This window comes from Podarcis liolepis (genome assembly GCF_965112155.1).
Source record: "Podarcis liolepis genome assembly, chromosome: 6".
Classification (NCBI taxonomy): domain Eukaryota; kingdom Metazoa; phylum Chordata; class Lepidosauria; order Squamata; family Lacertidae; genus Podarcis; species Podarcis liolepis.
The window spans coordinates 88120675-88263070 of record NC_139559.1 but is presented as its reverse complement, the minus strand read 5'-3'; the positions used below and the strand labels follow the sequence as shown (position 1 = coordinate 88263070).

The following is a 142396-nucleotide window of genomic DNA, read 5'->3' as shown; positions in this document are numbered from 1 at the left end:
GAGTGAATTGCAGAGCATTAGATTTTTGCTGAAATTGTGACCGAGCGCCTTAGGGATTTTTTTTAAAAAAAGTTGTTCAGACCTCGAGTGCTAATTCTGTTTCAATGATAAAAACCCATCTCTTTCCACCGAAAAACCTTTCAGGGGATCGTTTGCAACAGTATAGCACCATTTTTGAGTGAATTCCAGAACGTCAGATTTTTGCTGAAATTGTGACCGCGCGGCTTAGGGATTTTTTTAAAAAAAAAGTTGTTCAGACCTTGCGGGCTAATTCTGTTTCTATGATAAAAACCCATGTGTTTCCACCGAAAAACCTTTCAGGGGATCGGTTGCAACAGTTTGGCACCATTTTTGAGTGAGTTGCAGAACCTCAGATTTTTGCTGAAATTGTGACCGCGCGCGGCTTAGGGATTTTTTCAAAAAAAAGTTGATCAGACCTTGCGGGTTAATTCTGTTTCAATGATAAAAACCCATGTGTTTCCACCGAAAAACCTTTCAGGGGATCGTTTGCAACAGATTGGCACCATTTTTGAGTGAATTCCAGAACGTAGGATTTTTGCTGAAATTGTGACCGCGCGGCTTAGGGATTTTTTTCAAAAAAACGTTGTTCAGACCTTGCGTGAAAATTCTTTTTCAATGATAAAAACCCATCTGTTTCCACCAAAAATCCTTTCAGGGGATCGTTTGCAACAGTTTGGCACCATTTTTGATTGAATTCCAGAACGTCAGATTTTTGCTGAAATTGTGAACGCGCGGCTTAGGGATTTTTTCCAAAAAAAGTTGTTCAGGCCAAAACTCTCAGTGGAGCTTTTGCAACCGTTTGGAACAATTTTCGAGTCAATTGCCGAAAGCCAGATTTTCTATGAAATTGTGACCCCGGGGCTTAGGGATTTTTTCAAAAAAATCTTTTTCTGCCGGTGAAGTTATCGAGGCCTGATTTCTTTTCCTGTGTTAAAAAGTCTTCTATTTCGACCCCCAAACCTTTCAGGTGTACATTTGCAACTGTTTGGCACCATTTTTGAGTGAATTGCAAAAAGTCAGATTTTTGATTAAATTGTGACCCCGGGGCTTAGGGATTTTTTCAAAAAAAATCTTTTTCTGCCGGTTAAGATGTCGATGGCTGATTTCTTCTCCTGTGATAAAAAGCCTTCTGTTTCGACCACCAAACCTTTCAGGGGAGCATTTCCAACTGTTTGGCACCAATTTGAATGAATTGCCAAAAGGCAGATTTTTTATGAAATTATGACCCCGGGGCTTAGGGATTTTTTCAAAAAAATCTTTTTCTGCCGGTTAAGTTGTCGAGGCCTGATTTCTTTTTCTGTGATAAAAAGCCTTCTGTTTCGAACGCCAAACCTTTCAGGGGAGCATTTGCAACCGTTTGACACCATTTTTGAGTGAATTGCCGAAAGTCAGTTTTTTGATGAAATTGTGACCGTGCCTTAGGGATTTTTTAAAAAAAATCTTTTTCTGCCGGTGAAGTAGTCGAGGGCTTATTTCCTGTCATGTGATAAAAAGCCTTCTATTTGGACTGGCAAAACTCTCAGGGACGGATTTGCCAACGTTTGGCACCATTTTTGAGTGAATTGCCAAAAGTCAGATTTTTGATGAAATTGTGACACAAGGGCTTAGTGATTTTTTCAAAAAAACCTTTTTCTGCCGGTTATGTTGTCGAGGCCTGATTTCTTTTCCTGTGGTAAAAAGCCTTCTGTTCCAACCGCCAAACCTTTCAGTGGAGCATTTGCAACCGTTTGGCACCATTTTTGAGTGAGTTGCTGAAAGTCAGATTTTTTCTGAAATTGTGACCCCAAGGCTTAGGGATTTTTTTCAAAAAAATCTTTTTCTGCCGGTTAACTTGTTGAGGGCTGATTTCTTCTCCTGTGATAAAAAGCCTTCTGTTTCGACGGCCAAAACTCTCAGGGCAGTATTTGCAACTGTTTTGAACAATTTTTGAGTCAATTGTCGAAAGTCAGATTTTCTATGAAATTGTGACCCCGGGGCTTAGGGTTTTTTTCAAAAAAATCTTTTTCTGCTGCTGAAGTTGTCGAGGGCTGCTTTCTTTTCCTGTGATAAAAAGCCTTCTGTTTTGACGGCCAAAACTTTCAGCGGAGGATTTGCAACAGTTTGGCACCATTCTTGAGTGAATTCCAGTACGTCAGATTTTTGATTAAATTGTGACCGCGCGGCTTAGGGATTTTTTCAAAAAATCGTTGTTCAGACCTTGCGTGAAAATTATTTTTCAATGATAAAAACCCATCTGTTTCCACCAAAAAACCTTTCAGGCGATCATTTGCAACAGTTTGGCACCGTTTTTGAGTGAATTGCAGAGCATTAGATTTTTGCTGAAATTGTGACCGAGCGGCTTAGGGATTTTTTTAAAAAAAAGTTGTTCAGACCTCGAGTGCTAATTCTGTTTCAATGATAAAAACCCATCTCTTTCCACCGAAAAACCTTTCAGGGGATCGTTTGCAACAGTATAGCACCATTTTTGAGTGAATTCCAGAACGTCAGATTTTTGCTGAAATTGTGACCGCGCGGCTTAGGGATTTTTTTTAAAAAAAAGTTGTTCAGACCTTGCGGGCTAATTCTGTTTCTATGATAAAAACCCATGTGTTTCCACCGAAAAACCTTTCAGGGGATCGGTTGCAACAGTTTGGCACCATTTTTGAGTGAGTTGCAGAACCTCAGATTTTTGCTGAAATTGTGACCGCGCGCGGCTTAGGGATTTTTTCAAAAAAAAGTTGTTCAGACCTTGCGGGTTAATTCTGTTTCAATGATAAAAACCCATGTGTTTCCACCAAAAATCCTTTCAGGGGATCGTTTGCAACAGTTTGGCACCATTTTTGAGTGAATTCCAGAACGTCAGATTTTTGCTGAAATTGTGAACGCGCGGCTTAGGGATTTTTTCAAAAAAAAGTTGTTCAGGCCAAAACTCTCAGTGGAGCTTTTGCAACCGTTTGGAACAATTTTCGAGTCAATTGCCGAAAGCCAGATTTTCTATGAAATTGTGACCCCGGGGCTTAGGGATTTTTTCAAAAAAATCTTTTTCTGCCGGTTAAGATGTCGATGGCTGATTTCTTCTCCTGTGATAAAAAGCCTTCTGTTTCGACCACCAAACCTTTCAGGGGAGCATTTCCAACTGTTTGGCACCAATTTGAATGAATTGCCAAAAGGCAGATTTTTTATGAAATTATGACCCCGGGGCTTAGGGATTTTTTCAAAAAAATCTTTTTCTGCCGGTTAAGTTGTCGAGGCCTGATTTCTTTTCCTGTGATAAAAAGCCTTCTGTTTCGAACGCCAAACCTTTCAGGGGAGCATTTGCAACCGTTTGACACCATTTTTGAGTGAATTGCCGAAAGTCAGTTTTTTGATGAAATTGTGACCGAGCCTTAGGGATTTTTTTAAAAAAATCTTTTTCTGCCGGTGAAGTTGTCGAGGGCTTATTTCCTGTCCTGTGATAAAAAGCCTTCTATTTGGACTGGCAAAACTCTCAGGGACGGATTTGCCAACGTTTGGCACCATTTTTGAGTGAATTGCCAAAAGTCAGATTTTTGATGAAATTGTGACACAAGGGCTTAGTGGTTTTTTCAAAAAAACCTTTTTCTGCCGGTTATGTTGTCGAGGCCTGATTTCTTTTCCTGTGGTAAAAAGCCTTCTGTTCCAACCGCCAAACCTTTCAGGGGAGCATTTGCAACCGTTTGGCACCATTTTTGAGTGAGTTGCCGAAAGTCAGATTTTTTCTGAAATTGTGACCCCGAGGCTTAGGGATTTTTTCAAAAAAATCTTTTTCTGCCGGTTAACTTGTTGAGGGCTGATTTCTTTTCCTGTGATAAAAAGCCTTCTGTTTTGACGGCCAAAACTTTCAGCGGAGCATTTGCAACTGTTTGGAACCAATTTTGAGTGAATTGCCAAATGATTTTTGATGAAATTGTGACCGGGATTTTTTCAAAAAAAAGTTGTTCAGACCTTGCGGGCTAATTCTGTTTGCTGAAATTGTGACCGCGCAGCTTAGGGATTTTTTCAAAAAAAAAGTTGATGAGACCTCTAGTGCTAATTCTGTTTCGATGATAAAAACCCATCTGTTTCCACCGAAAAACCTTTCAGGGGATCGTTTTCAAAAGTTTGGCACCATTTTTGAGTGAATTCCAGATCGTCAGATTTTTGCTGAAACTGTGACCGCACTGCTTAGGGATTTTTTCAAAAAAAAGTTGTTCAGGCCAAAACTCTCAGGGGAGAATTTGCAACCGTTTGGAACAATTTTCAAGTCAATTGCCGAAAGTCAGATTTTCTATGAAATTGTGACTCCGGGGCTTAGGGATTTTTTCAAAAAAATCTTTTTCAGCCGGTGAAGTTATCGAGGCCTGATTTCTTTTCCTGTGGTAAAAAGCCTTCTGTTTTGACGGCCAAAACTTTCAGCGTAGCATTTGCAACCGTTTGGCACCATTTTCTGCCAGTTAAGTTGTCTAGGGCTGATTTCCTGTCCAGTGATAAAAACACTTCTGTTTCAACCGCCAAACCTTTCAGGGGAACATTTACAACCGTTTGGCACCTTTTTTGAGTTAATTTCCGAAAGTCAAATTTTTGATGAAATTGTGACCCCGGGATTTAGGGATTTTTTCAGAAAAATCTTTTTCTGCCGATTAAGTTGTTGAGGGCTGATTTCTTTTTCTGTGATAAAAAGCCTTCTGTTTCCACCGAAAAACCTTTCAATGGAGCATTTGCAACCGTTTGGCACCATTTTTGAGTGAATTGCCGAACGTCAGATTTTTGATGAAATTGTGACCCCGGGATTTAGGGATTTTTTCAGAAAAATCTTTTTCTGCCGATTAAGTTGTCGAGGGCTGATTTCTTTTTCTGTGATAAAAAGACTTGTTTTTCGACCGCCAAACCATTCAGGGGAGCATACGCAACCGTTTGGCACCATGTTAGAGTGAATTCCCGAAATTCAGTTTTTTTATGAAATTGTGACCCCGGGGCTTAGGGATGTTTTTTTTTAAAAAAAATTCTGCCGGTTATGTTTTCGAGGCCTGATTTCTTTTCCTGTGGTAAAAAGCCTTCTGTTTTGACGGCCAAAACTTTCAGCGTAGCATTTGCAACCGTTTGGCACCATTTTTGAGTGAATTGCCAAAAGTCAGTTTTTTGATGAAATTGTGACCGAGCCTTAGGGATTTTGATGAAATTGTGACCGAGCCTTAGGAATTTTTTTCAAAAAAATCTTTTTCTGCCGGTTAAGTTGTCAACAGTTGATTTCTTGTACTGTGATAAAAAGCGTTCTGTTTCAACTGTCAACCCTTTCAGGCGTGCATTTGCAACCGTTTGGCACCATTTTTGAGTGAATTGCCGAAAGTCAGATTTTTGATGAAATGGTGACCCCGGGGCTTAGGGATTTTTTCAAAAAAAATCTTTTTCTGCCGGTTATGTTTTCGAGGCCTGATTTTTTTTCCTGTGGTAAAAAACCTTCTGTTTTGACGGCCAAAACTCTCAGGGAAGGATTTGCAACTGGTTGGCACCATTTTTGAGTGAGTTGCCGAAAGTCAGATTTTTGATGAAATTGTGACCCCGGGGCTTAGGGATTTTTTCAAAAAAACCTTTTTCTGCCGGTGAAGTTGTCGACGGCTGATTACCTGTCCTGTGATAAAAAGCCTTCTGTTTCGACTGGCAAAACTCTCAGGGAAGCATTTGCAACCGTTTGGCACCATTTTTGAGTGAATTGCCGAAAGTCAGATTTTAGATGAAATTGTGACCCCGGGACTTAGGGATTTTCTCAAAAATATTTTATTCTTCCGGTTAAGTTGTTGAGGGATGATTTCTTTTCCTGTAATAAAAAGCCTTCTGTTTCGACCGCCAAACCTTTCAGGCGAGCATTTGCAACTGTTTGACACCATTTTTGAGTGAATTGCCGAAAGTCAGATTTTTGATGAAATTGTGACCCCGGGGCTTAGGGATTTTTTCAAAAAAACCTTTATGTTCCGGTTAAGTTGTCAAGGGCTGATTTCTTTTCCTGTGATAAAAAGCCTTCTGTTTCGACCGCCAAACCTTTCAGGGGAGCATTTGCAACCGTTTGGCACCATTTTCTGCCGGTTAAGTTGTCTAGGGCTGATTTCCTGTCCAGTGATAAAAACACTTCTGTTTCAACCGCCAAACCTTTCAGGGGAACATTTACAACCGTTTGGCACCATTTTTGAGTTAATTTCCGAAAGTCAAATTTTTGATGAAATTGTGACCCCGGGATTTAGGGATTTTTTCAGAAAAATCTTTTTCTGCCGATTAAGTTGTTGAGGGCTGATTTCTTTTTCTGTGATAAAAAGCCTTCTGTTTCCACCGAAAAATCTTTCAACGGAGCATTTGCAACCGTTTGGCACCATTTTTGAGTGAATTGCCGAACGTCAGATTTTTGATGAAATTGTGACCCCGGGATTTAGGGATTTTTTCAGAAAAATCTTTTTCTGCCGATTAAGTTGTCGAGGGCTGATTTCTTTTTCTGTGATAAAAAGACTTGTTTTTCGACCGCCAAACCATTCAGGGGAGCATACGCAACCGTTTGGCACCATGTTAGAGTGAATTCCCGAAATTCAGTTTTTTTATGAAATTGTGACCCCGGGGCTTAGGGATGTTTTCAAAAAAAAAAATTCTGCCGGTTATGTTTTCGAGGCCTGATTTCTTTTCCTGTGGTAAAAAGCCTTCTGTTTTGACGGCCAAAACTTTCAGCGTAGCATTTGCAACCGTTTGGCACCATTTTTGAGTGAATTGCCAAAAGTCAGTTTTTTGATGAAATTGTGACCGAGCCTTAGGGATTTTGATGAAATTGTGACCAAGCCTTAGGAATTTTTTTCAAAAAAATCTTTTTCTGCCGGTTAAGTTGTCAACAGTTGATTTCTTGTACTGTGATAAAAAGCGTTCTGTTTCAACCGTCAACCCTTTCAGGCGTGCATTTGCAACCGTTTGGCACCATTTTTGAGTGAATTGCCGAAAGTCAGATTTTTGATGAAATGGTGACCCCGGGGCTTAGGGATTTTTTCAAAAAAAATCTTTTTCTGCCGGTTATGTTTTCGAGGCCTGATTTTTTTTCCTGTGGTAAAAAACCTTCTGTTTTGACGGCCAAAACTCTCAGGGAAGCATTTGCAACCGTTTGGCACCATTTTTGAGTGAATTGCCGAAAGTCAGATTTTTGATGAAATTGTGACCCCGGGGCTTAGGGATTTTTTCAAAAAAACCTTTATGTTCCGGTTAAGTTGTCAAGGGCTGATTTCTTTTCCTGTGATAAAAAGCCTTCTGTTTCGACCGCCAAACCTTTCAGGGGAGCATTTGCAACCGTTTGGCACCATTTTCTGCCGGTTAAGTTGTCTAGGGCTGATTTCCTGTCCAGTGATAAAAACACTTCTGTTTCAACCGCCAAACCTTTCAGGGGAACATTTACAACCGTTTGGCACTGTTAGGGATTGATTAGCTGCTTGTGCGTAAAACGTGCTCCCTCAGAGTTTGTGCGACCCCACAATCCTCCGTGTGTGACGGAGCTCCTCAGACATGTCTGCTCTAGTCACTAGTAGAGTCCGACAGTGGCTGTCTGCGGAAGCGTTTCCAGCAAAGGAGCTCCTTAACGGAAACGCGTCTCCTGGACTCACGGCGTGACAGTTTCCGGCGAGGTGTGGGTCTCCCTATGGGAGACTCAGATACCTCCCCACTGTTCTCGCTGGAAGCGTCCCTGAGCCCTCCCTCCTGCTCGCATTCCCTCAGAGATCCACTCCTCCCCCTGCTGGTCCCTGCTTCAGCTGTTGAGTCTCTTTCTTCCTCCCTGAGCCCCTCCACCACCTGATGCTCCGATGGCAGTTCCCTGACATCCACCTCCCCTCCAGGGCCCCCCTCACCCCTCCCATTTCCTCTCCCCTGGGAGGTGAAGGGCTAAAACCCCGAAAAGAATCTTCCTCATCTTCCGACGTCTCGAACAATTCCCTCCATCGATCGTCGTCCTGGCTCGCTGAATCCTCTTCCTCTTCAGAATCTGGGAACCCCTCCAACTCCTCTTCCTCGTCGGTGGTGGCAAAGTATTCCCTTCGGAACCTCGCTACAGGCTGAGGTTTACGTGGGAACCTCTGATGAAAAGTCTCTATTAAAACTTCGTCATTGACATCCTCTGCCCTAACCCAGGTGTTTTCCGACTCCGGTTCCCCTTCCCACATTACCAAATACTCTACTTGATCTCCCTTCCACCTGGAATCGAGGATCTCCGCTACATGGTAGCTGTGTTCCTTCTCCTCCATTGCTGGTCCCCTAGTGACCCTCCCTTCACTGTCTCCTCTATACGGTGACAGCAACGACCTGTGAAAAACTGGGTGCAGCTTCATGTGGTTCGGTAACCGGAGCCTGAAAGCCACTGGATTGACCTGCTGCATGACTTCAAACGGACCCAGCCTTTTGGGTCTTAATTTCTTACAACCTCCTTTGAACGGCAACCCTTGGGTTGACAGCCACACCTGGTCCCCCACCCTGATGCTTTCACCTTCCCTTCTGTTTTTGTCTGCCTGCCTCTTATATTCCTCCTTAGCCCTGTTTAAGTTGAGTTGGAGCTGGCGATGGATCGCTTCCATTTCTTCAACGAACTGTTCTGCAGCTGGAACACTCCAGTTCTCCCCCTCCCCCCCTGGGAAGGCTCTGGGATGGCACCCGTGATTAGCCAGAAAGGGGCTCATCCCCGTGGACACGTTCTCTGCATTGTTGTAGGCAAATTCTGCCAACGCCAGCTTCTCCACCCAATCATTCTCTCTGTCATTAACATAACACCTCAAATATTGTTGGAGAACCCCATTTGCTCTTTCCGCCTGCCCGTTGGTTTCTGGATGACGGGCCGTTGAAAAATTAACCTCTACATGCAGTAAGCTCATGAGCTTCCTCCAGAACCTGGAAGTAAATTGTTTCCCTCGGTCTGAAACCACCCTCAAGGGGGCGCCATGCAACCGAAACACATTCTCTACAAACAATTTGGCTGTTTCTTCTGCTGTGACCGCATGTGAGCAGGCTATAAAGTGGGCCATTTTAGTTAACAGGTCTACTACAACCATGATGGCTGTTTTCCCTCTAGACCTTGGCAGATCAGTCATGAAATCTATTGCCACTGCTTCCCACGGTCTTTCAGGTGTGGGCAGTGGTTCTAATAAACCAGCCGGCGCCCGCCTCTCCCCCTTGGCTCTTTGGCATTGTTCACACCCTCTCACATACTCCCGCACATCTTCCCTGACCTTGGGCCACCAAAATTCCCTGGTAACCAGCCACATGGTCTTGTGTTGCCCAAAATGCCCTGCTGTGGGGCTATCGTGCAGCTGCTTGAGTACCTTCTCCCTCAATTCCCCTTCAGGTATATATAACGCTCCCTTATAATACAATGCCCCGTTTCTCTCCTCAAAACCACCGGATTTGTCTTCCTCCCTCCTGAGACCCCTGAGTTTGTCCTGGGCGTATGCATCATGCACCGTACCCTCTACCAATTCCCTTTGCCCCACCAAAGTCGCCCCACACACCCAGCGGTCCTCTGGAATGATATGGGTTTCTTCGGGTGCTCCCTCCCCCTCCAAATATTCAGGTTTGCGTGAGAGAGCGTCCGCCCTAACATTCTCTGGGCCTGGCACGTAACAAATCTCAAAGTTAAATTTGGAGAACTCCTGGGCCCATCTCAACTGCCTTTGGTTGAGCACTCGCGCAGTTCTCCAGTACTCTAGATTTTTATGGTCCGTGCACACTTGCACCTTATGTTGTGCACCAACTAGCAGATGCCTCCATCTCCGGAACGCCTCATGAATAGCAAGAAGTTCTCGGTCGTACACCGTGTAGTTCCTCTCGGATTTGTTCAGCTTTCGCGAAAAGAAGGCACACGGTCGCCACTCTGACTCCTCCTTCCCCGGCTGCAGAAGAAGCACCGCCCCTATGGCTCTGTCAGATGCGTCTGTTTCAACCCTTAGCTTCTTTCGTAAATCCACATGCAGAAGTTGTTCTTCAGAGGCGAAGGCCCTTTTCAGCTCCTCAAACGCTCGCTCCGCCTCCGCCATCCATACAAACTTCTTTTTACTGCTGAGACAGTCAGTGATGGGCGCCGTCAGATGGGCGAAGTTGCGGATGAACTTACGATAAAAGTTTCCAAACCCTAGGAACATCCTTCTTGGTTTTGGGTGTTTTCCATTCCAGCACTGCCTGTACCTTGCCGGGATCCATGGCCAATCCCTTGTCTGACAGGCGGTACCCCAGGAATTCCACCTCCTTGGTATGGAACCGACACTTCTCCAGTTTCACCCACAGCCTGTTGGCTTGCAGTCTGCTCAACACTTCTCTGACGTCTCTCACATGTTGCTCCTCATTCTCCGAATACACCAACACATCATCTAGGAAAGCAACGCAATTCTTGTAGAGCAAAGGGCCCAGTACGTGGTTCATAAAAGATTGAAAACACGCTGAGCCTGCTTGTAATCCAAATGGCATAACGAGGTATTCAAATGCCCCCAAAGGGGTAAACATGGTGGTTTTCCATTCATCCCCTTTCCTTATGCGTATCAGGTTGTACGCCCCCCTTAGATCCAGCTTTGTAAAAATCTTTCCCTTCCTCACCCTGGTCAAAATATCATCAATCCTGGGCATAGGGAAAGCCACTGGTTCAGTCACTGCATTTAACCTCCTAAAATCACATACAAGTCTCGGCTTGTCCGCGTTTTTTTTGTCCACAAAAAACACTGGGCTACCCCCTGCTGCTTTGGACTCTCTGATGAAGCCTCTCTTCAGGTTCTTGTCAATAAACCCTCGCAACTCCTGCATTTCTCTGTCTGACATGGCATACAACTTGCCCACGGGAAGCTGTGCTCCAGGGAGTAAATTGATCTGGCAATCAAAGGGCCTATGAGGTGGTAGTTGGTCAGCTTCCTTCTCGCTGAACACGTCGCTGAGATCTGCATACTGTGGTGGTACCTTCACCTTCTCCATTACTTCAGTCCCTGCTAGGGTGGCTTGGGCCCCTGCTGAACCCTTTTCCCCTTTGCAGTGTTCTAAGCAATGTGCTGAACCAAAGGACACCACTCTTTGATGCCAGCCAACCAGCGGATCATGTAGAGCTAGCCAGCTCATTCCCAAAATAATGGGAGCGCCTCCCAGGGTGGCCACATTAAACGCTATCAGTTCTGTGTGCCTTGCCACCCTCATTATCATTGGGACAGTCTGCAAGCTGACTCCTCCTCCCAACAACTCCCTGCCATCAATCGTGGTCACCTGCAGGGGGTTGCTTAAAGGGATAGTCTGTATCTGGTGTTCAGCAGCAAACTCCTTGCTCATAAAATTGCAGGAGCTGCCTGAGTCCAATAGCGCCTTTATTTTTAGGGGGTGCCCATTTTGCAGCTCTAGCGACACTTCAATCACTAGAGCAGGTCGAGGAGCTTCTGGCACGGGCACTTTCACTGCTCTTTGGTCTGGCTGCAGTGCCCCGATTGTGGCAACCAGGCGTTGGCTTTTACCTGCTCCGTTCCCCCCTGTTCTCCCCCCTCAACAGCTCCCACCATCCCTTGCCATTCCTTCCTCTGGGGGCAGACTCTGGCAAAGTGGCCTGGCTGTTGGCAGAGATAGCATTTCCGGGCGCCCTTTCCCTCCTTCTTAGCCCCCTCGCTGGTTTTTGAAAATGCGCGCGCGCGCGCTGTTCCGATTTCCATCGGCTCTGCCGGCGGGAAAGCTGGCTCAGGAATGTCTGGAATGCGGAACTCCTTCCAACGTTCCCCTCTCCCTTCCCGCCTCTCCAAGGCTCTTGCCTCCTGCCGCGCTCCTATGGTCAGCGCAGATTTGGTCAGCTGATCCATAGACCCCGCCCTGGGGCTCCGTGACAGCTCGTCTTTCACCGCCGAAGAAAGACCTTCTTCAAATAGCATCTGAATGGGTGGCGCCGATAAATCCCAACCCAGTCTGTGAATCAGCATGGTAAACTCAGTCCAGTACTCACGGACAGATCGACTTCCCTGCTTGCAAGCCATTAGCTGTCTGCGCACCACCCCTTCCTCAATATCGCTGGAAAACATGATATCCATTGCACGAAAGAACTTCATCGTGTCCTTTAGTACGTCATTGTGCGTTGCCATTAGGGGTCGAACCCAGTCTCTCACCCCTTTCTCAAGATGCCCAATTACGAAAGCAACTCGCGATTCCTCATCAGGGAACTCATCGAACTGCACATTAATGGCATATTGCATCTCTGTCCTAAAGGCATGGTAATCCTTGGGGTCCCCCCCAAATTTCTGCACCAATCCTGGTACCTTTCTGGGGAACTGAGTGGCTCTCCCCTTCTTGTCTGCATCCTGAGCCCTTCTCTCCTCCAGCCTCGCCGTCTGCAGCGCCAGTTGGACCTCCAACGCTCGGTATCTATCTTCCAAGCTTGGACCAGCTCCAGCCCCCGCTCCTCCGGTTCCGGTTGGTTCGCTCATGATGCTTTCTCTTGCACAGGCAGCGTACAGAGACTGTCGGACTGCTGTTAGGGATTGATTAGCTGCTTGTGCGTAAAACGTGCTCCCTCAGAGTTTGTGCGACCCCACAAACCTCCGTGTGTGACGGAGCTCCTCAGACATGTCTGCTCTAGTCACTAGTAGAGTCCGACAGTGGCTGTCTGCGGAAGCGTTTCCAGCAAAGGAGCTCCTTAACGGAAACGCGTCTCCTGGACTCACGGCGTGACAGTTTCCGGCGAGGTGTGGGTCTCCCTATGGGAGACTCAGATACCTCCCCACTGTTCTCGCTGGAAGCGTCCCTGAGCCCTCCCTCCTGCTCGCATTCCCTCAGAGATCCACTCCTCCCCCTGCTGGTCCCTGCTTCAGCTGTTGAGTCTCTTTCTTCCTCCCTGAGCCCCTCCACCACCTGATGCTCCAATGGCAGTTCCCTGACAGGCACCATTTTTGAGTTAATTTCCGAAAGTCAAATTTTTGATGAAATTGTGACCCCGGGATTTAGGGATTTTTTCAGAAAAATCTTTTTCTGCCGATTAAGTTGTTGAGGGCTGATTTCTTTTTCTGTGATAAAAAGCCTTCTGTTTCCACCAAAAAACCTTTCAACGGAGCATTTGCAACCGTTTGGCACCATTTTTGAGTGAATTGCCGAACGTCAGATTTTTGATGAAATTGTGACCCCGGGATTTAGGGATTTTTTCAGAAAAATCTTTTTCTGCCGATTAAGTTGTCGAGGGCTGATTTCTTTTTCTGTGATAAAAAGACTTGTTTTTCGACCGCCAAACCATTCAGGGGAGCATACGCAACCGTTTGGCACCATGTTAGAGTGAATTCCCGAAATTCAGTTTTTTTATGAAATTGTGACCCCGGGGCTTAGGGATGTTTTCAAAAAAAAAAATTCTGCCGGTTATGTTTTCGAGGCCTGATTTCTTTTCCTGTGGTAAAAAGCCTTCTGTTTTGACGGCCAAAACTTTCAGCGTAGCATTTGCAACCGTTTGGCACCATTTTTGAGTGAATTGCCAAAAGTCAGTTTTTTGATGAAATTGTGACCGAGCCTTAGGGATTTTGATGAAATTGTGACCGAGCCTTAGGAATTTTTTTCAAAAAAATCTTTTTCTGCCGGTTAAGTTGTCAACAGTTGATTTCTTGTACTGTGATAAAAAGCGTTCTGTTTCAACCGTCAACCCTTTCAGGCGTGCATTTGCAACCGTTTGGCACCATTTTTGAGTGAATTGCCGAAAGTCAGATTTTTGATGAAATGGTGACCCCGGGGCTTAGGGATTTTTTCAAAAAAAATCTTTTTCTGCCGGTTATGTTTTCGAGGCCTGATTTTTTTTCCTGTGGTAAAAAACCTTCTGTTTTGACGGCCAAAACTCTCAGGGAAGGATTTGCAACTGTTTGGCACCATTTTTGAGTGAGTTGCCGAAAGTCAGATTTTTGATGAAATTGTGACCCCGGGGCTTAGGGATTTTTTCAAAAAAACCTTTTTCTGCCGGTGAAGTTGTCGACGGCTGATTACCTGTCCTGTGATAAAAAGCCTTCTGTTTCGACTGGCAAAACTCTCAGGGAAGCATTTGCAACCGTTTGGCACCATTTTTGAGTGAATTGCCGAAAGTCAGATTTTAGATGAAATTGTGACCCCGGGACTTAGGGATTTTCTCAAAAATATTTTATTCTTCCGGTTAAGTTGTTGAGGGATGATTTCTTTTCCTGTAATAAAAAGCCTTCTGTTTCGACCGCCAAACCTTTCAGGCGAGCATTTGCAACTGTTTGACACCATTTTTGAGTGAATTGCCGAAAGTAAGATTTTTTATAAAATTGTGACCCCGGGGCTTAGGGATTTTTTCAAAAAAAATTTTTTTCTGCCGGTTAACTTGTTGAGGGCTGATTTCTTTTCCTGTGATAAAAAGCCTTCTGTTTCGACCGCCAAACCTTTCAGGGGAGCATTTGCAACTGTTTGACACCATTTTTGAGTGAATTGCTGAAAGTCAGATTTTTGATGAAATTGTGACCCCGGGGCTTAGGAATTTTTTCAAAAAAAATTTTTTTCTGCCGGTTAACTTGTTGAGGGCTGATTTCTTTTCCTGTGATAAAAAGCCTTTTGTTTGGACCAGGAAAACTCTCAGGGAAGGATTTGCAACCGTTTGGCACCATTTTTCAGTGAATTGCCGAAAGTCAGATTTTTAATGAAATTGTGACCCCTTGGCTTAGGGATTTTCTCAAAAAAATCTTTTTTGGCCGGTAAAGTTGTTGAGTTCTTATTTCCTGTCCTGTGATAAAAAGACATCTGTTTTCCCCGAAAAACCTCTCAGGGGTGCATTTGCAACCGTTTGACAACATTTTTGAGTGAATTGCCGAAAGTCGGATTTTTTATTAAATTGTGACCCCGGGTCTTAGGGATTTTTTCAAAAAAATCATTTTCTGCCGCCGAAGTTGTCAAGGGCTGATTTCTTGTCCTGCGATAAAAAGCCTTATGTTTCGACCGCCAAACCTTTCAGGGGAGCATACGCAACCGTTTGGCACCATGTTAGAGTGAATTCCCGAAAGTCAGATTTTTGATGAAATTGTGACCCCGGGGCTTAGGGATTTTTTCAAAAAAATCTTTTTCTGCCGATTAAGTTGTCAAGGGCTGATTTCTTTTTCTCTGATAAAAAGACTTCTTTTTCGACCGCCAAACCTTTCAGGGGAGCATACGCAACCGTTTGGCACCATGTTAGAGTGAATTCCCGAAAGTCAGATTTTTGATGAAATTGTGACCCCGGGGCTTAGGGATTTTCTCAAAAAAATCTTTTTCTGCTGGTTAAGTTGTTGAGGGCTGATTTCCTGTCCTGTGATAAAAAGACTTCTGTTTCCACCGAAAAACCTTTCAGGGGTTCTTAGTCTTCTGGTAAGTTTCGCCATTTCTGCATATTCCGTATGTTTTTGTATCCATTCTTCCTTTGCTGGGACTTCCACTTATATTACCACTTATATTTCTCTTCTTTGCATCTGTATGGAGGTTCTGCCTTGTTTGTTTGTTTTTTTGTTTGTTTGTTTGTTTATGTTATCTTCTTTTTTAAATAAAAATATTTAGTTATTTACAACCATTTTATGCTGCCCAATAACACATTTCCCTGGACAACTAATATAACAATAAAAACTTGAAAATATAATGAAAGTTTCTTGCATTAATGCGGCTGTGTCCTTTGTGAATTTGTACTATATACTGACAGATAAAAGCACACATTGAACAGCCTTGGGAATTATATATATATGAAGAATAAGCTCGCGAAGCAGTGTGGGCACATTCTTCCACATCTGGTGGGAGTGCCCAAAATGTGGGGAAGTTTTGAAGTACACAGCTGATAAGGAAATGAAGTTTATGCTATTGTGCAATATCGACAGTGACTATCTGTTGTACCTGTGAAGGAAGTCACTGTCTTGCTTGTTCCTGGTACCTCCGACAGCTCGGCTGAGCAAGGGGTGTCTTCCATCTTCTCCCAGACATGTGGACTAGATGGCAAAAAATGTGGGAGGTTATATCATACACTCACATATCAGATTAGGGAGGCGAAAACACAAAAGACTTGGCAATTCTTTTATGACATGCGATTCCTGAAGAAAAAGGCGATACATCAACCAAGGCTATATACAAGCACAAGTCTTTATTGGTACATCACGTTTATGCAACTCCTCAAAAAGGGAGAAAGCTGAATGGCAGTGGGTTTGAGAGAGGGTAAGTAGGAGAGGTTAATATTCATTGATTTGTGAAATTTCTCTACTCACAGCTACCTCTGATTTATTGCATGCCAAAGTAACTTTCACTTCGTCAATTTGTGAATAATAATAATAATAATAATAATAATAATAATAATAATATATTGTTTATACCCCACCCATCTGGCTGGGTTTCCCCAGCCACTCTGGGCGGCTCCCAACAAAATATTAAAAACACAATAAAACATCAAACATTAAAAACTTCCTTAAACAGGATTGCCTTCAGATGTCTTCTGAAAGTCAAGTAGTTGTTTATTTCCTTGACATCTGACGGGAGGGCGTTCCACAGGGCGGGCGCCACTACCGAGAAGGCCCTCTGCCTGGTTCCTTGTAACCTCGCTTCTTGCAGTGAGGGAACCACCAGAAGGCCCTCGGAGCTGGGCCTCAGTGTCCGGGCTGAACGATGGGGGTGGAGATGCTCCTTCAGGTATACTGGGCCAAAGCCGTTTAGGGCTTTAAAGGTCAGCCATATCAGGCTGAGGAGGCGAGCCAGTGAAAAATTGTTTCAACCTGAGATATACAGTAGTTAGACTCAATTAATTGGCGGGGGGGGGTGTCTTTCCTTGGCAGTCAGCAGTGTTCGTGCTGGAAAGGAGCTTATTTTATGTGCTTCACATCTCATGTTTTCAGTAAGCATCTGAAAGGGTTGCTATCGCATTGCATCTCGCTAATAATATTTTTATTGCAAGTAAAGAGCAATTCTGAGCCATTACCAAAAATGAGGAAAGCTGCACTCCAATCTAGCGCCAGGCATAGCAGCAACATCTTAACAGAATAATATCACTCTCCAAAGCCAAACTATTCCAGTAAGGTAATTTGCTGGCATTTGCTGTCATAGAGTTTCAAATACGATTCTGAGGATGTCTTTACTTTCAGGCATTTTACGCTTATTTACTCTGAAGTATGCCCCACTGTCTTCAAAAAGGATCACTTCCTAGGACATGCATGGTGGACTGCAGTCCTGGTCACATTGTGATCAGCGGGGCTTACTTCCAAGTAAAGATACATAGGATGACGCTCTCAATATATCACCAAGTCCGTTTTCAGAATCTACTAGGCTCATTCGTCCTAGTCCTCTTCGTCTTCATCGTCTCCTGTCGCAGTTAAGAATTTATATACAACCGCGCAAACTCCCAAGAGCCAGGCAAACACTGTGCCGGCAGAGAAGATGCAGAACCCAACCAGACCCAGGAAAAGATAGTCTTGGTCATCAAAATGGACGAAGCATTTATAATTCAGTTGCTCCTGTGCCTCTTCCAGCATCTTCAAGTCATGCACAAAAGCTGGGCTGTAGCAGGTGACGTTGTCAGAGTCTGCAGAGGAAACGCAAGAGGGACAACAAGTCTCAACTTGTGCATAAAAAAAATGTCAATTAAGGACATGTCTACAGGCCTGTGGCCTTGATCTTCTCCAGACCCAGTAAGACACCCTCCCCTTCAAACTCAGACCTAACTTGCTTTCATGTTTGTTCCAGTCAAGTGGTGTATATATTTCAGGAAACAAAATAAATCAGCATTTTTGTTTGTTATCTTTCTACTAAGCATCTAAAATAGCTTACCGCCCAGTAGGCTGATTACTGGACCCATTCCCAGGGGCCAAATATTCTTGGAGGGGGAGGCAGAATTATCCATCACTTTGGGGGGAAAGATTTCTGCAGCTGAGGTTTGGTGTTTTTTTGGTAATCCTTCCAAAATAATTGTCTTGGTGAATACTGAATGAAAAGCTATTATTAGTCCATGTTAGTGGGTGAACACAAGGGTGATCTGGCTTTGACAGGGGTCCCCAAACTAAGGCCCAGGATAAGGCCCAAGGGACTTGTTTATCTGGCCCGTGGCAACCCCCGCTGCCCGTTGTCGCTGCCCACTCTTACTGGCGCTGCGCTGCGCTGCGCTGCGCTGCTGCCCACTTCCGGGTCGGAGCAGCACTGGAAATAGCTTGTGCGCATGCCCAAGCATTATTTCCTTCTCCCCTGCCAGCGGCAAGCCCGCCATTTTGTGGTTTGCCTCGGGTGCCAAAATGTCTTGGGCCAGCCCTGCAGATGGGTCACATTCATCTGGTTTTGGGCCTAGTAAAATCCGGTAAAGTCCAGTCAAAGGCGACTATGGGGTTGCGACGCTCATCTCGCTTTCAGGCCGAGGGAGCAGGCGTTTGTCCACAGACAGCTTTCCGGGTCATGTGGCCAGCAGGACTAAACCATTTCTGGTGCAATGGGACACCGTGACGGAAACCACAGCGCACGGAAACGCCGTTTACCTTCCTGCTGCAGCAGTACCTATTTATCTACTTGCACTGGCGTGCTTTTGAACTGCTAGGTTGGCAGGAGCTGGGACAGAGCAATGGGAGCTCACTCCGTCACGGGGATTCAAACCTCTAGCCTTCTGATTGGCAAGCCCAAGAGGCTCAGCGGTTTAGACCACAGCGCCACCCGCATCCCCCATGTACCAAGGATGCTGTAGCATTGGGTTGGCTGGGAGTTGGGCTAGATGACGTAGCCCAACGCCATCTTTGTGACGGTGTGGTCCCTCTGTGCTTCCTTACACAGAACCTCGTTTGCCCATTTTGCTACCCATCTCCTAGTTTGGAGAGATCTTTGGGGAGCCATTGGCAGGAGCTGGGACAGAATAATGGGAACTCACCCTGTCGCGGGGATTCGACCTTCTGACTGGCAAGTCCAAGAGGCTCAGTGGTTTAGAGCACAGTGCCAGCTGTTTCCCAACTTCCCCAAACGGTGTGGGTGCCATTGGCAGAACTCATGCAGTGTTGGACCACCCAACTCTGGCACTAGAGCCACCTAATTTTATTGGACATCTACCCTTCGCCTAGTGCAGACAGGTTGCCTGCCCTGGGCTGGCTTTCATACTGTAGAAGACAGCGGTCAAGTGGAGCCACAAAGTTATCATGATGTGCCATCTTGTGCCACCAGCTGGCATGGAGCATGGTGTGTCTTATTTCATTTCCAGAAGGAAAGAGGAGCTCTCGTTGCCAGATAAGCTTACAGCCAGCATTAAAGTTTAACCACTGCTCTCAAACAAGGCGCAGAGGAATGCAAAGGGACGTGTCTGTTTCACACACAAACAGTGTTGCTGGCTATTTGAAACAGCCGTGGCAAGGCTATAAGGTGAGTTGTGTGACATAAGTGGGAAACAGAACTGCCTTGCCTGACACATAAGCAGCCTACTTCTTCCCCCTTCCCCTTCTCTGAGAGTTATGACGCAGGAATAGAAATTTTCTTCTGGGAGCTTAGCTTTGTCTCTGCTTGGAATATGGGAAGGGAGGGAAGGATCCAGAAAAGGAGTTGTGTATCGGAATTAATGGGAAAGGGCCTCCGCTTTGGTAAATGCGTGAGGGAAGTATTGAAACTCTGTATTAGCAGAAATTGAGTGATATTTGTAAAGAAAAAGATCAAAGGAATGTATACAAAGCAGAAAGAAATGCTATTATACAATGTAAACCTGTGTAAAAAAGAACGTTATATCAAACAGTATGATGAGAAGGATTGTGCTGATGAGTACTTTTACTATGTAAATAACTTTGTCTCTTTTTTCTTTTTTTAGTTTGATTTCTTTGTTACTTCTTTATTTCCTTTTTTCCTTTAAAAATTTTCTATTTTATATAATTTTCTTTTTTTTACATGTTAAGAGATAGTACATAATGTTTGTATAGACATGCAAACCTTTTAATCAATAAAGAATTGATGATAATAATAATAAGAAGAAGAAGAAATGTTGTAATGTAAAAAAAAAAAAAGAAACTGTGAATTGCATGGGTTTCTCCCCCCCCCCCAAAAAAAACTACCATGGTAATACGGCAAGCCTTTTAGGTGGTTCCTCAACAATAAGAAGCAACAGCAGTTGAAACGAATGGCATCAGCAAGACTGCAGATAATAAAGCAAGAAACACTCCACTCAGAATAGTGGAGAAGCTTGCACACAATATTTTGACTCGGGAATCACAAGAAATTCAGGATAAACAGCAGCAGGGCTCTCTGTTGCCTTGATGAGGGGAGAAGGGGGCAAGACAAAATATTTGTGTGTGTTTGCTTGACATTTTCAAAGAGCTTCTTATTCTCCCATTAACTTCGACAAGAAAGTACCTTCCTAGTGCAATAGTTATACAGTGGTACCTCAGGTAAAGAACTTAATTCATTCTGGAGGTCTGTTCTTAACCTGAAACTGTTCTTAACCTGAGGTGACACTTTAGCTAATGGGGCCTCCCGCTGCCGCCATGTGATTTCTGTTCTCATCCTGAAGTAAAGTTCTTAACCCGAGGTACTATTTCTGGGTTAGCGGAGTCTGTAACCTGATGCGTATGTAACCTGAGGTACCACTGTACTGCCACTTCATTGAAAAGTAAATTATTGCTGTCCTTCCTTGGCTTTGACTCTTTTGAGGCAGAGGAGCAAAGTAGTGGTACATACATGCCTTTGCTCTAAGCATAGGAATGCAGAGGACTTATTTTTAAAGGCTAAACGCCAGAGGGACATTCTTGTCCTGAGTCCACAGACTGCTCACCCTTTCAGCCCAGCAGCTGCGTAAGTGCCCTACAGCTCACCTGGAGATGGGACTCCATTCCCTAGATGCTCAGCATTTCCCACTCACCTGGGATAGTTATGCCACTCTCTTTTATGAAGCTGCACAGTTCCATGAAGGAGCAGTTGCAGAACCAGGGATTCCCGCTTAAGCCCAGGCTTCTCAGGTTGGGCAGGTCCCTGAGGGTAATTGCATCAAGGAACGTCAGGCTACAGCGGCTCACATCCAGGTGCCTCAGCCAGGTATTGTTGGCAAAGGAGTCCTTCTCAATCTCCACCAGACCGGGGTTGTCCGAGAGCTTGAGCACAACCAGGCTGCCGAGCTGGGAAAAGGTCCCAAACGTGATCAAGGTGAGGTTGTTGAAACTGAGGTCCAAGTAGACAAGCCTGATGATGCTCACGAAGGTGAAGTCTAGGTCTTGGCCCAAAGCATTGCCACTGCAGTCTAGATAGATCAAGTCGCTAAGGAAGTTCAGCTCCACGGATGGCAAGTAGCTGAGCTGGTTCTGAGCCAGGATCAGCTGCCTGGTGTCCAGAGGGATGGTCGCCGGGAACTCTGCAAGCCCCTTCCCTGTGCAGTTCACGGCCAGATACTCACAAGTGCACCCCTGGGGACACGACACACCTTCTGCCGTCCCGCCAATTCCTAGGAGCAGCAGCACCCACCGCAAGCAGCACCCGGCTCCCTTTGCACCCCGATGTTCTCCACTCCATTCTGGGTGGGGAGCCATTTCTTCTCCGCACAGATCCTGTGGAGAGCTCAAGGTGCTCTGCTTTCTGCAAACTCTTCGCTCGTCAACATCTCGGGCAAACTGCCAACTGAAGCACCTGGGGCAGAGAGCTCACTTTCTTGAATGTGCAAAACGGCCACTTGCTGCTCTGTATCGTGTTGACTGCCAGTTGACACCTTTATGTCATCCAAGGTTCATCCCTACACAGGTTTTCGGCATGCTTTGTGTGTATGCACAAGAGAAAGTTTACTTCTTCTGCCATTGGCAGATGAAGATGATGGATTTTTCGGAGCTAGCCGACCTAACCGGAAGAGTCTGCGACTGGAAGGAGGAGGAGTATCAGCAAAAGTGGATTAAATTTAATGATTATTTAGTTAAATATGTTAAGTTAAATTAACTGAAAACAGCTTGCAGATACCTAATGGGCTTAGGATTTTATTTATGTTAAGTGATGAATTAATATGTTTAATTTCATAATGTGAAGATTTAAGGATGTTAAAGTTAAATTTTATAAGAATTGTGATTTGGAAAACCGTTAAAAGTATATACAGTGAAATTCAACCAAGGGGAAGCAAGGAAGTCACTTAACAAAGTTAATAAGTGTAATTTTCAATAAGGCTATGATTTATGTTTGTTTGTCTTATGTGTTTGTTTGTTTGTTTATAATATTGTGAAAACCAATAAAAAAAAATTGGAAAAAAAGAAAGTGTCCGTCTTCTGTACCTGAGGCAGACTAGGGTGCCTGACAATCACCAAGAAAATTTTAGAGAGTCCAAGGCTGAGAAGGCAGGCAGGACTTGTGTGATGGAACTTAATTAAGACTTCTAACCCCCCTCCCATCTTTTAGAGTGCATTACATAAATAAATACAACCAAGGTGCATAGCTGTCAACTTTCCCCTTTTTAAAAGTGAAATTCCCTTATTCCAAATAGGATTCCTCGCAAGAAAAGGGAAAAGTTGACAGCTATGCCCAGGTGATTAAGAAAGCCCAACAGAGACTCCACCTCCTCAGAGTATTGTGGAAGAACGATGTCAATCAACATTTGATGATCTCCTTCTACCGGTCCACAATAGAAAGTGTCCTTTCATACTGCATCAAGGCGTGGTACGCTGGTTTGACATCATCTGACAGGAAGTGCCTACAGAGGGTGGTGAATACAGCACAAGATATTATGGGCTGTCCCGTGAATCCGCTGGATGAAATAGCAGAAGAACGTTGCCTCAGGAGAGTGAGGAAAATTCTCAGGGATGATTCACACCCTGGCTGTCACTTTCTTGATCTCCTGCCCTCAGGCAGAAGATATAGAAGCACCAACAGGGTAAAGAACAGCTTCTGTCCGTGGCCTGTTAGGCTGCTGAATGAAAAGATAACAACAGGGCAATTGACTTTTGGGTTTGGTGGGTATGCGTCAGTAAATGAGGGGAATTAAGACTAAGAGAGCTGAGTGGGGGGTGCTCATGTAATCTCACTGTATACAAGTTGTACAAGTGACAAGAAAGTATTTCAATTACATTCTTCATTAAATTATCTTTCCATTGATATATAATTTTATGGTGTTACTCCCCCCAAAAGTGGTGTTGTGAGCCATCAAACCTCGGAAATACATTTTACCCAAAAGGTTTCCACAATTTTGGCCAGTAGCGTACAATGGAATGGTCTCGTTGGGGGGAGCACATTTTTATTCTGATTATGACTTTATCAAAATAAAATAATATGTAATAAAACACACACACACATGGCTTTGCAACCTGTTTACATCTGCAAGAGCTCTTCTAAGCACCGAATAGGTAACTTTCAATCTTTCTCTATTTGGGGGAGTTTTCTTGTTGAATGGACAGGCTCCCACCCCTTTTCCACCGCTATTGTTAGTATGAGTACTCTCTCTCTCTCTTTTAGGAATTTATTGTTTAGTTTAGGAGTGTGAATATAGCAGGTATTAGGGGAAAGGCTAATTGATTTGGTTTCAATGCTGCACCCCATTGATTAACAGAATTCTCCCCTCTAAATCTCCTGTAAGGAACGCCATTTAAATTTGTGCTCATGTCATGGATAAGAATTTCTGACTTTGGAGCTCTTTCTGACATTTTTTCCCAGCATGGTGGGCAGCTGACTCACATAAAAGATTCCCTTCGTGCAGGCATGTTTGAAGGTCATGTGTGAAGCGCACAGACTCCCGGAGACTAATGCAACATCTGACCCCACTCCTCTAAATCAATGGCCGCAGTTGTCCTTTGCTTGGGGGTCCTTTCAGAAATGTCCTCAGCTCTTACGGAGCAGGTGGGCCACCAGTTATTGGCTATCACACTCGCCCCCCAGGAACCTCCTTCCCACTTGACTCCTTTGACGCCTCGGGGACCGAGACTTGGACTTGCACCTCGGTGTGATGACCTGGGACTCGGGCTCGGACTCAGAACCAGAGAAGTCTCAGTCCACACGGGATCCTTTGCCTCAGGCGACATCTGAACCAAGTCTGGGGCCTGATCCTGAAGAGCCCCAGTCTGCACAGCTGGGCCAAGTCAGGGGCCTGAGCCTGCCCTGGCTCCAGATGCGGGGATTACCTTGTTGCCTTCAGCTGGGCCATCACTTACAGCTGCTCCACTACCAGTTGGGTCAGGAGAGGCTGAGGCGGCTTCTGGGTCTAGTAACCCATCGACATCTCCCGAGCTGCAGAGACTCAGGTCTGAGAGAAGGAGAGACCCGAGTACTCGCAGGAGGAGTGCTCGCCTTTAGGCGAAACAGGGAGGTGAGTCGCCGGGGGATCAGGACCGGCCGCTACCCTGACAAAGATAAAAGGCTGTCGGACCCTGCCCCAGGTTGCGGGAGCAACATTGCTGTTTGCTAGAACCTGCCTGAGACCCTGTGCCTGGCCTTGCCTGGTTTCCTGCCTTGTGTCCTGCCTTGGCCCTGTCGGACTGACTCCTCGTGGAACCCTTGGATTCGGGACCGGACCTGGACCACGTTGCTTGGGTTATATAATAATAATAATTTATTATTTATACCCCGCCCATCTGGCTCAGTTTCCCCAACCACTCCGGGCGGCTTCCAATCAAGTGTTAAAAATAATACAGCATTAAATATTAAAAACTTCCCTAAACTGGGCTGCCTTCAGATGTCTTTTAAAAAGAAGATAGCTGCTTATTTCCTTCACATCTGAAGGGAGGACGTTCCACAGGGCGGGCACCACTACCGAGAAGGCCCTCTGTCTGGTTCCTTGTAACCTCACTTCTCGCAATGAGGGAACCGCCAGAAGGCCCTTGGAGCTGGACCTCAGTGTCTGGGCTGAACGATGGGGGTGGAGATGGTCCTTCAGGTTAACCCCTGGGCCCAGCACACCTGGAAGCACCCAGTCTCCCATGTCCTCTACCCTGGCGCTGACACCTGGAAGAGTCAGGCCCCGTTCTATACTGCAAGGTTATATGTGTGCACACACAGGAGGGGCAAAGTGAGACCATCCTCAAAAGGTGGGGAAACGCCAGCAAATGGATTTTGCAATGAAACAGAAGGGCTACAAGCCATTGACACTTCTCAGAGCTCCAAAACAGCAGGTCTAAATCATTCTGTATTCCTCCTCGTCCAATTCCTCGTCCACCTTCATTACGGGGTGATTATAGATCACTGTGGCTAGCCCAACCAGCCAGGCCACCAGAGTTCCTCCAAAAAAGATGCAGATGGCCATCAGACCCAAGAAGACGAAATCTTGGAAGTCTAAATGGACAAGGCAGAGGTAGTGGAGCTTTGTTTCGGCCACATTGACTGTCAGACCCTTGAGAAGTTCTGGTTTGTTGCAAGTCATTTCCTCAGAGTCTGGGGGAGGGGGAAAAACAAACAAATTTAAGAGGAGTTACAGTCGGCATTTAAAATTGTGGCTGGTAAATCTATAATAGGAATGCACCTTAACAGACCAAGGACAAGCAAAAAACGAATGAAGAACCCTGGAGAGATCATGGAAGGGAGGAAACTTCTCTGGCTCACAGAAGTCCAGGGCATCTTCAGTTGGGTCAGACATTCATGCTCTAGAGCAGACCTCTTCCACCACCACCAGTATATTATGAACAATCTCCACCTTCTCTGACCTTCCTCCACATAAGCTAGATTTAAAGTTTAATATAAAGTGGTACCTTGGATCTCAAATGTCTTGGTACTCAAACAACTTGGAACCCAAACACTGCAAACCTGGAAGTAAGTGTATGAGAAATTTTTTCAGAAGCCGAACGTGCTCCGTTTTGAGTGTTACACTCCCGATTTGAGTGCCACCCTTCCGTTTTGAGTGTTACTCTGAGGTCTGTCTGTTTTTGCTATTTATTTTGCATTTTTGTTTTTGTGGCTCTTTTTTGTGTGTGATTGTGTGGAACCTTGCTGCTGTAGTAGCATACATTAATAAACTTCTGTACAGTTTAAGTAGTTCTGTCCCTATAATTCCCCAAAGAAAAGCTTCCGGGTTGTTGTGTGTGTTTTTTTTACAAGCGTTATTTTAAACATCCTTTTCAATTCATTATATATCATTTCCTGGTAAGCTTTAGCCTTCCTACAAGACCACCCCATATGATAAAAAGAACCTTCTTTCTCTTTACATTTCCAACACTTATTTGATTTAGATTTATACATTTTGGCCAATTTACTCGGTGTTGGATACCATCAATATATCATTTTCATATCATTTTTCTCTTAGATTATAACATGCTGAAAATTTTATATCCCTATTCCACAATCGTTCCCATGCTTCCGTGTCTATATTATGAGCAATATCCAATGTATCATTGAGGATTTTACTTGCTTATCCTTTGTCTCCCATTTCCTCATGCTTATCTTCCTCTTCCTCCTTGGTACCACTTCTCAGGATGCCTCGTCCCGCGTCCTTGGTGCCTGCGAACAGGAGAAGGCGCCCCACGGAACTCACACCTGGGAAAAGGTCTCACCTGGATACACAACATCAGCTTTCTTCATCCAGTTGCAAAACTCCAATAAACTGCAGTCACAATTCCAGGGGTTCCCCTTCAGTCTCAAACTATGAAGGTTGTGCAGATCTTTGAATAATTCGCCACCAACGTACGTCAAGCCGCAGTCGCTCATATCCACAAATCTCAGAAGGGGGTTGCTGTCAAAGGCTTTGTCCTTCACTTCCACCAACATCGGGTTGCTTGAGAGATTCAGCAGCAGCAGCTTGTTGAGTTGCGAGAAAGTGTAAGGCGTTACAAAGGAAAGCTTATTGAAACTGAGGTCTAGGTACGTCAACTTGACTATACCGGGAAAGGTGAAATCCAGGCCCATTTCTAACAGGTTGTGGCTGCAGTCCAGATAGACCAGTTCGTTCAGATAGCTCATCTCTAATACCGGCAACGTGACGAGTTTGTTGTAGGACAGAATCAACTCCCTGGTGGTCAGCGGAATTGAGTCCGGAACTTTGTCCAAAGCCTTCATGCTGCAATTCACTGCCTTTTGTTCACAGCTGCACTTTGATGGACAGCTAAGGCCCTTTCCTGTCCATCTTATTACAATGAGAACGGCTATCCACAAGGGTGTGGAAGTACGGAAAGAGGGCAGAAGATGTCCCATCCTATACACGTTAAACAGAAGACGAAGGGTTTCCCTTCAGCACTAAAGGAGAAGTGTTTCCTGCTGCTGTAGCAGCTCCCATGTCATCCCAGTTGGTACCAGTTCCCTTTATGACATCACCAGTTTGGCCCACAAATCTGGAGTGATGATGTATCAAGGAGTTACTGCCTAGGTCATATATTCTGGGATTTTTTTAAAATTTAAAAAATAATTGCATTTTCAAAAACAGGAACAAAGAGCATATTTAACCCCCTCCCCTCCCCCTGTCCCACTTACAACTTCATACCAAATGCAGCCTGTATACATATACCATATGACTTCCCTTCCATCCTTTTCCTAGTTCATTTTGCTTTTCTACTGCTTCACGTAATCCACATCTTTTTAATCCTCCAATCTGTTATCTATTAAAAACTCTATCTGCTAGATTCAGGTAGGTAGCCATGTTGGTCTGATGCAGTCGAAAGATATAAAAAAAAAAACAAAATTTGTCCAGTAGCACCTCAGAGACCAACTAAGTTTTTTTCTGGGTATTTGCTAGTCCCAGGGGCTAACCGAGAGGCGATGGTATGGTATGTCCAGTCCGAGGTCGATGGTACGGTATGGAGGCTGTCTGTCAAAGCTGAAGTGGGGTCCAAGGTAGGGAGTCGGGTGAGGTCAGGAACTCTGGCAGAAGAGCAGGACAGGGTGCAGGCAGGAACCGGCTACCAACAACATTGCTCCCGCAACCTGGGACTGGGGCTGGCTGGCTTTTATCTGCCCCGAGGCATAGGGCGGCCCCAGTCCACAGGTGAGTCGCCTCTCCTGGCCTGGAGGTAAGCGCTCCTCCTGCAGGAACTTAGTTCCCTCCTCCTCTCTGCCCTGAGCCTCTGCAGCTCAGGAGAGGCTGGAGGGTTACTGGACCCAGAGGCAACCTCAGCTTCCCCTGACGGGGCTGAGAGTGGAGCACCTGCAGGCAATGGGTCCTCCATCACCTCCGGAGCCAGAGCAGGCTCAGCTGATGCCTGCACCTGAGGATCCAGCACAGGTGAGGACCCTTCAGGCTCAGGCCCCAGCCCTGGCTCAGCTGGTTCTGGAGGTGGGGACTCCTGTGCAGGCTGGGATTCCTCAGGTTCAGCCTCTGAGTCTGAATCCCAGGCCATCACAGGCTATAAGCTTTCATGTGCATGCACACTTCTTTCTCAGGAGGGTAGTAGGAGATGGGTGATTGACTCAATGGGTATGGTAGACCTGTTGACGACTGTTAATGACTGCAGTTTATCACTAAACTGAAAACTATGGAGAGACCTGGTCTTAATAGAGATATTGGATTCCCGCCTTATTACATATGTTAATCATCTGCATACCATCCCTTGTTTTTCCCTATAGGACTATTGCAGCCATTAACAGTTGTCAACAGGTTTACCATACCCATTGAGTCAATCACCCATCTCCTACTACCCTTCTGAGAAAAACCCCACCCCACCCTCCCACTATATATAAGGGTCTGTTGACTTTTTTTCAGTGTATCTGAAGAAGTGTGCATGCACACAAAAGCTTATATACCCAGAACCAACTTAGCTGGTCTCTAAGGTGCCAATATTGGTCTTATGTAAGTTTACCTAACAAGGCTTCCCACCAAATATCCCAGGAATTATAACTGGGGGGGGGGGGCATGAGGCATCCCTTCAGAGCGCCGGTTCCCAAAGTTCCCTGGGGCAAGGGAAGGACAGTAAAGCTAATTTAAGTCTGTGCTATAGATTTGCCCTTGGAAGGGTAAAAGGGTAGAAGAGTATTGGGAAATGATCTATAATGAATTGAGAAAATATTTAAAATACCCCCCCCCCCCAAAAAAAACCCCAGAGTCCTTTCTGTTGGGGATAATTCAGACTGAAATTCCCAGGTGTCATAAAAGGTTATTTATGCATGCCACTACTGCGGCCCATGTTCTGTTAGCCCCAAAATGGAAAACGAGCGAGGTCCCAACTAAAGAAGATTGGCAACTTAAGTTGACAGAATGTGCGCAGCTTGCAGACTCAACATACAGAATAAGAGAACAAGGAGAACATATGCTTAGAGAAGATTGGAAAAATGTTTATTGAATAGATGGGAAATAATTGTGTACAGCTGAAAACGCTGGCAGCATTGAGATAAATTCAACAGTTCTGATGGATGTAATGATGTATGGAAGTGAGAGCTGGACCACAAAGAAAGCTGATCACTGAAGAATTGATGCTTTTGAATTATGGTGCTGGAGGAGACTCTTGAGAGTCCCATGGACTGCAAGAAGATCAAACCGATCCATTCTGAAGGAAATCAGCCCTGAGTGCTCACTGGAAGGACAGATCCTGAAGCTGAGGCTCCAATACTTTGGCCACCTCATGAGAAGAGAAGACTCCCTGGAAAAGACCCTGATGTTGGGAAAGATGGAGGGCACAAGGAGAAGGGGACGACAGAGGACGAGATGGTTGGGCAGTGTTCTCGAAGCTACCAGCATGAGTTTGACCAAACTGCGGGAGGCAGTGGAAGACAGGCGTGCCTGGCGTGCTCTGGTCCATGGGGTCACAGAGAGTCGGACACGACTAAACGACTAAACAACAACAGCAATGATGGAATACTGTATGGGTATAGTTTCTGTAAAATATGCAGGGATTTATGATATGTAAAATGAACCATGGAAAGAGAAGAAGGGAAGTCACTGATATCTTAAGGGTGCAAAATGGCTTCCCCCTGCCCTGCCTAGAGGAGGAAGGGGGCTGGGCTGAGCTGGCTGAGCGCCATTTTAAGCAGGGGCTGGGGGGTGGGCGTGGAGAGTACTACTTGCCCCCTTCGCCTCTTCTTGCACCTCCGCCCCCCATTGCCGCTTCCCTGGCCCACTACAAGGTCTGAGGGACAGTGGACCGGCCCGTGTCTAAATTTTTTTGTTGGAGTTTAGCTTGCCCTTTGGGTGGGGTGGGGGCCTGCAGTGGCCCTTGGCCCAGTAGGTTCTTGGGCAAAACAAGTACGTTTAACCTAGCAACCGTTGTTAGGAAGGAAACAGCTTTGAAATGGTAAAGGGACCCCTGACCATTATGTGCCGTTGTGGCCGACTCTGGAGTTGTGGCGCTCATCTCGCTTTATTGGCCGAGGGAGCTGGCATACAGCTTCCGGGTCATGTGGCCAGCAGGACTAAGCCGCTTCTGGCAAACCAGAGCAGCGCACGGAAACACCGTTTACCTTCCCACTGGAGTGGTACCTATTTATCTACTTGCACTTTGACGTGCTTTCGAACTGCTAGGTTGGCAGGAGCAGGGACCGAGCAATGGGAGCTCACTCCGTTGCGGGGATTCGAACCGCCAACCTTCTGATCGGCAAGTCCTAGGCTCTGTGGTTTAACCCACAGCGCCACCCGCATCCCAGTAGGTTCTTTGGCAGAACGAGTACGTTTAGCCTAGCAACCGTTGTTAGGAAGGAGACAACTTTAAGTAACTGCTATTGGAGAAGAGCCCTCTGTCACTTCATTGTGACATGTGGCTGACAAAAGAGATGCTGCCAACACAGGTGCGGGAAGGAGCCCTCCCCTCCCGGTCCCTCGGCACCAGGTAAGAAGTCCCAATGCCTCTCTCCGGCAGCTCTGAGACAGTGTCCCAATAAACGCTCAGCAGGAATGACGAGTGAGGACAAGAAGCAGTTTGAGATCTCTAACCTCGGCAAAGTAGCCGCTCATGTCCCCGACCTCATAGTTTATGGTGATTTCTCCCAGGAAGTGCCTTTCATTGAGAGCTTCGATGGCGTGTTGCTCTTTGTGGACATTTCAGGTAGGCAAAGGGAGATCAGCGTTGGGAGGGAGGGACGGGAGCAGATTTCGGAGGCACCTCAAAGAAAGAAAGGAAGAGAGTTGAGGGACTTCAAATTGTTGTCCTGATGGGTAAAGGATGCGCAAGTCCCTCCATACTGAAAATAAACCCAGCTTCTCAGGCGTTCATATTGCTTCATGCCACCCCAAACTCCTCAGCCGGGCAAGAATCCAGGGGTCCCAGTGCTTACGCAGAGTTTGGAAATGCAGCAAAGCGGAGACTGTGGTGTCTTTATGACATATGGGTTATTTACACAGATATACAACCTGAGCCTGATGGGGAGGAGTTCAAAGCGTTGCACCCCGAGAGGCTCTCTCACTTCTCTCATAGGCTTGGATCCAAACCAGAAGCCAGCCATGCATAAAAGCAGTCAGCCCCCAATAATAAAATTTTGGGGGGTGAGGGGAAGGGAAGAAAAGAAACCATCTCCCAAAGTGATGTGAAACCTTCCGCTGCCTTTCCCACTTCCATCCTCTTGGCTGTAACTCAAGCTGTATTTCACTAATAGCAAGTGCTTACATATCTTAAAGGTTTCACGGCACTGACCGAAAAGTTCAGCATGACCACCAACCTCGACCGCGGTGCTGATGAGCTAACGCTGGCCCTTAATAACTATGTGGGAGACATCGTGGAAGGTAAGTAGAGCAACCTGAATGCCAAGACCCCGTGACCCCGCAGTTCTCTAGTAGATAATGAGCACATGTACACAAGTATTTTGGTTTTTTATATATTTTTTATTTTTACCAACCACCAAAACACAAACAGTGAAACCCCCCCCCAGGCGGCTGATACATTGGGTATACAATATTCAGTAATATACCGTATTTTGCGCCCCATAGGGCGCTCTGGCCCATAGGACGCACCTACTTTTTTTGGGGGGGGGAAATCCCCCCCCCAGGTGCGGGGCTGGAAGAACCAGGTCGGAGAACAGCGGGAAGGCACGCTCTGCCTCCCCACTGTCCCCCGAGCTTGTGGGGCTGACGATGGGGAGAAGTGCGCTGATCCCGGTACTGCAGGCAGCTCTGCACCGCCATCCGGAGCGGGGCGGGACTTAGCGCCCCGCTCCCGATGGCCGCGCAGAGCTGCGCTGATCCCAGGACTGCAGGCAGCTCTGTGTGGCCATCGGGAGCGGGGCGGGGCTTCGCCCCCGGCTCCTGGTGGCCGCACAGAGCTGTGCTGATCCCGGGACCGCAGGCAGCTCTGCGCCACCATCCGGAGCGGGGCGGGACTTAGCGCCCCGCTCCCGATGGCCGCACAGAGCTGCGCTGATCCCGGGACTGCAGGCAGCTCTGCGCAACCCTTGGAGCCGGTCTCCCGAGGGTTGCACAGAGCTTCCTGAAGCCTGGAGAGTGAGAGGGGTCGGTGCACACCGACCCCTCTCGCTCTCCAGGCTTCAGTGAAAGCCTGCATTCGCCCCATAGGACACACACACATTTCCCCTTCATTTTTGGAGGGGGAAAAGTGCGTCCTATAGGGCAAAAAATACGGTACATATTCAGTAATATACATGTTCAATAATGTTCAATAATAACATATTCAAATTAACCATATGTACACTTCCATATACCTTAACACTCCTCCCTCCACAAGGTTTATTTAACTTTTAACATTTTAATAAGCCCCAAATTGTTCAAACCTACTCAAATAATTCAATATCTTCTCAAACCAATCCTCCTCTTTCTCACTGACCTCAAACCCTTTCATGCTATGTATTTCACAGTCAGGTATTCTAAAATTATAATATTATTCAGTTTTTTCCTCCATAGGTTCACCCCTAGCTCTTCTGGATTTTTCCAATTACTCGCTATAACCTGTCTGGCTGCAATTACCATCAATTTTACCCATTTGAATTCCTCTTTTGTTTTTACTCGGTACTACTCAGTGTAATAAGAACCATTAATTTATTTCCACGTTCCTTCCCACAATTCCCGATATTTCTATACCAATCTGTTTCCAAAATTCATTAACTAACAGACAATCCCACCACATATGACTGTACATTCCCATCACTCCACATTTTGGTTTATGGGTTCAAATAGGCCACAACTTTATTGGTTACGGATGTAAGCGGTTTGGCTTAGGCATTGGGGTGAAGCCAGGCTATATCTTGACTCCTGCCCATCTGCAGGGCGTCCAACTAAGGGTAAACCACCAATAGAGCCCTATGATTTACATCATAGGGATGTCCCAAGCCCACGTCCAGGCACTGGACAGGATCCACACCCCCAGATCCCTTGAACAGTATACCCTTGATGAGGAGGGTATCATGGTACTGCCAGAGAATGCCGAGCAGGAGCAGGAACAGGCAGAGGAAGGTGGGCAGGAAGCGGCGATGGAGGGAAGAGGGGAACGCCAGGAGGCGGGAAGGCCCTAAGATGTTGAAGCAGAGCCCCAGGACCGCACAGGAAGTTCTAGCACTGATAGTGAGACAATGCCTATTCCGTCTGCCAAGGAGAGGAGAGTGTTAAAGAGGAGGGGGGAGAGGCATTACATGAAACTTCCCCACTTTTTCTGTTGGAGAAGAAGCCGGTGTAGGCCACTCCCAGAATCTGAACTGGAGGATTCAGATGCATGAGTGTAATACACTGCTTGTACATATGTAAAATAAAGAACTGTATGTATCCCTGAGTGAGCAGAGGTACTTCTTGCGAAGAGCATTCACAAGCCATCACAGAGGGGCAGGCGGAGGCTACAATCTCCCCTCGCAACCCTCACTTTGGTTCCAGAGATATTCTATCGTCCCAGCACTCAGACAGTGCTGGGAAGTGCCACGCCATCCTACAAGGGCTAAAATTTGGCCAGGGTCAATGCTGAGCTGACCTAAGTCCTAAGTAAGGGACGCGGGTGGCGCTGTGGGTTAAACCACAGAGCCTAGGACTTGCCGATCAGAAGGTCGGCGGCTCGAATCCCCGCAACAGGGTGAGCTCCCGTTGCTCCTGCCAACCTAGCAGTTCGAAAGCACATCAAAGTGCAAGTAGATAAATAGGTATCGCTCCAGCGGAAAGGTAAACGGCGTTTCCGTGCACTGCTCTGGTTTTCCAGAAGCAGCTTAGTCATGCTGGCCACATGACCCGGAAACTGTACACCGGCTCCCTCGATCAATAAAGCGAGATGAGCGCCACAACCCCAGAGTCAGTCACAACTGGACCTAATGGTCAGGGGTCCCTTTTTTTAAAGTCCTAAGTCAAAAATGAAAGATCACAGGTTGGAATGGGCTTCAGTCGCTGCCACCTTTGTTCAAAGGTTTTCCAACGGCAGGGCTAGGAGAGACTCCGGCCGAAAAGGTTGGGGCGTTGTTGCCACTGCCAGTCATGACAGGCAGTCGAGTGCCAGATGGACCAAAAGCTGAACTCCAGGAGTCCAGAAATGGGGGAGCAAGTGGAGGGCACCCCCTTTTGGCATTGTCCCATGGCTGAGCCCAAGTTCAGAACACTCTCTTGATTGGATCAAGGTTCAAATCTCAGATCATCTTGGGATCATTGAACTCTCCTGAGGGCTCAAGCCTGGATTTTAAACTGGGAATTGTGGCCCACTAGCACCCACAGTTGCTATAAGGGCGATCGATACTGGTGGAATAATAACAGCCTCTAATTAATGCCCACGGAGAGGAAAAGCAGCAGAAAGTGGCAGTGCCCTTTCTGGGTTGTAACTTTAGTTGTCTTTCTTTTTTCCTCCTGGTAGGGGCTGAGGTGGGACGCAGGTGGCAATGTGGGTTGAACCACAGAGCCTAGGGCTTGCCGATTAGAAAGTCAGTGGTTCGAATCCCCATGACGGGGTGAGCTCCCGATGCTCGGTCCCTGCTCCTGCCAACCTAGCAGTTCAAAAGCATGTCAAAGTGCAAGTAGATAAATAGGTACCGCTCCGGCGGGAAGGTAAACGGTGTTTCCGTGCGCTGCTCTGGTTCGCCAGAAGCAGCTTAGTCATGCTGGCCACATGACCCAGAAGCTGTACGCCGGCTCCCTCGGCTAATAAAGCGAGATGAGCGCCGCAACCCCAGAGTCGGTCACGACTGGGCCTAATGGTCAGGAGTCCCTTTACCTTTACCTTAGGGGCTGAGGTGGTGAAGTAAACAACCCCAGTTTAAAACTTTATAGCCTTGTCTGTCTTCTTAAGGTATTTAGAGCACACAGAGAGTAAGAAGAACTGTGGAAGCAATGGAAGCTACTTCTGTAACCCTTCTCCCTTTCTTTTTCCCTTGCAGAGGTCTTGGTGTTTGGAGGCGATGTCTTGAAATTTGCAGGTAGGACCCTTCTGTGGGTGGGTGTCACACCTGTGTGTGTGTGCTTTCAATTGTATGTTCCACAAATCCAAGTCTTTCTTCTTCTTTTGTATAAATTTTTTATTAAATTTTCTGTTTTACAATTCAAAGTACTCATTTATACATCCTTAAGATATCAATGACTTCCTTTCTTCTTTTTCCATGGTTCGTTTGACATATCATAAATCCCTGCATATTTTACAAAAACTAAACCATTCAGTATTCCATTACTGCATCCACCAAAACTTATTTACACTGCTGAATTCATCTTAGTGCTGCTAGCGTTTTCAACTGTACACAGGTATATATTCAACAAATGTTTTCCAATCTTCTCTAAGCGTATGTTCTTCTTGTTCTCTTATTCTATATGTTAAATCTGCAAGCTGCGCATATTCTGTCAACTTAAGTTGCCTTTCTTCATTGGTTGGGACCTCAATCATTTTCCACCTTTGAGCCAATGAAACATGGGCTGCAGTAGTGGCATGCATAAATAACCTTTCCTGACCCCTAGGAATTTCAGTCACAAATCCAAGTCTTTCTGAAGGAGCGTCTCCACCTTCATCGTTCCGTCCAGACACTGAAATCCAATGCTGAGGGCCTTCTGGTGGTTCCCTCACTGCTAGAAGTGAGGTTACAGGGAACCAGGCACAGGGCCTTCTCAGTATTGGCACCTACCCTGTGGAACGCCCTCCCATCAGATGTCAAGGAAATAAACAACTATCTGACTTTTAGAAGACATCTGAAGGCAGCCCTGTTTAAGAAAGTTTTTAATGTTTGATGTTTCATCACATTATTATTATTATTATTATTATTATTATTATTATTAATGTTAATGTTTTGTTGGGAGCCGCCCAGACTGGCCGAGGAAACCCAGCCAGATGGGTGCGGTATAAATAAATTATTATTATTCTAATTATTATTGTTATTCTCTCTGGCTTCTGTAGGGGATGCATTGCTGGCACTCTGGAAGGTGGAGCGCTGCCATATAAATGATATCATCACTCTGGCACTGAAATGTAGCTTCAGCATCCAGCAAGAATACGGGGTTCGCGATACGGAGGTGGGACTGGAACTGCGCGTTAAGATAGGTAATGCATCCTCCCCTACATGGAGCTCAGAGCCTGTGATGCTTGGAAAGTCGAAATGTGCGCCTCTGCCTGAGAGAGACAGGAGCACAGACTGGCACAGCAAGGCAGGAGCTCTCAGGGGTCCTTGCTATAATTTCCCCCGGGTTCTTCTTCTTCTTTAGCGATCACTCGTAGCCGAGTAAGATTGCCTTCCATGAACACAGTTTTAACAGTGAGTCCGCAAGTGACTGTGGAGGCCAATTCTGGATCCACACGTCCTTCCACAGTGGGGACATTGGTTTCCGGGCGGGAGTTGATCATGGTGAGGGTTTGCCAAATGTGTCTTCCTCTTAGCACGTTTCTCTCTTTCGACCTGAGTTCGAGCGTCTTCAAAGCCCATGACACCTTTGGTAAAGGCTGTTGCGTGTTCAGACCCAGAGACCTCCCCCCTAAATAAATTCACACTTGACTCAAATGTTAGTTTTGGTTTTTGGCAGAATTTAGGCCACAACTTTATTGAATACAGAAGGTGAGTGGTTGCATAGGCTCTGGTTTGAGTAGCTCCCTGCACCCTTGAAGACAGCACTGACCCAGGGCACCAGCATAGGTCAGCCAAGGGTGAACACCTGGGTAGGCGAAAAGCCGGGAACAGACTACGTTCACCACCCAGAAGCCCCCCTGGACTCAGGCATGGGCACAACCCCCTCTCAGGGGTTGACCAAACCAAGTTGAGTCCCTGGATTCCTTTAATGGAATACCCTTCACATAGGGATGGTGAGAGTGTTCTCCCATCCCTATCACCTGAACCAGAGCCTATCCGCAACCTTACAAGTTGCGACAATTTGCTGTGTGGCAGGTTAAACCCAAATGGCAACAGCCAATCAGCCAAGTGGGGAAAATTCCTGCCATGCCCCTGTCCCAACGACAGACGACACACGACGGCATAGCAAGGTCAAGCGCAAAATGCCCTAAAAGTAGGGAGAGGTGGGCAGGTGTTCCAATTGCATGAGCTGAAAGAGGAAGCTCTGGGTCACATGCATGGGCATATATAGGTCCCTCAATCTGTTTGGAGTGCGTCCCATTGGCCAGATTGAACCCAACATTGAGGGACCTACCAAGTGGGTGTTGTGGCTGACCAATCTTACCCACCCACAACAGAGGTGGTCAGCCTCCAGGTTTCACCGCAACACGTGCCCTCTTTTAGGGAGGACATGATTTCTCCAATTGGAGCGCTCGCAGGCCAGTATTTCCCAGTTGTCGGTGTTTATACTACATTTTTTTAAACCTCTCTTGTGGACCACCAGCATTACGCTTTCCATTTTAAAGTTCGGAATAGAGTAGCTGCTTTGGAAGACGATAACCAGGCATCCGCACAGCATGACCAGTCCAACCGAGTTGATGTTGAAGAATCATTGCTTTGACACTGGTGGTCTTTGCTTCTTCCAGTACATTGGCATTAGTGTGCCTGTCTTCCAAAGTGATGGGTAATTTTTTTCGGAGACATGTTGATGGAATCAACCCCTGGTTCTAGCCAGCAGGCAATACCTCTCACTTAACAGCCATGCATTACACAGAAGTTACCTAAATCTCTTCTATTCCTCCCATGGTCTGCCAAGGCTCATCCACAGTCCCACTTGTCCTGATGCTTGCCCCCAGGAAAACCAGCTCTTTACTGCGGAATCAGAGCAAACATCCGTTAGGTTTCCCACACATTGGCGTGGGCTCCAATTCAGTGATAAGGAGCGGCTTTCCCCGGGGAAAGAGGCAGGTTAAAGTCAAAACCGCTAGAAAGCATGGGGTGCGTGGAAAACCTCATGGACTCCTGCAAGGTGTCGACGAGCCTTTACTTAACTGTTCATTTCACAGAGTCTTCTTTCTTTCTGTTAAGTTGTGGGTGAACATATCAGACAACTCAGCGATTCTTCAAACAGCTCTTGTTTATTCACAGGCCAGAACAGAACTGAACTGAAGGGTTCAGCCAGCCTGCTTATATAGAGCTCCACTAGAATGCAACAGTAACCATTTTCTGTAACTATCCAATCACTGAACGTCACTTTCAATCCCTTATTTGCATATGTGGACCTGAGTGAAATCTATCTACAGTATCCCCCTGCTGGCCCAGGGTGAGAGCGTCAGTACATAACACTTTCTTTGGCAATCACTCATAGCCGAGTAAGATTGTTTTCCATAAACATGGTTTTAACAATGAGTCCGTAAGTGACTGTGGAGGCCAATTCTGGATCCAGACGTCCTTCCGCAGTGGGGACATTGGTTTCCGGGCGGGAGTTGATCACGGTGTGGATTTGTCAAGCGCGCCTTCCTCTTAGCACGTTTCTCCCTTGCACCCTGAGTTCGAGTGTCTTCAAAGCCTTTGGTAAAGGCTGTTCTCCAACTGGAGCGCTCACAGGCCAGTGTTTCCCAGTTGTCAGTATTTATGCTACATTTTTAAAGATTTGCCTTGAGACAGAGTAGCTCCTTGTTCTCCAGACTGTAAGGAGCCATAAGGAGGAAACGTCGGACTGTCATTCATTTGGAATTTCCCAGACATACCTGGGAATTGGCTGTCAGAAACAGTGTCCGGGCAGTAATAACTGAAATGTCTAGGAAACTCCCATGTCGGGAGTGTAGATTCTGTGGTGAATGCCTTTAAAATAGCTCAAAATCTTTTGCTTCCGGATTTTCACTTTTTGAAATATGGCAACCCTAAGGGAAGGGCCAAGTCAGAAAAGCAGACAATACAGTAGTTTAATAGACCTAAATCCCCCTCACCCTTAAGACCATTAAGGGAGAAATTGGAAGAACAAAACTGTTCCCACAAAAGTAGAGTGGCAAGCTCTAATGACAGAACACCTTCAGTTGGCAAAGTTATCAGGAAGAGTAAGAAACGACACGAAACAGAGAGTCTATAAGGAATGGAGAATATTTAAAGAATACTTTAAAAAATCATTATAAGAATGAAATTCTCTTGGCAGAGCTAGACTGATTCTTGCAAAACAAAAAGTGTAAATAATATTGTGTTAGGACATATGAAGATAACTGAATGTAATATGAGGCTGCATATTATAAAGGAAAGAATAGACATAGTAAACGATAATTTTTGGAAGCCTTTTAAAAGTTTATTTATAGAAATCTTTTTTCTTTTTGCTTTCTTTTTACGAAATTGTATTTGTATGAACATAAAGGACAATTTGTTATTATATTCGTGCAGAACAATTGTATAAAATTATGTACTTGTTTCTCCTTATCTTCTTTTTCTTTTTTCTTCTTTGTTCCAGCTTTGGTATTGAATATTGTTATATATATAGACTTCTCTTTTTCTAATTAAAACTAATAAAGATTATTTTTAAATAAGACCATTAAGTCCCAGCTGCACCACTGACTGGAGGATATGCTATGGCCCTGGATATGGTGGGAATTATTTCCATGCAAAATGAGAACTATTGAATTAATTTCCATTGCCATGTATGATTTCATGTTATACCTGGGATGCTTAACAAACGTCTTTTGCTGCAGCAAATATTATTTCAATCCCCAACTACTAAATAAATGCTCTTGGACAATTAATCAGCAATCTTGCCTGATTTTTGTCCGTGTTGTATGCTGTCCCTTTAGATTTTGTTTTATTTATATGTTTTCATCCATGCATTCTCTCCATTGTTAATCTAGCCATTTCTGTGAGGTGTTCAAATGGATTACGATGTTGTACCTTTCTCCAGGACTATCTGCAGGTCACATCTCAAAAGTTGTGGTAGGAGACAACAGGCACCAGTATTTCCTGGTAATTGGCCGAGCAGTGGATGAAGTGCGGTTGGCCCAGAACTTGGCGAAAGCAAGTGAAATTATCCTGTCGCCAAATTGCTGGGAGCTCTGCGACCGGAAACTAATTGAGGTGGAAAAAATCAAAGATGAGCGAGCTGTTAAGGTGGGTGGGTGGCGGCGGTGGACAACACGCTTGCCGCTGCCTGTTGTGGCATTCTTTCTCTCTACCCAAAGTTTAAACTTCTAATAACTTAATTAGAAACAATTGCAAGTACCAGATTGGCTTAGGATTTAAATATGTGATGTTATAGAATAATATGTTTAAACTTATTATGAAAAGAAAGAAAGATGTTATTTGATTAAGTAAATTTTATGAGAAATTAGTTTTGGAAAACCATCACAATAAAATATCATATTTTTTGCTCTACAAGACTCACTTTTTCCCTCCTAAAAAGTAAGGGGAAATGTGTGTGCATCTTACGGAGCGAATGCAGGCTGCGCAGCTATCCCAGAAGCCAGAACAGCAAGAGGGATTGCTGCTTTCACTGCACACTGATCCCTCTTGATGTTCTGGCTTCTGAGACTCAGAATATTTTTTATCTTGTTTTCCTCCTCCAAAAACTAGCCTTGTGGTCTGGTGCGTCTTATAGAGCGGAAAATACGGTACATTGAAACTCAGCCAGGGGGACTCGAGGAATGTCAACAAAAGTAGAATTATTACAGTTAGGATTTATGTTTGTTTGTTTGTTTGTTTATAAATTTGGAAAATCAATAATTTTTTTTGGAAAACAAAGAAAGACAAAGTTTAAACGTCTGGTGGAGGAAATAGAACATGGCTGAGTTCAAGATCCTTGGCCCTCCCAGGTTAGTGCTGTTTGTTAGAAAAGGCAGATACTCTCTGTGATCTTAGGGTTTATTCACACTTACTTTTGGCTCCATTCTTTCCAGGTAGAGGTCCACACTTTAATACTCTGTGACCAAGCATTTGTTGTTGCTGCTGCTGCTGCTGCTGCTGTTTGCCCTGAGCTTTCCCTACAAAAGCCCACTCTTTAAATCATACTGGTGCTGAACAGGGTTGGGACATGAGGAGACAGATAAGGGGGGAATGTGATGGTAATTTGCATCCAAGGAAATGTGCTTGGGGTCTCGTGGTGCGGGGAGAGATTAATGTTGGGAAGTTGACTGACAGAGGTCATATCTGGCAGAAACAGGGGTGAAGATGGTTAAACAGCTGTAATTCTGTTTGCCAGGTTCGATACATTAGAAATACCCTGGATTTTGACACTGAGGAGTTCTTTGATAGATGCACACAGTACCTGTACCAAAATCGCATCTGTGACAATTTTGGTGAGTTCTTTGGCTATTGTAAGATGTCTAGAAAGAGGTCCATAGATGTCCCTTGAAGGTTGCTGGGCTGGGGCAAGTCGTATGGTGGGGGCTCTCCTTCTCATTTTCTGCAGGCGAAATCTGCCTCCCGATGTGAACCAGATGGCAAAGGCACTAATAATAGGGAAGAGCCCTAAAATACTTTAAATAAGTGCTATGGAGTGAACCTGAAACTATATGCATACAAAGCACATGTCATATCATTCTTAAGTACTTTTAAAATCTGCATACATCACAAAAAACACATTAGGATATTTGGGATTGCATTATACCCGGGTTTACCCACCCTTCGGGATTGTCCACACCTCTTTCCCCCAGGGAAAACAGCTCTTTTAGTGCTCAATCGAAGCAAATAGCAGTCGGGTTTTCTGCAGATTGAGGTTTGTTCTGATTTAAAGCTACAGAGTGGGGCTTTCCCAGGGGCAAGGGGAAAACTGCTTGGACTCATGCCTAGAAAGTGAAGTCAAGTTGAAAACTGCTTGAAACTTGAAAACTGCTTTCTAGGCATGGGAACAGAAGCGGAAGTGTAGACAAGCCTTAAGACAACACAATTTTTTCTTGCCTATTACACAGATCTGGGTAAGGCCTTCCTTATCTATGTGTTCATAAATGCTCTGCAGTACCATTCACACATGGTAAAACTCAGACCGGGCTATTTAAAGGGGTAAAGGGACCCCTGACCATTAGGTCCAGTCGTGGCCGACTCTGGGGTTGCAGCGCTCATCTCGCTTTATTGGCCGAGGGAGCCGCGTACAGCTTCCGAGTCATGTGGCCAGCAGGACTAAGCCGCTTCTGGGGAACCAGAGCAGCACACGGAAACGCCGTTTACCTTCCCGCCAGAGCGGTACCTATTTATCTACTTGCACTTTGACATGCTTTCGAAGTGCTAGGTTGGCAGGAGCAGGGACCGAGCAACGGGAGCTCACCCCGTCACGGGGATTCGAACCACCGACCTTCTGATTGGCAAGTCCTAGGCTCTGTGGTTTAACCCACTGCGCCTGCACTACCAATATCAAAGGCAGCAAATGGCCTTTGTAAAGAGCAGAACTATCAAGAAAGGAGCCAAGCCACAGGTTCAAGTCATACCGCACATCAAATGCCTCATGCAATAAATTGCAAATGTAGAAGATTTCCTAGGAAACATATGCCCAGTTTTGAGATGGGGCACAAAGCCCCATTATTTATACCCTGCCCATCTGGCTGGGTTTCCCCAGCCACTCTGAGCGGCTTCCAACAGAATATTAAAATACAATAATCTCTTACAGATAGGTAGCCGTGTTGGTCTGCCATAGTCAAAATAAAAAAATTCCTTCCAGTAGCACCTTAAAGACCAACTAAGTTAGTTCTTGGTATGAGCTTTCGTGTGCATGCACACTTCAGGTATCTGAAGAAGTGTGCATGCACACGAAAGCTCATACCAAGAACTAACTTAGTTGGTCTTTAAGGTGCTACTGGAAGGAATTTTTTTATTTTTAATAATCTATTAAACATTAAAAGCTTCCCTAAACAGGGCTGCCTTCAGACGTCTTCTAAAAGTCAGGTAGCTGTTTCTCTCTTTGACATCTGGTGGGAGGGCGTTCCACAGGGTGGGTGCCACTACCGAGAAGGCCCTCTGCCTGGTTCCCTGTAACTTGGCTTCTCACAGCAAGGGAACCGCCAGAAGGCCCTCAGCACTGGACCGCAGTGTCCGGGCAGAAGGTGTAATAGTTGCCTAATATAAATACGTCTGATGTCTAGTGACATATACATCATAGTGGCTCGAGGAAATGGCACCAGACCCTCCATCACCCCAAAATTAATTAGCACAGGGATAATCAACTGGCAATTCATGGGGCTGTAACTGGCCCCCATACATTTTGCACAGCCCTGCACAAATACGCAAGTGGGTGCATGGCTGCTGCGCATATCAGGAGAAGCTTCCATCCTGTTCTAAACTTTCCTAATCACGTCTTTCTTTCCTCCGTGAAAATGCTCTCACCTTTCCTCCCTAGAGATTTTGAGAAATGCCTCTGTGTTGCCTCCAAATGACAAACTTGAGAAGTGTTTGAGAAAATACGTGATGAGGAATATCCTAAGAAAGGTACTTCAGTGCTTGACAGTTGCTTTCTTACTATTACGTGGCGTGTTGCAAACAGGCAGCGCTATTGTCATTCTCTGTGTCTTCTTCTTATTATTATTATTATTAAAATTAAGGTAATGTGTGTATTTCTTCCATGTATGAAGCCTCCTGAGTCACAGACCTGAAAGTTACCTTTCTTGAACAAAGGAACTTCAAAAGGAGTCTCCAACATAAAACCGCTAAACTGCACCTCATCAATAAGTCCAGTTAGATAATGTCTATCTAAGTCCAAATAGATAATGTCTATCATCAGCTTATCAATTCTGTGTTGTTTGTGTTACCATCAGCCTGGTTAGTGAATGATCGCTGTGGCAATTTTATATATTGTTCCACCCTGATCTCTGAGCCGTGTGAGATTCCAGGGGTTTTTTTGTGCTTCCCCACGGTTGGGTTTCCTCAGACTGAGGCACACTTTGGTGTCTCCAGAATACATGGTTTATTTACACATATATACAATCTGATCCTTTTAATGAGAGTGAAAGAGGAGAGTGCAAAATATGGTCTGAAGCTCAACATCAAAAAAACGAAGATCATGGCCACTGGTCCCATCACCTCCTGGCAAATAGAAGGGGAAGAAATTGAGACAGTGAGAGATTTTACTTTCTTGGGCTTTATGATCACTGCACATGGTGACAGCAGTCACGAAATAAAAAGATGCCTGCTTCTTGGGAGAAAAGCAATGACAAACCCAGACAGCATCTTAAAAAGCAGAGACATCACCTTGCCAACAAAGGTCCGTATAGTTAAAGCTATGGTTTTCCCAATAGTGATGTATGGAAGTGAGAGCTGGACCAGAAAGAAGGCTGATCGCCAAAGAATTGATGCTTTTGAATTATGGTGCTGGAGGAGACTCTTGAGAGTCCCATGGACAGCAAGAAGATCAAACCGATCCATTCTGAAGGAAATCAGCCCTGAGTGCTCACTGGAAGGACAGATCCTGAAGCTGAGGCTCCAATACTTTGGCCACCTCATGAGAAGAGAAGACTCCCTGGAAAAGACCCTGATGTTGGGAAAGATGGAGGGCACAAGGAGAAGGGGACGGCAGAGGACAAGATGGTTGGACAGTGTTCTCGAAGCTACAAACATGAGTCTGACCAAACTGCGGGAGGCAGTGGAAGACAGGAGTGCCTGGCGTGCTCTGGTCCATGGGGTCATGAAGAGTCGGACACGACTAAACGACTAAACAACAACAACTACCTGAGCCTACGATGGAGGGTTTACAGCATCAGCACCGCAAGAGGGTCTTGCTTATCTCATAGCCACAGCCTTGGATTCCAAAAGAAATCAAGCACGGCTCTGTCACTCAACTGCCCAGCTTCTAACTTCTAGTCTCAACTCTGCTTTTTTGTCTTACTAACAGGCAATTGAGGGTTGGGCCCCCACTCATTTGTCATCCGGCACAGAGCCACTTCCTTTTGGGGGAGGGTGTCTTCTGATATTTTATTTATTTATTTATACTTTTCAAGTTTATACATTTCACTAATTTTACACATTTCACTGATTTTACAGTCATTTTGACATTTCATAACTTGACTTCCTTCCCCCTCTTTCTGCGGTTCCTTAAATTTCTTTTTAATCTCTTCTTTTGCATATCCAAATTAACTGAATTTGCTCATTTATTCATCTTCTTTAAATATATACTTGTAAAACTGCAAAAAAACTTATGGAATATGCAGAAATGGCGAAGCTTACCAGAAGAATAAAAAAATCAAGAATGAGAACATTGGCAGGAATCTTATCCTTGCATTTCCAACATGTCTTACTACTCATCTTGTACGTTCTCCTGTCCTGTTTTTCAGATCGATGACAACCAGCCCCTGGAATATTTATCAGAGCTTCGACCTGTGACGATCGTCTTTGTGAATTTGCAGTTTGACGAAAGCGCCAACACTCACCATGTCTGTAAGGCCATCCAGGATGCCAACACGAAGATTGCGGCGATCATATACCCGCTCAGTGGCAAGATTAACAAGGTCTTCATGTTTGACAAAGTGAGTCTCCTGCAGGCATGGTCCTTATCAGCAAAGCATGGCAACTCTGCGCAGCTTCCATAGATCTGAAAGCTGCGTTTGATAGTATTCCGAGGAAATTACTATGGGATAAACTTGCCTGTTGGGGAATAGATAGAAGGCTATTGTGGCTTATCTCCCAACTTCATGCCGGGTCCGTGGCCAGGGTGAGATTATCCCCTGCTGGAGATCTGACTAACCCAGTGCCAGTAAATAAGGGTGTACGCCAGGGTTGTATTTTAGCGCCTCTTCTTTTTAATTTATTTATCAGTGATATGAGGAACCCATTAGCCGACTCACAAAAATTTATCCACTCCCTTCGTATAGCAGATTACCGCTGTCCTTTACTTCTCTACGCAGATGATGCGGTACTACTCTCTTACTCCAGAGTGGGTTTAAGGAGGGCACTAAAGATTTTTGCGACATATTGCCATTCTAATCATCTGACTATCAACCATTCCAAGTCCAAAGTACTGATATTTTCAAGGAGTCGAAAACTTTATTCATGGAAACTGGAGAGCACGAAAATCGAACAAGTACATAAATTTAAATATTTAGGAATTTATTTTCAATATAATTTAGGGTGGAAAGCGCACGTTGAAAATCTTCAAAACAAGACAAAAGCCCTATCACACTCCCTCCTCCGTTTTTTCTACTCTGAGGGGGCCTTATTCATCCCTGCGGCCTTGAAAGTGTATAGCATCAAAGTGATGGCCACAATGGCCTATGCTGCACCTTTATGGGCTGCCTTTGCAAATCTCTCACCTTTAGAGTCACTTCAAAGCCAATTCTTACGCCGACTTCTAAAATTACCAACATGCGTCCTTATCAGCAAAGCATGGCAAGAGTTGGGGTTGGCACAGATCACTGTAGGATGGAAGGTCCTACAGACATTCTTTATATGATGTACTCATGTCATCAGGGTAGCTGTGGGCACTTTTGAGCTGTGCCCTCAGATAATAATAATAATTATTATTTATTTATTTATTTATTTATTTATTTATTTATACCCCGCCCATCAGGCTGGGTTTCCCTAGCCACTCTGGGCGGCTCCCAATAGAATATTAAAAACACAATAAAACATCAAACATTAACAACTTCTTAAAACAGGGATGCCTTCAGATGTCTTCTAAAAGTCTGATAGTTGTTTATTTCCTTGACATCTGATGGGATGATGTTCCACAGGGCGGGCGCCACTATTGAGAAGGCCATTTGCCTGGTTCCCTGTAACCTCACTTCTCGCAGTGAGGACATAGCTGTCAACTGTTCCCTTTTTTAAAAGGAAAATTCCCTTATTCCGAATAGGATTCCTCGCAAGAAAAGGGAAAAGTTGACAGCTATGGTGAGGGAACCGCCAGGAACCCTTGGCACTGGACCTCAGTGTCTGGGCTGAATGATGGGGTTGGTGACGCTCCTTCAGGTATACTGGGCCGAGGCCGTTTAGGGCTTTAAACACCAACACTTTGAATTGTGCTGGGAAACGTACTGAGCGCCAATGTAGGTCTTTGAGAAATTTTGTTGCAGTCATGTGGTGTGAGTAGCACGTGATGAAAGCTCCCGAGGCGGCAGCCCGGTGGGTGCACCTCTTGCCCCCAACACGGACACAGTAACGTCGCTGGTAGGGGCACAGTTTTCGGCTAAATTATACCCAGACTTATGAGAGATCTCGCAAGCGCACGAGATCGTGTGTAATTTGGGCATGCGGCAATATTGGCAGCACTCCTCTGCCAGTGGCAAAGGCGGCAGAGCAGGAGGAGAAGTGGGGCTTATGGCAACAGATATGGTGGCAGCGGCAGGGGGAAGTGGTACTTCCTGTATCGCCCAAGCAGTGAAACAAGATGTACCAACCCTGCTTCTGGGGTTGGCAGAGGTGTCAGTGGCAATGCCAACCAAACATGCCTCAGATTCCCTCCCTGCTCTCCACATTCTGCAACTGTTAACAGTGCAGTATTATTATTATTATTATTATTATTATTATTATTATTATTATTATTAATTTTATTTTATTTATGATTTTCAGTTGTATACATTTCAATAATTTTACAATCATTTTAACATTTCAAAACTCGATTTCCTTCCCCCCCTTTCTGCGGTTCCTTAAATTTATTTTTAATATCTTCTTAACTTGCTCATTTATTCATCTACTTTAAATATATATTATAAGAGTATGTTTTTAAAGTAGATCAATAAATGAGCAAATTAAGTTAGTTTTATAAAACTGCAGGTTATTACAATAATCCCGCCAATGCTCTTATCTATTTACAGTTTTTTTGTAAACATTCAATAAACCATTATCATTTTTTTAATAAAAAGTTTGCTATCTTGATTTCTTATTTTTTCGGTAAGTTTCGCCATTTCTGCATACTCCATACGTTTTTGCATCTGTTCTTCATTTGCTGGAACTTCTTCTTCTTTCCATTTTTGGGCAAGTCACATGCTTGCCACTGTAGTCATATACGTGAATAAATTTCTATACAGTTTGGGTAGTTCTGTCCCTATAATTCCCAAAAGGAATTAATACAGTGCAGTATTAATAAACACGTTCACTAACCCACCTTTCTTCCAAGAAAAAAAGAATCACCTTTCTTCCTCCCTCTCAGTTTATCCTCCGCAAAAGTCTACAAGGTAGGCTGAGAGGCAGCGATTGGCCAACATCACCCAGTGAGCGCCACGAATGAGCCAGGATTTGAATCATGGCAACATCACCCACAGAGCTGGTCGATGGCCAGTTGGTGTTAAGACATCCTCACTGCAAGCGCTCTCTGTCAGAACTAACCACCAGTGCTGAAAACATAGTGTTCTTCTATTTTATTGTATGGTTTACTTGACATTAGGTTTCCCTACTACAGTGGTGAGACGCAGGTGGCGCTGTGGGTTAAACCACAGAGCCTAGGACTTGCCGATTAGAAGGTCGGCGGTTCGAATCCCTGTGACAGGGTGAGCTCCTGTTGCTTGGTCCCTGCTCCTGCCAACCTAGCAGTTCAAAAGCACGTCAAAGTGCAAGTAGATAAATAGGTACCCCTTCGGCGGGAAGGTAAACGGTGTTTTCCTACGCTGCTCTGGTTCACCAGAAGCGGCTTAGTAATGCTGGCCACATGACCCGGAAGCTGTACGCCGGCTCCCTCGGCCAATAAAGTGAGATGAGCGCCGCAACCCCAGAGTCAGCCATGACTGGACCTAATGGTCAGGGGTCCCTTTACCTTTACCTACCTCGGGTTAAGAACTTAATTTGTTCTGTCGGTCCGTTCTTAACCTGAAACTGTTCTTAACCTGAAGCACCACTTTAGCTAATGTGGCCTCCTGCTGCCGCTGCGCTGCCGCTGCATGATTTCTGTTTGCATCCTGAAGCAAAGTTCTTAACCCGAGGTACTATTTCTGGGTTAGCGGAGTCTGTAACCTGAAGCGTCTGTAACCCGAGCTATCACTGTACTTAGCTTTGTTTCATGTATTATTTTTATGGGACAATTATTTTAGAATTTTATACGGCGGCTTCGGGAGACCATAGCCTGAAAATCTGCACACAGAAACCCTAGATGCCTAAATATCTGCATTTTGCAAATGGCAATAAGCTGCTCTTATAACAACTTCTCCGATGTTCTTGCCCCTGCCCCCATAAGGGTTGCACGTTGCTGTGCATCTTTGGCCTCCCTGGGGATAAACAGTCTGATGAAGGTGCAAATGCTCTGGACAGTGCCAATAAAATCCATGCTTTCTGTTCCACGGCTCTCATGAAAGTAAGGTAAGTGACTGATTGGGCTGGGGATATGTCTTCGGCAGGGTTACGGGTGTCGCTCACACCAGAATCACCACCCCCGGCTTGCCACCCAACGGGACTGTCGACAACTCCACCCTCTTACTCCTTCCTGGCGACGCTTGTGCTGGGATGTGGGTTCAATGCAACAGAGCAAGGTACTGGGAAACTAGGGCCCACCCAGTTTTGTAGAGGTGTCTGGCATGCCCACCTTCTACCATGCCCTAGATTGCAGTGGGCAGTGGTTGGCCGTTGTCTCCCACTCCTCTATCGCAGTACTATTTGCTTCGAGTGGAAAGGGGTGGAAGTGTAGACGTGGGTGAGGAGTAGAGGCCCCAGCCCTTTGCCCAGACATGTTACTCAGTGCTGAAGGGAAAGGACTGTGCTAGGGGAAGGAAAGCAAACCAGAATGGCTGAGCAACCCTGAGGAGTTTCGGCGGTTGGGTGTGGTTGGCTGGTCTCTTTCTGCTCCAAAGGGGAGGAGACTGTCTGTTTTATGTTTTCTAACAGGCATTCCAACGAGGAACACGGCAGCATTGCTGGATCCTGGTGCAAGCTTAGTTGGATATAATAGGAAGCCAGTATAATAAATGAAGGGACACGGGTGGCACTGTGGGTTAAACCACAGAGCCTAGGACTTGCCGATCAGAAGGTTGGCGGTTCAAATCCCTGTGACGGGGTGAGCTCCCGTTGCTCAGTCCCTGCTCCTGCCAACCTAGCAGTTTGAAAGCACGTCAAAGTACAAGTAGATAAATAGGTACCACTCCGGCGGGAAGGTAAAAGGCATTTCCGTGCGCTGCTCTGGTTCGCCAGAAGTGGCTTAGTCATGCTGGCCACATGACACGGAAGCTGTATGCTGGCTCCCTCGGCCAATAAAGCGAGATGAGCGCTGCAACCCCAGAGTCGGCCACGACTGAACCTAATGGTCAGGGGACCCGAGTGTGAATTTCATGCTCTTTATTCAGCTCATAGTAGCAATGAATGAAAGTTTCCCCAAAACGTCTAGCTATATATACATTATTTACACAATGGGCCCCACGTGATTGGCTAATTCTGGGCTACTCCTGTAGGCCGATCAGGTTGCTGATTCACTTCATCCAGGAGCCTGATTGGCTGCTCCTGCAGGTCAATCAGGTTGCTGATTCACTTCCACCTGGAGCTGGATTGAGTGACTCCTGCGGACCAATCAGGCTGCTGCATTCTGGATCCTATTGTTCTAGGATTCAGCTCAGTACATAACAATAAGGCATACAGCCAAAATCGCCAGTTGATCCAGGACTCTTGAAACCGATTTTTGCTAATTCCCCCTTCCCAGTCCAATGATGCTTGTAATTGCTGAACCAGTTCCAAACTGAGTTTCCATTATGGTTTAAGAAAAAGTGGGCCTCAGAGGTCCAGGAAAGGTGTTGGCTATCGGACTCCTTGGCCCGCAGGGTCAACTCTAATCCTGTCCCTAGAATTTGAAAGAAGCTAAAGGCGGGAGTCAACATCACACTGTTACGAATGTTTCATCTATGTAATTGTATTCATTTGCCCAGAAAGCAAGGCAGAGGGTGAGACCTGCTCTGGACAGGTAGATATGGTTTCATTAGGGGAGGTTCTTGGGGTTCCTGGCTTTACGCAGTTTTGCATTTCTGTGTGGACTCCCCAGAATTGAACCCTCACATAAGCTACAAGTTCGCTGTAGGTGCAATATTGCATACCATGGGAATGAAAGCACTCACCAGAGACAAAAAGTTCACACGATGCTACAGAACGGCTGGGGAGCACATCAACACAGGTGGACACAGGTGGGGCTATGGTCTAAACCACTGAGCCTCTTGGGCTTGCCAATCAGAAGGTCAGTGGTTCGAATCCCGCAACGGGGTGACCTCCCGTTGCTCTGTCCCAGCTCCTGCCAACCTAGCAGTTCGAAAGCACACCAGTGCAAGTAGATAAATAGGTATCACTGTGGTGGGAAGGTAAACAGCATTTCCGTGCGCGCTGGTTTCTGTCACGGGGTCCTGTTGCACCAGAAGCAGTTTAGTCCTCTGGCCACATGACCCGGAAAGCTGTCTGCGGACAAACGCTGGCTCCCTCGGCCTGAAAGCGAGATGAGCGCTGCAACCCCATAGTCGCCTTTGACTGGACTTAACCGTTCAAGGGTCTTTTACCTTTACCTTTTCTCTCTCTTGTGCTTTCAGACTTGTCTCCATTGGAGTCACCAGTGGGCCAGTTTTCTGTGGAGTAGTTGGCCATCGTTTGAGACATGAATATACAGGTATCGTGACTGTAGTCTCTTGTACCTTCCCTGTGTTCAAGGCCAGTTTTATGGATGTTGGTGCAGTAAGTGAAAGATTCGCTCCCACCTCAGTGCTTCCCAGCAGTGCTTCCTTGTTCGCCCCCTCGTGTCCTGTGCTTTGGCAAACACCAGCACCGGCTTCCTTCACCTGCAGACTCCTGCTCCTGTTACCGCTGCCTGGAGCCTTTGCCTTGCTGCTCAACCCAACTAGTGTTTCATCAGTGTGGTGTAGTGGTTAAGAGCGGTGGACTTGTAATCTGGTGAACCGGGTTCACTTCCCCACTCTTCCACATGCAGCTGCTGGGTGACCTTGGGCTAGTCACACTTCTCTGAACCCTCTCAGCCTCACTCACCTCACAGAGTGTTTGTTGTGGGGGAGGAAGGGAAAGGAGAATGTTAGCCGCTTTGAGACTCCATAGGGTAGTGATAAAGCGGGATATCAAATCCAAACTCTTCATCATCATCATCTCTTGGTGGGTTGCCTTCTCCAGGTTGCTGCTTCTAAGGATTCTCCCGTACCGCACAACTGGGCAGAAATCTAGCTGCTTACGATGGGGTGAAAATTTGCATGCTGTGAAGGACTTGCTCACAAATTTATTGACAGCTGCAAAAATTATGATAGCTAGGTAGTGGAAGGGGCAAGCAGAATATAAAATGAAAGAATGGTATAAAGAGGTGTGGGATATAGTTATTAATGATAAATTAACATGTGCCATTAAGGTAAAACGGTGATTACGGAGGAGAAATCATTTTGAAGGGTATTTGTAGAACTTGTACTGTTAAAATGGAAAGGGGTTAAACCATCGTAAGAGGTGTTGAAATTTTGGGAGGTTGGATAGTTACAGTGGAATGGTCATGGGGGTGGAGTGCACATTTTATTATTATTTATGTATTATTATTTTTTGTCAAAACAATATAATAAATTAAAAATAATAATAATTAAAAAGCAAAATTTATATACCAAAAAAAGGGGGAGGAATCTTGCTGCTGAAATCCTTTTGGCTTATAGCATTGGCTTTTCCTGTGTCCTCTATTTATTTATTTCCCTGTGTCCTCTATTTATTTATTTTCCCATGTTCTCTATTTATGCAAATGTTTAAGCCTCCAAAGTAGTTTACATTAAAAGAAACATATAGTAGCCACAAAATAGTTCAATAATAAAAAAACCAAATAAAGCGTTAAAATGCACAGCAACATTAAAGAAACAACAAGATGCAGTGCTCATCCACTCTTCTGTTCACCCTGTTGCTTTCTCCTGGGAAAATCCCATGGTTTAGCACTGAATTCAAGCAAATGGCCTTGGTCCTGTATACTGAAGGAGCGTCTCCACCCCCATCATTCAGCCCGGACACTGAGATCCAGCGCTGAGGGCCTTCTGGCGGTTTACTCATTGCGAGAAGTGAGGTTACAGGGAACCAGACAGAGGGCCTACTCGGTAGTGGCGCCCTCCCTGTGGAACACCCTCCCTTCAGATGTGAAGGAAATAAGCAGCTATCCTATCTTTAAAAGACATCTGAAGGCAGCCCTGTTCAGGGAAGTTTTTAATATTTAATGCTGTATTGTTTTTAACACTTGATTGGGAGCTGCCCAGAGTGTCTGGGGAAACTCAGCCAGATGGGCGGGGTATAAATAATAAATTATTATTATTATTATTATTATTATTATTATTATTATTATTATTATTATTATTAACACGAATTGCCATTTGCTCTGATTTAGTGCTAAAGAGCGGTGGGTTTTCTGTGGGGAAGCTGTGCAGCAAGGGTAAAACCACTACAGTGGTACCTCAGGTTACATACGCTTCAGGTTACATACGCTTCAGGTTACAGACTCTGCTAACCCAGAAATAGTGCTTCAGGTTAAGAACTTTGCTTCAGGATGAGAACAGAAATCGTGCTCTGGCGGCGTGGCGGCAGCAGGAGGCCCCATTAGCTAAAGTGGTGCTTCAGGTTAAGAACAGTTTCAGGTTAAGAATGGACCTCCGGAACGAATTAAGTACTTAACCCGAGGTACCACTGTACTGGAAAAGCAGAAAGCCACTTGGCCCCTGTGCTTTCTAAGCAAGGGACACACAGAAGTCTGGGCGAGCCCTGAGACATCCTGAGTAGGCGGCCACAAGGAAAGAGACCTAACAGCCAGACCACGCCTCTAAATCGCCCTGCTGCGGACGCTCCCTCCCAGAAAGAGTCCCCCATCAGGTCTTGTTGAGACCTGGTGCTGTGAATGGAGGGAATTAATCAGGTTTCCATGAGATGGGCCTGCGGGACTTGTCATTTATTTGCCCACTGCCAGCTGTGCCACAGGAAGTTCCATCTTTGGTTGGCCAATCGGTGCCAAAGAAGGATAGAACTTTTTTATGTATGCCACAATAGCAGCAAGAATACTCATTGCAAAGTATTGGAAGACACAAGATCTACCCACCCTGGAAGAATGGCAGATGAAGGTGATGGACTATATGGAACTGGCGGAAATGACTGGCAGAATCCGAGACCAGGGAGAAGAGTCGGTGGAAGAAGATTGGAAGAAATTTAAAGACTATCTACAGAAACACTGTAAAATTAATGAATGTTAGAATGATGTCGGAATGAAGTTAAGGGGTTTTTAGCAGCAATGTTACAAAGGAGTATGTAAAAATGGATTGTTAACAGGTGAGAATCTAAAGTTATAATATATTAAGATAAAGGATTAAGATAAAAACAAAGAGGGAAAGGATTTGCTGAATTAACTAACTGAACTGGAATACAAAAAAGGGAGGTGTAAGGAGGTCAGGGAAACAAGTAAATGAAAGATAAGACATGGAAAGATTGATTTGTTTTTAATTGTTTTTATTTTTCTGTATTTTGTATTTTCTTTTTTCTTTTTCTTATTTTTGTAACCCTTTCTGAAACTTTAATAAATATCATTTTTTAAAAAAAGGAAGTTCCATCTTTTGGTCTGGCAGAAGTGTTGTCCGGTGCAAGGCAGTGCTTGAGGTGGCCCAGATGTAATGCCGCTCCTGTTTCTCTGTGTTAAGAGACCAGCTAGAAGAAAGACAAAGTATGTTTTGTCCTTCTTGTTTCTCCCGTGACACAGTCATCGGCCGGAAAGTGAACCTTGCGGCCCGGATGATGATGTATTATCCTGGGGTAGTGACCTGCGATGCTGTCACTTGCGTCAAATCCAAGTTGCCATCCTATTTCTTTGAAGAGCTCCCGTTAATTGAGATGAAAGGTGTTCTGAACCCTGGGACAGTCTATAAATTCCTTGGAGTCACGGAGAAAACGTAAGTATTACCTTCGTGTACAGCCGGGCAATAAAAGGGTGGGTTTTTTTTTGTCATGATGGGTTACTAAAACCCTGGCGTGGGACACTTTTGAATGAAGAATGGGCTCAGGGAACGAAAGCAGCTCCCAGTTTGAGTTGAAGAACTTACGAGGTTTCCTTTTCTTGTCCTTAATCCTTTAGAATGATTTACAAAGCATATCTGAGCCGAGAGAGATGCGAATATTACCCTTTGCTGGGTAGGTGACATATTCTTCATTCAGCGACATTGATGATGATCATTTATTGGAGCAAGAGAGAGAAAAGGCTATGGATCTGTGATATTCAAATGGTTACGTATTATAATCAGCTCTGTTATTGATGTTCAGGTGCAATTGCTGTTGCCTTTGTAGCCCAAACAGCACCACCCATGCAGAAAGAGGTACCAATAAGGGGGGGCAAGGTTTGCAGACATAACCCCCACCCTGCCTCCTCCCCAAAAGGAATCTTAAGAGGGGAACTTTCAAAAGCTGCAATGCCCTAGGGCAGTGATGGCCAAACTTGGCCCTCCAGCTGTTTTGGGACTACAACTCCCATCATCCCTAGCTAACAGGACCAGTGGTCAGGGATGATGGGAATTGTAGTCCCAAAACAGCTAGAAGGCCAAGTTTGGCCATCACTGCCCTAGAAGATCAAATGATATCATTAAGTACCAAGAATACAATCCAGCCAGATTTCAGAGAGGGAGCCATGCTAACCCGTAGAAACAAAACAAAACAAAATCAGACCAGACCAGTGACATCTTAATCAAGTGAGAGTTAAAAGATTTTGAAACCCCACTAGGCTTAACTCTCCCACTGAGAGCAATGGGGCTGCTGCATGCTTAAGCCTAGACTTGATTATGTCTTTCATGTAAAAAGGCTTATTTTTAAAATCTGGCAGCATTTATTTATATACATTATGTTCGCATCTTACGCGGGGCTTTCGTTCTGGGGATAGCATGTAGAAATAGTGCGTCGTCAGCAAAAACCAGGAAATGGTCCATAAAGAACACACTTCATAATATCCTGCCACATCCTCAGAATATTTTTCTCTGCCTCTTTGTTCTCCATCCTCCCACCTCCTTTCTCGACTCCTGGGTCCTTCCCAACACAAGCTTCTTAAAGCGTAGACTTGCAGCTAACAGCACGTAAGAAGTGGGTTATGGGTTAAACAAACAAACAAACAAAAAACAAATAAGCACTCAAAAACTCAGATGTAGGATAACACTGAAATGTTAGCACCGGTGGAAGTTTTCTGCATTCAGAACGCAAATTTAAATTTTGAATTCAAAATATGAACAATTTCATGAATATTTGTTTGAGTCGTGCGAGGCTTCCTCTTTTGAAGATGTCCCACTGGCTTTATTTGCTTCCCCTAGGCCGCAAGAAGGAGACGGACCTCTTTGAAAACTTGCTGAGTGATTTTAAAGCTGACAGAAAAAGCCGCATTATCATCTACGAAGGCCTCATGGGATATGGAAAAAGCCAGCTGTTGGCTGAGATTGCCTTCTTAGGACAAGACACAGGCCACAGGTTAATGCTTTTAACCGTACTTTGCTGTGTATTCCAAACTCTCTTGACTCGGGGCTGGGCAGCAAAGAGTCTTTAACTCCAGAAACACTTCCCTGTCCCCCATGTAAGCAGGCTCTATTGGTAAAACCAATTTGGTGTTTCGCAACTTTCTGACTAGTTGCAGGACCTTAGCCAGACCTAGCAGAGTAAACGCAGAATCCACGGAAGCAATTGGCAACTTGGCTTCAGACAGGATAGACGAAGCAGGAACCAGGAACTTGTAGTTAGGTGTTTATTATATACAGTGGTGCCCCACAAGGCGAATGCCTCGCAAGACGAAAAACTCGCTAGACGAAAGGGTTTTTCGGTTTTGCGTTGCTTCGCTAGACGAATTTCCCTATGGGCTTGCTTCACAAGATGAAAACGTCTTGCACTTTTTAAAAAAATCCGCTTGAAGAGGCGCAGTTGCGACGGACCGTGCTTCGCAAGATGAAAAGCATCGCAAGACGAAAAGACTCGCGGAACGAATTCTTTTCGTCTTGCGAGGCACCACTGTACAGTGGACTATTTACAGGAACAGAACACGGATCTTTTGCTAGCTCTCTCTGACACGATTCACAACTCCTACACTGACACACAGAACTCTGAACCTCTGAACTAACACATTCCAGTTAGTAGGCCATAAATTAATTGAGAGCCAGTGTGATGTAGTGGTTAAGAGCGGTGGACTCGTAATCTGGTGAACTGGGTTCGCGTCTCCGCTCCTCCACATGCAGCTGCTGGGTGACCTTGGGCCAGTCACACTTCTTTGAAGTCTCTCAGCCCCACTCAGCTCACAGAGTGTTTGTGGTGGGGGAGGAAGGGAAAAGAGAATGTTAGCCACTTTGAGACTCCTTCGGGTAGTGATAAAGCGGGATATCAAATCCAAACTCTTCTAATTATCACTCCCTTGAAAGAGCTTGACCAATCAGGGAGCTGTCTCCATGCCTCTGTTATCACCAGGCAGACTTACTCCTTCAGATTGCCTTCTGGCTGCCTGCCAAACCTTAATTGACTCTGTGTGAGTAGCTGCCCGTACACAGTTTCCCAACAAGATCCGTTCCAGAAGCCCTTCCCAGCTGTTTCTTTCTGGTGGGCAACAGCCACCTGTGCCCTTGTACGTTCGGGCAGAGGAGGCTAACCACTCAGTTCAAGGGTCTGATCTTCCCCCACCCAGCAGCAAATGTTTCTCCATCGGTCGTGGAAGAGGCAGTGAAACCTTTTCACCAATAGTTCTTGCCATCATGCAGGGTGGTGGCGATGGAGCTCACAAAGATCAATGTATGGCAGAACTTCTTTGTCATCCGGACCCTCATGGCTATGTTTCTGGGGATTGATACTTGCAAGACCTACGATGCAAGACAGTATATCCTTGTGACCAGAATCCGAGGAGTAGTTAAGGAAGAGTATTTCTGCCTTCTCAACAATCTCTATCATGTTAAGGTAAAGATGCAAGCAGGCAAGACCTTTATCTCTTCTGAATTCATTTTCCTGGTGCTTGGTGATTTGTTTGTGAAATATACTCGGAGTCCTGTAGTGATTTCATGCTCTTTGCTTGTAAAACAGTGATTGAATTGCCCCCCAAACCTCAGGCTTTTATACACATTATTTACACAATGAGTCCCGTCTGATTGGCTGATTCTGCTTCCCTCCTGGAGCCTGATTGGTCTTTTCCTGCAGGCCAATCAGCTGTTGCATTCTAGGATCCTACCAGCCTAATAGGCTGATTAACTTCTTCCTGGAGCCTGATTGGTCTTCTCCTGCAAGCCAATCAGTTGTTGCATTCTACGATCCTACTAGCCTATTGTTCTAGGATCCAAGGTTCGTTCATAACAGTTTGTTTGTTTGCTTGTTTGTTTTACGTATTCCGATAGCACAAACTAATATAAAATACATTGACATAGTATTTAAAAAAAGCTGCAACCATGTTGGTTTGCAGAAGATTCTCTGTTCTTCTCAGGAAACTCTGGAAATTATATCTCATTGAGGGGAATGGGAGATGTCTCCTAACATCTCTCTTAAGAACCGTTAAACTACATTTTACAGGATACTCTGGGGGAAGCCATGACTGATTAAAATTGTATGGTGTTGTTTTAAATGGAGAGGGCAGGTGGCACCTCAGGCAGTTTCTGGGGTGGCAAACCAGTAGCACTAATACACTACAGAAGGCAATGAAGAAGTGAAAAAACACTCCTATTGTGGCGGCTAAATGAATTTGACACTCCCACCAATGTTTTCTTCCTTGTTGCTGACTGTAGTTACGCAAAATAAAAGAGCCCTGAATAGTCCAGCTCCCAGTATTTCAGGCAACTCAGCTAAAGCATCCAGGACAGATGCCCATTGAAACAGCGATCCTAGGCCATTTACCTTCCCGCCACAGCGGTACCTATTTATCTACTTGCACTGGCGTGCTTTTGAACTGGTAGGTTGGCAGGAGCTGGGACAGAGCAACAGGAGCTCACCCTGTTGCATGGATTTGAACCGCCGACCTTCCGAGCAGCAAGAGGTTCAGCAGTTTAGACCACAGCGCTGCCAGCATCCCAAAAATGGTAAATGGTGTTTCTGTGTGCTCTGGTTTCCATCACGGTGTTCCTTTGCGCCAGAAGCAGTTTAGTCATGCTGGCCACATGGCCCGGAAAGCTGTCTGTGGACAAACGCTGGCTCCCTCGGCCTGAAAGTGAGATGAGCGCCGCAACCCCATAGTCACCTTTGATTGGACTTAACCTTCTAGGGGTCTTTTACCTTCACCTATAATGTATATAGAGGGATGCGGGTGGCGCTGTGGGTTAAACCACAGAGCCTAGGGCTTGCCGATCAGAAGGTCGGCGGTTCGAATGCCCGTGACGGGGGGAGCTCCTGTTGCTCGGTCCCAGCTCCTGCCAAACTAGCAGTTTAAAAGCACATCAAAGTGCAAGTAGATAAATAGGTACCACTCCGGCGGGAAGGTAAACGGCGTTTCCGTGCACTGCTCTAGTTCGCCAGAAGCGGCTTAGTCATGCTGGCCACATGACCCAGAAGCGAGATGAGCGCCGTAACCCCGGAGTCATCCACGACTGGACCTAACGGTCAGGGGTGCCTTTACCTTTATAATGCATATACAACACATATAAAATAATTTTTTCCTTATCAGTCTGGCTGAGTCGCAAGTTCACAGGGTGAGAAACCAATACCTTATGGTTTCAAATGAATTTGAGTTTGCTTCTTACCATATGCACTTCTGACAAGGAATGTAGAGCATTCTGTCGCTAACAAAACCACGTGTGATTTCTCTGTTTGGTTTCTCTGGTCAGTTCCCCACATCAGAAGAGGTTTCCAAAATGAGTAATGAAGCAAAGAATGAAAAGCTGGAGAACATTCTCGTCAATATTCTAAAGAATGTAAGTGATACTTTTCAGGCACGGTGGGCAGCAGTTATTATGTTCTTGGCAGCTCCCAATAAACTGGCTTGGTGATATACAACTAGGTCCTACTTAGAGTAGGCTCAATGAAATCAATGGACCTAAGTATGTCCATTGATTTCATTGGGTCTGCTCCAAGTATGGCTAACACCCATTGCAGGGTTTCCCAAACTTGGGTCTCTAGCTGTTTTTGGACTACAATTCCCATCATCCCTGACCACTGGTCCTGCTAGCTAGGGATGATGGGAGTTGTAGTCCCAAAACACCTGGCGACCCAAGTTCAGGAGAGACTGAGGTCCCAACCAAAGAAGAGGGGCAACTTAAGTTGACAGACTATGCACAACTTGCAGACTTAACATATAGAATAAGAGAACAAGAAGAACATACACTTAGAGAAGATTGGAAAACGTTTATTGAATATATGGGAAATAACTGTGTACAGCAGAAAATGCTGGCAGCATTAAGATAAATTCAACAGTGTGAACAAGTTTTGATGGCTGTAATAATGGAATACTGAATGGTTTAGTTTTTGTAAAATATGCAGGGATTCTATGATATGTGAAATGAACCATGGAAAGAGAAGAAGGGAAGTCACTGATATCTTAAGGATGTAAAACGAGTACGGTATTTGAAATTGTAAAATAGAAAATTTAATAAAAATTATATATAAAATTATATATAAAAAGGAAAGACTGACCCACTGATGTCTATCACATTTACTACCCCACAACAACGTCAGAACCATCTGCATTCAGTTGATGCTGTAATCTTTCTGGTTTGAAGTTGATTTTGTAGAACCAGACCATGGTATATGGGAATCTATCTCTAGGCAAACCCATAGATCCTAACCACTGAAACATGGCTGATCAACTGGGTCCCTATGATATGGATCCATTTCTCAATACAATCTTTATCTCACCCCTGACAGCCACACATTTTTTTAAAAAAAGAATATTTATTGAATTTTATAACAAATAAAAATACAAATCTCAGTCATATTATATACAAAATAAAAAAATTCCTTCCAGTAGCACCTTAAAGACCAACTAAGTTAGTTCTTGGTATGAGCTTTCGTGTGCATGCACACTTCTTCAGATAGTGTGCATGCACACGAAAGCTCATACCAAGAACTAACTTAGTTGGTCTTTAAGGTGCTACTGGAAGGAATTTTTTTATTTTGACTATGGCAGACCAACACGGCTACCTATCTAATATTATATACATTTATTCTCCCTCCCTTCCACCTGTACTTCCCTCAACTCCCCCTCTTTTGTCTGATTTTATTTATTGTCTCCTGCATTTTTTATATAAAATTAACTTCCCTTATCATTTCTCTAAATTACAGTGGTACCTCGGGTTAAGAACTTAATTCGTTCTGGAGGTCTGTTCTTAACCTGAAACTGTTCTTAACCTGAAGCACCACTTTAAGCTAATGGGGCCTCCTGCTGCCGCTGTGCCGCCGTTGCACGATTTCTGTTCTCATCCTGAAGCAAAGTTCTTAACCTGAGGTAATATTTCTGGGTTAGTGGAGTCTGTAAGATGAAGTGCATGTAACCTGAAGCATATGTAACACGAGGTACCACTGTATATGTTGTGCAATTAAGATTCTAGCCGCTGTTGTGGCATACATAAACAGTGTCCATTTTTCTTTTGGCAGCTCTTGATTTGAAATACCCAACAAGAAGGCTTCAGGATGTTTAACAAAATTCATTTTAAACATTTTTTTCCAATTCATTATATTTCATTTCCCAATGTTTTTAATACATTTACACTCCCACCACATATGATAAAAAGTTCCTTCCTTTTCCTTACATCTCCAACATCTATTATTTTCTTTCCTAAACATCTTAGCCATTTTCACTGGTGTAATATACCATCTATACATCATTTTCATGTAATTCTCTCTTAACAGCCACACACATTTTAATCATGGTGTGGAAACTGCTTTGGTCATGGTTTCAGCCGTAAGGAGGGGGGAAAGTTTTTTTTTAGTTTTACAATGACTAGTACAGTATTAGGAAAAATAGTAGTAAGTACAGGAAAGAGAGGGGACCATCAGGTTGCAGGGTGGTTTTGAAAATATTGCAGTTGCTTTTTAAAAAACCACCAGCAGCATCATGCAGACTGGATTAAGGAAATTCAGTTTTCTGCCTCTAGGTACATTCTTTGGAAGAGTGGGCTATAAATTTGATAAGTAATAAAATAAGAACAGCAACAAAAATATATATGTAGTGACTAAATCAAAGGCTAAACAGTGAGTTTATTTATTAGAACTCTTCTATAATGCGGGTGGCGCTGTGGGTTAAACCACAGAGCCTAGGACTTGACGATCAGAAGGTCGGCGGTTCGAATCCCCACAACGGGGTGAGCTTCCATTGTTCAGTCCCTGAACCTGCCAACCTAGCAGTTCGAAAGCACATCAAAGTGCAAGTAAATAAATAGGTACCGCTCTGGCGGGAAGGTAAACAGCATTTCCGTGCACTGCTCTGGTTTGCCAGAAGCGGCTTAGTCATGCTGGCCACATGACCCGGAAGCTGTACGCCGGCTCCCTCGGCCAGTAAAGCGAGATGAGTGCCGCAACCCCAGAGTCAGCCATGACTAGAGCTAATGGTCAGGGGTCCCTTTACCTTTATAATGCCTTCCAAGCAATGTAAAGAAAAAATGAAACAATTTAAAATGCGTACCAGACACGAACCATCTAAGATAAAAGCTCCTGGTAATGCAGGGAAGAGTTAAAAAGTACAGCTCCCTGCAGGAGTTATCACTTCATTTTTTGTGGGGTTTGTTGTCATTTTAGGCAGTGTTGAAAGAAGTTCTCATTTTTGTCATTGATGAAGCTCAGTTCATGGACCCGGCCTCGTGGGACTTCCTGGAGAACTTGCTAAGCGATATCGGCATCTTTGTGGTCATGTCGTTGTCTCCATCACCCCGCAAGGGGAGACTGCCTTGCGCTGCCGCAGCGCGGCTCATGAGCAGCGAAGACACCACCTACGTTCAGCTAAGGGAGTTGACCCCTTCAGTCATCGTTCAGAAGGCCTGCCAAGATCTTGGGGTGGTCAGCATCGCCAGGGAGCTTGAGACGTAAGTGGGAAGTGCTTGTCCAGTGGATCTTTTAAAATTTTCTCTTGAACCATTTTGTTGTTGTTGTTTAGTCATTTAGTCGTGTCCGACTCTTCGTGACCCCATGGACCAGAAGAGCCAGGCACTCCTGTCTTCCACTGCCTCCCGCAGTTTGGTCAAACTCATGCTGGTAGCCTCGAGAACACTGTCCAACCATCTCATCCTTCTCCTTGTGCCCTCAATCTTTCCCAACATCAGGGTCTTTTCCAGGGAGTCTTCTCTTCTCATGAGGTGGCCAAAGTATTGGAGTCTCAGCTTCACGATCTGTCCTTCCAGTGAGCACTCAGGGCTGATTTCCTTAAGAATGGATAGGTTTGACCTTCTTGCAGTCCATGGGACTCTCAAGAGTCTCCTCCAGCACCATAATTCAAAAGCATAAATTCTTTGGCGATCAGCCTTCTTTATGGTCCAGCTCTCACTTCCATACATCACTACAGTGGTACCTCGGGTTAAGAACTTAATTCGTTCCGGAGGTCCGTTCTTAACCTAAAACTGTTCTTAACCTGAAGCACCACTTTAGCTAATGGGGCCTCCTGCTGCCGCCACGCCGCTAAAGCACGATTTCTGTTCTCATCCTGAAACAAAGTTCTTAACCTGAAGCACTATTTCTGGGTTAGCGGAGTCTGTAACCTGAAGCATATGTAACCTGAGACTAAGAGTACATATTGATATAGGTATGTATTAGATAATATGTAAAGAAATATACAATACTGTAATAAAGTACATTCATTTGTAAAAAAGGAATATACAACAGGAAAGACAGGAAGTCTAGTGTGTTGGTATGTATATGATTTTTTTTGGGGGGGATTGTTATTGTTTTTTCTCTTTGTTCTTTCTTTTTTGTTTCATTTTCTTTCTAGGTATATAAAATTTGTATATAATTTTTGTATACATGTTGGAAATTATATTATAGTAAGTCCTGTAATGTAATGTGACAACATTTACTGATTTAATATAAGAAAGTTAATAAATAAATAAAATGCAAATTAAAATAATAATAATTAAAGTGTCCCCGGATTCATTCAAAAAAATCTGGTAACCTTATCCTAGAACTCACTTGTGACTCTCTGTCCCCAGGTTCTTAATACAAAGAAGCCATGGGAACCCATTGTACTGCGAGGAACTCCTGCGGAATCTCCACTTAAACAACGTCCTTCAGTTCCACATGCTAGAGGAAGACGAAGAGAGAGAAGACGAATGGGACAACCTTTTCAGTAAGCGGCCACTTATTAACTGGCGTGGATTTCTGTGCCAATTCTCCTGTAGAACGGCTAGTTCTCCCATTTTGGCAGCATCCTAACATCTCCTTTAGGAAAGGCTCAATGACACACAGCTGGCCTGCAACGGCAGCAGGAGCCGGCCGTGCAACAAGACGCAGACCAGCAGATTTTGCAGGGAAATCCAAGAGGAGTCACTGCTTAACGGGGAGCAGGGGAGTCACAAGGGGTACCCGCAGGAACACCAGGTCCTCAGAATGCTCAATCTGAGGTTTTTTCGGGGTTCCACGACACTCTCGCAGTCACCCCAATCTTCAAAGCGCTGGGGTTCTTTCAACCGAAAGAACTTCCATCCGCCATTAATCGCGCAGCCAACCGGAAGTCCCGTCTAACTTCCCATTTTAGGGAAGTTTTTAACATTTGATGTTATATCGTGTTTTTAATATTCTGTTGGGAGCCGCCCAGAGTGGCTGGGGAAACCCAGCCGGATGGGCGGCTATAAATAATAAAATTATTATTATTGTTATTGTTATTATTTTATTACACTGCTTAGTCATGACTAAGCTTTTATATCCATTCTTCCTTTGCTTCTTTCTTTCTGGGAGAGTAACATTCTTGATGCTGTAGTCTCATACATGAATAAGTTTCTATACAGTTTAGGTACTGTCGTTCTGTCCCTATAATTCCCAATAGAAAAGCTTCTGGGTTTTTTTACAAACGTTATTTTAAACATCCTTTTCAATTCATTATATATCATTTCCTGGTAAGCTTTAACCTTACTACAAGACCACCCCATATGATAAAAGAACCTTCTTTCTCTTTATATTTCCAACACTTATTTGATTGAGATTTATACATTTTTGACAATTTACTTGGTGTTAGATACCATCGGTATATCATTTTCATATCATTTTCTCTCTGATTATAATATGCTGTAAATTTTATATCCCTATTCCACAATTGTTCCCACGTTTCCATGTCTATATTATGACCAATATCTATTGCCCAATGTTTCATTGAGGATTTTACTGGCTCATCCTTTGTCCCCCATTCCAATAATATTTTACACATTTTAGACAGCACTTTTACATTACATTCCAACAGGTCTCTCTCCAGTTGTGATATTTGTTCCCCAAATCCTTGAAAACACGGTATTTAAACCCTGTTATCTCGTTGTTCTTTCTCCGTGCAGCTATTACTGCTCTCAAGACTCAAACCTCCAGGACCTCCAGTGAGTCGGATTCATACATTTGCACCATCACACAGAACGTGAAGATGCACAACATAATGCTCCCTCCGACATTAAAAGGTGAGGCATTGGGCCTGTCTCTGTGAAATCCTTCCTCCTGAAGTATGTACAGCATGGGACGTTTGGCTTTTTATTAAAGTTATATTTTAAAACCTTTTTCAGTTTGTTATATATTGTGTCCCAGAAGGCTTTCACTTTAGAACAGGTCCACCACATATGGAGGAAATTCCCTGAGAGGGGTTTTTAGCCAGCTGAGTATCTTTGTACAAATTATAGAAGTCAAGGATTTTAGACAGAATATCCAGCTTTCCTCTCTGATAAAGCTGACATTTGATTGTGCTATTCATCCTTCGGCGGCATTTTTAATGTTGGCCTGTTTTCTCACTTCATGACTTAATTTCCCCCCCCGTCTAGGGATTGCTCTGGCTGAGTTGGACAACATGAACCCTTCTGAGCAGATGGTGGTGAAATGTGCAGCTATTATTGGTGTGACCTTCTCTACAGAGTTGCTGTTTCACATCCTCCCTGAATGGACCAAGATGAAGATGAACCAGACCTTGGCAGCCTTGGTGGAATCTCACATCTTCAAGTGTTTTGGGGAAAGGAAAGAAATGAACACCAACCAAATTCAGGATGAACTTTCTAATGAGCTTTGCTTCTCCCCCAAAGCTGTGAAATCAATGGGACAAGAGTCCGGTAAGTACATTCCTAGGAAACTGATGCTTTCCAGAATATTCCAAGTTGGTTACTCAAAAGGAAAAGGGTGATTTCACAAGATCTTGGGTGTTTCTATATGTGCATTTCATGTCGAACTGGTAATGTATATGTACTGTATTTTTTGCTCCATAGGACGCACTTTCCCCCTCCAAAAATTAAGGGGAAATGTGTGTGCATCCTATGGAGCGAATGCAGGCTCCTTGGCTTCAGCGATAGCAACGCGAAGCCTCCGAAGCGCAGAGGGAGCGCTCCCTCCGTGCTCCGGAGGCTTCGCGTTGCTTTCGCTGAAGCCTGGAGAACGAGAGAGGTCGGTCTCCAGGCTTCAGGGATAGACTCTCCTGGCTTCAGCAAAAGGAACCTGAAGCCTCTGGAGCGCAGCGGGAACTCGCACTGCACTCTGAAGGCTTCAGGTTCTCCTGGCTTCAGCAGAGAGGGAGAGCTACGCGGTGCCCCTTCAGCCAAGCGGGAGGAGAATGGAAGGGGCTCCGTTTCTACTGCCGCTTCACTGAAGGTGCGCTGAGCAGAGAGGGGGAGGAATTTTTTTTCTTGTTCTCCCCCTCTAAAACAAGATGCGTCCTATGGTCGGGTGCATCCTATAGAGCAAAAAATACGGTATTTAAGGAGTCCTAAGCTCTGTATGTATTAGTGGCTTAAAACACAGCGAGGCTACTTTCCCTTGCTGTGTTTCAGGATGCATTTTCCTGTTGCAGAACACACCAGAGAGGGAGCAGAAATGAGAGCAGGGATGTCTCCGCAATACCCGATTCTCTGAGCCTGAAACACATACTCACATGGACAATTCCTATTCTGTGGACCTGCCGTATGCTTATTTGATTTAGATTTATACCTTATTATTTTTTTGCCAATTTACTCGGTGTTAGATACCAGCTTTTAATTATCTTAATCAATCATGAGTTTAGCTGGTCCTACTGCTTAAGACGCGGGTGGCGCTGTGGGTAAAACCTCAGCGCCTAGGACTTGTTGATCGCATGGTTGGCGGTTCGAATCCCCGCGGTGGGGTGCGCTCCTGTTGTTCGGTCCCAGCGCCTGCCAACCTAGCAGTTCGAAAGCACCTCCGGGTGCAAGTAGATAAATAGGGACCGCTTACCAGCGGGAAGGTAAACGGCGTTCTGTGTGCTGTGCTGGCTCACCAGATACAGCTTTGTCATGCTGGCCACGTGACCCGGAAGTGTCTGCGGACAGCGCTGGCTCCCGGCCTATAGAGTGAGATGAGCGCACAACCCTAGAGTCTGGCAAGACTGGCCCGTACGGGCAGGGGTACCTTTACCTTTACCTTACTGCTTAAGAAGAGACATGGGTGATGCTGTGGTCTAAAAACCACAGAGCCTAGGGCTTGCCGATCAGAAGGTCGGCGGTTCGAATCCCTGTGACAAGTTGAGCTCCCATTGCTCGGTCACAGCTCCTGCCAATCTAGCTGTTTGAAAGCATGTCAAAGTGCAAGTAGATACCGTATTTTTTGCTCTATAGGACGCACCGGACCATAGGATGCACTGTACTATAGGAGGGAGAGAACAGGGGAAAAAATTCTCCCCCTCTCTGCTCAGCGCCCCTTCAGCGAAGCGACAGGAGAAACGGAGCCCCTTCCATTTCTCCTCCCGCTTCGCTGAAGGGGCGCTGCGCAGCCCCTTCAGTTCCACTGCACTCCAAAGGCTTCAGGCGGCTATCCCTGAAGCCTAGAGAGCGAGAGGGGTCAGTGCGCACCGACTCCTCTCACTCTCCAGGCTTCAGCGAAAGCAACGCAAAGCCTCCGGAGTGCGGAGGGAGCGCTCTCTCTGCGCTTCAGAGGCTTCGTGTTGCTATTGCTGAAGCCAAGGAGCCTGTATTCGCTCCATAGGACGCACACACATTTCCCCTTAATTTTTGGAGGGGAAAAAGTGCGTCCTATAGAGCGAAAAATACGGTAAATAGGTACCACTCCGGTGGGAAGGTAAATGGCGTTTTTGTGCGCTGCTCTGGTTCTCCAGAAGCGGCTTAGTCATGCTGGCCACATGACCCGGAAGCTGTACGCAGGCTCCCTTGGCCAGTAATGTGAGATGAGCGCCGCAACCCCAGAGTCTGTGACTGGACCTAACAGTCAGGGGTCCCTTTACCTTTTACTGTTTAAGAACCATTGAAATTCTAGCCGCTGTAGTTTTGTGTGGGAGGGATTCTGTGCTTTGATAAGAGCTGAGAGCACATGGAACCTTACGAAAGGACAATACAAGTGGACTCTCCATGCTCTTACCACGGGCAAAAAGACTGATACTGATGAATGGGGAAAATAAAAGTGCGACTCCCTTCTACGATTGGATTGAAGACTTAAACCAACTCGCAACATATGAACAACTTGCATATAAATGCAGACTTGTCATGGACAAATTCAATGATATTTGGAACCCATTCTTACAAATACTGTAATAGGTTAAGATCTGGTAAAGTACAATAATAACTTTGTAAAATATACAGTTTTGGGGTTTTTTTCAACCCTCGCCTTTATTTCCTCTTCTACATGGGTTCTGTTTCTCTTTTCCTGTCTTTTATCTATGTCTCACAATGTTTAGTGCACATATAATTATGTACTTTTGAACTTTCAATAAAGATGTTATAATAATTGTCAGAGCTGCTTGAAGATCCTAGCTCACAGAGGATCACGCTAGCCAGCGATCATTAAGTAAAAGTCTTTATTGAATTACAGTTTCCATTCTCACGCTGCTGCGCACAACTCTACGTCTAGTAGCTAGATCGGCGAAGCTCCGTCTGAGTCTCCGCCCCGTGTGCACCAACTTAATATCCTAGCCTTGCTCCACCTTTTCCGCCTGACTGTCCTCCTCTGGGTCCCTCTACCCCCCGGGGCTTCTTCCTTCCGGGATTCTTCTGACGCTGACCCGGACCCTCCTGCCTCCTTGCGCCGGGCTTTAGGACCTGGCTCCCTTTCGGGGCTGCTTACTGCGCCGCCTTCCTCTGCATTTGAACTTGGCGCGCGCGCCCAACCTTCCACTTTCCTCTTAACCGTTTCTTCGCTCCCCGATGGAGGTGTGGCCACTCCTGACTCATGTCCTCCCTCCTGTGGTGAGCTGCCAGCGCTTCCCCCCTGGCTCCCTTCCTCTTCCCTGCTTCCTGGCGGTGACGCTGGTCCCGATTTCCAGCTGCTCCCCCCTGAGTCCCCTCTGGCTCTATCTTCCTGGGGTGCCCCCCTAGACTCCCCCCTTGCCCTGGCCACTGGTGCTCCTTTCTGTGAATCCTCTGATTCACTGGAAAGACTAGGAGATCTCGGGTCGTCGTCATCACTCATCTTTTCTTCTGCCTCCTCCCCTTCGCTCTCTGTTTCCTCCCTTGCCCGTGCCTCTGCTCCTAAACCCCTGACATCCATCCCCCCCTTGAAGCCCCCCATTCCCCCCTCCCCTCCTTCCGGTGCCGGAGCTGGGGGCTGCTGTTGCAAAGGGACGAACGTCGGATATCGGTCGCTTCCCGTGGCGGGCCTCCATCTGAAGTCTCGCGGGTCTTCCTCCCTGCTCTCGTCGACAACGGTCACCTCCGCTTCCATCTCTGTGCCGCCGTGCTCGAAACCAGGGTCGTCCCCGAAAACGTCCATGTCCGTCTCTCCCTCACTTCCTCCTGGCGGTGTTGCTCGTCCTGGGCCTTCCAGCCACCGTCTGCGGAACTGCTCCTCTGGTCTATCGTCCCACCAATACGAGGGTTCTGATGCAGATCCCGAGGGTGACCCCTCCGGGGAACGGACGTCTTGTGTCGGGTCCTCGTCCGAGTCGAACCCCCGGAAAGTGCTGGCCGAAAGCGTGGGCGTGAAAAGCCAGTCGTCGAAAAAGTCTGCTGGCATAGGTCTATGGGGAAAGAGGGCATGAAACTCGTCTTTGAGGAGAGGTTCGTCCAAGGCGTAGCCCGGCACCCAGCTGTTCGCACTGGCCGGGGTGCCCTCCTTGGCGAGAAAGTATTCTACCCCCTCTTCCCCCCATCTGGAGTCCAAAATCTCTGTGACTTCGTTGATGCGCTCCTTCTGTGCCACTCCCGCGTGCCCTGTTCTGTCTCTGACCGGACTCGGCGCCGTTCCGGGTTCCTGGAACCTGTGCGGTGCCTTGTAGGGAGTGAGCACCGATCTGTGGAATACCGGATGCATTCTGGAACCCTCCGGAAGTGCCAGTCTGAAAGCTACCAGGTTGACCTGCTCTTCGACTTGGTAGGGCCCCAGTTGTTTATGCCCTAGTTTCTTCTTGGCCAACGACCTGGCCGGCACTGCGTGGGCTGCTAACCAAACCCAGTCTCCCACGTGGAGCTCTTCGCCAACCCTTCTGTGCTTGTCCGCTTGTACCTTGTATGCGTGTTTGGCCAGCTCCAGGTGGCGCCTCAGCTGATCGTGGACTTCCTGCAGCTCCGACGCGAACGCATCTGCTGTCTGCGGCTCCCCCTCCCCCATTCTTTCCAGTCCCGGGAAGGTTCTGGGGTGCCTCCCGTTGTTGGCGAAGAACGGCGTGACCCCCATGGACACGTGCTTCGTGTTGTTGTAGGCGAACTCGGCAAGCGGCAGGTAATCCACCCACGTCGCAGGCTGTTGATTTGCATAACATCTCAGGTACTGCTGCATGATGGCATTGACCCGCTCTGCTTGCCCGTTGGTCTGCGGGTGTCTCGCCGACGCCAGGTTGATCTTGACGTTCAGGAAGCCCATCAGCTTCTGCCAGAAATTCGAGATGAACTGCCGCCCCCGGTCGGACAGAATAGACCGTGGCAGACCGTGAACCTTGAACACGTGGTCTATGAACAGTTTGGCGGTTTGCTCCGCCGTGGCCACCTTAGCACACGGAATGAAATGCGCTATCTTGGAAAACAGGTCCACCACCACCAGCACTGCCGTTTTGCCCCTCGAGCTGGGCAGATCCGTGACAAAGTCCAGGGCCACCCTTTCCCAAGGTTCGACCGGAGTTTGCAGCGGTTCCAACAGTCCGGCCGGCGGTTTGTGCACTGGTTTGGCCCTCTGGCAGGTGTCACACCTCGCCACGTAGTCTGCGACCTCCCCTCTCATTCCAGGCCACCAGAAATCCCTGGCTACTAATTCCACCGTCTTCTCCTTGCCAAAGTGCCCGGCCGTGGGCGCGTCGTGCAGCTGCTGCAGCACCTTGGCACGAAGGTCGTCTCCCGGCACGTAGATGGCCCCCTTACGGATGAGCAAACCATCTCGTAGCTGGAAACCGTCGGCCGCAGCCGTGCCCCTTTGCACCTCTGCCACCTTTGCTTGCGCGAAGGAGTCATCCTGCAACGCTCGTCGCACCGCCTCCAGGTCCACAGTGGCCGCGGCGCACGCCCATACTGTTGGTGCGAAGATGTGCATGGCGGCCGCTGGCGTTGCGTCCTCCAGATACTGTGGCTTACGGGAGAGGGCGTCCGCCATGATGTTAGTGTCCCCCGGGACATACTCTATGCGGAAGTCGAAGTTCGCAAAAAACTCAGCCCAACGTATCTGCCTCTGGTTTAGGAACTGTGCCGTGCGCCAGTGCTCCAGATTCTTGTGGTCCGTGCAAACCTGCACCGTGTGCTTGGCGCCGATCAGGAAGTGCCTCCACGCTTTGAACGCTGCATGAATGGCCAGCAACTCCCTGTCCCAGATGGTGTAGTTCTGCTCGGACTTGCTGAGCTTCCTGGAGTAAAACGCTGCCGGTCGCCACACCCCCTGCTGGTCCTTTTGCAGCAGGACCGCCCCCACGGCTCTGTCCGAGGCGTCTGTCTCCACCCTCATCGGCCTGCTGGGGTTGACGTGAAGCAGCTGCTCTTCCGACGCGAAGAGACGCTTGAGTGCCTGAAAGGACTGCTCCGCCTCCTCTGTCCAAACGAACTTCTTTTTCTTGGAGCTAAGCGTGTCTGTGATGGCCGCTGTCTGCATCGCGAAGCCCTTGATAAACTTGCGATAGAAGTTCGCAAAGCCGACAAACCTCTGGACCTCCTTCCGGTTGCGTGGACTCTTCCAATCCAATACCGCGCGAACCTTGGCGCTGTCCATGGCGAGCCCCTTGTCAGACAACTTGTAGCCCAGAAAATCCACCTCCGTCACGTCAAATTGGCACTTCTCCAGCTTGGCGTAGAGCCTATGTTGCTTTAGTCTGGTCAGCACTTCCTTGACGTGTCTGTCATGCTCCTGCTGCGATTCCGAAAAGATCAGGATGTCATCTAAGAAACAGACGCATGTCTTGTAGAGAAGTCCCGCCAACACGTGATGCATGAAAGCTTGAAAAACGTGGGAGCCATTTTGCAATCCAAAGGGCATAACTCTGTATTCGTAGGTACCCAGTGGCGTGAACATGGCCGTCTTCCACTCATCTCCCTCCCGCATACGAATGAGGTTGTACGCCCCTCGCAGGTCTAACTTGGTGAACACTTTTCCCTTCCGCACCTTCGCCAGGAGGTCGTCGATTCGGGGCATGGGGAAGTCCGACGGCTTGGTCCCATTGTTTAAAATGCGATAGTCCACGACCAGTCTTTTTTGGGGCGTGTCTCGCTTTTTAACAAAGAATACTGGACTGCCCCCCGCTGCCTTGGACTCTCGGATGAAACCGCGCTCCAAATTATGATCTATGAACTGTTTGAGTTCCTGCAGCTCGTCCTCTGACATGGAATACAGTTTCCCCTTAGGCAGCGCCACCCCCGGCAGCAGGTCAATCTTGCAGTCATATGGTCTGTGAGGGGGCAGCCTGTCCGCCTCCTTCTCGCAGAAAACTTCCAAAAATTCTGCGTACTTGTGGGGAATCGCTTGCAGCGTGCCTAGCAGCAGCTGTGACTCCTCTTCCTCTCCTTCCTGCCGGGGCACGATGCAGTGTTCAGCACAAAAGGAAGAGCCGAAGATCAGCTGCCTCTGGTACCAAGCCAGCGTTGGGCTGTGCTTGTCCAGCCAACTCATTCCCAATACAATGGGCGTATCCGATAGTTGAGTGACATTGAAGCTGACGATTTCTTTGTGATTTCCAAGTCGCATCGCCATGGGCGGCGTCTGCTTCACCACTTGCCCCCCTAGCAACTCCCTGCCATCCACCGTGACAACCTGCAGGGGCAGTGTGGCCGGCAGCAACTGTATAGCGTGCTTGTCGACAAAGTCCTGCCCTATAAAGTCCGCGTTGCTGCCCGAGTCAACTGTGATGGGCACGTCAGTGGTGATTCCATTGGGCAGCTGGAGAGATGCGGTGAGCCTCACCACTGGTTTGGGCGGGAGGGGGTTCACGGGCTGTAAAACCTCTGGGGACTGCGTCACTAACACGTCTGGCTGGGCCCCAGGGCCTCTTCCTCCAGCCAGACTGCGTCGTTTCCCTGCTGTGGTCCCCCTTGCTGCGGTGCTGCAGTCACCATTGCCGAGGCTGCAGTAAGCTTGTGGAGCCTCTGGGGACACTCTTTTGCCATATGCCCTGGCTCCTCACAGACGTAACACTTCCTGTTCCCTCTAGGAGGCTTCGCTTTCACTGCTGCCGGTGCTAGGGCTCTGCTTGCTGACTGAGCCCTTGCACCTCCAACCTCCATAGGTTCGGCTCCTCCTCCTGGCGGAGGCGTGGATTGCGCCCGCGCTGCTTCTCTGGGAAGGAAGGAGGGGCCCCTGGCTGGTTCGCGCCCTCCACGCCCTTCGTCCCTGCTCCACGGATGTTCTTCCAGCCTCACCCCCACTGCCAGTGCCCTCTGAACGACCTCCTGGGTGGTTCGGGGTCTCTCCCCCCTCGCGATCTCATCTTTAATCGAGTTGTGCAGCCCCTCCCAAAAGAGGTCTCTTACAGGAGCCGAATCTCTGTCCCATTCCAGGGCACTGACCAAGGCGAAAAAGCGGGCATGATACTGCCTGACGCTGGCCCTCCCTTGTCTCAGCCCATGCACCTCCTTCCGTGCAAGATCCACGTCAATACTTGATAAAAAACACCCATCCATCGCTTTAATAAAGGCATCTGCATTCTGGAGCGCCGGATCCTTATCTCTCCATAAATTGCGTAGCCATGCTTTCGCATCCCCATGCAAATGGGACATGATGAACCCCACTCTCTCTTGTTCATCTCTAAAGTCTTTATGCAGCAGTTGCAGTGCGCACAGTACGTCGGCTCTAAAGTTGGGATACTGTTGCAGGTTCCCATCGAAGTGAGAGACCAGCCCGCCTGTCCGTCTCGCCAACCCAATTCCCTCCTGCCGGGGTGTCTGCTTTGTCAGCACGTCTAACCTGACCTGGAGATCCCTGCAGGCGGCAGCTGCCTCCTCCTCTCTCTTCCTGGATGCGAGAGCCTCGGCGTTCAGTTGTGCCACTGCTTTTCTGAGTTCCTCTATCTGCTGCTCAGCCGTCATGTCGTCTGCCGTTCGTGAGCTCGCTAGTAGGCACCTGTTTCTCTCCCCTCCTCGAGGCTGTAGATGCCCACAATTGTGAGACGGAGCTTACTGTCAGAGCTGCTTGAAGATCCTAGCTCACAGAGGATCACGCTAGCCAGCGATCATTAAGTAAAAGTCTTTATTGAATTACAGTTTCCATTCTCACGCTGCTGCGCGCAACTCTACGTCTAGTAGCTAGATCGGCGAAGCTCCGTCTGAGTCTCCGCCCCGTGTGCACCAACTTAATATCCTAGCCTTGCTCCACCTTTTCCGCCTGACTGTCCTCCTCTGGGTCCCTCTACCCCCCGGGGCTTCTTCCTTCCGGGATTCTTCTGACGCTGACCCGGACCCTCCTGCCTCCTTGCGCCGGGCTTTAGGACCTGGCTCCCTTTCGGGGCTGCTTACTGCGCCGCCTTCCTCTGCATTTGAACTTGGCGCGCGCGCCCAACCTTCCACTTTCCTCTTAACCGTTTCTTCGCTCCCCGATGGAGGTGTGGCCACTCCTGACTCATGTCCTCCCTCCTGTGGTGAGCTGCCAGCGCTTCCCCCCTGGCTCCCTTCCTCTTCCCTGCTTCCTGGCGGTGACGCTGGTCCCGATTTCCAGCTGCTCCCCCCTGAGTCCCCTCTGGCTCTATCTTCCTGGGGTGCCCCCCTAGACTCCCCCCTTGCCCTGGCCACTGGTGCTCCTTTCTGTGAATCCTCTGATTCACTGGAAAGACTAGGAGATCTCGGGTCGTCGTCATCACTCATCTTTTCTTCTGCCTCCTCCCCTTCGCTCTCTGTTTCCTCCCTTGCCCGTGCCTCTGCTCCTAAACCCCTGACAATAATAATAAAATTAATTTTGATGGAAAAGTTAACAAAAAGGGTACGTGAAAGAAAGCAACGTGAGAAACTACATAACTTTTACATAACGTGGTCCTCCTTTATTACATATGCATCAAAGAAGGAGCATGCATTTAAACCACCTAAGACACGTGGGAGCATGTGGAATGGTATTTTTTAAACCAGCAACTGTAGAAATAATTTTTTTCTTTGATTATATTACTAATGTAATTACCTGGACGTAGTTGGGGCTGTTTTGGGAAAGGGGTGGTTGGGGGGGGCTGCATTTGATTGCTTGTATTTGATTATATATTGTTCTTCTATTCAACTAATAAAATATTCATAATAATAATAATAATAATAATAATAATAATAACAACACAGTACCTCTGGTTGCAAATGGGATCCGTTCCGGAGTCCCATTCGCAACATGAGCAGAAGGCAACCTGCGTCTGCCCGCACATGGGTCGCAATTCACCACGTCTGTGCATGCACGTGACGTCATTTTGCGTGTCTGCGCATGCGCAAGTGGCGGAACCCAGAAGTAACCCTTTCCAGTACTTCCGGGTCGCTGCGGGACGTAACCTGAAAGAACGTAACATGAAGCAGACATAACATGAGGTATGACTGTACAGTGGTACCTCGGGTTAAGTACTGTATTTTTCGCTCTATAAGACGCACCAGACCACAAGACGCACATAGTTTTTGGAGGAGGAAAACAAGAAAAAAAATATTCTGAATCTCAGAAGCCAGAACAGCAAGAGGGATTGCTTCGCAGTAAAAGCAGCAATCCCTCTTGCTGTTCTGGCTTCTGGGATAGCTGCGCAGCCTGCATTCGCTCCATAAGGCGCACACACATTTCCCCTTACTTTTTAGGAGGGAAAAAGTGAGTCTTACAGAGCAAAAAAAACAGTACTTAATCCGTTCTTAAGCTGAAACTGTTCTTAACCTGAAGCACCACTTTAGCTAATGGGGCCTCCCGCTGCCGCCACGCCGCTGGAGCCCGATTTCTGTTCTCATCCTGAAGCAAAGTTCTTAACCCGAGGTACTATTTCTGGGTTAGCGGAGTCTGTAACCTGAAGCGTATGTAACCTGAAGCGTATGTAACCTGAGGTACCACTGCATTTGTATGTTGTTCTTATATTCAACTAATAAAATATTCATAATAATAATAATAATAATAATAATAATAGAGCTGAGAGCAAACCCCGCCTTGGCTTTCAGATCTTGGAATGGTCGTTGCCAACAGGCTGAAGCAAGAGGAGTCCGTGATGCAGTGTAAGGTGATGGGATTTTGCACGCCCCTGCTGCAAGAAGCAGCCTACGAGCTGTGGCTTAAGAGCCAGAAGAGAGCCCTGCATCTCAAATGTGCCAGTTACCTGGAGAGCCAGGCTCACCGATGCCTGTGCTGTGGAGGAGGAGACTTCATTCCCTTCCACCGCTATGCCGTGGACGGCATGCTGCACAACATAGACCCGCAGGGAACGAAAGCGACCCGAAGCAAGGAAAGCATCCTGAACGAGGCCGCCTCCATCATCGTTTCCGTAACGCTGAAAAAACTGGAGCAAACAGATCAAGAAGGTAAAAGCCATTGCCTTAGCAGGTGCGAAACTCTGGTGATGCTTGAAGGACGGGAGTGTTTGGGTGCAAGCGTTGTCACTTTGCAGAGAGCCCAGAGGGCAGGAAGTAATCTGTAACGGACGGAAACTCTGTCGTGAATTCTCCGTGGCGCTTTAGCAGAAACGCTCAGAGTTCCAGGTTCTTTGGTGCAGTATATTGATTGTGAGCTATATATACACATAAGGGAAGCAGGTGGCGCTGTGGGTTAAACCACAGAGCCTAGGACTTGCTGATCAGAAGGTCGGCAGTTCGAATCCCCGCAATGGGGTGAGCTCCCATTGCTCGGTCCCTGCTCCTGCCAACCTAGCATTTCAAAAGCATGTCAAAGTGCAAGTACAGTGGTGCCCCGCAAGACGAATGCCTCGCAAGACAGAAAACTCGCTAGACGAAAGAGTTTTCCGTTTTGGAGGTGCTTCACAAAACGAATTTCCTATGGGCTTGCTTCGCAAGACGATAATGTCTTGCGAGTTCCTGCTGGTTTTTCCCCTCCCCCCCTTTTTCTAAGCTGCTAAGCCGCTTATCAGCTGATCCGATCAGCAGATAAGCCGCTAAAAGCCGCTAATAGCGCTAATCCGCTAATCCGTCAATGGGCTTGCTTTGCAAGATGAAAAAACTGCTAGATGAAGAGAATCACAGAACGGATTCTTTCCGTTTTGCGAGGCACCACTGTAGATAAATAGGTACCGCTCCGGCGGGAAGGTAAACAGCGTTTCCGTGCGCTGCTCTGGTTCGCCAGAAGCGGCTTAGTCATGCTGGCCACATGACCCGGAAGCTGTACGCCGGCTCCCTCGGCCAGTAAAGCGAGATGAGTGCCGCAACCCCAGAGTCGGCCACGACTGGACCTAATGGTCAGGGGTCCCTTTACCTTTACTATGTTAAACATATCTGTGTGCTGTGTTCGATATATGCCTATTATCTGTGCTTTGGGTCCACCAGCTTGTGCTGTGGCCCTGCTTCACCTACCACCGGTATGCAGCCCCCTCATGGGGACATGGTTGCCCAAGGAGCAAAAGGTTCTCCACCCCTCTGTAGTGCAGCCCAGAGTTTGTACTGATGCTAAATACAAATGCAAGAAGTGTTCACATCAGCTCCTGTCTCCCTTTAACTGCAGGTCTGAATGAAGATGCCTCAATGTTTGTTCCGTTCCAATCTTCAGGCAGCACTACAGGATCTTCTCCAACATCAGAAACAGGTAAAACTCCTTCTGGAAGTTTTATATTGATTGGAGGATGAATGGGATTGCATGATGTAGAAATTTGGGGTTTGGGTTTTGCTTCCCAACTCCCCATGGGGCTCCCCTAAGTCCATGATCGGTCGGAGAAGAATGGATGGAGGCAGGACCCAGTGGAAAGTTGTTCTGTTCATAGCTGTCAACTTTCAGATTTGAAAATAAGGGATCATCAGCCTCGAAAATAAGGGGTCAGCAGCCTCACCTGTCCCAGGGACAGTCTACAGGATATCTAACAGTCTGGGATAGCAGCGGGAAGCAGCGGGAAACGGCACTGGAATAGGGAATTTCCCGCAAAAAAAAAAGGAAGGTTGACAGCTATGGCTCTGTTGCAACAGAGTTCCCTCCCCTCCTTGCAAGGAGAGAGAGACCCTGAGCAAAAGTGTGCAGGGACCTTTAAAGACTTTGGACATTGCCCAACCCCCTTAGCCAAAGACCACCCCAAAGTCATCATACATACAGCATAGGAGGCACTCTACAGCAGAAATCCTGTCTGCCATGATACCTGATAAAGGGGGCTGGTTGCATTACCTGGGCAGCCTGGCCATTCTTTGGTGATGGTTAATACTTTAGCTCCTAAATCCAGGTCACAGGCTCACCTTATTCATACACAAATACGCCCTTAAGACAGGATTTGTAAGCGAAAAGACAATGAGAAGGCTTTCCCCATTTGCCTCCCTTACTGCAGAGGAATATTTGAGGTCATTGGGAGAGACAAAATGGCTTCAGGACTGCTCTCCCGCACTATTTCAGGCACATGGTTCATATATTTAGATATGTGTGCTTCTATGAATATTTATTCTATATTTGAGACCTTAAAATTATTGCAACAGCAGATGGAATGCAGGGTGATAGGAACATAAAAGATAACTGATCTTAAACAGTGGGCTCACACAACCTATCGAGTATAGTAATGTCACTATTTTGAATCTCTCCCTTACGGAGAAGAGTCCAAGATTCTTGGTCCCTCTGCTGAGCAACTTGAGAATTTTCAACAGCTCAGAGCATGTCAGCCGCCCCAGCCAGCATCCCTGATACTGGCACAGACTAAATGTCTCAGATGACCATGTTCTTACTAAGCTCTGCTGGACAGAGCAACTAAGGACAGGTGGCTGGGCACAAAAGTGTCATGATAAGCTTAGGGTTTATAATCTCTAAATGGAGAAATAGTAATGATGATGATGATGATGATGATAAGAATAAGAATAATAATTTATTATTTATATCCTGCCCATCTGGCTGGGCTTCCCCAGCCACTCTGGGTGGCTTCCAACAAAATATTAAAATACAGTAATCCATCAAACATTAAAAGCTTCCCTAAACAGAGCTGCCTTCAGATGTCTTCTAAAAGTCTGGTAGTTGTTGTTCTCTTTGACATATGGTGGGAGGGCGTTTGTAGTGGTTGGGAGTTACTCGTGCGTAATCCTGCTCCGTTTGAGCATTAGATTGCCTGGTTAAACCATCCGGACTGCACAGCCCATCTCAGCGTGGCTGCCCTTAGTCACTCGTAGAATCTGTCTGTGGGCGTTTCTTAAAGCGTTGCCAACATAAGAGTTGTTTGACGCCTAATCGTCTCCGCCTCTCACTGCGCGGGAGTCTCCTGCGCAGGGTGGGTGTGGGCAGCGGGGTGCTTGGGCTCTCCTCACTAACTTCCAACGAAGAGTCCTGGAGCCCCTGCACCTCCCTGTCCCGTTGCTCTCCTGGGTCCCTGGTGTTACACTCATTCTCTTCCCCTTCTTCCCAGCTGAGTCTCCCCCTAGCGCTGGGACCTTCTCCTGCAGAATCAGAGACCCTCTTCTTCTCCTGTGCCTCTGATGTCAGTTCCCTGACAGCGTTCCACAAGGCGGGTGTCCCTACCGGGAAGGCCCTCTGCCTGGTTCCCTGTAACCTGGCTTAGCCCTGAGTTAGCCCTCAGTCCATGCGAAACTGGATCTTTGGTCAGGATGCCCACCAAGATAGGGCATTCATTATGGCTGCCCGTTATTCTGTTTGGTACCCCCAAATCAAGATGAACCACTTAAAGCCTCATTACCTTGAGACACTGACTTACTGCAGCTGCATGGGGTGTTGGTTGAACTAAGGTTCCAACAGGTGCCCTCAGTGTATTTAGAGGGGAAATACCTCAGAATTGCCCATATGGAACGCAAGCGCATTTATGGATGCAATCAGGTTTAGGGTGTCATGCATTACCTGCTGCTTCGCCCCTTATATTCAGTCCCCAGATAATTTTTTTTATCCCCTGTTCTTGACTGTCTCTCTTGACTATTGCACAACTTCGGAAAGCTTTTACAGAGTTACGACTAAATACAATAAACTCTGCTTATAGAGATGGGAGACACAGAGGCATACCAAAAAAAGAACGTGTTTGCATTAGGGGATGTTCTGAAGTAGAGGACCTTATGCATTACATCTTGCACTGTTCCTTATATAATGATGCAAGAAAAATATTTTTAGTACCTATAATGACAAGGTCCCCTGGCCAGAACCCCTTTGACATGATTTTATATCTCCTCGCAGACACAGATAAGTATGTGACTTGGCGTGTAGCACTTTTTGCAACTGCTGCTAGGAAAATTAGAGCAAATTACCGTATTTTTTGCACCATAACACTCACTTTTTTCCTCCTAAAAAGTAAGGGGAAATGTCTGTGCGTGTTATGGAGGAAATGCCTATGGGTGGCATGCCTATGGATTTTACTCCTCTAAAAACTATGCGTGTGTTATGGTCGGGTGTGTGTTATAGAGCGAAAAATACGGTATATAGCCAAGGTAGCCATTAACTGTAAAGGAGATGAATTCATTTGATTCTATCTATCTACTTCAGGCTATGCTCTATCTTTGTCACCAAACTCTGAGTATAAATTGCACACTGTATTAATTGACATTGTTGTTAACATTAGTGGCCATGCGATGATTTTAGCTTATGAATTTTATTGTTTAATGACTTGATTTGTACATTGGGGTACTTTTATAGCTCTGTTTAGAGTACGTAATGTTTTGATAATATACTGTATTTTTTGCACCATAACACTCACTTTTTTCCTCCTAGAAAGTAAGGGGAAATGTCTGTGCGTGTTATGGAGCGAATGCCTGCAGGTGGCGGGGGGGATCTGCTGCAGTCGTGAGCAGAGGATCCATGGTTCCCCTTCCTTCCCTCCTCCGTGGTTACAAAGCACGGATCCACATGGATCCTCAGGATTTCTGCATTGGGCTACTCCAAACTCACTGTCAGATCACATGTCTGTGGCCACAGCATGAACCACAAAAATCATATATCCACTATTTCGTTTAGAATATTTTTTTCTTGTTTTCCTCCTCTAAAAACTATGTGTGTGTTATGGTCGCGTGCGTGTTATAGAGCGAAAAATACGGTAAATGTCTTAAGTCTTTTGTATCAATTCAGTATATTTTCTTTTAATTGTCAAATAATTCTGTGTACGTTGCGGCAGCCTTATACCCCAGGAGGGAATGCTTGAGCTCCTAGCTGATAAAGACCTACAGATTATGCACCTGGTAGCCAAATTTGCTCTGACACCTAAGAAGCTCTGTTCTGGATATGTTAATTTTAAAGTTTTATGCTGTAAACTTTTTATAGGGTATATCTATCATGCGATTTCAGAGGAAAGCCTTGCCTTGCCATCTGCTATGCATTGCAGCGGCCTTTGGTTATGCACAATAAACTGATTGAAAACCAAGAAACCCATAACCAAGAAACCATGGTGTTAATGCAGGTACTGAGACATGCTAGTAGGCTTAACACTGGACTTATTCTTGAATTTTGTTTGCTTTACAGCATACCTATCCAGGATTAAACAGTGTCCTTCAGAGCGTTTTCTAGGATCAAGTAACGGTAAACGGATTTCACCGAAACCCCAAATGTACACAATTAACCGCTTTCTTGAATGATGGAATCGTATCAGATGCATCTTCCTTTGCTTTCTTTTCCTCCCCCAGAAATTCTTGTTTCTGACACCGGGATGGAAAATAGAATCACAAGACGCAATCTTAGCAAAGGTAGGCTCAACCGTATTTAACAGCTCACGACTGAAAAATCTCCATATGATGCTTCCATGTTCACACACACACACACACACACACACACACACAAATGAGTGCTTGGTTTAGTCTCATTTATACCTATGAATTCCATTCCTTTTCTTACTTAACAAGAAACCATAATGTCTGCAGCAATGCATTTATCATTCTTCCCTTCCTTTTCTAGAAGAGCTTCAGGGGAGACCCAGCTTGCAAGAGTCCTTTAGGTTTGATGAAAAGAACTTCTATATTCTTTGGCATTCTGCTATGACTGGGGTACTTTAAGGGTCTAAGAATCTCTCTTACATGAAATCAGAGTAATAGTTGATCTTACCTGGTACTAAAAACGTTGGCTGGTATTTGTTATTATATCTGGTTGATCAACTGGGGGTCTTTTTCAGCTCTGTTCACCTGAGAGCTCTTAGCTTAGAGATAATGTAGGGGATTAAATAAGAAGCCCACTGATAGTTGTCATGATCAGAAGACTACCAGAGGTTGTCTACTAAGAGTCAGAAAATAGAGAGTTTACAGGCAGGGCTTTTTGCCATCCGTGAATCCATATCCGATGTATCTTGGCAGATTCCGTGTTCATTTTCTTGACTGCATTTCACCACCCTTTCTCCAAAGAGTGCAAAGTAGCTTAAGGTGTAAAGGTACCCCTGACCGTTAGGTCCAGTCGTGACCGACTCTGGGGTTGTGGCGCTCATCTCGCTTTATTGGCCGAGGGAGCCGGCGTACAGCTTCCGGGCCATGTGGTCAGTATGACTAAGCCACTTCTGGCGAACCAGAGCAGCACACGGAAACGCCGTTTACCTTTCCGCCACAGTGGTACCTATTTATCTACTTGCACTTTGACGTGCTTTCGAACTGCTAGGTGGGCAGGAGCTGGGACCGAGCAATGGGAGCTCACCCTGTTGTGGGGATTCGAACCGCCAACCTTCTGATCGGCAAGACCTAGGCTCTGTGGTTTAACCCACAGTGCCACCAGTGTAGGGCAGTAGCTTAGGGTAGAACGAAAGATCTGGGAGACACAGGGCAGTCTGCTCCCCATAATTTGGTGCAACTCATCACTTGATGTGACATTGCTACTCCCTGTTTTCCCCCCAAGTTGTAATTACGTGCAGCAGAAATGGGGAAACTCATGATATGATTATGTCATTATAAATATGGCACAGTGAGCTTCCTTAGAGGTTAGAATTGGGGACTCAGCTCTTTTCAACTGAAATTGCTCTGAGGTCCAGTTTTATAGGGACGCAGGTGGCGCTGTGGTCTAAACCACAGAGCCTAGGGCTTGCCGATCAGAAGGTCGGCGGTTCGAATCCCCGCGACGGGGTCAGCTCCCATTGCTCGGTCCTTGCTCCTGCCAACCTAACAGTTCGAAAGCACATCAAAGAACAAGTAGATAAATAGGTACTGCTCTGGTGGGTAGGTAAATGGCGTTTCCATGCGCTGCTCTGGTTCGCCAGAAGCGGCTTAGTCATGCTGGCCACATGACCCAGAAGCTGGATCCCTCAGCCAATAAAGCGAGATGAGCAACACAACCCCAGAGTCAGCCACGTCTGGACCTAATGGTCAGGGGTCCCTTTACCAGTTTTATATTTTGACTCAAAAGATGGTTCAGTCACAATATAGTAAAATATTTTGTCGATTTTTCAATCCCATGTTTTCTTTTAAAGCCATTCTCTATTAAACATCTTTATTCTTCATAACCCCAAAATATACTTCCCTCTCCACAGGTTTCTTTTGAACCCCACTGCCCCCTTTCCTTCCCTCTCTCCCTTCCCCAGAATGCTTTAGCTTCCCTGCTAGTTCTGTACTTTTTCACTTTTTCATCTCCTCATCTCCCCCCCCCCACCTCACCCCGTTTCTTCATGGTTTCCCTGAAGCCCCATTTCTCAGGCGCTCACTCTTTTTCTCTCTATCTGTTACAGTTAATTAACTTCCTGCTCTGCTCCAAAGCAGTTGTCTGGATTGGGGTGTCACAGGTTTTTGTCCTGGGCCCATTGTTTTTTCAACGCCTTTATAAATGACTTGGATGAAGGAATTGTGGGGACGGTCATCGAATTTGCAGATGACACCCAACTGGGAGGGGTAGCTAATGGCGCAGAAGACAGAATCGGGATTCAAAAGGACATTAACAGACTAGAGCAGGGGTCAGCAACCTTTTTCAGCCACTGTCCCTTAGACAGTGGTGGTGGGCCGGACTATATTTCAGGGGGGGAAATATGAACGGATTCCTATGCCCCACAAATAACCCAGAGATGCATTTTAAATAAAAGAACACATTGTACTCATGTAAAAACACCAGGCAGGCCCCACAAATAACCCAGAGATGCATTTTAAATAAAAGGACACATTCGACCCGTGTAAAAACACACTGATTTCCGGACCGTCTGCGGGCCGGATTGAGAAGGCAATTGGGCCGTATCTGGCCCTCGGGCCTTAGATTGCCTACCCTTGGACTAGAGAACTGAGCCACAACGAATTTCAGTAGGGACAAATGTCAGACTCCGAACTTAAGACAGGAAGAACCAGATGCACAAATATAGGATGGGGGACACCTGGCTTACTAGCGGTACATGCGAAAAGGATCTAGGGGTCTTGGTGGACCACAAGCTTAAAACGAGTCAACAGTATGATGCAGCCACAAAAAAGCTAATGCTATTCTAGGCTGCATCAACAGAAGTCTAGTGCCCAGGTCAAGGGAAGTAATAGTGCTCTTCTGCCTTGGTCAGACCACACTTGGGAGTCCTGTGTCCAATTCTGGGCATCACAGTTTAAGAAGGATGTTGACAGGCTGGGATGTTTACAGAGGAGGGCTGTTAAGATTATCACGGGTCTGGAAACTAAGCCTTATGAGGAACGGTTGAAGGAGCTGGCTATATTAGTGCAAATATCATACAGAAATGTATATATTAGGCAAAAGCGCAAATAAGAATGTTGATTAGGAGAAATTTGCGCATGAAGGCTGATGAATTTTCACGAGATTCTTTTAACTGGAGGAAACAGCAACTCGGATTTTCCACCGATTGCTATTTGCTCCAATTCAGTTGTAAAGAGCTGATTTTCATGGGGAAAGCATTGGGGCAAAAAAATAAAAATAAAAAGGATTCTCAGACCTGGACCTGAAAAACTTTGACTTGTGTCTAGAAATGAGGAGCAAAGGTTGTATTTATTTATTTAATTTTCAAAAAGTTCAAAAAGTACAACTAAACATCATGAGACATAAATAAAAGAGGGGGTGAACAGCACCTGTGTAGAAGGGAAAATAAAAGGGGCAGGGGAAACCGCCGCCCCCCCAAAAAACTGTATACTTTACAAAGTTGTTATTGTACTGCACCAGATTTCAACCTATTACAGTATTTGTAAGAGTGGTGTCAGGAGCTGGCCAGCTGCCGGCTTGAGAAAACAACATGCAAGCAGTAATTTACAGAAGATTTATTGCATACAAGCAATTAGCCTCTGGCCGCTCTCTCTCAGAGCGTCCATAAATCACAATCAAGTTGAGTCTTCTGAAGAATACTTCCGGCTACTGCAGAATATCCTGAACTTTCTCCCCTTACGTTTATTGGTTTTCCTTCTGTCTTTGACCCTTTCCATTCACCTAGTTTTGGGACTGACAGGTTCAGAGAGCTGGCTCTCATCCAGCCTGCTTTCGCTCTGCTGATAAGCAACATTCCTAACAGCTTCAGAAAGGGGAGGCATTCGCCCCCTGTCTCTTGCTGCCTGGGAAATCTGTCAGTCTCCTGTCCTTCCTCTGCCTGCCTGCTTTCTAGCTCCGGCTACTCTTCACGATTTTCTGTCGTGTCCATGACAAGTGGATTCCAAATATCATTGAATTTGTCCTTGGCAAGTCTGCCTTTATATGCAAGTTGTTCATATGTTGAGGGTTTGTATAAGTCTTCAATCCAATCGTAGAAGGGGAGCTGCACTTTTATTTTTCCAACTCACCAGTATCAGTCTTTTTGCCTGTGGTAAGGGCACAGAGAGTCCACACACATTGTCCTTTTGTAAGCTTCCATGTGCATATAATTCAAAAGGATATTTTGGTCTGTAAAGGTAAGGTTGTTCCGTACACTTCCGTTGATGGTTTCAGTTACCTTCTGCCAAAAATCTTTCCGTATAGGACAATCAAAAGACATACATTTTAGAGAAGCATTATCCCTATTGCATCTCCAGCAGTTAGATACCTTAGATCAGTGGTGTCCAAACTTTTTTCAAAGAGGGCCAGATTTGATGAAGTGAAAGGCTGTGAGAGCCGACCAAAGGGCCAGCCAAGGTTGTGGACCTCTTTTTAAGGATTGAAGTTGTTGAGCTGTTTTAAGATTTTACCGCAAAGTTTTTGAACTTTTTTTTAAGATTGGTGTTGTTGAGCTTCTTTTAGGGTTGAAGTTGTGGGGTTTTGTGTTTTAGGATTGAAGTTATGGAGGTGGTTTTTTTTAGGATTTTACCCCAGGAAATAAACTGCCAAAAGGGCCCGATTAAACCGACCAGTGGGCCGGATTAGGCCCCCGAAACAGACTCTGGACACGCCTGCTTTAGGTAGTCCTTTTTTAAACAAATGTAATGGGCTCCAGTATATTCTAAATACAGTGGTACCTCAGGTTACATACGCTTCAGGTTACATACGCTTCAGGTTACAGAGTCCACTAACCCATAAATATTACCTCGGGTTAAGAACTTTGCTTCAGGATGAGAACAGAAATCGTGCTCTGGCGGCGCAGCGGCAGCAGCAGGAGGTCCCATTAGCTAAAGTGGTGCTTCAGATCAAGAACAGTTTCAGGTTAAGAACAGACCTCCGGAACGAATTAAGTACTTAAGCCGAGGTACCACTGTATCAGAAATGCGGAGCAAAGGTAAGGGTGGACAAGCGTTAAGTCTTTCTGTCCTGGGTTGAGGAGCCAAGCATACGTTAGAAGTTGCTGAGATTCCCCCCCCCCCCCACTGTCCCCATTTGGTCAGAGCGGAAGATATAGAAATGAAGTTTTTAGAGAGGATGGATGAAATCATCATGCTTACTGACAAGGGCAAGAAAAGAATCAAGAACCTGAGCTCCTGTGAATGTGAAGAGATTGTGGAGTACATCATCATACCTTTGTCTCAACACTGCGTGGCTGTGGAAGATACCCCTCGGGCCCTTTATTACTTGTTGGAGTCTGCGTGTGGTTATGTCCACCTTTCCAACAATTATATGGTGAGTAAGACCTACTCAATCTTCCCCACTCCAGCTGCCCATGTCCTTCACCCCTCTCTCCTTCTCCACAGTCAGAGGCCACCCTAAACGCACAACATTGCATGTGTCAAGTTTTGTGAAAGTCCCAGCTGCAGGATAGTGGTAGGGCAAAACTGTGTATGGTAGAAGTTTGTACTCTTATTTGTAGTTCCACGTGGGGAACAGAACCGTTGCTAGTTTTATTTTACCCTACTGCAGGGCAGTTTCCCCTGCTCGGTGAGTTTGCTCCCTCTCTTCTGTTGGCTGAGTGGGTGAGAGGGTCAGTTTTGTCAATGGACAAAAATGGCTTGGGCTTGGGCAACTATTCAAGCTTTGTAGGACCAGGCACTGGGCTCCCCATACCCCAACCCATATAAATAAGAGTCCAATAAGACTGGTTTTGGGTCAAAACAGGCCACAACATTATTGGATACAGATGAAAGAGGTTTGGCATGGGCATGGGGCAATCTAAATACCGTATTTTTCACTCCATTAGACACACTTTTTTCCTCCTAAAAAGGAGGAGGAAATGTCTATGCATCTTATGGAGCGAATGTGTGGTCCCTGGAGCCAAATTGCCCAGGGGCAAAAAGCAGATTGTGCTTTTTTTTCCAGAAAGAGGGGAGGGGGTGTTGAAACAAAGCCGCTGAGCAACTGATCAGCAAGCGATCGGGAGGGAGATAAAGGACTCTGGCGATAAAGGAGGCTGCCCGGGAGGGGGGAGGTAAAGACAGCGAATGCGCAAAGGGGGGAAACAGGAATACTAAAGCAAGCAATGAGAAGAGAAACTCACCGTCAAATCACATATCATGTCTGTGGCCACAGCATGAATCACAAAAATCATACATCCACTGTTTCATTCAGAATATTTTTTTTCTTGTTTTCCTCCTCTAAAAACTAGGTGGGTCTTATGGTCAGGTGCGTCTTATGGAGCGAAAAATACAGTACTTCTGGCCCGCTCACCGTGGTCAATCCAGGCGGGGGTTCCTAAGACTTACATCCAATAGGGTGACCCCTGCAGGGACTGCCGTCTGGGGGAGTGCCTTTGGCCCTGCCCCCCCCAGGGCACGTGGACATGGCCACTCCCCCCCAGATCCCTGTAACGGGATACCCCAGCGTTTGGAGGGGCAGGCAGAGACTACAACCACCCCTCCATCCAAAATAAAGGATTGCCCCAATGCCCAATCAGTTGTGACAATTGCTATGAGGTAGGCAAAACCACCGGGTCACGGTGCCAATTAGTTCAGTGGGCAAATTCCTACCCGGCCCTATAAAGTGGTGATGACTGTAACGACAGCAAAATCATTGACTATCACCTTAAACCTAGGGTGGGTGGGGAACCTGGCGAAGGAAGAAACAGGTAGTGCCCCAGGTGTAGGCTGCTTAAATGGGCAAGGGGCAGACCCGAGGGAAGCCCACTCGCTCCATTGGCTCTGCCCCCTGGCACAGCCCAAATCTCAGCCTGCAGCCCCATTCGCCAAAGCAGGATGCAGGCTAGGATCTGGTTTCCGATAGGCGACGGGGGCTTATGCTCCCACCGCCTATCAGGAAGGGCCCTGAAGTTCCCTCTTTGAAGCCTCTGCCGTCCCGCAATGCACTAAGAGGGGTGAGCGGACTTGTCAGAAAGGCAAAGAGGAAATCTTGTCCCCTCACCCATTTCCCCATACTCCTCTGATGAATGGAGAGTGTGCACGCTGAGCTCAACCCCAGATGCACCGGAATATGGGCAAGGGAATGGGAGTAAACGGATCAAGGAACTAAATATTCTGTTCTGTGTTGTCCTTCTTTGAGGCTTTTACGTATCTGAACACAGCAGAGCTCATGCTGAAATCGGTGAGTCCCAAGCAAAGAAACATTAGCTTGTTTGAGGAGTCAGTATTGCACAGCCTCAAAGGAGAGGTAAGAGGACCTGCTGGATTTGGTTGATACGGGGAGGGTGGAAATTTCGAAGCCCTACATGGATTGGGTCCAGGCTTCCTTGAAGACTGTATTCCTTCATAGAAACCTCCCTGGGCTCTGCGATCTTCAGGGTAGACCTGTCTCTTGGTCCTGCCACCCTCACAAGCACCCTGGGGTGGGGGCCCTCTTGGTGGCTACTCCCAGACTCTTGAACTCCCTCCCTAGAGATGCCCGACTTGTTCCTTCCTTGTTGTCGCATCACCAGCCAGCGAAGACCTCCTTTCCCCAATAGTCTTTTGGGAGCTGACTGCTTTTAATGAGGTGGCTGATGCTGTGCTTTCTAAATTGCATTTATTTGTATGGCTTTAATAGATCTTACACACATGCACAAACACACCCTTAATTCTATTCTATTAGCTTTTAATGGTTGGTCTGCAATCAGAACTAACAATGTGCACCTTATCACTTGGTGCACACATGCCCATAGAGATGGCCTGAGGGCTAGAGCTATGGGGCTTCCCTTTCTTCTTAAGTATGACCCCTTTCTCCACATTTCTATTTTTAAATCCATCCATCATTTCCTACCCAGTTGCTCTGTCAGAAGTCTTGTGCAGGCCGAGATGCAAATTCCACTCAAGTTATTTGTTAAAATTGAAATTACTATTCATTAAGCAGTGAAGGGTTTTAAAAATAGCAACCTTCTCAATTCTTAAAAATCAAATTGGTTAATACTGGACAGTATGGGCAGAAAGCCACCGCCCTGTGGATGACCGGCGAGGGTGGCTTAACCTTTTTGCTCCTCCCACAAGCTGTTTCTCCGCCCCCATAGGAACTAATGGAGCCACTAATTCACATGGAGGCAGGAAAAAGACCCTGCAAAGGCAAAATCAGATAATAGAATCATAGAGTTGGAAGAGACCACAAGGGCCATCGAGTCCAACCCCCTGCCAAGCAGGAAACACCATCAGAGCACTCCTGACATATGGCTGTCAAGCCTCTGCTTAAAGACCTCCAAAGTAGGAGACTCCACCACACTCCTTGGCAGCAAATTCCACTGTCGAACAGCTCTTACTGTCAGGAAGTTCTTCCTAATGTTTAGGTGGAATCTTCTTTCTTGTAGTTTGGATCCATTGCTCCGTGTCCGCTTCTCTGGAGCAGCAGAAAACAACATTTCTCCCTCCTCTATGTGACATCCTTTTATATATTTGAACATGGCTATCATATCACCCCTTAACCTCCTCTTCCCCAGGCTAAACATGCCCAGCTCCCTTAGCCATTCCTCATAAGGCATCGTTTCCAGGCCTTTGACCATTTTGGTTGCCCTCCTCTGGACACGTTCCAGTTTGTCAGTGTCCTTCTTGAATTGTGGTGCCCAGAACTGGACACAGTACTCCAGGTGAGGTCTGACCAGAGCAGAATACAGTGGCACTATTACTTCCCTTGATCTAGATGCTATACTCCTATTGATGCAGCCCAGAATTGCATTGGCTTTTTTAGCTGCCGCGTCATAGAATCATAGAATTGTAGTGTTGCAAGGGGCTATGTAGGGCTGTCTTTAGCATATGTGGTGCCAGGGTGCAAAGATCTGCCCAGTGCCCCCAAATGTTCATCTTGCTACTTTCACGGAGGGAAGACTGGGGTTGTGGGGTGAGGGAGGGAGGGAGGCTTGGGAAGGAAGCTGCACATCAGCCCACCAGCCATATAGTTGGCGGGGTGCAGCTTCCATCCTAAGCCTCTGCAGGGATCGCTCTCCTCCCACGGAGGCTTGGGAGGCAAGCTGTGTGCCCACCAGCCGTATAGTTGGCGAGGCGCAGCTGGCAGGCGTGCAGGGAAAGGGGAGGCCGCCAACAAAGCCGCACAGCTCCCCCACTCGCTGGGGTGCCCCTGAGAGGCCGGCGCCCTGGCGCAACGAACCACTAAGCCCTATGGGAAAGATGGCTCTGGGGCCGTGAGGATCATCTAGTCCAACTCTCTGCAGTGCAGGAATATTTCGTCCAATGCAGGGCTCAAACCCACGACCCAGAGAGTCTTAAGAGTCTTGTGCTCCACCAACTGATCTGTCCCTTGTGGTGTGGTTGAGGGTAACCAACCCTCTGGTGGTGTTTCCTGCTTGGCAGGGAGTTGGACTCGATGGCCCTTGTGGTCTCTTCCAACTCTATGATTCTATGATTCTATGAACCCATCTCTTGGGCATTCCACACTGGGATAACCTTCAGCTCCCACCCCTTGAGTAAGCTCCTTCTTTTTCTTACCCCCTCTGGGAAAACTGGCTACAATAGTTCCTACAGAAGTCGTTGCTGCTGTGTGGTGAGCAGAGCTGGTGCACACCCCACGATTTTCTTTGCAAACATTAAATAGTAGTGTTCACTTTTATGAGCAACTTCACTCTGCTTCTTGCAGTAGCCCCTCTTGTAATCACATACTCCCAATCGCTGCGTAGGCAACATGGATGATCATGGCCAAACATTATTTCCGTTGCAGTCTTGCTACACAAATGCAATACTCCTTGCCCCATATCAACCCACCCCCACAAAAAGATGTGCCCAAGAGGCTCTCTTGCAGGTTCATGCATTAAACAAGGAGTCTGGGATTCAGGGGGAGGCCAGTGAAGGCGGTCAAGGTCCTGTGTGAGTCTCTGGAGGCGGCTGGATGATGAATGGCAGCTATCAGATTGAGGCTGAATACTGACAAGACAGAAGTTCTGTTTTGGGGAGATAGGGGGCAGGTGGGTGTGGGGGACTCCCTGGTCCAGAACAGGGTAACCATGCCCAGGAAAGACCAGGTGCGCAGCTTGGGAGTCATTTTGGACTCACAGCTGTCCAGGGCAGCTGTCTACCAGTTCCAACTGGTACGCTGGCTGAGACCCTACCTGCCCGCGGACTGTCTGGCCAAAGTGGCGCATGCTCTGGTTATCTCCCACTTGGACTATTGCAATGCACTCTACGTGGGGCTACCTTTGAAGGTGATCCGGAAACTACAACTAATTCAGAATGTGGCAGCTAGACAAATGACTGGGAGCAACCACCAGGACTATATAACACTGGTCCTGAAAGACCTACATTGGCTCCCAGTACGTTTCTGAGCACAGTTCAAAGTGTTGGTGCTGACCTTTAAAGCCCTAAATGGCCTCGGCCCAGTATACCGGAAGAAGCATCCCCACCCACATTGTTTAGCCCGGACACTGAGGTCTAGCTCTGAGGGCCTTCTGGTGGTTTCCTCACTGCGAGAAGCGAAGTTATCAGGTGATACTAAAGAACTCGCCAATAACCATTGCATTGTTGTCTCCCGCACGTCTCTGTAGGTCTCTTACAACATGGGTCAAATCAATTTGGCAAAAAAAATGGTGAAGAAGGCTTTGCGTTTATTGAAGAGAAGCTTCCCAATGACCATTATAGGAGTCTTTTTCAAGTCCATGGTGGAAACTTCCAAACACTTGTCTCATCAGAAGAAGCAGGTTCCTTGGCAAATGTCCAGTGGGTATGGTGATTCTGGCAAATTGTTTTTAGAAGGTGGAGTGGATGTGCTGCTGAGTTATAGAACTGAAAGGAGTATTGTGGATCAACAGGTCCACTGCCAAGATCTCAAGTAACCTAGAAGGCGGCATTTTTCCATTTCCGCCAAGCTAAGCAGTTGGCTCCTTACCTCTCTCGCCCTGACCTAGCCACGGTGATCCACGCGACGGTCACCTCCAGACTGGATTATTGTAACTCGCTCTACGTGGGGCTGCCCTTGAGACTGACCCAGAAACTCCAGCGGGTGCAGAATGCTGCAGCGAGACTCCTTACGGGGTCTTCGCTGCGAGATCTCATTCACCCGGTGCTATACCAGCTGCACTGGCTCCCGGTGGAGTACAGGATCAGGTTTAAGGTGCTGGTTTTAACCTTTAAAGCCCTATACGGCCTAGGACCCTCGTACCTACGGAACCGCCTCTCCTGGTATGCCCCACAGAGAAACTTACGGTCTTTAAATAAAAACATCTTGAAGGTCCCAGGCCACAGAGAGGTTAGGCTGACCTCAACTAGAGCCAGGGCTTTTTCGGCTGTGGCTCCGATCTGGTGGAACACTCTGTCACAAGAGACTAGGGCCCTGCAGGACTTGACATCTTTCCGCAGGGCCTGCAAGACAGAGCTATTCCACCAGGCCTTTGGCCAGGGCACAGCCTGACTCCCTCCCTCGGCAATCTTCGCGGAGCTCTGGCCCAATGGTTGCCAGCGGCTTGAATTAATTAATTTTATAATGAATGGTTTTAGAGTGTTGTTTATGCTGTACTTTTGTACTGTTTTATTGTTGTTAGCCGCCCTGAGCCCGGCTTCGGCTGGGGAGGGTGGGATATAAATAAAATTTATTATTATTATTATTATTATTATTATTATTATTATTATTATTAGGTGCCTGTCAAGCCTCTAGTAGGAAAGCTTCTCAAGTTGCGAAATTGTTCCAACTCTGTCCCCCTCTAGGCAGCATATTGTTCTGTTCAACTGCTGCTTGGGCCATAAACTTTTCTCATAATATACTTAGCTGGGACCTACCTTAGGGTAAGGCGTTGGATTGGATTTTATCCCAGTCACTATGCATAGGATGGACAATAGTTTCTCATCTTCTTAGAGAAGATGAGAAATACAGTACCTCCTCAGATTATGCTACCCTCGGGTAATAATAATAATAATAATAATAATAATAATAATAATAATAATTAATTATTTATACCCCGCCCATCTGGCTGGGCTTCCCCAGCCACTCTGGGCGCCTTCCAAAAATATATATTAAAATACTGTAATATATCAAACATTAAAAGCTTCCCTAAACAGGGCTGCCTTCAGATGTCTTCTAAAAGTCTGGTAGTTGTTGTTCTCTTTGACAACTGGTGGGAGGGTGTTCCACAGGGAGGGCGCCACTACCAAGAAGGCCCTCTGCCTGGTTCCCTGTAACTTGGCTCATCGCAGTGAGGGAACCGCCAGAAGGCCCTCGGTGCTGGACCTCAGTGTCTGCGCAGAAAGATGGGGGTGGAGGCACTTCTTCAGGGTAACGTAAACTTTGGGTTGCAAAAGCAGCAAACCTGGAAGTGTTTCACCGCACACGCATGCGCAGAAGCGCTCTACCATGCCGCGTGCGTGTGCAGAATTGGTTCCTCTGGGAGCTCCGGAACAGATTCCATCAGCAACCAGAGGTACCACTGTACATTTTTCTCTGCATCCGCACCTATGTTTGTGCTCCCACATCACCTGGTGCAAGACAGGTTAGTTTGCAGCCTTGTAACTCCAACCTGTCCCATCAGCTATGATGCATAGGTCAATCCAGGTGGGGGTTCCTAAGACTTACATCAAATAGGGTGACCCCCAGAGGGACCGACGTCTGGGGGAGTGCCTTTGGCCCTGGCCCCGCCTGGGCAGGTGGACATGTCCACTCCCCCTGGATCTCTTTAACGGGATACCCCAGCGTTTGGAGGGGCAGGCGGAGACTACAATCTCCCCTCCATCCAAAACAAAGGATTGCCCCAATGCACAATCAGTTGTGACGATTGCTATGAGGTAGGCAAAACCACTGGGTCAGAGCTAATTAGCCGGTGGACAAATTCCTGTTGTTGTTTAGTCGTGTCTGACTCTTCGTGACCCCATGGACCAGAGCACTCCTATCTTCCACTGCCTCCCACAGTTTGGTCAAACTCATGCTGGTAGCTTCGAGAACACTGTCCAACCATCTCGTCCTCTGTCATCCCCTTCCCCTTGTGCCCTCAGTCTTTCCCAACATCAGGGTCTTTTCCAGGGAGTCTTCTTTTCTCATGAGGTGGCCAAAGTCTTGGAGCCTCAGCTTCAGGATCTGTCCTTCCAGTGAGCACTCAGGGCTGATTTCCTTCAGAATGGATCGGTTTGATCTTCTTGCAGTCCATGGGACTCTCAAGAGTCTCCTCCAGCACCACAATTCAAAAGTATTAATTCTTCGGCGATCAGACAAATTCCTACCTGGCCCCATAAAACGGCAACCGCTGTAGCCACAGCAAAGTCCTTGACTAACAGCTTAAACCGAGGGCGGGCGGGCAGGGGAACCCGACAAAGGAAAGTCGGCAGGGCCCTGGGTGAGGACTATTTAAATGGCCAGGGGGCAGACCCGAGAGAAGCCTTCCTGCTCCGCAGCTCTGCCCCCTGGCACAGCCCATGCCCGAGCCTGCATCCCCATTCGCCAAAGTGGGGTGCAGGCTAGGATCCGGCTCCTGATAGGTGGTGGAGTAAGGTTACCAGATTTTTTCCAATGAATCCAGGGACATTTTTCAACGTCAATGGATTTTGTATGGGGGCTGATTTGTAAATCAGGGGACTGTCCCCAGGAAACAGGGACGTCTGGTAACCTTACGGCCTTCCAGAAGGGGCACTGAGGCCATGCCTCTCTCGTTGGGGTCCCAGGTGAGCCTCTGCCGCCCTGCGACCAAAGTAGGTAAACAGACTTATTGCACCAGTAAATTGGAACTTCCTGGATGACAGTGGTGCCCCGCAAGACGAATGCCTCGCAAGACGGAAAACTCGCTAGACGAAAGAGTTTTCTGTTTTGGAGGTGCTTCGCAAAACGAATCTCCTATGGGCTTGCTTCGCAAGACGACAATGTCTTGCAAGTTCCTGCTGCCCCCCCCTTTTTCTAAGCCGCTAAGCCGCTTATCAGCTGATCCGATCAGCAGATAAGCCGCTAAAAGCAGCTAAAAGCCGCTAATAGCACTAATAGCGCTAAGCCGCTTATCAGCTGATCCGATCAGCAGTTTAAGCCTCTAAAAGCCGCTAATAGCGCTAAGCCGCTTATCAGCTGATCTGATCAGCAGATAAGCCGCTAAAAGCCTCTAAAAGCCGCTAATAGCGCATAGCGCTAATCCGCTAATCCTTCAATGGGCTTGCTTCACAAGACGGAAAAAACCGCTAGACGAAGAGAATCACAGAACGGATTCTTTTCGTCTTGCGAGGCACCACTGTATCTCAAAGATAGGAAGAGGGGTTGTGAGGAGAGCGGGTAGCCTGAGGCTTTCTGATCCCCTGCACTCCTACGGTATCTTTTATAGCAGGGAGAAGAAACTAGCTTTTCTGTACCAGCAAGGGCACTGCCTTTCCCTGCTGTGGCAGCTCTTCAGCCTCGACCTTGCCAGCAGCAGCAAAAAGTTCTCCCGCTTAGCAGCTCTCATGAATGTGAACTGTGCAGAAGAATCTCAAGACGAGTCCCAGGTACAGAAAGCTTTTGCTCCCGACTTTTTGCCGGCTGCTCCTTCATGGGAAAATTTGCCCGTGAGGTGTGCAGCAGCACTTGGCACCGACTGCATCTTCCAAATCATATTCGTTGGCAGCTCTCTTTAGATGGCATTGCAATGATCAAACCTGGTCGATATGGAAGTAAGGACCAGCATAGTAAAATCTAAGCTGTCTAAAAGAGGGGAAAGCCTCCTGGACAATTAGGTAAAGGTAAATGGACCCCTGACCATTAGGTCCAGTCGTGACCGACTCTGGGGTTTCGGCGCTCATCTCGCTTTATTGCCCGAGGGAGCCGGCGTTCAGCTTCCGGGTCATGTGGCCAGCATGACTAAGCCGCTTCTGGCGAACCAGAGCAGAGCACGGAAACGCCGTTTACCTTCCTGCTGGTGGTCGGTGTGACCTTTTGCTTTGCTTTTGGAGAAATATAGAGCTAGGTGTGTCCTTTTTTGGCGTCTCTAATTGTCACTGTGGGTTAAACCACAGAGCCTAGGGTTTGCCGATCAGAAGGTCGGCGGTTCGAATCCCCACAACGGGGTGAGCTCCCGTTGCTCGGTCCCAGCTCCTGCCCACCTAGCAGTTCGAAAGCACGCCAGTGCAAGTAGATAAATAGGTACCGCTGTGGTGGGAAGGTAGACGGCGTTTCTGTGCGCTCTGGTTTCCGTCACGGTCTCCTGTTGTGCCAGAAGGTTTAGTCCTCCTGCCACATGACCTGGAAAGGTGTGAACAAACGCCAGCTCCCTTGGCCTGAAAGCAAGATGAGCGCCGCAACCCCATAGTTGCCTTTGACTGGACTTAACCGTCCAGGGGTCCTTTACCTTACCAACAGTCAAGCTCAGAAAACAAGTCCAGGAAGGCATACCAGCTGCCCAGCCACCAGAAGCGTGTGTGCATGTGTTTGCATTAGTGCACCTTAGGAGCTCCCTGAGGTTCATGTTTGTCACTGGCCCTATGTCCTTCCTGGGCTGAGTGTGCACAGGACCCTAAACTTGGGTCATCTCCAGAGAAATGTTACCTACCCACCAGAGTCACTGACTCCCCCCTTGGCCCTCTCACTGGGGTGGAAGTCAGAATGAAAAGGGTCCTATTCCCCTAGTACCAGGAAGTCTAAAGGAAGAAGACAAGACATTATATTTATACGCAACAGTAGCCGCAAGGCTATTGATTGCGAAAAATTGGAAAAGTGGTATTATACCGACAAAAACAGAGTGGCTTGCCAAATTATTGGAGTATTGCAATATAACCAAAACAATGGGAGAAACTGGAAGGATCTCAAAAGAGAAGATAGACAGGGACTGGAAGGTGTTTAAAAGATACTTGCAAAACCATATCGAAAAATCAGAACTCCTATTAGAATAAACAAGTTCCGTTTCAAATACTGAAATACTACATAAGATGGATAACAATGTGTAATAGAAAAAGAAGTATGAAATTAGGTTAAAGGTGAGTGAAAGAAAGTAATAGAAGTGGGAAGAAATTGCAATTGAGTAGATTGGAAGTTTATCACAAGGGTGGGGTGAGGGGTGAGGGATGGTGGTGGGAAAAGGAAGTATTTGTGGGATTGAGTGTAGGTATGTATGAATGTTCTTAAGGATTGTACGAAATGTATGTTTGTATGTTTGTATATTTGTAACATGTATGTATTAATGTTGAATTTTTTTAATAATAAAAATTTTAAAAAATGAAAAGGGTCAAAGGAAGAATAGCATCTTCCCAAAATTTTTATTAGTTTTCACAATATTATAAACAAACGAACGCACAAAACAGACAAACATAAATCATAGCCTTATTGAAAATTACAGTTATAGTTATTGTTATCAAGGGAAGAACAGCATCAATTCAGAGGGCTTCTGATCTCTCAAGATGCTTCCTTAAATCCATTTTGAGTGCTCTGTGATCGAGAGCTCTCAATAGGCGACAAAGTTCACTTGTCTTATTGTTTGCATCGCCATAGATAATCTCCTCCTACATGGAATTCTCACTCTGCTGTCAGCTGATGGGCTACCAGCATGAATGGATGAAATATGAGTTAATGGCTATCCAACGTAGCGCACACCTTCGAGTTGTTGGAGAAGAGCTCTTAATCATAGCTAAGCTGGCAACGTCACTAGCCTACATGAAGCTCTGCTTGGGGAACTTGCCTTTAGCTGTCCAGCTTGGTAAGTCAGCTGGCCGGCTCCCAAATATGACTTTTGGGATTGAAAGAGAGGCAATTTTATGCATTGCTTTCTTTTCAGGTTACCGGGCGCACGAGCTGTGTGTGCAACTGAAGAAGCCCAAACTCGACTGCATTGTTCTCAATGACCTTTTCAACGCTCTTTTTCTCAGGACAAGGTACTTTGCCTCATGCATCTCCCATTGTTGACTAAATGTCTTGCCAAATGAAGGTGGTTCTTTTAAAATGAGACTCAGAAGTAATGTAAAACACAAGTGAGTGAGAAGATTAAAGATTTTATTCTAAACAGCAAGCAATATACAGTCGTACCTTGGAAGTCGAACGGAATCCGTTCCGGAAGTCCGTTCGACTTCCAAAACGTTCGAAAACCAAAGCGTGGCATCTGAAGCTCCTGCAGCCAATCAGAAGCCCCGTTGGATGTTCAGCTTCTAAAAATGGTTTGCAAACTGGAGCACTCACTTCCAGATTTGTGGCGTTCGGGAGCCAAAACGTTCGAAAACTAAGCTGTTCGAAAACCAAGCAAGCACTTCAATCTGCCACTTGGAAGCTCTCAAGAAGCGGGGAAGTGACTCCCCCAGGTAGCCTCAGTTTACACGGCCACCATTCATGAGCTTCTCTCTAAAGACTGCCCAAAATCATCTGATTTATAGCTAGCTAGCTTGTGTGGCTTGCCCGACTGGCTATGCGCAGATCATTCATTACTGGTTACATGCAGATTATTCGTTAGCTACCCTCTCCCAATGCCCCACTTTCTCAAAACAATGCCCAACATCAAAGAAGGTACCTGTTATGTACTGAAGTTCTCACCCTGGGCCAGCATGGGAATACTGTAGATAGTTTTCACTCAGGTCCAAATATGCAAATAAGGGATTGAAAGTGACGTTCAGTGTTTGGATAGTTACAGAAAATGGTTACTGTTGCGTTCTAGTGGAGCTCTATATAAGCAGACTGGCTAAACCCTTCAGTTCAGTTCTGTTCTGGCCTGTGAATAAACAAGAGCTGTTTGAAGAATCGCTGTGCCGTTTGATATGTTCACCCACAACTTAACAGTACCCAGCACTATTACTTCCTTCCAACTGATTAGGACATTAAATGCTGTTCTTCATGCCATCAAAGAACTGAAGGAACAGAGGCAGGAAGATCACGAACTCCTCAAAGTACAATTTATCTTCCAGATAGATTGCCCATACACTAAAACGGCAGTTTTAAAGTTTCTGTCGCAGAGAATGACCCTCCTCCCTTAAGATGAGAAGGAATCAAGCCCAATCGCAATGCCCAGTAGGCTGCCTGACTTTCTCAACCACAAAAAGTAGCTCTACACTTTATGCAGAAATGTGAATTACAGTGGGATACACTGACATTATCTGGTGAGGGATACCTGTTTCCTGTAGCAACAATACTACAGTTGGATGTTATGCACAGATCTTTCAAGCCCCATGTTGACACCAGTTTGTAGTGTAGATACAACTCAGTGTGCTTTCATCCTTGAGTCTCTATCAGGGCCGGATTTAGGTTTGATGAGGCCCTAAGCTACTGAAGGTAATGGGGCCCTTTATATGTCCAGCTGTCCTTTGTCGACAACAAATTGTCACTGTTTTTTGTGTTGAATATATGCTATATGGTACAGTCATACCTCGCTTCCGCTTCATGTTGCGTCTTTTCGCGTTACGTCCCACAGCAACCCGAAAGTAGCGGAACAGTTTACTTCTGGGTTTCGCCGATCGCACATGCGCAGAAGCACTAAATCATGCTCTGCGCATGTGCAGAAGCGCCAAATCACACTGTGTGCCTGCGCAGACGCAGCACTTTGAGTTGTGGGCATTTCACATTATGGATGGGCCTCCGGAACGGATCCTGTCTGTAACACGAGGTACCACTGTAATTTATGGACCTAATAGGTATCTAAAGCCATTTGCACATAACAAATAGGATTAAGTTTGAGAACCAAGGTACCACTGTATATAGAAATGAGCAAACCAGTGATATTTTAGGGAGCAGGCAAGCAGGGGGCCCCCATTACTTACATCATAGGAGCCTACACAACGCAAAACACTGTTGCTGTATGTAGGTTTTATTTTGTTTGTTTTTTATCTTATATTTTGGAAATGTACATATAGTGGGGTTTTTTTCCCTTTAATTTTTTGGGGGGCCCCCAAGAGAATGGGGCCCTAAGCTATAGCTTGTTTAGCTTATACATAAAGCCGGCACTGGGTTCAAGTCACCTTTAAGCCCCTCACATGCTACAGTGGTGCCTCGCAAGACGAAATTAATCCGTTCCGCAAGTTTTGCCGTCTAGCGAATTTTTCGTCTTGCGAAGCACGGTTTTAACGGTTTAACAAAGTCGCAAGACGTTTTCGTCTTGCGAAGCAAGCCCATAGGGAAATTCGTCTTGCGAGGCAAATCGCGAACGGAAAAACCTTTCGTCTAGCGAGTTTTTTGTCTTGCGAGGCATTCGTCTTGCGAGGTACCACTGTATTTCTTGTGAATGGCATTGCAAGGAGGACAACACAGCTTTTGCATTCTCACAAACAAAACGCTTTGGGCAACAAACGGTTTGGAAAACCTACATGAAGTGCATAGCTATGATAAGTTAGCGGCTGCCTAGTATGGTCAGAAAAATGCACATCCACCATGTTGCTGTCAGGAGGTCAGCCTACACTTGAGTAGCACCCTGGCAGAGACACATGTCCGACTGGCATGTTCCCTCCCTCCTGGTCGATCGTTCGGGAACTTCAAAAGTTTTCTTCAGCCCGAATATCACAGCGACCGATGCCAACCGACACCGGTACACTTAGGGATCCACAGAGTTTGTGCAGTTGCGTAACAGACCTCAGCCTCTCAGCATTTTGGCTAATCTACTTTATTTAAATATAAATACACACAAAGCACTGCAACATGGCTCCCTCTCTCTCTAGCATCAGACAGCAAAGAGAAAAAGAACAAAGGACAATAGTCCCACTTCACGGAACACAGTAACACAAACATCCTGTCTTTGTCACTTCCCACTCTGTGGAGTCAAAACATATACAGTGGTACCTCGGGTTAAGTACTTAATTTGTTCCGGAGGTCCGTTCTTAACCTGAAACTGTTCTGAACCTGAAGCACCACTTTAGCTAATGGGGCCTCCTGCTGCCGCTGCACCGCAGGAACACGATTTCTGTTCTCATCCTGAAGCAACGTTCTTAACCTGAGGTACTATTTCTGGGTTAGTGGAGTCTGTAACCTGAAGCGTATGTAACCTGAAGCGTATGTAACCCGAGGTACCACTGTACCGTCATGTGATATACAAAAATCCCACGACTGCAACCAGGGAGCAGGAATTCTAACAGTTGTGGCAACAAACCAAGCCAGCCTTGGGAAGAACTGCAGTACCTTACCAGAATTACCTGGAGAGACTTTCCCCCCAACCCTTGTGCTTCTCTCTAGATACCAGGACTCTGTGCATGTGCTGAGCTGGCTGGAGGACTTATCCATGCGAGATGATAATGTCATTGGGCAGGCCTGCTTTGTGACCGGCTGTCTCGATCTCATGCTTTATGCTGGTAAGAACTGTGCACTTATCACTATGTGGCTGGCTTTTTTTCAGCTGGAACTCGCTGGAACTTATTTCCGACACCTCTCAGGTGGGCGCACAGGGTCCCTGGACGTTTGACGATCTATTGACGCTGTGCCACCACTGTGATTGCCTCCTCATTGCCACCAAACCGTTTCTCTTGGGTACACACGAGTCCAGACAGTTGTTAACATGAACAAATCATCAATTTATTTTATAAGCATGAACAAGTTTATGGTTTCAGTTCATTTTTCTTGGCAGTTTCTTAATCTTAGTTTCTTTACTGACCTATACGTTCCTAACAACTTCAAACTGATTATCCCAACTATCTATCTGACTCCACCTAACAGGTCCTCTCACTCTCTCACATTAAAACTAGACCAACCCACAGACTTATCCTCCCTCTTCCTTCTCCAACTCCCAGCTGACTTCCACACAACTCCAACTCTAACTCCTCCCCTTGGGTTCCCACCGGCCAATCACTTCACACTCGTTTAACCCTTTCCTTATGACCCACCTAGGAGGCAAATGCCACAGCGCCATTGCCATTCCAAGAAAACAAGGGAGGTGTTCGTGGTGAGTTCCGGCACCTCTTTTTCTAGAAAAATAGCACTGCGTGTGACTTCCGAGAAACAAGTCGCTATCTGAAACATCGATAGCCCACCTTGTAGCAAAATATTCTCAAGGCATCTTGAGAAGAAGAAAACAGAGGAATGCCAAAGAAAAGAAGCAAGTACAGTGGTACCTCGGGTTAAAGAACTTAATTCGTTCCAGAGATCCGTTCTTAACCTGAAACTGTTCTTAACCTGAGGTACCACTTTAGCTAGTGGGGCCTCCCACACCGCCACTGCACAATTTCTGCTCTCACCCTGAAGCAAAGTTCTTAACCCAAGGTACTATTTCTGGGTTAGCGGAGTCTGTAAGCTGAAGCGTCTGTAACCTGAAGCGTCTGTAACCCGAGGTACCACTGTAACTGGAAAGCATGGGTCTCAAAATGTACAGCTGTTAAGGCTGGTAAGGAGTTGGTTGGAGGAAAAGAAGGATGAGGTTTGTACCAAAGGGCATGTTTTCAAGTTGGAAAAGCGTTTTCTGTAGGCAACACCTCCCTCGAGACTACGAAAGCGGTGCGGCAGACAGAGTGCCGCCTCTTGGACTTCCGCTGCCTGAGGCAGGCTCTCTGCATTGGGGAATATTTGGAATGTCCCAACTGAATTTCACGATGAAATTTCATAAATGCAGAGGATGTCATTTCAGAATTGAAATCCATACGTTCAATGCTTTTTTTCTATATGAAAAAAATCGTTAGGGGGTACTCTCATTTTCCTACTCATATTGAAATACTGCCCCTCAATGAGGCCAAACTTAAATTCACAGAATGTTTAGGGATATGCGTACCCCTGCGTACCCCCAGAAAAAGCACTGCATACGTTTATTTCATTCCCGGTGAGATCAGAGGCAGGCTGCCTGTTTACAGGTGTCTTTCCTTTTGCAGGTTTTTCATTTAGGTCCTTTGACTACTGCCTGGACTTTGTTTTGAACCAGCAAATGAACTGCATCCTTATGTCTCAAAACAGCATCATGCTTGGCCTGTATTCTTCTCTGGCGATTTGGTAAAGTTTAGCACTCGGTGTTATTCATCTCAATCTTAAGACTGCATGTGGTGGACTTGTAAAAGGGTAAAAGAGTATTGGGAGATAATCCACTATGAATTGAAAAAAAATGTTTAAAAGTACTTTTCAACGCCCCCCCCCCCTTCAAAAAAACCCTAGAGTCCTTCTTGTTGGGGATAATTCAGACTGAAATTCCCAGGTGTCAGAAAAGCTTATTTATGTATGCTACTACTGTGGCCCATGTTTTGTTAGCCCCCAAATGGAAAATGAGCAAAGAAGAATGGCAACTTAAACTGATGGAATATGTGCAGCTTGCAGACTTAACATATAGAATAAGAGAACAAGAAGAACATACGTTTAGAGAAGATTGGAAAAGGTTTATTGACTATATGGGAGGAAACTGTGTACACTTGAAAACGTTGGCAGCATTAAGATAAAATTCAACAGTGTAAATAAGTTTTGATGGACGCAATAACAAAATACTGAATGGTATAGTTTATGTATAATATGCAGGGATTTATGATATGCAAAATACCATGGAAAGAGAAGAAGGGAAGTCATTGATATTTTAAGGATGTAAAACGAGTTTTTTATATTGCATAACAGAAAATCTAATAAAAATTAGAGAGAGAGAAAGAATTGCCGGGGGGGGGGGCTGCCCCATAGATGGCGTCCCTGCAATACTTGCCTTGTTTCTTAGAAAGAAAGAAAATGTCGTGGGCGATAAAGGCCGAAAAATATTTAAGCAACACACTAATTTCCATGTTTTAGCCATTTATTCTAGGGGCAATACAGTACTATGTTTATTTGCCACTCTGTTTGGAGGGGGCAGTGTTTGAGGTAGCGCTTTTCGGTTGCACAGCTCTACATCTCTTTCAAATCGGAACCAGTAAAGGTGGTGAAGGTGTGAGTGTCTGGAGGTGGTTGGAGGATGGATGGCGGCTAACAGATTGAGGTCGAATCTTGACAAGACAGAAGTACTGTTTTGGGGGGGACAGGAGATGGGCGGATGTAGAGGACTCCCTGGTCCTGAATGGGGTAACTGTGCCCCTGAAGGACCAGGTGCGCAGCCTGGGAGTCATTCGAGACTCACAGCTGTCCATGGAGGCACAGGTCAATTCTGTGTCCAGGGCAGCTGTTTATCAGCTCCATCTGGTATGCAGGCTGAGACCCTACCTGCCCACAGACTGTCTGGCAAGAGTGGTGCATGCTCTAGTTATCTCTCACTTGAACTACTGCAATGCGCTCTATGTGGGGCTACCTTTGAAGGTGACCCGGAAACTACAACTAATCCAGAATGCGGCAACTAGACTGGTGACTGGGAGCGGCCGTCGAGATCATATAACACCGGTCTTGAAAGACCTACACTGGCTCCCAGTATGTTTCCGAGCACGATTCAAAGTGTTGGTGCTGACCCTAAATGGCCTTGGTCCAGTATACCTGAAGGAGCGTCTCCACCTCCATCATTCTGCCCGGACACTGAGGTCCAGCGCCGAGGGCCTTCTGGCGGTTCCCTCGCTTTGAGAGCCAAGTTACAGGGAACCAGGCAGAGGGCCTTCTTGGTAGTGGCGCCCGCCCTGTGGAACGCCCTCCCATCAGATGTCAAAGAGAAAAATAACTACCAAACTTTTAGAAGACATCTGAAGGCAGCCCTGTTTAGGGAAGCTTTTAATGTTTAATAGGTTATTGTATTTTAGGGTTTTATTGGAAGCCGTCCAGAATGGCTGGGGAAACCCAGCCAGATGGGCGGGGTATATATAATAAATTGTTGTTGCTGCTGCTGCTGCTGCTGCTGCTGTTGTTGTTGTTGTTGTTGTTAGATAATGCAAGGCGCTTGCAACCTTAGAAATATCACAGCATCAAGCATCACAGCATAAAGGCCAAAATCTGACGTGCCCCTTATCCACTGCCTCCCCAAAGCACAGTAAGCAGGGCGCTGGGCTTTGGGTAGGAGGAGCAGCAGCTCTAGGAGGGTCTTAGAACCCTCCCAGCTCATTCCCTAAGCTGGGCAGGCACATGCAGGACATTAGGAAGAAGAAGGGAGGATTCTAGGACATGTCAGCACCCTCGCGCTGTAGCCCCCTTCCCAAAGCAAGTGCTTACTGGCCTTTGGGAATATGGCGGACAGGCGTCCACTTGGCCTCTGAACCCTTTGTGGGGAATCTGGTTGCGTTGCCCTAAATCCGCCTCTGACAGTATTTTTGATCTACAGTGGTACCTTGCAAGACGAATGCCTCGCAAGACGAAAGAGTTTTTCGTTCTTTGAGTTGCTTCGCAAGACGAATTTCCCTATGGGCTTGCTTCGCAAGACGAAAACGTCTTGCAAGTTTGTTTCCTTTTTCCTATGGGAAACCGTTTCAATGCATTCCTATGGGAAACCGTGCTTCGCAAGACGAAAAATTCGCAAGACGAAAAAACTCACAGAATGAATTAATTTCGTCTTGCGAGGCACCACTGTATTGTCCTTTTGTGCTGGAAATTGGAGCTTAGAGTCTACAGCTTTAGAAAGAGGACTCTCCTCTTGACCTGTAACCGACATCGCTCCGTCTTACAGGTGTGGCAGACTTCAAGAGTGGGATGACTTTATGGAGCTGTTTGAACAGGCGAGAAGGTTGGTGAGGAGAACGAGCGCGTCGCTTTATGCTAACCATGGATTCTGCAAGTTTGTGGAGTGTGAGGCTCTGCTGCTGAGGAAATATATCGAGGAAAGGCCCGGGAAGGCTCGTGAGATGCGCAACAAGATCACAAAGGTAAGGGCTTGGAGGTGGGCTCTGGAAATTTCCTCTGTCTTAAGTACTGAAATTAAGAGTCCCCTACAGTACGCCAAGGGACACGGGTGACGCTGTGGGTTAAACCACAGAGCCTAGGACTTGCCGATCAGAAGGTCGGCGGTTTGAATCCCCGCGACGGGGTGAGCTCCCATTGTTCGGTCCCAGCTCCTGCCAACCTAGCAGTCTGAAAGCACAAAGTGTAAGTAGATAAATAGGTACCGCTCCAGCAGGAAGGTAAACAGCGTTTCTGTGTGCTGCTCTGGTTCGCAAGAAGTGGCTCAGTCATGCTGGACACATGACCCGGAAGCTGTCTGCGGACAAACGCTGGCTCCCTCGGCCAATAAAGCGAGATGAGCGGCGCAACCCCAGAGCCGGTCACGACTGGACCTAATGGTCAGGGGTCCCTTTACCTTTACAGTATAGGAGTCACAGCATGTATTGTCTCCCTTAGCCTCTTGAGACTACACTTTTGCAAGGCATTAAATACAAGATAATGGCCACCAAACAGCTGATTCTGAGATGGGCTATGTTGCTTCTCCTTGGCTCTTTTCGCTCCTCACCATACTGAGCAAAGCTGAGGTTTATTGCCTGAGCTGTGACCTGCGGTTACACTATCTCCTCGCTAACCCTGAGCTGCACCCAAGAACAAACCTTGGCTATAGTTTGTCTTTAGTGAGCTGAGGGCTTCATCGCAAGCCATGGTTTGGACAGCAGTTTGGCTCCCTGTCTTGTGCGAACTAAAAAGGGAGAAGTCGTGTTTTGTCTTTGCTTCCCAACTTTCTTCTCCTATTCAACCTCGCCGTCCTTCTGACTCTGCCTGGCGTGATTCTCCTATTGCTCCCATTAGAATTTGGAACAAGCAATTACGCAGTGCTCCACAAGCCCCGTCTACTATTCCAGGGTTTACCATATGAAGGCCTACGTCCAACTCATGCTTGGGCAGGACGAAAACAGCCAAAGCTTCCTTGAGAAGGCATTCGAGGACAGCGAGATGTATGGAAACCATTTGGAGCAATCCTGGCTGGAAATTACCAAGGTAAAGTCTTGAGATCGCCAGTCAGTAAAAAATATTTCTCCAGGGACAATGGACGATGGAACCAGGCAGAGGGCCTTCTCGGTAGTGGCGCCCGCCCTGTGGAATGCCCTCCCTTCAGATGTCAAGGAAATAAACAACTATCTGACTTTTAGAAGACATCTGAAGGCAGGCCTGTTTAGAGACGTTTTTAAGAATGTTTTCATTATGTTTTTAGACATGTTGTAAGCCGCCCAAAGTGGCCGGGAAAGTCAGCCAGATGGGCGAGATATAAATAATAAATTTATTATTATTGTTGTTGTTGTTGTTGTTGTTGTTGTTATTTGTGATGCCCAATAACATGGTGGTATGTAACAGATTGGGAGTAAATGAAATAGGGAATATAGATATAGATGATATAGATATAAATGGGACAATCCTGAGATTGAACCAATATTCCTGGGAAATGACTAGATACAGAATGGCATGGCTGGCGCGGAATTTTGACTGATCTGTATTTCTTAATAAAAAGGCAACAACTTTGAAAAACCTCAATTGCACACGATTAAACATCAGAGTGGCTTCATATCTCGCGCAGCCTGCTCTTTTCCATGTGGTATGCTAGGAACCTTTTTTTTCTGCCAGAACTCAGTCCCAGCAAGGAAGGAGTTCATGGTGAGTTCTGACACCTCTTTCCCTATAAAAATAGCACCGGCTATGTTCCTTGTCAATTCCCACCAAGCAGAGTGGTGTGCTGGCTAGAAAGTGGCTCTTTCACAACTGTGTCACAATTCTAGGGTGCAGAGATAGTACCAGGCAAAAGATGAATGGATTCCTCTCCACTCCTCTCTCTCTATCCCAAACGGACTCTCTCAAGTAACATTCTGAGCAGTTCCTGTTTCCTTATTTCTCCTAGGAGTGGTGGTTCACTGGAAAAAGTCCCATGGAAGACTACTGGTTAAAGACGGCTCCTGATTTTCCCATATGGGAAGTAGGAATGGCAGAGAAAGACGTGGGAGCCTTCCATAAAAACAAGTATCTGCTGAATGTGCCAGAGCTGGACATAGACAATCCATTCCCAGACTCAGTGAGTGAGGATGAGATAAGCTGAGATAATTCTCAAGTGCACCAACTCTCTTCAGCAAATCCTTTCTTCCTTTGCTAAACTCTAATATTTAGCCTGTCCGTCCCATTTCCTCGTCACTTTATCTTTTCAAATAGATAGCATCCCATAAAACCTTGCAACAGAACACTGAAATTCAGCTTCTTCAATGTGGATTTCAGTAAAACTTTGAAATGAGACGATATCTATTTAAGCATATTTTCATGCTTTCATTCCACAAAACCCAAAACCTACATGTACTGCTTGCCTTTGGCTGAGGGTGCTTCTGAACAAACTGATTGTTCAGATTCCTTTTTTTCAGTCCTGCAGATTTTTTCAGGTATACAGGGCCGAGGCCCATTTAAGGCTTTAAAGGTCAGCACCAACACTTTGAATTGTGCTTGGGATCGTACTAGAAGCCAATGAAGATCTTTCAGGACCGGTGTTATATGGTCCCGGTGGCCAGTCCTAGTCACCAGTCTAGCTGCCGCATTTTGGATTAGTTGCAGTTTCCAAGTGACCTTCAAAGGTAGCCCCACGTAGAGCTCATTGCAGTAGTCCAAGCAGAAGATAACCAAAGCATGTACCACTCTTGCGAGACAGTCTGCAGGCAGGCAGGGTCTCAGCCTGCGTACCAGATGGAGCTGGTAGACAGCTACCCTGGACACAGAATTGACCTGCACCTCCATGGACAACTGTGAGTCCAAAATGACTCCCAGGCTGCACACCTGGTCTTTCAGGGACACAGTTACCCCATTCAGGATCACGGAGTTCCCCACACCCACCCACACCCTGTCCCCCAAGAAATGTACTTCTGTCTTGTCAGGATTCAACCTTAATTTGTTCGCCGCCATCCATCCTCCAACTGCCTCCTGACAAGACATATGCAAGACATATGCAACAGGGTGTTGTTCCCCGTGGCTCCAAATCTTATATTGGAGTGGCACCAGAAGAAGTCATAGAGATTCCCCCAAGACGAACTGGCTCTGAGTGGATTCTTTGGCGATCACTCGTAGCTGAGTAAGATCATCTTCCATGAACATAACAACGAGTCTGTAAGTGACTGTGGAGGCCAATTCTGGATCCACACATCCTTCCACAGTGGGGACATAGGTTTCTGGGCGGGAGTTGATCATGGTGAGGATTTGCCAAGCGTGCCTTCCTCTTAGCACATTTCTCCCTTTCATCCTGAGTTTGAGCGTTTTCAAAGTCCACAACACCTTTGATAAAGGCTGTTCTCCAACTGAAGCGCTCGCAGGCCAGTGTTTCTCAGTTGTCAGTGTTTATACTACATTTTTTAAGATTTGCCTTGAGAGAGTATTTAAACCTCTTTTGTTGACCACCAGCATTACACTTTCCATTTTTAAGTTCGGAATAGAGTAGTTGCTGTGGAAGATGATAACCAGGCATCCACACAACATGACCAGTCCAACGAAGTTGATGTTGAAGAATCATTGCTTCAACACTGGTGATCTTTGCTTCTTCCAGTACACTGACATTAGTTTGCCTGTCCTCCCAAATGCCAAGTGGATAGACACTGAAAAAATACAACAGTGACACCCTGTGGCTGTAGCATCTTAAATCTAGCCTTGTTTTGGAATATTTTCCCCAGGTAAATAGACAGGGAGTCAGCATAGTGTGGCGCTCGGTGTGTTGGACAGGGACTTGGGGAAACCAGGACTCAAAGCCCCGCTTGGTCATGAAGCTCACTTGGCGACTTTGGGCCAGTCATCCCCTCAGCCTAATCTACATCTCAGGGTTGTTGTGGGAATTAAATAAGGAAGGGGAGAAAGCCCCCCCCCCAACCCAGACAGGAGGTGGCAAAGGCATTCCCAGGGTTAACAGTCACAGTTACAGCAACTATTATATACATATAAAAATCAGAGGAGATCACAAGAGATTAGGGCCCTGTGGGACTTGACATCTTTCCGCAGGGCCTGCAAGACAGAGCTATTCCACTAGGCCTTTGGCCAGGGCACAGCCTTTGGCAATCCTCAGAGCTCTAGCCCAATAGTTGCCATTCATTTGATTTGAATGGAATTTGTAATGAAATGATTTTAGAATGTTGTATTATTTTACTTTTGTTAGCCGCTCTGAGCCCGGCTTCGGCTGGAGGAGGCGGGATATAAATAAAATTTTATTTCTATTATTATTATTACTCCCCTATTTCACTTACAGAAGACATCAGAAGGCAAACCCTGTGTGGGGAAATTTTTAATGTCTAATGTTTTACAATTTATGTGTTGTAAGCTCCCAAGGTTGCTCAGCAGAGTATAAATAATAAAATTATTATTAATTGTTGTTGTTGTTGTTGTTGTTGTTGTTGTTGTTTGTTGTTCCCCGCGAGGTGGAAGATAAAATAAATGAAAACAGGAAGGGAATTCAGTGTTCAGAGCACTGCTCTCTCCCCTTTGACCTTTTCGTCACTCTACTCCGTGAATTTCCGCCGCCATGACACCAGAGGCAAGAGAGGAAAAACCCTCCTGGCAGCTGAGTAGAATGAACACAGCTCCGTCAGGAAAATAAAGAGCGGAGAAATTTTCCCCCTCCTTCCCCCCCCCTTTGTCTCGTAACTTTCACTCTTTTTAACTTGTGTTTTTTTAAAAAAAACTTTTTAAATCTGAGGGCGGTCAACAGAAACCCTGACACGTGTTACCTTCAAGGACCGAATAGCGGGGAGGGGGGGCGTGGAGGAGAGAAGGTAAGCGAGAAAACAAAAAGCTTCTCGGCAGCCGATTGGGCGTGACGTCAAGGGCAAGACGCAAACGCACGCACGCGCGAGCGAGGGAAGGAGCGGAACGACGCGATTGGGCGTGACGTCATCCGAGACGCCGGGCTGGTGTTTGTGCGCGCGTGCGCGAGGCGTTACCCGTCAAATTCAAATCGCCGAAGAGGAGGCGTCGGCTCGTCCGGCCTTGAAGAAGGGAGGCTTCAGCGCCGAGGAGGCCGCGCTTCCCGAGAGAGGAACTTCCGCTGCTCGGTTGCGGCAAACAGACAGGCGAGGATAAAACGGCGACTTCATAGGCCTCCGGGTAGGAATGTTGTTCGGCAGGAGCCAGAAAGAGGCCCCCTCCCCCCAAAACATGGATTAGTATTATTAGTATTATTGTTATAGCTCCCCACCGCGAACATAGTTTATTGCTGCTGCTGCTGCTGCTGCTATATTGGGTTTATTATTATTATTATTATTATTATTATTATTATTATTATTATTATTATTTATTTTATTATTAATATTTTATTTTGCTTCTTATTATTCCAGTGAAGCTCTTTTTTCTTTTTTAAGTGTTTAATTGTGTTACAGTGCTGCTATGAAGCAGAACCATAGGCTAACATTTAAACACAATTCCACTGCACTGCTTAAATGACACTACCTTGCTTTTTCTTTTTGTATAACAATGTTTATTATTATTATTCCGGTGTAACTCTTCTTTTTTAGGTGTTTAATGGTGTTACAGTGCTGCTATGAAGCAGAAGCATACGCTAACATTTAAACACAATTCCACTGCACTGCTTAAATGACGCTACCTTGTTTTTTGCTTTTTCTTGAACAAGGTTTATTATTATTATTATTCCGGCAAAACTTTTCTTTTTCTTTATTAAGTGTTTAATGGTGTTAAAGTGCTGCTATGAAACAGAACCATACGCTAACATTTAAACACAATTCCATGACACTGCTAAATGAGGTTGCCTTGTTTTTGTTGCCCAGCCTTATCTAAAAAAGTGGTGCTTCAGGTTAAGAACAGTTTCAGGTTAAGTACGGACCTCCAGAACGAATTAAGTACTTAACCTGAGGTACCACTGTATTAGTTAAATTCACAGGCAGCTCTCGGTCCCAACATCGCAGCATAAAAATTCAAGAAAAGAAAAGAAACACACAACATGGGCGAAATAAGCAGGCCGGAGGGGAACCTTTAACCGCCCCCCCCCCCAATAGCTCCCACTTCCAAGAACCCCTGAAATTAAAAATAAGCAATCACCTGTTCGGTATCAACCCCTTTGCATGCATACATTTCACAAAGGTTGATGAGAGAATTTAGGCAGGGACTGCAGAAACTGGTCGTTGATTCCTCCCACCTCCCCACCTGGCAGCGGTTTAAAAGTTGTACTTGACTTTTTCTTTTTAGGGCAGACCGCCTTACGAAATGGATAACTGCACCTTTCCAAGGTACAGTGAGAACGACATCATCACGCACATCCGCAGCTGCTTGCTCACAGCAAACGAGGCCAAAACCTTCTCCAAGGGTGACTTATTTCCAAACGTCAAGGTAAGTGCTGTCAGAGAGTGGATTTATGGCACAGAATCTAAGTGCAGCACTGCGGTGGGTAAAATACGCATTTGATTTTTCCCTCCCAGAATGAGTGAATTTAGCCAAAGTAGCTGTTTGCATGTAAATATATGTCGCTTTAACTCACCGCTATGCTAGTGTTGTGTATGATTGTATGGCAAAACAGACCCAGCTCAGGGGGTAGAATTGTAGAGTTGGAAGGGACCGCAAGAGTCATCTTTGTCCAACCCCCTGCAATGCAGGAATCTCAACTAAAGCAGCCGTGGCAGGTGGTCATCCACCCTCTGCTCCAAGGAAGGAGTTGAGCAACTTCTTAAAGAGTCCATTCCTCTGTTGAATAGCTCTTATTTTCTGAAAGACCTCCCTGATGTTTAGTTGGAATCTCCTTTCTTGTTACTTGAATCTCTTTGTGTTCTAGCCTCTGGATCAGGAAAAAAATAAGCTTGCTCCATCTTCCATATGGCTAGCGTAATATCAATGAGATGCAGCAAGTATTGGACTGGCACCCACAAACCCGCTTCCCACGCTTCAGGGAGGAGTTTCGAAACATTTTGTTCTGTGTTTGTTTAACCATAGCTTGTTGCATCATCTGGACCAACAAACTGGTTAATGTTAATACTTGCTACTTGAAAACCAACCAGCTTCAGACTGTGGATTACCAAGCTGACTTTCAACTAGCCATAGTTAAGACCTGTGGCTGTTTTTAAAATTTCTTATGTTCTATTTTTGTAGTGGTCATGAGGGTGAAGTGTGAACCTGAGGCTTCCTGTAGCTCATTCCCCATGGTTTAGTGTGGCATTCAAATGTTGCTATTGTGCAGAAACATACTATTAATTATTAAACATAATAATAATAATAATAATAATAATAATAATAATAATAATGCATTATTAAATATATGCATTTGTTTAAAAAATTGCCCCTGGCAGTGGAAAGTGAAATAAATAAAATCTAAATTTAGTCTGGTTTGCCGTGGCAAATAAAATTTCGCCTCTTCTTAGCCTGAAGTGCTGCAGATGATCTTCATGAGAGCCTTGCAAGTTGTGTATGGAATCCGCCTGGAACACTTTTATATGGTAAGTATATAAACAGGACATGGGGAAAAGTGCAATGAATCCAGAGTATAATGGAACTGTGGTTATTTTTAGTGAAGAGTTTGGGGCACCTTAAAAAACAACAAATTTATTTGCTATATTTGCCAGTCGTTGTAAACTATAAATCATTGTTCAGCACTCACAAGCAAATTATGCCCATTTAGCCTCTCCTTTTTCATGTTGGAGGAAAAGCAAGCCACAATCTGTGACATAGTGTTGCATCCAAACCAGGGATCATTGCTTATTGGGACCCACACTAGGGCTTTCTGTGGTGTGTGAGTGCAGCCGTTGTTTGGCTTAGGCTGCAAGAAATAACATTAGGCCTTAAGGAGTCTTCAACATTCTTAGCCTATTACAGCAAACATGGCTTCCCCACTCAGAACAGTCAGTCATTTTCATAATGCAGGAGATAATGCTAATTTGAAGCTCTTGTGTATTTATGCAGAGTTATAGCAGACACGGGTTGCACTGTGATCTAAACCACTGAGCCTAGGGCTTGCAGACTGGAAGGTTGGCAGTTCAAATCCCTGCGACGGGGTGAGCTCCCAGCACCTGCCAACCTATCAGTTTGAAAGCATGTCAAAGTGCAAGTAGATAAATAGGTACTGCTCCGGTGGGAAGGTAAACGACGTTTCCGTGCGCTGCTCTGGTTTTGCCAGAAGTGGCTTAGTTTTGTGCGCCTTGGTGCCATGAACATCAGGACATCTCAGTAGACCAAAACCACAGGCTACATTTTATGGGTTAAAATTGGTCCACAACTTTATTGATTGCAAATGTCAGTGAGTTTGGCATGGCCACTGGATCAGTCACCATCCAGCAGGCGGGCTGGAGGGATACCAGGGGTCAAGGCTGAATCTAGGATTGACCCATGACATACATCAAGTGGATGCAACCCCACAGTCTTGCTGCGTTGTGTAGTGCTGTGGCCCTCAGCCCCTGCCTGGGCTTAGAATCATAGAATCATAGAGTTGGAATAGACCACAAGGGCCATCGAGTCCAACCCCCTGCCAAGCAGGAAACACCATCAGAGCACTCCTGACATATGGTTGTCAAGCCTCTGCTTAAAGACCTCCAAAGAAGGAGACTCCACCACACTCCTTGGCAGCAAATTCCACTGTTGAACAGCTCTTACTGTCAAGAAGTTCTTCCTAATGTTTAGGTGGAATCTTCTTTCCTGTAGTTTGGATCCATTGCTCCGTGTCCGCTTCTCTGGAGCAGCAGAAAACAACCTTTCTCCCTCCTCTATATGACATCCTTTTATATATTTGAACATGGCTATCATATCACCCCTTAACCTCCTCTTCTCCAGGCTAAACATGCCCAGCTCCCTTAGTGTTCCTCATAAGGCATCGTTTCCAGGCCTTTGACCATTTTGGTTGCCCTCCTCTGGACACGTTCCAGTTTGTCAGTGTCCTTCTTGAACTTATGGTGCCCAGAACTGGACACAGTACTCCAGGTGAGGTCTGACCAGAGCAGAATATAGTGGCACTATTACTTCCCTTGATCTAGATGCTATACTCCTATTGATGCAGCCCCGAATTGCATTGGCTTATTTAGCTGCCGCGTCACACTATTGGCTCATGTCAAGTTTGTGGTCAAGTTTGTGGCTTATGGACAGAAGCCCCTTCCCTGGGATTCCTTTAATGGGATACCCCACCGCCCTGGAGGGGGAAGCAGAGGCTCCCAGTTCCCCCTTTGCCAATGACTAGGAACCAACCCAAATGCCATATCTGTTGGTATTGTGTTGTGATGATGGTTGCAAGGAAGGCGAAACCCACAGACAGGCCCAATTTGTCATCTGGGAGAAATTCCTGCCTGGACCCAAATACGGTGACAGTAATGACCGCAGCAAAGTCCATAAAGGTACAATGCAATTGAAAAACAGAACATTATAAACTATGAATACAGGTCTTGAACGAAGGCCATTCTTTTAAATGCTGGGAGTCCTGAAGACTCCCGAGAGTCAGCCTCAGGCCCACATGCTCTATCCACACATGATTGGACAAATCACAGGCAGGAATTTTGAATTCCAGCAGCCACCAAGAGAGGGGAATTTGTCTCCTGTTGGTCTCCGGAAGCAAGACCCACAGCGGTATGGCAGATGGTGGCAGTAAAGGCACTGGGCCGCAAAAGCTGCATCACCCCAGGAGAGGGTGAGCGGATAATAATGCTACGAAAAGAAATTTTTCAGGATTGTCTGAAGAATTAATTAAAGAAATTGCATCTTTTTACTGATTCTGTTACATTCTTAGATGCCAGTGTCCTTTGAAACTCCATATCCCCAGATTTTTGATGGCTTCCTGCCAATAGCGAATCTCTTTACTAACATGTGAGTATGCTGAAATCACATTCTGTAAACTATTTTTTATCCTTTGAAATGGATCTGCGAATGTATTTTGTATGGTTTGATTCAATTTTTTTCATTGTGTTCATCTTTTATTCTAGTAAGACATTAAATTTGTTGCAGGTGTTGTGAGTTCAGGTATAGATATTGTGGCTGTGCCTGGGTTATGGAGCTGCCTAGCTCAGAAGATCTATCTAGCCCAGGGGTCTGCAACCTTTAAGACAAAAAGAGCCACTTGGACCCATTTCCGAAGGAAAAAAATAACTGGGAGCCGCAAAACCATTGCGACATTTAAAACAAATATATCTCTGGAGCCGCAATCTGACAGCGGGCAGGAAGGTGACGTCGGGATGGTGCGTGACTAATGCACGCACCGCCCCCATGCGACATCACAGCCAGTACAGCGCCCGCCATGGTGGGGCGTCTCGGGGCGCACAATGCACCTCCTCCCCTCGCTAGTATCCGCCCCGGAACCGCAGCAAAGGTGTAAAAGAGCCACATGCGGCTCCAGAGCCGCGGGTTGCAGACCCCTGATCTAGCCCCTCCTGATGCTTAAAAAAAACAAAAAACTTTTCTTTGTTCCAGCAGGCAGTGGCTGTTGAGTTTTTAATAGCTTAATGATCCTTCGTCCTCAGTGTGTTTTTAATCTGTTGTGCCCATCTCTTGCTTTTATTGCACTGTTTTCATGACTCATTTTTGTAATTTTAAATTTTCTTGAAGCTACACTGGGCATTGTAATAGTGAGGGAAGAGCAGGGCATACATTTTCTCAAATACATAAATCTTGTGTAATGGCTGATCTTGTTCTGCTAAATTTGCAAGCTGAGTTCAAAGTTCTACTCAGCCGGGCTTTGCACCACAGCTTTTTCAAAGTGCTGTGTCACATGCAATGTGTTTCATAGAGTTAAGCACATGTTTCTGCTAGATATCTTTATTTAAAAAACAACAAATTTTAATTCTTCGGATTCAGAGCGCTAAGATAAAATCTGCAATCCTAAACATGTTTACTAGGGAGTAACCCCATTAAAAGATCTGTCAGGTTCTAATCGTTTGCCCTAATAATAAGTTTATAAGTATATGTAGAGTCTATTTTAAAAATGCTTAATGTTTTGTACAATTGACAGGGAACGCTTTTTTCCGCTCTGCCGTGTCAACGACTTCCAGATTGCTGACCTTCTAAATCCAAGTAAGCTTTTAATGTCTCTTGTGTGTTCTAATGTGTTGTGTCTTGGACAATTCTCGGTTTCATCTTGAGGGAATTGCCACCGAGGGCTCACTGGTTGCAGTTTGGTTGGGATTCTGTTTCGCAGTCGCAGTGTTCCCCACAGCAAGGGTTCGTCTGGGGGAATTTCCGCACTAGCACTACCCAGGATGAGTTGTGCAGTCATGGATTTTTATTGCACGACTGCCTGTCCTACAGTTTGTTAGGACTGCTGAGGCCCAGGTTCAAATTAGTGCAGGATAGTGCGCGCCCTGGAAATGATCTCTTTCAGCTTTGGCCTTCTGGAAGAAGGTACAGGGTTATAAAGACTAGGACTAGCCGCCTGAGAAACAGTTTCTATTCAAATGCGATTTTGGTTTTAAACGCAGTGTAAGGTAGTCTCTAGGGACGCGGGTGGCACTGTAGGTTAAACCACAGAGCCTAGGACTTGCCGATCAGAAGGTTGGCGGTTCGAATCCCCACGATGGGGTGAGCTCCCGATGCTTGGTCCCTGCTCCTGCCAACCTAGCAGCTCGAAAGCATGTCAAAGTGCAAGTAGATAAATAGGTACCGCTCTGGCGGGAAGGTAAACGGCATTTCTGTGCGCTGCTCTGGTTTGCCAGAAGCAGCTTAGTCATGCTGGCCACATGACCCGGAAGCTGTACGCCGGCTCCCTCGGCCAGTAAAGCGAGATGGGCACCACAGCCCCAGAGTCGGTCACGACTGGACCTAATGGTCAGGAGTCCCTTTACCTTTAAAGGTAATCTCTATGGGAGTATATTGTATTTAATTATGGGGTATCAGAGTTTTTAGGGGGCTAACCAGGCTGGGATAGCAGGCTTGTTGGTTTCTGAATGTCTGATATAGATTTTCAATTTCGTCGTTCTGTATGGGACAATGACAATAAAGATTATTGCATCGCTGGTTAAGCTGTAAAGATCACGGGGGGAACCTTGGGCCAGTCAGGTCTTCCAGTTACAATTGTTGCCGTCACAGGGTAGAATTGCAGCCGAGCGGAAGGCGCATCTTGCTACAGGAGGAGGAAACAAGTCCTGAACTTTATTCCATTAACATTTTATCATCAAAAACGGATAAGAGACATGCCTTAGCGTCCAAGGCGACCTGCCTGCCAACAATAATACCAATCTCCATAGCAGCCCGCTTCTAGAAATTGTGTACATGCATGGCATATATACATCCCCCCGTGTATGCCAGTATGTTCCTCTCATCTTACGACCCCGCCAGCGTGAAAACTGAAGTTTTAATTAATTCATTTTCCTGGTGGATCTTTACGACAGCCCTGTAAATATTGTTTTGTTAGTTACTGTGTTATGTGGTTTTGTGTTCATATTGCAAGCCACCCTGTGATCCTCAGATGAAAAGCAGTACAGATATTTAATACATAAATGAGCCCATAAGAGTCACTAGCTTGCACATTTTTTAGTAATTTAGCTGTAATTAAGGTTCGTTCTTGGTTTACAATTCATGATTTGTCTGGAGGGGGCAAACTCTGAATCCAGGTTTGGATGACACACTGAGCCAAACCGTGGCTTAGCTCTAGTAGCATGGCAGCAGGAGATGGCGGGGGCAGAATGCCTAGGTGCCGCTCTTATTTCTGGGAACTTGTGCATTTGTGTAAAGCCCTGGTTTTGGTTTGGTGTTAAGTGCAAAAAGAGCCATTTTGTTTATTGCAGAGATTGATCAGGATCTGCTAGTGTTGATCTCTGGGTGATTTTCAGTAAGGTTAGCAAGATTGCATGATAATAGTTAAAACTCACCCACCCCACCTCCCACAATTTTAGGCTGTTGAATTGGGATACTGGGAGCGGCGGGAGCAGTGGCGTAGCGTGGGGGGTGCAGGGGGGGCCGGGCGCACCGGGCACAACATCTGGGGGTTAGGGGGCGCAAATCCACAGGTTAGGGGGCGCAAATTACTTGCCTTGCCCCAGGTGCTGACAACCCATGCTACGCCACTGGGCGGGAGTTGTGATGAATTTTTGTGTGAAAGTTCAGTTTTCCGGTTCTTATTGCAGTTTCCAACAGCAGCATTAGGATAAAGTCTGAAAAAAACAATAGCAGAACTACATGTACAGTTCCTGAAAATATTCCATTAGACATGCTGTGGCCAGCTCAAAGGGGATCTCTTTTCTGAAACTTTACGATTAACTCCCTTGATTGTACCCCGCACACGATATTCATGGCTTCCAGAGTTTCTACGTATCATTTGTATGTGGGAGATTCCATCTATTGTGGGTTTAAACTTCAGGCGGCTTTTTGAATTTGAAAACTTGTATGTCTTACAAAAGCATTTCCTTTTATGTTGCTCTTCCAGAAGCCAAGAGGACAGCTCGTTTTTTGAGTGGCCTCATTAACTTCCTTTTCTTCCGTGACTCGCGTCGTGAGGTCTACCTGGAAATCCAGAGCACGTTTGTAAGATTAATTACAGGGTTTGGGGTTTCTAGACTTTGCATGCCACAGCACAAAGATCACTCCATAGTATCATTTCACAGAATCATAGACTAGTACTGACAAAATGAAGCTGTGGGCAATAGGATATATGCAGTATTTCAGATTCTTTTGAATAAAGGTCAGTTTGGCAGAAAGTGGGACAGCAGGAGGCAAGATAAAAATATCCCAGTTTAGAAAGTTGATCCTACTTCCTTTAGTTTGCCTAACTCCCTACCAGCTCTTTGTTCTACAGGACACCTCAAATCTTCCTTTCAACAGCAACTATGAGAAATAGTGGGTGGTGGAGGCATGGGTTTCAACAAAAGGCAGGTCAAGGAGGGGAAGAAGATTCCGACAGAGATAGGAGGGGTAATAGGTGACAGCAGAAAGGGACTTCAGAGGCAACGTTTAGGGACTTGGTGGTTATGGCGTAGGAAGCCAAGGGAGATGCAGGATTGCCAGGTGGGTTCTTGTTCTTTTGGAATGCCACCTATTTATTTATTTATTTATTTATTGCCAGAACTAAGAGAAAAATCCACACCTAATGAAATTATTCCCTTTTAAACAACCTTTTAGTTAAGATACAGGACTCTGGATATAAAGACTAACAAGTGTGGCAAAACCCAAAAGGCAGTGAGGGAAGGATATGGGGATCTGAATTTCACAGACTGATGATTACCCAGTTGGTTCTCTCTCAGAACAGGAGGAGGAGATCCAATGTGAGTTCTTATATCAGTCACTGGAGACAGGGCTTAGTAGAATTGGTAGCAGGCCTCGGCGATGTAACGGCGCATCGCCCAGGACCGGTATAAGGGGCAGACTGATGGCAGCTTCACCTGGCGGCATATTGCAGGTGAAACTGACACTGCTCCTGAGTCCCTCTGCTACCAGCGCTGCTTTCAACATCGGGCTGCTGGTAGCAGAGGGACTCGGCGGTGGTTTCACTTGCAGTGTACCACTGGGGGTACACTGTACATGCAAGCTGAAGAGGTACAGGGCTCGCTCAGCTGGGGGGCAGGAACCCTCCCTCTCCCCAGTTGTGCCTTGCAAACAAACTGTGTTGTTCCAGCGGTGAGGCACCGGGGTGAAAAGTGCCTTGGCTTCCATGGTGAGAGCTGAGGCAGTTGCACCTCGCAAGCTGGGGCCAATGCAGCTCGTTGTTTCAACAGTGCAATGTATTGCCAGACCACAATGTTTGGCTGGTGATGCATCGTGATGTTGAAAACCAGACATCCCCCAGCCCTAGTTGGCAGCAGGAGTTTCTTCCCAGTTCTTGTACCTAGAGGTACCGCACTGCAGGGCCTTTCTCTTCATGCTTCTGCTAAATATGCCTACCACAATGTGGTCTGATGGGGCTGAAATGCCACTTTGCTGAAGCGAAGCGGGTCTGGGTGCAGTTAGTGCCCGGGTATATGAATGTCTGGGAACTCCTTGCTAGCCACCTTGGGTCCCATGGTGGAAGAAAGGCAGTATATAAATGTAAGAAAGTGAATAAATATTTCCCCCAGCTGCCTTGCCTTCAGACAATCAGTCCTCTTACCATCAGGGTGAAGGAATAACGTGTGGTAAAGTTTGGAATTCCAATCTACTCTGGGGGCTGGAACACCTTACTTTTGTAGCAGCAGCGGCAGCGATTCTCCCTGTATGGAAAGTGCTCCTATTTCCACTGTGGGAGTTAGGAAGAGCCACTCATGGTTTTGACTCCCCCAGCATGATAGGCCTCTAGGTTAATGAACCTTGCAGACAGTCATCACTCTATATGACATTCAACTGTCTTCAGAAAGTCGTGGAATCTTGAGTCTATAAAGTACAGTACTATAGGCTAAAAACAGTCCCTGCTTCAGTGGGACCTAAGCATAGGCCCAGTTCTCTGGCCTGTAAGATCAAACTGTTTTGTAGACCAAAGTGTACATTTTGGTTTGCATGCAATGTACAGTGGTGCCCCGCAAGACGAATGCCTCGCAAGACGGAAAACTCGCTAGACGAAAGAGTTTTCCGTTTTGGAGGTGCTTCGCAAAACGAATTTCCTATGGGCTTGCTTCGCAAGACGACAATGTCTTGCGAGTTCCTGCTGGTTTTTTTTCCTTTCCCCCCTTTTTCTAAGCCGCTAAGCCGCTTATCAGCTGATCCGATCAGCAGATAAGACGCTAATAGCGCTAATCCGCTAATCCTTCAATGGGCTTGCTTCGCAAGATGAAAAAACCGCTAGACGAAGAGAATCACAGAACGGATTCTTTTCGTCTTGCAAGGCACCACTGTAAACTGTTCTCTTTTTGCAGAAATCAGCTGTGGAAAAAGAGCAACGACTTCAAACAGCAATTCAGGAGGCAACATTGAAGTTGGAGAAACTTGAGTAAGTCAACTAAGGGTTGGATACCTCCCTTTAAAGCAGGGGTCAGCCAACTTTTTCAGCAGGGGGCCGGTCCACTGTCCCTCAAACCTTGTGTGGGGCCGGACTATATTTTGAAAAAAAGAATGAATGAATTCCTATGCCCCACAAATAACCCAGAGATGCATTTTAAATAAAAGCACACATTCTACTCATGTAAAAACACCAGGCAGGCCCCACAAATAACCCAGAGATGCATTTTAAATAAAAGGACACATTCTACTCATGTAAAAACACGCTGATTCCTGGATGGTCCGTGGGCTGGATTTAGAAGGCGATTGGGCCGGATCTGGCCCTTGGGCCTTAGTTTGCTTACCCATGCTTTAAAGCAACCTTTGGAATTTAAGGGACAGTTCCTAGGGCTCCAGAGTATGGAAATACATGAATTATGCCTTAAGACATGCATGCCTTTCCGTACAATCTGTAGTCTTACTTGAAATTGGCAAGAATAAACAGTGCTTACCTGTCCTCTGTGCAATCTCTTCCTGCATTCTACTAGGGCTGGGCGCTACCAGTTTCCAACTTTATGATGTATCCCCAGCCAAACATTGCAATATTGTGATGTTGAAAAGCAGAGGGAGGAATGAGCCGTATTGGCCAAGGCACCGGAGGGAAACCACCTCATTTCCCTAGGTGGGAACGGCAGCTAAAGGAGGAACAAATTGCATCCGTCCTGGTGCCTCACAGGGCCAGGGCCAATGCAGCTCGTTCCTCCCACTACATTTTAACATCCCGCTGCATATAAAGCCATGCTAGTTCGATGTGCCAACTAACCTTAGATGGAATTGTTCAGTGCTGAACATTAATTCCAGTGTGCCAATGCATTCTTGAACCTACAAACTTTAAGGAAATTGTAACACTTTTTTTCTCTGGTAGGGAGTAACAGACAGCAAGTTCAGGGGGTGCTGTCAGATTGATTCATTTTACCTTTCTCCCACAGAAGTCAGCCCCTGCCTACAGGAGAGTAAAGTAAAGCCTAATCTCCAGCTCACTTTTGGACTGTTCTGTTTTCTCCTTGTGCATAAATACTTCTGTCTTCTAAGTGGGAGGGAATTTATATGCAATATCAAAGGAATCTGCAGGCAGAGGTCTGCTGACCATGCTAATAGGTTACCGTGCTAGCAAGTACTGGGACCTATGCTTTTAAACTTGTTTATAAATGACCTAGAGTTACGAGTGAACAGTGACATGACCAAGTTTGCTGATGATACTAAATTGTAGGTAAAGATAAAGGGGACCCCTGACCATTAGGTCCAGTCGTGGCCGACTCTGGGGTTGCGGCGCTCATCTCGCTTTACTGGCCGAGGGAGCCGGCGTACAGCTTCCGGGTCATGTGGCCAGCATGACTAAGCCTCTTCTGGCGAACCAGAGCAGCGCACGGAACGCCGTTTAGCTTCCCGCCGAAGTGGTACTTATTTATCTACTTGCACTTTGAAGTGCTTTCGAACTGCTAGGTTGGCAGGAGCAGGGACCAAACAACAGGAGCTCACCCCGTCTCAGGGGTTCGAACCACCGACCTGATTGGCAAGTCCTAGCTTCTGTGGTTTAACCCACAGCGCCACCCGCCTCCCAAAATTGGGACTAAATTGTACAGGGTCATTAAAAAAAAAAGATGATGATTTCGAAGAGCTTCAAAACCTCTCTAAACTGAGTGAATGGGTGGTGGTGGTAATAATACTACTACTAATAATAATTTTTTTATTTATACCCTGCCCATCTGGCTGGTTTTCCCCAGCTACTCTGGGCGGCTCACAGCATATATAAAGCACAATAAAATAACAAACATTAAAAACTTCCCTAGAGAGGGCTGCTTTCAGATATCTGCTAAAAGTTGTGTAGTTCTTTATCTCCTTGACATCTGATGGGAGGGAGTTCCACAGGGAGGGCGCCACTACCGAGAAGACTGGACAGCTCATATGCAGTAGGACTACATTTGGTTTAGACAAGTCTTTTACGCAAATCTATCTGAGAGACGTTAGTTGAGAGAATGCTTCACATTTATACGCTTAAAAATAAATAGATCCTAAATTTAGCAGCATCCTGTATGTTGTGAGAATTGGGGGTGAATCCAGTGAAGCCATTGCACTTGTGAACTTCAGCTCACCAACCATGACGTCCCCTCTCTTCTCTCCTACATTGCTCTCCCTGCCACCAAATATAGGGAATGGGCAAGGGAAAGCTCAGCTGGGTGCAGAGCCTTTGGTGGGATACTACTGTTGAGACTGACCCAGAAACTCCAGCGGGTGCAGAATGCCGTGGCGAGACTCCTTACGGGGTCCTCGCTGCGAGATCACATTCACCCGGTGCTATACCAGTTCCACTGGCTCCCGGTGGAGTACAGGATCAGGTTTAAGGTGCTGGTTTTAACCTTTAAAGCCCTATATGGCCTAGGACCCTCGTACCTACGGGACCGCCTCTCCTGGTATGTCCCACGGAGGAACTTAAGGTCTTCAAACAAAAACATCTTGAAGGTCCCAGGCCACAGAGAGGTTAGGCTGACCTCAACTAGAGCCAGGGCTTTTTCGGCTGTGGCTCCAATCTGGTGGAACGCTCTGCCACAAGAGACTAGGGCCCTGCGGGACTTGACACCTTTCTGCAGGGCCTGCAAGACAGAGCTATTCCACCAGGCCTTTGGCCAAGGCACAGCCTGACCCCCTCCTTTGGCAATCTTCACAGAACTTTAGCCTAATGGTTGCCATCAATTTGATTTGAATTAATTTTATAATGAAATGATTTTAGAATGTTGTACTATTTTATTGTTGTTAGCCGCCCTGAGCCCGGCTTCGGCTGGGGAGGGCAGGATATAAATAAAAAATTTTATTATTATTATTATTATTATTATTATTATTATTATTATACCACCCCTAAGATTGTAAGGCAATTGCATTAAAATGAGCTTTAGAACTAAGTGAAAACAAGTAGGTCTTTGTGAACATGCACAGCAAGTACAAATACCCTTTCTCTGTATGTGCAGTACTGTTCCTGCAGATCAAGAGGCAGAGTTCAAGGAGCTCTCCCAGGATATTCAAGAGCTGGAGCAAAAACTGAACCATGAATATCGGCAGAAGACGGTGTGTGTTCTTTCTCACAGAAGTCAGCTGGGGATACAAAGTTGCTTTGCCATTAAAATTTGCTATTAAATAATTTTTGTTTCGTTTTCGTCTTTGCTAGAGAGTGTTGAACACTTTGTCCTTTAAATTTCTCTTGTTGCCATTTGCAGAACATTAAAGCCAATGGCATGAGTGGTTGCCTCTCTTTTCGGGGGTGCATTTGGAATTTTAAGATGATGGGCACCAGTCACAAAATGGCTGTTGCTAGGGGTGCGGCTGAGCAAAATGGTTTCCACCTCCAAAATAACCGAAAAAAGAGATGGGAACATAAAATGGTTCAAATATGGAAAAATCTATTCACTTTTTTTATTAACAAAATATGTTTGGAAAATCTTGCTTCTTTTCCATGTTCTTGCTCATTATGCTGTGCTGCTGTAGATAAGAGCAAGAAAATAAAAGATAACTGATTCCAGGAATAATTCTGAATTACTAGAGCTAGCCATAGAAACATGCTGGCAGGAGCAATATGAGAGAGAGAAAGAGACCAGCTTACTTGCATTGGGCATCTATCTACTGCCATTATTTCATCTATGGTCCTGTGGGTATGTTATTCCCCTAGCTTTCTACAAAATGGCTCTATAATCTGAAGGACGACATGTGAGGTAAAAGTCTTAGGTTCTTTTAGAGTTCTGAGTGAGCCCCTTTGAATTTCATTTCTTAACTAGCAAAAGTGATTGTTCTTTCATACTAGGCTATTTTGCAAGAAGAGATCTCCCAGAAGAAAACAGAAGTTGCAGAAAAAGCACAGAAGCTGGTAAGTGGAGCTCAGTGGGGAGGCGGAATGGTAGTCTTGAAGAAATACCAGCATATATTGATCTCCAATAGCTATATTTGATATGGGAATCCTTAGTTTTAAAACAGTCTTAAGAAATGCCTGTCACTGAATTTTCATTTGAGAGGTTTTTGTTATTGGTTACCATCAGCAACTTACGACAACAGATTTGCTGAAAAATGGAGTAAATTCTGTTCTTAGCATTTACAAATTTTCATTCCCCTCCCCCAAAGATTCGTGATGCTTGAGACAGAGCAGTAACAAAACAACAACAAACCTATGGTTACGTGAAACGTACTCGATAAACACACAAGACGTAATTGGCTGTACTTTTGAATAAATAAAGTATACTATTCATTGTCTCAAATTGTAAATTTCAAAGGAAGTCTCATAACGTTCAACGAAAAAAGCGGAAGACCCAGCGGATCAGTTCATTCTCTAATCAGTTCATGCATAAGGTCTATACATGTATATGTGTCTATTATTCCACTTGTCTGTTCCTGGGTTCAATAATCCATCAAACCCACGTCATTTACCTTTTCTTCATCTAGAAATTTTTGTGGATGAATCAAGAATTAAAGTGTGTCCTTATAAGAAAAGCACAGATAGAAATTTTTTGTTAGAGAATGAACTGATCCACTGGGTCATCTACTTTTTTCATTGAACTTTGAGACTTCCGTTGAAACTTACAATTTGATACAATGAATAGTATACTTTATTTATTCAAAAGTACAGCCAGTTGTGTGTTTATTGTGATAGGGCAGTAGCATGGCTCACCCCCCAGACAAAGCGTAGAGAGGAATTACTGTGTTTGGCATTAAGCCACATATTTCTTCTCTACACAATATTCTCTCAACATTCCACAAGTCCTGAAATATCTCATGGTTTTGGTTTCTACTTTCGTTCTTCTGAGTGACCCAGGTTCGCATAAGGTAGTTTTGTGCCTGATTTATAGCAGCAGCCTTTTTAATCTAGGAGGTTATATTTTAAACTAGCATGTGATCATGGACACTGCAATGCCAATACCTTTTATTAGTTTGTAAAGTAAAACGTTGGTAAACTCTGTATTCAGCTGTTTGCAATTCTTTATAGTGTTGAATAGTGTCTCCTCTACTTTAAGGCAGAATTACCTGCATGCTGCTCTTTGTAGAACAGGTTCCAAAGTTTGGAAATTCAGAAATGGCTGCATATTGCATGCCTTGTGCTGTGCACGGAAATGAAAGCCTTGACTACTTTAATCAAGTGCAATGGCTTTGTTTTGTTTTGAAAGCAAAAAACGTCTAATCGTCACTAACTTCAGTCCAGTAAAAGATGTGCTTCAAAACAGTTGTTCAATATCTAATTTAAACCTGTGGTAACATTAAGAATATTTATATTCTTTTGCTAATTAGAATGAGCAAAAACTAACCCTATGTAATCTAAAAGAAGAACAAAAACAACTAAAGTCCAAAATCGCAGATGATCCAGAGGAGCTGGCTACTCGTAAAGAACAACTCCAGCAGACTGTGCAAAAACTCAAGAAAGACAAGGTGAGTCCTCTTTTCCCCCTTTGTATTTTATATATCAGCAGCAATTAAACCTGCTGGACAAGTGAGAAAAACAACTTTCCTCTTGCTTGTTGTGTGCTTCACATGCAGAAAATCTTCCTTTTCTGCCTTATGATTGCTTATCTGTATGATTGCATCAGAGGAGGAATTGAATGCTTTTTCTGCACCCTTCGGAAAAAGTATAATAGAATATCTACCTAGAATATCTAGAATGCTGATGTGTTTTTATAGCTTATTGCTGTTTTAATTTTTTGAATCTTTTAATGGCGTTTGCTAATAATTTCATTTTATTCTTTTCCCTTTTATATATAAATTTTATTAAATAAATAATAAATGCATACAAATCCTTCAGAAAATTTTGCTAAGTTCTTGAAAGTGGCCAGGTATGGTAGGTTTTCTGAAAAATGTTGCTATACAAAGTGCATGGGATGCTAAAATTCTGCTCAATTTTTCAAAAAAAAATTATAAAGCAAGAAGTGATTAAGAAGTATGAAAGTTACAGAGACCTGGTAGAAATCTTACCACCGTGCCAGCAGGAGATCCAGTTGTACCAGAAAAAAATGGAAACCCAAGTAGCCAATGTGGCTAAACTGTCAAATATAATAGCAGAGGTATGTATTACAGATTTCTCTCCCTTACATTTTAGCTAGGGAACTGTTGTTAAATCTATTTTTTGGCATTAGCACAATTTTGAGGTTAATTCCTGGTAGGTTCCTGGTACCAAGATGGAGGACTTGATGGGGAAATGAGAAAAATAAGACGCATCATGTGTCAGTCCCTGTGTGTGTGCAGAGGAAGGGCAAAGTCAAAAAGGGGCTGTGGACTTAGGGCAATCTTTGCAGCACACAGCCATATATTTCTGACATAAGGAAATAAGGAGAACCTGCTGAGCCAGCAACCTTCTCACAGTGGCCAACCCTGTGCTTATGAAATGTCCTCAAGCAGAACCAGAGTGCAGCAGCACTCTCCCCTCTTGCGCTTCTCTGGTATTCTGATGTAGATTGCAGGTTGCTTGCCGATCAGGAGGTCAGCAGTTCGAATCCCCGTGACGGGGTGAGCTCCCGCTGCTCTGTCCCAGCGCCTGCCAACCTAGCAATTCGAAAGCACACGAGTGCAAGTAGATAAATAGGTACCACTGTGGCGGGAAGGAAAACGGTATTTCTGTACGCTCTGGTTTCCATCACAGTGTCCCATTGTGCCAGAAGTGGTTTAGTCCTGCTGGCCACATGACCCGGAAAGCTGTCTGCAGACAAATGCTGGCTCCCTTGGCCTAAAAGCAAGATGAATGCTGCAACTGGGCTTAAGTGTCCAGGGGTCCTTTCCATTTGCCTTATTCGGATGCCTTTGAGACTGGAGGTAGAACTTGGTCATTGTAGCTAGCAGCCATTGATAGTCTTGTCCTCTGTGATTTTGTCTTTTAAAGCCACCCAAGTTAGTGGCCATCACTACATATTGTGAGAGCAAATGTAGTTTTTATGAAGCGGTGTGAAAAAGTACTTCCTTTTGACTTTCTTGAATCTTTCAACATTCAGTTTAATTAATGCCCCCAGAATTCTAGTATTATGTCGGGATTCAACCTCAATCCATTGAACGCCATCCCTCCTCCAACCGCATCCAGAAACTCACATTGCCTGTGTGCCTGGTTCCAATTCAAATGAGAGGTTGAGCTGGGTATCATCTGCATACTGGTCCAGCCCATAATGGTCCCTCATCACCCTGTGACAAATGGGGTGCTTCGGGTTCTGTCCTGGGCCTGTTGTTGTACAACATCTTTATAAACGACTTGGACAAAGGAATTATGCACATGGGGACCTCATCAAATTTGCAGATGACACCAAGCTGGGGGGGAGGGGTAGCTAATGCCGCAGAAGACCTTAACAGACTGGAGAACTAGGCCCAAACTAGCAAAATGAATTTCAATAGGGATAAAGCTTCTATAGTTAGGCAGGAAGAACCAGATAAACAAATGCAAGACAGGGGAGTAGTACATGTGAAAAGGATCTAGGGGTCTTAGACCACAAGCTTAAAATGAGTCAACAATGTGATGTAGCAGCAAAAAAGGCTGGCGTTGTTACAGCCTGCATCAACAGAAGTATAGCGTCCAGATTGAGAGGAGCAAATTCCACTCTGTTCTTCCTTGATCAGACCACACCTAGAGTACTGTGTCCAGTTCTGGGCATCACAATTTAAGAAGGATATTGACAAGCTGGAGCATGTGGAAAGGAAAGACGAAGATGATCAAGGCTCTGGAAATCCAGGCTTTTGAGTGACGGTTGAGGGAATTGGGTATGTTCAGCCTTGCATAATAGGAGATATGATAGCCATCTTCAAATATCTCAAGGGCTGTCACATGGAAGATGGAAAAGGCTTGTTTTCCCCTGCTCCAGAGGGTAGGACACGAACTAATGGGTTCAAGTTACAAGGAAGAAGAGTCCAACTAAACCTCAGGGAGAACTTTCTGACAATAAGAGCTATTCAACAGTGGAACGGTCTGAGGAGGTTTTAAAGCAGGGGTTGGACAGCCATCTTTCTTGGATGGTTTAGTTGAGATTCCTGGGTTGGTCTAAATGACCCTTGAGTCCCCTTCCAACTCTACTGTTCTATGATCAGAACGTCTACACTAGCTAAGCTTATTACTATAGAGGCATTTTTCCTCTGCCTGAGAATAAGAAATGTTAATGTAATTGGGAACTAACATTTCTACTGTGGCTCTCCACCAAAGTCAGTTTAGCTTGGGTTAATGTCTAAACTGGGGGAGAATTATTCCCCTCTTACCCCCAGCAAGACAAGAAACATTTCTGCGCAATGAACTGACCTATTTGCTGATTTGACCATAAATAGCTTGGCTTATATCTTAGCCATTCGGATGTGAGTGGGGGCAGGTACGCTCTTTTCTAAAAAAAGAAAAAAATTCCAAACATAACTCAGTAGCTCAACAATACTGTGAAGTGACTCTATATAACCGCTGTTTGTATTTTTTGCATATCAGATCCGAACCCTAGAAGACCAGATAGAGAGCAACAAAAGTGAATTAAAGAATGCCAAGATGGAGGAAATAACCTTGAGGAGACTAGTGACTGTGAAGCGGGAGAAACTCACCACTGCTGAAATCAAACTTAAAAAGACATGTGAGGATATTGAACAGCGCAAGCAAGCAATAACTCAGTAAGAATGAGTTAATATTTCTGTTCTTATTTTGCTTGGTATCTTAAAACATCATCATACAGTTTCAAAATTTGCATTCTGACCAAAGCATACATGTTTATGACACCCTTTGGGAAGGGGTTCTGCTACTTCGTGAAGACAGTTTTGCTTCTGGCAGGTGGTTTGTTGCAATGCAAGTTGACTTTGAGCACAGTCCTCATTTAAGGCTCCTTTCTTTCATTCTCTTGTAAAAAAGCCACAAAGGCTCTCTCGAAAGTCCGTTTGCCTTTCATGAATCTTTCATAATTTTCTGCCTCTTCTGGTTATCAAGAATCTCGAGACCTGTAGGGAATTTTTGTGCTTGTTTCCGAAAGAGATGCAACACATCTCTTGTTCGTTGGTTTGTTTCTTCTTTCGGCTGCAGCAGATTCATATGGCAACACTTGCCGCATCACAGTTCCAATCCCCTCCAAGGAATTAGGACTTTGACGCAGTTTAGCTCCTGAGTTACTTAGAATGCAAGGCCCATTCTTATTTCTCCATCTCAGCCCTCAGGGCAGAAAGGGGATTGGAGGCTCAAGGTGAGCAGCAGGTCTTTGAGTAAATAAGCAAAAGTCTGTGGGACGTGGGTTAAACCACAGAGCCTAGGACTTGCCGATCAGAAGGTCGGCGGTTCAAATCCCCGCAATGGGGTGAGCTCCCTTTGCTCAGTCCCTGCTCCTGCCAACCTAGCAGTTCGAAAGCATGTCAAAGTGCAAGTAGATAAATAGGTACCGCTCCGGCGGGAAGGTAAACGGCGTTTCCGTGCGCTGCTCTGGTTCGCCAGAATCGGCTTAGTCATGCTGGCCACATGACCCAGAAGCTGTACTCTGGCTCCCTTGGCCTATAGAGCGAGATGAGCACCGCAACCCCAGAGTCGGTCGCGACCGGACCTATGTACAGTGGCACCTCTGGTTAAATACTTAATTCGTTCCGGAGGTCCGTTCTTAACCTGAAACTGTTCTTAACCTGAAGCACCACTTTAACTAATGGGGCCTCCTGCTTCTGCCGTGCTGCTGGAGCACGATTTCTGTTCTCATCCTGAAGCATTATTTCTCGGTTAGCGGAGTCTGTAACCTGAAGCGTATGTAACCTGAAGCGTATGTAACCTGAGGTACCACTGTAATTGGTAAATTTGGGCAGTAGTGACAGGGAGAGCTCATGGAGGGACGGAATATGAGAAGCAAGAATAATCCTTAGAACTGCTCTCCTTTGGAAAAAGGAGCTTTTTAAAAAAGATAGTTATGATAAAAAAATAAGGTAGCTCTATTGCCATGCCAATAGAACTGAATTCAAGCAAAACTTCTCCCAAAGTTATTTTCAAAACTTCAGAAACAATTGACATCGTTAGTAAACTCAGCTATATGTTTCATATTCTAAAATCCTCATTCCACGGTATTTTTGTGTGAATAGAGTAATATTAATCTAGACCAGGGTTCCCCAAACTTGAGAAACTGCTCCAGCTGTTTTTGGACTACAACTCCCATCATTACTACCTAATAGAACTAGGAATAATGGGAATTGTAGTCCCAAAACTGCTGGAGAACCAAGTCTGGGAAACTGGTCTAAACATTCACGAGTAGAGAAACCCAGTTCTGCTTTTGTCTTTTTTCAAGATAAAGCATGAAAAAAACCCCAGATGTAGTAAATCGCCAGTATGTGAACTGACATTTGCTGCTAGTACAATTTTTATCTATGTGGTTTTATTTGTGATTAGTGCTACAATAACTAGTTAATTATTTTCTAGGTACTGCAACAAATTTCAGGAGAAGAGAGGAGCTGTCTGTGAGAAGTTAACAGCAACTCATGCAGAAATCAAGCAGCTCAAATGTGCTATTCGGCAGCTAAATTACAATGCGGAGAAAGAGAAGTTGAAAGCTCAGGTGAGTGCAAAGATTAGACATGACGCCCACACATGCATAAGTGGAATAGGTCAAACCACAGAAGCCAAGTGGGTAATAATAATAATAATAATAATAATAATAATAATAATAATAATAATTATTTTATTATTTATACCCCACCCATCTGGCTGGGCCTCCCCAGCCACTCGGGGCGGCTTCCAAAGAAATATTAAAATACTATAATACATCAAACATTAAAAGCTTCCCTAAACAGGGCTGCCTTCAGATGTCTTCTAAAAGTTTGGTAGTTGTTCTCTTTGACATCTGGTGGGAGGGCGTTCCACAGGGCGGGTGCCACTACCGAGAAGGCCCTCTGCCTGGTTCCCTGTAACTTGGCTTCTCGCAGTGAGGGAACCGCCAGAAGGCCCTTGGAGCTGGACCTCAGTGTCTGGGTAGAACAATGGGGGTGGAGACGCTCCTTCAGATATACTGGGCCGAGGCCGTTTAGGGCTTTAAAGGTCAGCACCAATACTTTGAATTGTGCCCGGAAACGTACTGGGAGCCAGTGTAGGTCATGCTGATGGGGCTTCTGCTGGTGAGAAGTGGTACACACTAGTACTTAACGTGTGTGGACCCAGAGAGGAACCTGTGGAACATTTTTATAGAGGTTTCTTTCTGCTTGAAATCAACACATCCTACACACACAACACACATGCCAATGGCCCTGAACATATTGGCCTTCTTGGTAGTGGCACCCGCCCTGTGGAATGCCTTCCGACCAGATGTCAAAGGAAAATAAAAACTACCAGACGTTTAGAAGACATCTGAAGGGAGCCCTGTTTAGGGAAGCTTTTAATGTTTGACGCATTGTTGTATTTTAATATTTTGTTGGAAGCCGCCCAGATGGGTGGGGTATAAATAATAAATTATTATTATTATTATTATTACTAATCCAAGATGGTGAAATTTTGGGTATGCTGGTAAAGCCTTTGCCAAGAAAGATGACCGAGTTATGCGCTTAAAATTTTGGGAAATATCATTGAAGCACTAGGACCCAGCTCAGAAAGTGTGGTGCAGTTTGTATAGAATTCCATAATAAAGGTGAAGGTAAAGGACCCCTGACAGTTAAGTCCAGTCGCGAACAACTGGGGTTGCAGTGCTCATTTCATTTACTGGCCAAGGGAGCCAACATTTGCCCTCAGTTTTTCCGGGTCATGTGGCCAGCATGACTAAGCCGCTTCTGGCGAAACCAGAGCAGCGCACGGAAACGCCGTTTACCTTCCCGCCACAACAGTACCTATTTATCTACTTGCCCTGGTGTGCTTTCAAACTGCTAGGTTGACAGGAGCTGAGACTATATAGATTATAGCAGAGGGATACTGACACCTATAGGTTTGTCCAGCATGTAACAAGTAACTCTACCTATCTCTCCCCCACCCTGACCCCAAAAGGAGATTTGCCTTAGCCTGAGGGTTGGCTTGGATAAATACCATGAACTTCTGGCAAGTATAGTGGAAAAGACGACATCTGGAAGAGAAGAGAAGATCGCCGAGTTAACTAAACTGCTTTGAGTTCATATTTCTGCAACTGATTTTTACATATTTTGTTCTGTCTCGTTCATCTTTAAGGTTGTATTTCAGCTGCACGTGATCAAAGGTAAAATAAGCATTCTTTTGGCCTTGATTGGCGCAGGAGGGGAGCAAAACTAGACCTAGCTGTACCAACTAATAAATCCTGCTGGAGTGCTTTGTTCAGTCCATCTGTACTTTATTTCTGTTTGCTATTTCATTTTGTTCCTATGCTACAACCATTCTAGCATTTGCAGATCTTTAGTGGTAGGCTTGGTCTTCTCTAAGGAATGGTTGTGCTGCGCAAACAAGCCATGTCCTTGATGTCAGAAAATGCAAGCTCCAGTTCATGTCAGTTTCTGCTAGTAAGCTTTGGAAGCTACCCACAACTTGAAAATAGAAGCATGTGATTTTGTCGCTACAACTGGGAACCATTATTTTTTAAAAAAAATAAATGTATGCAATAAAGCTTAATACACATGGAGATAATCAGTTTTCTTTATTACAGTACAGTAATCTGAAACCATTTCCCCCAATATTTTCTTGACACATGCACATGTTCACTATATCTGGTATAAGCCACGGCTTCCAAAGCAACTGCTCTACTCCAAACTTAAAAATGGAAAGTGTAATGCTGGTGGTCAACAAAAGAGATTTAAAGACTCTCAAGGCAAATCTTTAAAAATGTAGTATAAACACTGACAATTGGGAAACACTGGCACGCGAACGCTCCAGTTGAAGAACAGCCTTTACCAAAGGTGTTGTGGACTTTGAAAACGCTCAAACTCCGAATGAAAGGGAGAAACGTGCTAAGAGGAAGGCACGCTTGGCAAATCCTCACCATGAACTCCCGCCTGGAAACCTATGTCCCCACTGTGGAAGGACGTGTGGATCCAGAATTTGCCTCCTTGGTCACTTATGGACTCACTGTTAAGACTGCGTTCATGGAAGACAATCTTACTCAGCTACGAGTGATCGCCAAAGAAGAAAAAAGCTGAGGTGGAGGAGGGCTTGCCTGCATGAGGCAACGGGTGTGCCTTCCCACTGTTCGGAGGACACTGTTCGCTGCTTTGGGGAGAGAGATGGATTAGGCAGCACACTTTCACAGCATTCACATGTAACACAGGGATGGGGTTGGGGGAATATAGGAGATGGGGTTGTGGTGGTTATCCTATAAGGCTTGTGTTCCTCCTTACCTGTGTAGAGTGCTCTGTCCTAGCATTCCCAGGGGTTTGGGTGTGTTGGAGTCGACAAACGAGGTACCTGTTAGGATTCTAGGTTTCTCTCTGTGTTGTGACTGAGATCAGGCTATTCTGTGCAAGCTGCCCTTTCCCCAGACTGCTTCCTCCCCAGCCTTTTCCTTTGTTGTTTAGTCGTGTCCAACTCTGTGACCCCATGGACCAGAGCACGCCAGGCACTCCTATCTTCCACTGCCTCCCGCAGCTTGGTCAAACTCATGCTGGTAGCTTCGAGAACACTGTCCAGCCATCTCGTCCTCTGTCGTCCCCTTCTTGTGCCCTCCATCTTTCCCAACATCAGGATCTTTTCCAGGGAATCTTCTCATGAGGTGGCCAAAGTATTGGAGCCTCAGCTTCAGGATCTGTCCTTCCAGTGAGCACTCAGGGCTGATTTCCTTCAGAATGGATAGGTTTGATCTTCTTGCAGTCCATGGGACTCTCAAGAGTCTCCTCCAGCACCATAGTTCAAAAGCATCAATTCTTCGGCAATCAGCCTTCTTTATGGTCCAGCTCTCACTTCCGTACATCACTACTGGGAAAACCATAGCTTTAACTGAGGCCTTTTTCTATTGATGTAGAAAAATAGGGGTGTTCAGCTTTTGCTGACCAACTCCCCATGGGACACCGAGTCCCCTAAGTCTATGATTGGTCAGAGAGGATTGGATGGAGACAGGATGCAGTGAAAGCAAGGCAGATATTTATCTGTTGCAACAGACTTCCCTCCCCTCCTTGCAAGGAGGCAAAAGGGACCCAGAACCAAGAGGAAACATCTCTTTGAAGGGTTTGCCTTATGGCGTGGAGAAGGAGGACTTCCCCTCTACGAACAGTCAGAAATTACATCCCACCTAAGGTGGAGTGACTGTGGCTCAGGTAGGCTGAGGTGTGATATTCCTGAGGACTTAGCAAATTTCATATAGTTCTAGACACACTTTACACAAAACATTAGCGTTTGATAAGACAATCAGGATCCCCCTCAGACATCCCTCAATGCAGAGCATCTGGGCAAACAATAATTAATACCAAGGAGGTTCATAGATATAGGAGAGGAATCCTTTCAGGAACTCCCCCTGACTGCTATTTGCCTGTGTGTTCTCAGGCAAGGGGGATTAAGGAGGCAGAGGAAAGAAAAACCAAGATGGCTTTTGGGTTGCTCTCCTGCACTATTTTAGACATGTGGGTTATATACGTGTGTTTAACCTTGTGAAATTATCAACATTTATTCTATATTTGAGACCTTAGAATTCCATTAACACCATAAAAGGGAGCCCAAGTCCCTCATCTGCAAGAGAGAGGCTGATGTAAGATTACTGTCATGCATGTTTGTGGAGTGCATGTACCGTATTTTTCGCACCATAGGACGCACCGGCCCATAAGGCACAACTAGTTTTTTGGGGGGAGGAAATAAAGGGGGGAATTATCCCCCCCCACGCGCGGGGCTGGGGAAGCCTGAGCTTCCCCTGACCCCAGCCCCCAGAACAGGCAGCTCTCCGCAAGCCGTGGGAGCCCAGCGCTGGGCTTCCACGGCTTGCGGAGAGCTGCACGAAGCCTGGAGAGCGAGAGGGGTCGGTGCGCACCGACCCCTCTCGCTCTCCAGGCTTCAGCGAAAGCCTGCATTCGCCCCATAGGACGCACACACATTTCCCCTTCATTTTTGGAGGGGGAAAAGTGCGTCCTATAGGGCGAAAAATACGGTAATTCACAGAAAATGCTATGTGTAAAGGTAAAGGGACCCCTGACCATTAGGTCCAGTCGCGGACGACTCTGGGGTTGCGGTGCTCATCTCGCTTTACTGGCCGAGGGAGCTTCCAGGTCATGTGGCCAGCATGACTAAAACGCTTCTGGCAAACCAGAGCAGTGCACGGAAATCCTGTTTACCTTCCTGCCGGAGTGGTACCTATTTATCTACTTGAACTTTGACGTGCTTTTGAACTGCTAGGTTGGCAGGAGCAGGGACCGAGCAATGGGAGCTCACCCTGTCGCGGGGATTCGAACCACCAACCTTCTGATTGGCAAGCCCTCGGCTCTGTGGTTTAGACCACAGCACCACTATGTAGATGCTATATATTATTTCTTCTAAATCTATTCAGTGGTGAAAATAGAATTTGGATCTTGGAATTAATTTATTGCTGTGAAGTAGGTCACTTGTGCTACTAAGAACGTTGCATTATTACATTTTGTTGGGATGCCCAAGTTTTTATGTTTGTGATATCCCACCTCCCTTTGCATTCTCTAGAATAGATAGAATAAGGAAGTGTCCCTGTACAAATAAGTTCCATGTGTGTCCACTGGGTGACACTGTTGCACCCTGAAATTTATATTCCGCCGGAGCTGAACAAATCTTTATTTCCATCCTCTTGCCAGCCCCTCAAAAGGAAGCTTTGAACACCGCTAGACCTGCACATCACCGTGATTGCTCCAAAAAGCCTGCATGCTTCCGTTGCCCATTTATATGCTCTTGCGGGTGATCCAGAGGGGTTTAGTCAAAATGCCTGTGACCAATTTCTTAAATTAACATGCAGAAGCAGAGCAAAAAGTATGCTGGGTTATAGTTGATGCAAACTTTGAATTTCTACCTGGGTTTTTCTTAAACTGAAAAAAAAGTCCTGAGTTTGGGGTGCGGTGAGGATAAAGAGGGCAAGAGACAAACAGCCTAGGGGGGTTATGTGGTCTCGGCGGCCGCCCCCAGTCACCAGTCTAGCTGCCTCATTCTGGATTAGTTGTAGTTTCTGGGTCACCTTCAAAGGTAGCCCCATATAGAGCGCATTGCAGTAGTCTAAGCGGGAGATAACTAGAGCATGCACCACTTTGACGAGATGGTCTGCAGGCTCTTTATATTCCCATATAAATAGATTTTTCTGAATATCAAGATCCCCCCCCCATGGGTCCTATTGTCAAAGTTTTCAACTGCATATTATATCTATATTTTATATCTATCCATATTATCCATAGTATTTGTTACTTTACAAGTGAGATTAAAATCCTGCTAATGTTTTCATCTGATTACAGTGGTCTCCTAAATAAATTATAGAATCATAGAATCATAGAGTTGGAAGAGACCACAAGGGCCATCAAGTCCAACCCCCTGCCAAGCAGGAAACACCATCAGAGCACTCCTGACATATGGTTGTCAAGCCTCTGCTTAAAGACCTCCAAAGCAGGAGACTCCACCACACTCCTTGGCAGCAAATTCCACTGTCAAACAGCTCTTACTGTCAGGAAGTTCTTCCTAATGTTTAGGTGGAATCTTCTTTCTTGTAGTTTGGATCCATTGCTCCGTGTCCGCTTCTCTGGAGCAGCAGAAAACAACCTTTCTCCCTCCTCTATGTGACATCCTTTTATATATTTGAACATGGCTATCATATCACCCCTTAACCTCCTCTTCTCCAGGCTAAACATGCCCAGCTCCCTTAGCCGTTCCTCATAAGGCATTGTTTCCAGGCCTTTGACCATTTTGGTTGCCCTCCTCTGGACACGTTCCAGTTTGTCAGTGTCCTTCTTGAAATTATAAACTTTTCCCTTTCTTCCTTGAAGTTTTTGTCCTCTTGCTTCCTGCGTTTTCCGGTTAGTTTTGCCATTTCGGCGTATTCTAACAGCTTGGTTTGCCATTTTCTTTGGTAGGGACTCTTTTTTCCATCTCTGGGCTAGTAGCATCCGTGTGGCTGTCATCGCATAAAAAGTCTTTTCTGCTCCTTTGGGATATCAGCACCTAGAATTCCTAATAAAAAAACTTCAGGGTTTTGTTTGTTTTTTGCAAAAGTTATTTTAAGCATTTTTTTCCAGTTCGTGATATATCATTTCCCAGAAAGCTTTTATTACCTTACACGACCACCACATATGGTAAAAGGTACCTTCTTTCTCTTTACGTTTCCAACAGATATTCGTACTTGTGCTAGGAGAGGCATGTCCAAAGTCTGGCCGGGGGGCCAATTGCGGCCCATGACCTGGTTTAAAACGGCCCCACAGGGAATTTGGAAAAGTAAATCTGTTGCTGCCCCTGAGCGCCTTCTGCTCTGCTCTCCCCTGGAGCCAACGCTCCGCCAAGGAAGGTTAGAGGCGGGCAGGGTGGGCTGTGATTGGTGCGTCTCTGGCAGCGGCACTGCGTGATTGGTTGGTGCTGCTCTTGCCGCACCCTTTGCCAGGAGCTCAGCATGCAGGCATGGCGCGGACGAAGCAAGCAAGAGGGGAATTCTGCAGCAGCAGCTCTGCAGCTGCTACCCGCGAGGATCAGGCACCGAAGCCTCTGGAATCTCGTTCCCCTTCCTGCACGCAGCCATTCACCTTAGATCACTGCCTACTTGCTCTCCCGCCCGCTGTTCGGCTCTCTGTTCTGCCTGTGAACCTAGTTTCCGCTATTCCAAAAGGTATTTCCTAAGAATTGTGAGACCCTGCACAATCCTTTAAAAATGCCAACAACTTTGGGGGCACAGTCCTAAAAAAAGGGCCAACAGCTTTGGGGGAACAATCAAATAATGTCAGGCAAAATGGTCGGCCCTCATGCATGTGCACTTCATCAAATCTGGCCCTCTTTGAAAAAAGCTTGGAAGAAGAAGAAGAGTTTAGATTTGATATCCCACTTTATCACTACCCTAAGAAGTCTCAAGGGTCAAGGGTTGTGCTGTGGGTTAAACCACAGAGCCTAGGGCTTGCCGATCAGAAGGTTGGTGGTTCGAATCCCAGCGATGGGGTGAGCTCCCGTTGCTCAGTCCCTGCTCGTGCCAACCTAGCAGTTCGAAAGCATGCCAAGTACAAGAAGATAAATAGGTACCGCTTCGGCGGGAAGGTAAACGGCATTTCCATGCGCTGCTCTGGTCCTTCAGAAGCGGCTTAGTCATGCTGGCCACATGACCTGGAAGCTGTATGCCGGCTCCCTCGGCCAATAAAGCAAGATGAGAGCCGCAACCCCAGAGTTGTCCGCGACTGGACCTAATGGTCAGGGGTCCCTTTACCCTTTAAGGAGTCTCCTTTTCCCTTCCTCCCCCACAACAAACACTCTGTGAGGTGATGAGTGGGGCTGAGAGACTTCAGAGAAGTGTGACTAGGCCAAGGTCACCCAGCAGCTGCATGTGGAGGAGCAGGAAAGCGAACCCCATTCACCAGATTACGAGTCTGCCGCTATTAACCACTACACCACACTGGCTCTTTGGACACTGCTGTTCTAGGAAGATGGGATTTCTTGGGAGGGGAGCATGTCTCATGTAGGAAGTCTCTCAGAACTTCCAGCAAAGGGGCTAGCAAGATTGGAAATTTTGCTGAATCCACCACCTGAAAAGGCAACTTTTAAAAACGAAGTGTATTGCATCCAGCATGTCTCAAATGAGAAGAGCCTTTAAGTCAATTAATTTTCTTTTAAACTAGGAGTTCCTGTGCCACGTAGCTCCTTCCAAGTGAAACTTAATTTGTCCTAGCCAAAGGCCATCCAGAGTCTTAAGGTTCCCGCAACAGTTCAATTTATTTTTATTGTAATTTCTAAGCAATTATGGGTATAATTGATATTGCACCATTGATATGCACGGTGCTCTATAGGAGTAACAAGCTACAGGCAGGGGGAGTTTGCAGAATAAATTCCTAAAGGAGGAGAAAAGAGGACGGGGTGGGCAGGAAGGAAGTAGAAGCAATTGGGCCGTCAACGGATTCTGATGAAAACCACACGCAGTTAATTTTTTTTACTTGAAATTGTACAAGCAGCTAAGGTTAAAAACAAAAAAACAGCCACTGACTAAAAGTCGGTGCAAACACTTATTGTGCAATTCATATCACAGGCTTGGAGATGTATCACTTTCTTTCAGCTGAGTCTTCTGTGACGTTGGATGGTTTTTGCTTTTTTCAGCAAGTTAATAAATTGGTACCCTTTTAACTAGGGTGGCACTGTGGGTTAAACCACAGAGCCTGGGACTTGCCGATCAGAAGATCAGCGGTTCAAATCCCTATGATGGGGTGAGCTCCCGTTGCTCGGTCCCTGCTCCTACCAACCTAGCAGTTCAAAAGCACGTCAAAGTGCAAGTAGATAAATAGGTACCGCTCCGGTGGGAAGGTAAACGGCGTTTCCGTGCACTGCTCTGGTTCACCAGAAGCGGCTTAGTCATGCTGGCCACATGACCTGGAAGCTGTACGCTGGCTCCCTCGGCCAATAAACCGAGATGAGCGCCACAACCCGAGTCGGCCACGACTAGACCTAATGGTCAGGGGTCCCTTTACCCTTTTACCCTTTTAACTGCTGCCATATTAGAAGCAATCTCTGCATTCTCTGTATCAGCATCTCCTCCCCATTAGCTATTTCTTCGTCCTCACCCGAAGCCCAGAGGCCCCGATCTTAGGACTCTCAGAGGGCTACTTTATATGGGGTTCTGGTGTAATGTCATCAAGATGGGCATTTTTTTAAAAGCACAGGAGGCAGAGAAGCTGGTGCAATGCTGTTTTCATTTCTGTTTTGACACCTTGTGATTTTAAAGCAAGATCAAGAGTATACAAACCTTCAAAGCACACACCCTGTGCCAGAAATGTGCACGCAAACGTCTGAACTTTTTGTGAACAGCCTCTTTGCATCCCTTTCCCACAGCAAATGGTGAAACTCACACAGCCCAAACCAGCCGAAATTATCAGCACAGCAGAAGTGTTTGCTTTGAACAGCTTCTTGGCCGCATTTTGAAGACATTTTGCTGTCTTTGGCGTTCTGGGAAGATTTTGAATTCTTGACTGTCCCTTTCAGCTTTGTTTTACCAACCTCTTTTTTAGATGTTTCCTCATTTGAAGTCAAATGTTGACTGTTGGGTTTTCTTTTTGTATGTAA

General features: G+C 46.0%; 4 protein-coding genes and 1 long non-coding RNA gene across 8 annotated transcripts; 2 read left to right on the top strand and 3 right to left on the bottom strand.

Annotated features, from left to right (window-relative positions):
- Positions 1-17082: 17082 nt before the first annotated feature.
- LOC310709815 (leucine-rich repeat-containing protein 52-like) lies at positions 17083-21461 on the bottom strand (the record flags this gene model as incomplete). The annotated part of the gene is made up of 2 exons (XM_083509854.1): positions 17083-17551; positions 20801-21461. The coding sequence occupies 2 exons, from the start codon at positions 21459-21461 to the stop codon at positions 17271-17273; spliced, it is 942 nt and encodes a 313-aa protein (XP_083365980.1). The 3' UTR covers positions 17083-17270.
- A 3542-nt stretch (positions 21462-25003) lies between these two features.
- Positions 25004-27108, bottom strand: LOC310709915 (leucine-rich repeat-containing protein 52-like). Its single transcript, XM_083510032.1, has 2 exons — positions 26379-27108; positions 25004-25266 (listed from the first exon to the last, which is right to left on the bottom strand). The coding sequence occupies exons 1-2, from the start codon at positions 27013-27015 to the stop codon at positions 25010-25012; spliced, it is 894 nt and encodes a 297-aa protein (XP_083366158.1). The 5' UTR covers positions 27016-27108; the 3' UTR covers positions 25004-25009.
- Positions 27109-30515: 3407 nt separating this feature from the next.
- Positions 30516-108783, top strand: ADCY10 (adenylate cyclase 10). Of its 4 annotated transcripts, none has more exons than XM_083506706.1 (35): positions 30516-30572; positions 31358-31462; positions 35029-35067; positions 36030-36173; positions 39869-40074; positions 41162-41258; positions 43289-43377; positions 45216-45407; positions 49043-49164; positions 51360-51436; positions 54530-54719; positions 54902-54957; positions 56118-56271; positions 57540-57732; positions 59580-59666; positions 62485-62768; positions 63885-64021; positions 65217-65333; positions 65688-65969; positions 76371-76727; positions 77878-77958; positions 81787-81843; positions 81948-82007; positions 82216-82255; positions 86991-87222; positions 89032-89139; positions 92441-92616; positions 96179-96338; positions 98314-98518; positions 98597-98693; positions 101962-102077; positions 103581-103698; positions 106253-106448; positions 107317-107505; positions 108398-108783. In XM_083506706.1, the coding sequence occupies exons 2-35, from the start codon at positions 31387-31389 to the stop codon at positions 108590-108592; spliced, it is 4929 nt and encodes a 1642-aa protein (XP_083362832.1). In that variant the 5' UTR covers positions 30516-30572; positions 31358-31386; the 3' UTR covers positions 108593-108783. The 4 variants fall into 4 exon arrangements, with proteins under 4 accessions (XP_083362832.1, XP_083362834.1, XP_083362831.1 ...); XM_083506705.1 differs by having other exon boundaries at positions 30538-30788; XM_083506707.1 differs by lacking the exon at positions 76371-76727 and having other exon boundaries at positions 30538-30788.
- LOC310708507 lies at positions 85452-88572 on the bottom strand. Its single transcript, XR_014527067.1, has 2 exons — positions 88204-88572; positions 85452-86131 (listed from the first exon to the last, which is right to left on the bottom strand). It is a non-coding gene; the product is annotated as an uncharacterized lncRNA (long non-coding RNA).
- Positions 108784-110578: 1795 nt separating the features above from the next.
- Positions 110579-134860, top strand: NUF2 (NUF2 component of NDC80 kinetochore complex). Its single transcript, XM_083506825.1, has 14 exons — positions 110579-111615; positions 112711-112851; positions 113874-113948; positions 116219-116295; positions 117434-117495; positions 119843-119940; positions 122238-122311; positions 125322-125418; positions 126149-126211; positions 127621-127758; positions 128247-128387; positions 130766-130941; positions 132707-132842; positions 134255-134860. Exons 2-14 carry the CDS (start codon positions 112729-112731, stop codon positions 134372-134374), a joined length of 1380 nt encoding a protein of 459 aa, XP_083362951.1. The 5' UTR covers positions 110579-111615; positions 112711-112728; the 3' UTR covers positions 134375-134860.
- Positions 134861-142396: the final 7536 nt, after the last annotated feature.

Bases quoted from the DNA above. Each gene is read 5' to 3' on its own strand.
- LOC310709915 (XM_083510032.1), bottom strand. From the start codon at position 27,015: ATGGGACATCTTCTGCCCTCTTTCCGTACTTCCACACCCTTGTGGATA. The intron at 25,267-26,378 runs GTGAGACCTTTT...CCCCTCCCCCAG, and splicing joins AGCTGATGTTGTGTATCCAG to ACTCTGAGGAAATGACTTGC.
- ADCY10 (XM_083506705.1), top strand. From the start codon at position 30,638: ATGACGAGTGAGGACAAGAAGCAGTTTGAGATCTCTAACCTCGGCAAA. The intron at 103,699-106,252 runs GTAAAGTTTAGC...TCCGTCTTACAG, and splicing joins TATTCTTCTCTGGCGATTTG to GTGTGGCAGACTTCAAGAGT. The intron at 106,449-107,316 runs GTAAGGGCTTGG...TGCTCCCATTAG, and splicing joins TGCGCAACAAGATCACAAAG to AATTTGGAACAAGCAATTAC.
- NUF2 (XM_083506825.1), top strand. From the start codon at position 112,729: ATGGATAACTGCACCTTTCCAAGGTACAGTGAGAACGACATCATCACG. The intron at 122,312-125,321 runs GTAAGTCAACTA...CTGTATGTGCAG, and splicing joins TTGAAGTTGGAGAAACTTGA to TACTGTTCCTGCAGATCAAG. The intron at 127,759-128,246 runs GTGAGTCCTCTT...AAAATTATAAAG, and splicing joins AAAAACTCAAGAAAGACAAG to CAAGAAGTGATTAAGAAGTA.